The following is a 144,179-nucleotide window of genomic DNA, read 5'->3' on the forward strand; positions in this document are numbered from 1 at the left end:
GCAAGCATGTATTGCGCTACTTGAGAGGCACATCGGGATATGGTTTGTGGTACAGACAGGAGGATGAGGTGAAGCTATGTGGCTTCACGGATGCAGATTGGGCAAGGAGCCCAACAGACAGAAAGAGCACATCAGGAGGGGTCTTCAGTATTGGATCAACAACAGTTTCTTGGTACAGCAGGAAACAGAGATCCATGGCACTCAGTTCAGCGGAGGCCGAGTATATGGCAGCAAGTTTGGCTGCATGCGAGGCTATATGGATGAGGAAGATCCTAGTTGGTTTGTTCGGTTCTCATTTGGATCCTACTGTGATTTACTGTGATAACCAGAGTTGCATTAAACTCTCGGCTAATCCTGTATTTCATGATAGATCTAAACATATTGACATCAGGTACCATCATATCAGAGATTGTGTGCAGCGGAGGATCATGTTACTTTCGTACATTCCAACGAAGGATCAGGATGCTGATATTCTGACGAAGGCTCTCACCAGGAGCAAATTAGAGTACCACCGAGGCAGGATAGGGGTTGTTGATAATCCATATCTTGTCGAGAGGGAGTGTTGAGATTGCAACAAGATGATGGAGCTTAGTGAAAAGAGTCACCTTCACTAAGTGGGCCCGCAGGCTGTTTTTGGCGCAAGTCTATTTTTAGACTATGTCTATTTTTAGACATATGGATCATGTCTATGGATTGCAGGTTGTTGTTTATGGATGATTGATCAAGTTGGGAAAAAATAGATGGACTTCTATTTTTGATGAAAGTGTGAGTGATCACAGTGTGAGTGATCAAAGTCTATTTTTAGACAGGCTGTCAAAAATATAAAAGTCAAATATTATTATCTCACAATAATATTTGGACTATAAACTTAATCTTATTCTCTTGGAGCACTTCAGTTTGAGCTACAGAGGTGGCACATGCAGCTGTCAGAAGGAAATATGCTTTTCTTATGAGTCAGTTGAGTTGTTGCATGCATGACTTCAGTTAGAACTTAATCAGTTGAGTTTGGTGGAGTTGATTGTGGAGTTGATGGAGTTGTGTTCAGTTTAGCTTTGTTAAACTGGTTGTATTTAGTCTAACTGGAAAATAGACTAGAGATGAGTTGGGTGAATTAGTTATTAATTAATTCACAAGTTATTAACTCATAATACAACTAATGAATACATCAGTTAACTCAGTTGCATGTCAGTGCATGTTCAATTCAACAGGGACAGGTGGTAGAGAATCAGATTGCTATCAGTTGTGACTATAGTTGTGCACCAAATCTTGCACAATCAAGGGATTGAGTATGCCAATGAGTTTGCTCGCGTATTTTCCCACATTATAGCTTGTGCTCACGTCCAACAAAGAGTGAGTGACTATTTTGTAGGTGAAAAACGAGTTTGGTGAGCCATTCTCATCAGTTCTTGAGCAGGTATTGAGCAGTGGAGGCAGGCAAGCAGTGGAATAGATTTGGAGATCAGATCTGAGCTGTATTGTGTGTAACAGAGGTGGAGATACTTGTGAGAAGTATTATGTTGTGTAATGTTACATGACTCAATCATTAATATACAGATAGTTGGGGTTTTTAGCGAGATGCTTTCCCCGGGATACATACTGTGTTAATGTGTGAATGCTCTTGATGTTTTATTGTTATTGATGCTGCTATATTGATGATCAACGTAGAGGAGCTTATGAATTGTGTATGTTTTCCGCAATAGTACATGATCAGGATAATCTCCATTGAATATGTGTTAAATTATTCAAAATTTCTACACAAAGGTCCCCATCACAATTGAGGAGTCCCCAAGCAAGAAAGAAGAGGTAGGACCAACTAAAGGAAAAATTTAAGAGGTCACCTCTCCAAAACCCAAAACAAAGACTCCTATAGCATATGTGAAGAGGCGTACCACTAGATAAACCTTCTTCAAACAATCCAAGACACCAATAAACCTCCAACAAGAAGAAAAATGGAAGCTACAGGAGGGACAAAGTATACTACAGGAGGGGTAGAGTATGCTACAGGAGGGGCATAATGTGTCGCTAGAGGGGCATAGTGTGCTGCTAGAAGGGCAGAATGTGCCACAACAACTGTAGGAGGCAGTAACCTCCCCAAGAACATTTGAGAAGGACTTCCCAGAGCTCCAAGATCCTAGTCCACACCCTAGCCTAGGGTCCTATTATAAATTCATTGAATGAAGAAGACTCATCCTCATTCTTGAGAAATTCACAATTCCACTTCTTTTTTGAGCTGGAAATAGAAAGGGGGCGCACCCACAGGTGGATGTGGATTTCTAAATCAAATAATGTGGGAGATATGGGATTAATGGAATAAAAATTCACTAAAATGGGAAAATAGCTAGCTAATTTGAGGCTCAGCGATTCCATTATGAACAATAGTTACAAGTAGAGAACATGAGGTTGGAGTAGTAGCTACAAGAGAAGGAAACCCAAGTTACCACCATGGGAAGCCTCTGTATGGAGGCCATGTAATGTACGAAACCTTAAAAGTATTATACTATTTTTATTAAATAGCAATGGTTGTAATTCCAAATCATAACTTTAGCTCAGTATGGTTCTCTGCCATTTTAGGACTATAGAAATTTTATTGAATTTTGCAAGCAAGCTAGTATAGTGGAGAGGGAAAAAATGGTTCAATTTTACATGCATAATATCATATTGACCGATATGAACCACTGGGATCCCAATTCCAGACTAGGGGACATGCATTTGATGGCTATAGGTGTTGTCTAATCCGAGCTCCTTGTTGTTTACTTTAAGCCCCTTTCAGTAGAGGCAAGTACAAAATAGGGACCTCATCCACTAGGTTGGGCCCAAACCCAAAATCCTCAGCCCTTTGGAACTAACTCAATGATGAATCAACAAGTAACTTCTCATTATCATTGAATCGATGTCTAATACATCAAATAACAGTCAAAATAATAGTGCCAAGTTCCTGAGATCAATAACTACCTAGGTGAAAACAAAACTATGAATCCTAATGAGCTCTTCTACATGCATATTTATACAAGAGGGTAGCTAATAGAAACTCCCTATAAAATATGAATATGTGTCTCCTACAACTCGAGAATGGTGCATCTTGTTCCTCATTACTTTCACTTTCTTGGTTGCCAATGACCTCGAGTTGATGAGAGAGAATGTTGTGATCTTGGGCTGATTGAGGGAGTTAATGAGGTAGACAACCCCCTAGATTCTCTGCTTTTTGTCCACTCTGAGCCACTACTAGGGGACATGTAGTGGGGGTCAACAACCTTCTAAACTAGGTCCAAGTTTCAGTAAGGATAAAAAATGGTGGAATAAAGAGGTCCTACAAGTGTGGTACAATTGGTTGCTCCATTTCTTGCAATTAAACCATATTAGGCTACATGACATGACAAACATCTTTTATCCTTCTCACTAAGAATTATATTAAAAAGAAATGTAAATAAATGTGAGAAATAGATAGTTCTAAAGCTGGAGGATGGCATTATGACCCTTTATAATGTACCTATTGATGATTCTCATCATCACCCCCCTACTGAAATTGTTTCTCATCCTTTGAGCAACTCAGTCATCCATGTTCATCTCTATCATGGCCCTGGTGGCCTCCTTGACATCAGAAGGCACCTCAGATGGAGTTCCTTATGGTGGGTGGAATCTTGCGTTTATTTCTGCCTCAATCCACTCCCTCTGATCTTTTGATTGGTATCTCCCTTCATGTCATCCTAGTATCAAAGGTGGATTGAGTTTCAACCCTATCCATTGGATCTTCATTCTCTACATGGCTCTTTTATAGAATGGTTTTTTATCCAGGGAATTCTTCATCCTTTTAGGAGAGGCAAGTACACAAGAGGGGCCTAAGCCACTGGGATGGGCCCAAACCCAAAATTCTCAACCCTCTAGAACTAAATCAATGATGAATAAAAAATAAGCTTCTGATTATCATTGAATCAATCTCTAATACATAAAATAACAGTAAACATAACAATGCCAAGTTCCCAAGCTCAATAGCTACCTAGATATAACAAAACAAAAAAAAAACTTTGTATCCTAATGAGCTCTTCTACATGCTTATTTATACAAGAGGGTAGCTACTAGAAGCTCCCTATAAAATAGGAATATTTGTCTCCTACAACTCGAGAATGGTGGATATTGTTCCTCATTACTTTCACTTGCTCGGCACCAATGACCTCGAGCTAATGAGAGAGAGTGTGTGTTGTGATATTGGGATGATTGAGGGAGTTAAGGAGGTGGAAAACCCCCTTGATTCTCTCCTTGTTGTCTAATCCGAGACCCTACATAGAAATCATCTCAAAAATTTCTCCATTTCCTGCAATTAAACCATATTAGGCTACATGACATGACAAACATCTTTTATCCTTCTCATTAAGAAAACTATAACAAAAAATGTAAATAAATGTGAGAAAGAGCTAGTTTGAAAGCTAGAGGATGGCACTATGATCTAAAATGATGATAAACTAAATACTGATGTAGAATTGATTAACCATTACTGATTTGAATGTTAGCTGAAAGCAGGCAAATCGAGGAAAACTACTTGATAAGAACACTTTATGACAACTGATTAAACATAAAATCGATGCACAACAGAAATACAAACAGAAAAAACATAGCGGTACCAAACATCAAATTGATGACAGAGTTCGTCCCTGATGGACTACATCTCTGGCTCCGCTTTCAAGATGGGCGATCGTTTTTATTAGGAATGAGAAGAATGTGTTGATTACACATAGAAAAGACCAGACTGAATGTGCACGCAGGCACTTTTGATCACTGCCATCAGATAGCCTTCTGAACCAGCTTTCTAACGTTGCTTATGGTTTCCAAAACCAACCCTAGATGCTCTCGAAACACTGAAAACAAACTTCGGTCTTGTAGGCATTAGACACCTAGGGCTAGCACCATGGTGGCCAAATTAATTACAACAATAAAATTGTTTTAAAACCCAAAATAAACCATATCATACCCCGAAATTGCAAACAGTTGGCTGACTGGGTAGAGGGTTGTAACCACTGCATGTGAACACCTGTAATAAACTGTTTGGATGGTGGTTACCTTGGTGGCTTTCTCTCTGGCAGTTCCAGTGTGCGGAGACGTGTCACATGCCGAGTGTTGCGGACCACGAGGCTAGCTCACCTCCTGGTGCTAACCTTCTAGGAACTAACCGTCATGACTTAGCTTCGACGGTCTTCCAAACCCTATTACATGTTTTCTTCACCGTGATTTAGACTGACGGTTTAGGCTGCGGTTCCCGAACCCTTGCGGTCAACCCCGTTTCTGGTCACATTACCATGGTTCTACTGCAGTCTATGGATGTGGTTAGGGTTGTGTATTATATTTTGAAATGTTTTAACATATTTGCAAAGGCCGAGAGGGTTAATATGTTTATGTTTTTAGTTAGGTACAAGGTCTTGCAACATGTTTTGAATGCAATGGTTGGTGTTTTTAGGATTAGGCTTAGCATTAGGTTTAGGGTATTTGTAGTAGGTTTTAGGGTTTTAAAACTTAGAACTTAGGGTTATGTAATAGTTTGATTGTGTTAGGTTTAGAACATCCCCATAGGTATTGAAACATGGTTACAATACCATATATTATGTCCCTTCTAATGAACCACATCAAAACAAATTGTCACATTGTGACATTTCCACCATGAGTTCTATCGACGAAACCATATTGAACCTCTACAATAGACGATAACCATGTCGACACTAATCTTACTTTTCGAACAACAAAAACACATGTCATCGACCATTCCTGGTGGAACTATCGATGAACTCAAGTCGACAGCTAGGTACAACCCATATCAACTAAACACCATGAACACTATGAACATTACCTGAACAAACTGATCCCTAACCAATGTTGTCGATCTATTGAAGCTAAACTGAAGTGACGATGACATTGAACATTGATGACGACACTTGAACACTTATACAATTGAATCAACAGAATGCTCCTGGATCATTCCTCTCCACTTGAAAGCTTTTGGACCACAAAAGTTTGACTAAACAATTAGTCGATGAGGGTAGAACTCCCTCTCCTTCCACCTTGACCTGACGATGTACCAATACATTCGATCAATCACCTACAAGTGATGAACCTGATGATGCTGACCATGGCAATTTTCGATTTGGTGATGTGTTTCTTCCATCTGTAGTATTAACAACTTGCAATGATGGGAAAACAACCTGTTACCAACATGGCAATTGAATTTTTTCCACGAAGAACCATGAGTTAGTGATTCATAATCTTTGAAAAGAGTCTCTACTGAATGTTGTTTAATACCTTCAACCTGTATAAACAATCTATTTTTCGGAATAACAGAGACAATCAAAGATACTTTCGACATCAAACCAGCTACTTGAATTGACATACTTTCCTAATTCTCGTTTACTAAGTGAACTTGTTGCACTGAACCTATCCAACTGTAAGGTAAAATTTTTTGCAACTTAGTTTGTCTTTGAAAGTATTGAGTTAGCTTTTGATTTGTTTGAATCACTTTTCCTTTATTTATTACATGATGTTTCCGTTGATTAACACTTTCCTCTGATGCATATGTTCCCATTAAACAGTTTGACACTGCTTTAGAAAAGGCTTTGATATGAAAACAAATAGGTTTCCTATCCACTTGAAAAGAGGTTTCCAAATTGTTTGAGACATGACATGGCAACACAATACAAGAGAAATTGAACACTGACTTTCCCCAATACTGACCTGTACCCCTGAAATTGAAAATAAACATACCATCTGAAACAAGTCTCTGATTAGACTCACATGTACCATTCTTTGCAATACACTGTTGATGATGATAGTTTCTAAAATTCATTTGAATGAATGGCTTGAGAGTCATTTTGTCTTTAAGAAGATGTTCATAGGACATTAAATGTATCTCATGTTGCTTATCATGTTTATGAATAAGATTTCTTGGAAAAGAATTAACCACCTTGACCAATTGATCTACAAACTAAGTCTCGCATTCTGAACAATCATCCCTATGTTGTTCCTTAATAAACATGAGTACATATTTAATTGAACTTATTAACTCCTTAACCTGATTTGTAACAATTAAAATCCAAGTTTGATTTGACTTTATGTGCCCTAACAATAAATTCAACCCCTTCTTTCCTTAGGTGATATATATGTTCTCTTCTGTCAAACACTGCATCTCTATCATAAAGATAAGGACTTCCTAAGACAACTCCACATATGTCTACGGGGACCACATCTAACTCCATTTCATCAATGTACTTAGATGTAATTGCAAATTTTAACCGACACTTATTTGTGACATGTATCTGAGTTGATTTATTAATCCAACCTAATGGGTATGGTCTTGGATGATTCTGTGTCTCCAATCCCAATTGATTAACTATATGTTCAGATATTAAATTTTCTTGCGACACACTGTCAATCATTATGTAAATCTTTCTATGCTTAGAAGTTATCCTTATGTTGAAGAGTTCAACTCTTTTATCCTCGTGTGGAGGATTTATGTTTGAATAATATGCAATAGTTTTCGAACTTGAACCAGTTTCAGAAGTTTTACCTGTCGTAACCATGGCAGTTATCCTCCTTTCATCACCTGAATCTGAACCTAGATATTGTTGGACTGTTGCAATGCCTTATTTTCATCCTTCGCCTTAAGGAACTTTTTGGGCTTAAGTTCTAGATGAAGTTTCTAGCACTTTGATTCATCATGACTGATTCTCTGGCAATGAGAACAAGTAGGCCTTTCCTTTTGAATGATCATTGATTTCTTTCTCTTTGAATCGTTCTTCCCCTTACTGTCACTGGAATCTTTGGTTTCCAACTCTTTGGATGACTGTGATGAAAACTTGAATGGTCTACAATATGTATGGCTTGAACACACACCTCATCAAAATCATCAGGATTAAATATCAATAAAGTATGCTGCAAATATGAATGTAAGTTGTCGATGTATTTTAGCAAAGTTTCATGTGTATCCAATGAAATATCAAGCGCCAACGCTTTCTTTCTGAACTCTTGAGTAAACTCTTGAACATTCTGCCCTTTACCTTGCCTCAAATGTTGCCAATCAATAACAGCTTGTTGCATGCATCCTAAAGGATAGAACTGTTTCCTAAGAGCTTTTAAAAACTTAGACCATGAAGAGATGACTTTTCCTTTACGCTTTACATCTATCTGAGTTTTACTTTCCCACAAGATTAAAGTTGTTACCCCAATTCTAAGTGTAGCTAACTGAATTTAGTTTTATCACTAGAAATGTTTTGAATGCGACAATACACTTCTATCTGCTTTACCCAGTTATCTATTTTTCAGGATTCATTTCACCATCATAAATAGGTAACTCAAATTTAACTATCAAGTTTCGAAAGAGATGTTTCTTAGGTTTCTTTTCCGTTTCAGATTCTGCACTAGAAGAAGAAGAAGAAGAAGAAGAGGATGATGGAGATGATGTAGGTGAAAGTGGTTTATCAGTCTTCCCTTTACCTTTGTCCTTCTTCGATGTCTTTGAAGAAGAAGCATCTATCGCCTTCTTGTCTTCGTACAATTCTCCCAACATCTGCTGCATAGTCAAGAATTCTTGCTGAAACTATTCTTCACTCATATTAGTTTAAGTGTTTTCACCTGCATTAGGTCCTGACATGGTTGATTTCTGAACAACTCGTCGCTTTCCAATCTCTGGATTGATTTCCTCAAGAATTCCTTCTCCTCATTGTGACTTTGACTTGGTAAACATTCAATGGCACATTCTACAAACGCAACCTACTCTGATACCAAATTATATGATCTGAAATGACCATAACCTAAATACTGATGTAGAATTGATTAACCATTAATGATTTGAATGTTACCTGAAAGAACGCAAATAGAGCAAAACTACTTGATAAGAACACTTTACGGCAGTTGATTAAACATAAAATTGATGCATAACAGAAGTACAAACAGCAAAAACACAGTGATACCAAACAGCAAATTGATGACGGAGTTCGTCCCTGATGGACTACATCTCCGGGTCCGCTTTCAAGATGGGTGACTGTTTTTATTAGGAATGAGAAGAAGGTCTTGATTACACAGAGAAAATACCATACTGAGTGTGCATGCAGGCACTTATGATCATTGTCATCAGATAGCCCTCTAAACCAGCTTTCCAACGCTACTTACAGTTTTCAAAACTGACCCTGAATGCTCCTGAAACACTGAAAACAAAATCGTCTATGTCCTCCAGAATCTGCATACAAAAGTCAAAAACCACTCTCCCTTTCCTCCATGGGCAAAACTGCCTCTTATAGGCCTGTGGATACATAAAAACCTCCTCTGACTGCATTTGAGGTGAATTTGTTTAGGTTTTGGATATGGTTTAACTTCGGTCTTGCAAGCATTAGACACCTAGTACTAGCACCATGGTGGTCGAATTAATTCCAACAATAAAACTGTTTTAAAACCCAAAATAAACCATATCATACCCCAAAACCACAAACAGTTGGCTGACCGAGCGGAGGGTTGTAACTACTGCATGTGAACACCTGTAATAAAGTGTTTGGATGGCGGTTACCTCGGCGGCTTGCTCTCCGGCGGTTCTGGTCTGTGGAGACGTGTCACATGCCGACTGTTACAGACCGCGAGGCTAGCTAACCTCCAGGTGCTAACCTTCTAGGCGCTAATCGTCATGACTTAGCTCCGACGGTCTTCCAAACCCTGTTACATGTTTTCTCCACTGCGGTTTAGACTGACGGTTTACGCTGCGTTTCCTGAACCCTTGCGGTCAACCCCATTTCTGGTCACATCACCACATTTTCGTTGCGATATGTGGACGTGGTTAGGGTTGTATATTATATTTTGCAATGTTTTAACATATTTGCAAAGGCCGAGAGAGTTAATATGTTTAGGTTTTGAGTTAGGTACAAGGTTTTTCAACATGTTTTCAATGTAATGGTTGGTGTTTTTAGGATTAGGCTTAGCATTAGGTTTAGGTTTGTATTTGTAGTAGGTTTTAGGGTTTTAGAAATTAGAACTTAGGGTTATGTAATAGTTTGATTATGTTAGGTTTAGAACATCCCCATAGGTATTGAAGCATGGTTAGAATACCATTGCTTATGTCCCTTCTAATGAACCACTTCAAAACAAATTGTCACATTGTGACATTTCCACCATGAGTTCTATCGACGAAACCATATCGAACCTATACAATAGACGATAACCATGTCGACACTAATCCTACTTGTCGAACAACAAAAACACATGTCGTCGACCATTCTTGGAGGAACTGTCGATGAAATCAAGTCGACAGCCAGGCACAACCCATATCAACTGAACGCCATGAACACTATGAACATTACCTAAACAACCTGATCTCTAAGCAACATTGTCGATCTATTGAAGCTGAACTTAAGCGATGACGATGCTGAACACTGATGACAACACTTGAACACCTGTACAATTGAATCAACGGAATCCTCCTGGATCACACTATGACCCTTTGTAATGTACCTATTGATGAGCCTCATCATCACCCCCTACTAAAATTGTTGATCATCCTCTGAGAAGCTCATTCATCCATGTTCATCTCTCTTATGGCCCTAGTGTCCTCCTTGACATCCCAAGGAACCTCAAATGGAGTGCCTTCTGATGGGTAGAATCCTGCATTTTTCTCTGCCTCAATCTACTCCCTTTGCTCTTCTAATTGGTCTCTCCCTTCATGTAGCCCTAGTAGCAAAGGTGGATTGAGTTTCAGCACTATCCATTGGATCTTCATTTTCTACATGGATGTTTTGTAGAATGGTGTTTTCTCCAAAGCATTCTTTAGCCTTTTAGGAGAGTGGTATTCTCTAATTTGCAAGCTGAGTGGTAAAGCATGTCATCTCCTCTGGAAATCTTGCAAACTATCTTCTCCTAACATTCTAAAGGTGATCCAAATGGAAAATGACATCAACCCATGGTATTCATCCACCCATGGAATTTACCCATGGTATTGTAAGTGGCATCCACTCATGGTATTTATCCACCCATGGTATTGTAAGTGACATCCACCCATGGTATTAATTCACCCATGTTATTCATCCACCCATGGAATTTACCCATGGTATTGTAAGTGGCATCCACTCATGGTATTTATGCACACATGGTTTCATTCACCCATGGTATTTTCCCATGGTATTGTGACATTTACCCATGGAATTGACCCATGGTATTGTGACATCCACCCATGGTATTCATTCACCCATGGAATTAACCCATGGTATTGTGACATCCACCCATGGAATTAACCCGTGGTATTATGACATCCACCCACAATATTCATTCACCTATGGAATTGACTCGTGGTATTGTAACTGAAAAATATTATAAGTAACAAGTCGCATTTTATAAAAGGACAGGTTGTCCACCACAATGTAGCCTTTACAGTTATTTTCGGTTTTAATAAAAAGTTTCTTTGTGTTTTTGTTTATTAGGAATTCTCCTCCTTTTCTTCTGGCAATTCAAGTTTTTAGATCTTGGGGGTCTCTTCCCCCAAGGTCCATTTCAATTTTTTAGATCTTGGGGGCCTCCCCACAAGATTCGGATCAGTGGTATCAGAGCAGGTTATGATTCCATGGGAATGAGGGTTTCATGCATATTTCAGTTTCAAATTTTTGCAGCAATATTCAACAAAATTTAGGCACGCACTGCAACCTCCACAGAGCACTTTCTTGGGCCAAGCAGGAAGAATTTTTCTTTTTTCATTTTTTTGCAGGTATTTTTTTTTGGGTGGCGATTTTGCAGATCAGATCTGAAACATTTGGTACAATATTTACAAAAAAAAATAACATATCTGGATTCCTTACGAAAAAATACCAAAATTAAAAAACAAAATCGGCCAAATCAGAGTCTGGATGAGGGAGATATCGCTGATTTAAAATCAGCTATGTTGTAGAATTTTTTTTTTTTACAACAACTGGTGGACAACGACTCTCCTATCATTTTTTGAAGTTTTTGTGTAGAATTTCAGAAAAAGCATTGTATATCTGAGCTCCTTTTGAAAAATTACCCAATTTCAAAAAAACAATGGGTCGAATCGGAGTTCGGATGTGGGAGATGTCACTCATTTAAAATCAACTATTTTTTCAGAACTTTTGTGACGGTGGAAAAAAATTGCAGCACGAATCGAAGATTCTAGGGTGTCCAGATAAGGATTTCCAAAGCATGGGAAGATGAAAAATGGTCCTTCTGCTTCCAAAAACAGGTTATAATAAACATTCTGAGTTATATTGACCGAGTTATGTCTATTTTAATTCTAGAGCAACATTCAAAGAAGGTTCTTGTTGGAGACATGCCCTCCCACCCCAGGCTATGTAGGCACCTGCTACTTCATCAAAAACCAACATCATGGTTATGGGTCAACTGCACTAAATCCTTGTCATCGAAGTCCATTTGCTAGGATGCACACTGTTAATATCACAGTTGGTCACAAGCATTACAGGGTATCTCTATCCTCGGATCCTCGTTCATCATGGTCATGGGTCATCCACAAACCCACACTTCATCAAAGTCCATTTGCTAGGCTGCACACTGTCAGTATCATAGTTGGCCACAAGCATTACAAGGTATCTCTATCCTCGGATCTTCGTTCATCATGGTTATGGGTTAACCACATAAAACCCTTCTCTTCAATGGCTCTTCATATTCAACAAAGGCTTCACAAGAGGTAACTTCACGCAATGGGGACCATTGTTTCTTAAGAAGGGAGGAATGATCCAAATGGAAAATGGCATCAACCCATGGTATTCATCCACTCATGTTATTCATCCACCCATGGAATTTACCCATGGTATTGTAAGTGGCATCCACTCATGGTATTTATCCACCCATGGTATTATAAGTGACATCCACCCATGGTATTGTAAGTGAAACCCACCCATGGTATTCATTCACCCATGGTATTTTCCCATGATATTGTGACATCCACCCATGGTATTCATTCACCCATGGAATTGACCAATGGTATTGTGACATCCACCTATGGTATTCATTCACCCATGGAATTGACCCGTGGTATTATGACATCCACCCATGGTATTTATTCGCCTATGGAATTGACCCGTGTTATTGTAACTAAAAAATACTATAAGTAACAAGTCACATTTTGTAAAAGGACATATTGTCCGCCACAATGTAGCCTTTATAGTTATTATCAGTTTTAATAAAAAGTTTTTTTGTGGTTTTGTTTATTGGGCATTCTCCTCTTTTTCTTCTGGAAATTCAAGTTTTTAGATCTTGGGGGCCTCCCCCCAAGATCCGGATCAAAAGGTATCTTCAAAATGAGACATGGCTTGCTCTTGAGTTTCAATATACTTAGGCACCAACACAACATCATTGGAGATGAGGTTATGATTACTAATTATGGCCCTAGGGCTCATTCGCTCTGCCCTGATGTATAGAGTTTCCTTCTCCTCTTTTGACATTACTCCCTTCATCTCCTCAACCCTTGTTTCTTCATGTGCGAACCAGGATGCCAGAGCCATCAACTGCATATCCCCTAGTATAGATTTGGATCCCAATGGTTTATATATGTCAATATGGTATTATGCATGTAAAATTTAGACTCTTTTTTCCCTCTCCACTATACTAGCTTTCTTGCAAAATTCAATAAACTTTCTATAGTCTTGAAATGGCAGAGAACCATACTGAGCTAAATTTATGACTTGGAATTGCAACCATTACTCTTTGAGAAACATACCATAAGACTTTAAAGGTTTCCTACATTGCATGGCCTCCATACAGAGGCTTTCCATGGTGGCAAGTTTGGTTTCCTTCTCTTATAACTTCTCCTTCAGCGTCATGTTCTCTACTTGTAACTGTTATTTCATGATGGACTCCCTGAGCCTCAAATCAGCTAGCTCCTTTCCCATCTCAGTGACTTTTTCTTTGATTAATCCCACATCTCCCACATTCTTTGATTTTGCAATCTGCATCCACCTTTGGGTGCACCCTCCTTCTATTTCCATTTCATAAAGAAGTGGAATTGTGAATTTCTCAGGAATGAGTCTTCCTCCTTCAATGAATTTGTAATAAGACCCTAGGCTAGGTTATGGACTACACTCTTAGAGCTTTGGGAGGTCCTTCTCAAATGTTCTTGGGGAGGTTGTTGCCTCTTGCAGCTATTGTGGCACATTTTTCCCTTCTAGTAGCACGTTTTTCCCCTCTAATAGCACATTCTGCACATTCTGCCCCTCATGTAGCATACTCTGCCCCTCCTCTAAGATACTATGTCCCTCATGTAGCTTCCCTTTTTCTTCTTATTGGAGGGTTTTTGGTGTCTCGGGTTGTCTGAAGCAGGTTGATTTGGTGGTAGGCCTCCTCACATATGCTATAGGAGTCTTTGTTTTGTGTTTTGGAGAGGTGACCTCTTTAATTTTTCCTTCAGTTGGTCTTACCTCCTCTTTCTTTCTTTGGGACTCCTCAATTATGATGGGGACCTTTGTGGGATTTTGTGGCATCCCTTTCTTGATCTTGGTTCTTTTCATGGTCCTAAAATATAGGGGGGCTTGGTTTTGTCTCTTTATTTTAGGTTTGACCGGGGTGGTTAAGATTGTTAAAGCTACAGCTACGTCATGTTCAGTGTTTCTTGGAGACAAGTTTGTTTGCTATGGGGATATCTCTATTTATCTAGGCTCAGTAATCCTCTTAGGACTTTATGTTTCCTTTTCTTGTTTTCCCCCTATTACTTTTCATCTTTTGCTTCTCCTACCTCTGCCTTTGTTTCCTGTTCTTCCTCTATTTTCATATTTTCTTCTTATGTTGTCCTTTTTTCTTCCTCCTCCTATGTTTTTGTGTCTTCCTTCTCTTTTGATTTTTCCTTTCTACCTCCAATGCTAGAGGTAGGTGTCTCCCCACGAGTGGTGTTTTGTGTCCCTATGAAACCTTCTCTATCCATGTCTATGAATTTGGACCAAAAGAGAAGGATTCTCAATTTGTTCAAGGCATCCACCACTATCAATTTGATGAGGCCATGGTGGGCTAGGTGTTGGTGTTTTCCCTCTCTTACTTCTTAACTTATTTCCCTCATGGACTGCAAGAGGAAGTATAGCACACTAAGTATTGTAGCAAGATGAAATTCTTCCTTGAATATGAGTTCATGAAGTAATCTAAAGTGGTAAGCATATACCACACTCATTCTTCCCTCACAAGATATGTACTTCAGAATATGGTAAGCCACCTCATCCCAAGAATAAGGTAGCCTTTATCTCATAACTCCATTCTTGTCCTCAATAAGGTTTTCTTTGGAAACAAAGAAATTATTTTTAGCAGTGACACGGGTGGCTTTGTCTTCTTTGCTCCACTTGATCCCTAGAGGTAGGTTCGTTACTCTGCTAATTATTTCAAGGCTAAGAAAGATATACATTACCCTCACAACAGTGGTGGCACTATCCTCTGTTTGGGAATTTAGAGCCATGGAAAATTCAAGGGCAAGGTCATCATCATACCCCTTCAGTAACTCGAAGAATCCTAGCCATTGGTGTCTTCTAAAAATGTCTACCATAAGAGTGTGTAGGTGGATTATCTTGGTATCCGAGGGCTCCCTCCTGTTAAATCCTCCCCCCCATCTATTTTTTATGTCCTTAATTAAGTGAGGGAGAGATGCTTCTTCTATAGCTTCAATGTTTAATTTAGTGGCAGCAGTGAGTCAAAAACTCCTTGTCAATAACAATTGCCTATGTTTTAATCACTATGCTACTCAAAAAGACCTTTTAATTGCACAATTATCACTAGGGGATTTTTGAGGTCTAAATTGAGCCTCCTAAGAAAAATGTACAACCAAAATAAAATTTATGAGAACCAATAGGATTCAAGATGATGATGTCAACCATGGGGGATGATACACCATTTTTGGAGTAAAAAAGTAAAAAGATTAAAAAATAATAAAATAAGAAACTACTTTGTCAACTCATATTTTCAACTTATCTCCCTAAAGTTTTACTCAAATTTTGAGCGGGAGTACTTGCTGGATGAAAAATTTAATTCCTCATCCAAGGAGTACCCATGTTGCATACTTTCGATGAACCCTGCTACTCAAAAAATGAGAAATACATGAAAAACGTGATTGCAATCATGTTTTTCATGTATTTCTCAATTTTCGTGTATTAGGGTCCATCGAAAGTATGCAACATGGGTACTCCTTGGATGAGGAATCAAATTATGCATCCAACGAGTGTTTCCTCTCAAAATTTGAGTAAAACCATAGGGAGATAAGTTGAAAATACGAGTTGAAAGATAGTTTTTTCTTTTTTTCCCGATAAAATTTGATGATGTCATCTAATCTTATTTTATTATTTCCACTATTATTTTATAATTTCCTTATGAGGCCCATTTTAGACCTCAAAAATCCCCTAATGATTGCCATTTTCTATAGAGTTTTAGTATAATTTGTGTGCAATTTGATGGATGGATGAGGGAGATGGTAACAATTAATTCTTGTCAAGTAGTCTGGGATGAATATGGTTATTTGGAAATCAATTCGGACCTTTGTGGCTCTTTTTCACCATCTCAATCTTCCAGTAGCAGTTTCTCGACGCTCTGTTAGCAATTTCAAGCTTGCCTATAGCTCTTTCCTATAGCAATTTCAGAATGGGGTTCGAAGCTCCTTAGTGGCACACCAAGGAGGATATCGATGCAAAGATATTGAGCACGTACCCTATCTTACAGTAGTTTCAGGATGTGTTTCCAGCAGAGATTTCAGCGTTGCCACTTCACAGAGAAGTGGACTTCTTTATTGAGTTAGTATTAGGGGCTACACCAGCATCAAAGGCACCATACAAAATGAGCACTCCAAAGTTAGTAGAGTTGAAGTTGCAATTGAAGGAAATGCTTGATAAGGGATACATTAGGCCAAGTGTATCACCGTGGGGTGCACCAATCTTGTTTGTAAAGAATAATATGGTACTCTTAGGTTATGAATTGATTACAGACAGTTGAACAAGGTGACCCTCAAGAATAAGTACCCGTTGCCGAGGATTGATGACTTATTTGATCAGTTAAAGGGAGCAACAATGTTCTCAAAGATTGATTTGAGATCCTGATATCATCAAGTGAAGAGGACATTTACAAGAAAGTTTTCCAGACTAGGTATGGGCATTATGAGTTTGTTGTAATTCCATTTGGTTTGACTAATGCTCCACCAACCTTTATGTGCTTGATGAATAGTGTGTTGCATCCTTATCTGAACAAGTTTGTTATTGTATTCATTGATGACATTTTGATATATCCTAAGAATGAGGAAAAGCATGATGAGCATTTAGAAGTAGTGTTGATACTGTTGAGAGAGCATCGGTTGTATGCTAAGATCAGTAAATGTAGTTTGTTTCGAACAATGGTACATTACTTGGCACATGTGGTCTCCAAGGAAAGCATAGCAGTAGATCCAGACAAGATAAGAGTTATCATGGAGTGGGAAACTCCTAGAAATGTGGATGAGATAAGATCATTCATGGGGATAGTAGGCTATTATATGAGGTTCATCAAGAACTTCCCTTGGATTCCATATCCTATTACGTCATTGTAAAGCAAAGGTGAGAAATTTGAATGGACAGAGGAATGTGCAACACGTTTTGAGCAGTTAAAGTAGTTGCTCAAAAATGCTTCAATGTTAAAGATTGCATACCCGGAAAAAGAATTTGTAGTGTGTACAGATGCTTGCTGGTGATCCCTGGTATTGCACCAAGAGTTCTGCAACTCCCAAGGGATCCTCAACTCTATTTATCAACCCAAGGTTCGCACAAACTTCGAGGTGACATTACTATATGCACAACAGATGGGATTCTACTCATGCCACCCTCAACTAGGACATCTAATCAATATGGATCCAAGACCATTCCTCCTACTGAATCTGAATTAAATCTAGCTAGTGAAGATGCAATTTGGAAGCTACCTCTAACTATGTGATCAGGTGATCAAATTTATGCTCAAAATTCAAAGTGTTTAACGGATCTCAAAACCTAAACGATTGGATATATATCAGTGATATGAATCCAACGCATCTCATTTCACTCAAAATAGACATCGAATGCTCCCAATATCATGTTGATTTGGAAAACAACTAAAGTTTTAAAATGAGTTTGCAGGGATGCCCAATCAGAAATATGTACATTGACTAGGAAATTATTGGGTAGGGTGAATGTGCCTCCCATCAGCTAGTGGGATGAGGACAAGTGGCATGGGTCTATTGGTGCGATTTGGTGGTTTTCTATTGGTTCAAATTGCATTGGTGTGGGCCAATCAAGAGTTGCCACATGAGGCAATCCCTAGTTGCCACATGGCCTCCAGAACGTGCATTAATTTTTTTGTAATGGGCCAAACTGCTCATCGGAGTTGAACCCATGACCTCTACTAAGCAACCATAGGCCTCAACCAATGTGTCACAACATGTTTCTTAACAACATAATGTTTCTGCTTATATTTAAGTTTGAAGACAATTAACAACATAGGTAGGGTCTGGGCTAAGCCGAAGCCCTAGTCCCCACACCCTCAGAACCAAGGGATGGGACCTTGGGCTAGGGCTTAGCCCCTGCCCCATGGTCACCGGTCCTGAAACCACATAGCCATAGTCGAAGTGTAAGGAAACTAGCTCACAAAAAGATAGAAAAGATAGATCAATGCCTTAGAATTTATCCTCTTCGAGGGGGAAACCTCCTTTACATTACACAAATGAATAATTCTTGGATGATACAAATAAATAAACATCCCTTCTATATATAGGAGTCTAAGGGGTCACAATGTAATCAAGCCGACATAACAGTAATAACATAAGGGCACAAAAATAACAATAATGGGTTTTTATAGGGAATACTAGTAACAATATGGGGACAATAGGGGCACAATAATAACAATAAGGGATACAATGACAATAGTAATGGGGGAATCACTAGTATTATAGGGGCCTAACATGCCCCTATCCTTCTGAAAAGCATTGTCCTCAACGCTTGAGTAGTTCTAGATGCTTCTGTATAAAATTCTCATCCTCCCATGTGGAATCTTTAGCGGATAAGTTCTTCCACTTGATGAGATACTCCGAAATTGATCAATTTCGTAGCCGTCGAGTTCTTGTTTTTGTGACTGCTTCCGGTTCCAATATGATTTTTCCTTCCTCGTCCAGTTCTGGCAATATTGTTTGAATTGGGAGCTTGTCACCTATAACCTTCTTTAAACATGAAACATGGAAAACTAGGTGCACTCGGGAAGCTGCAGGAAGCTTCAATTTGTATGCCATAGTACCAATCTTTCACAACACCTTGTATGGACCATAATACTTTGGTGATAATTTATTATCCTTCTTAGCTTGCTTCAGGGACATGTGTTTATATGGTTGTAGTTTTAGGAATACCCATTCAACTACATCAAAACTTCTTTCGCTACGATGTTGATCTGCATGTTGTTTCATTCTATTATGCGCCAACATGAGCTTATCCTTTAAGAGTTGCAGAAATTGTTATTGATGCTCGATGTGATGTTCCACTGCTTGAACCTTAGAATTTTCTCTTAAATATGATGTGATGTATGGTGGATGATATCCATAAAGTGCCATAAATGGGGTGATTTTTGTTGCAGTATGGAAGGAAGTGTTATACCACCATTCAGCCAGAGGCAACCATTTGACCCATTGTGTTTGTTTATCAGATACAAAGCAATGACGATATCCTTCCAAACATTTGTTTACTATCTCAGTTTGCCCATCAGATTGAGGAAGATAAGACGAGCTATGAGCTAACTGAGTACCGAGACAAGAAAATAATTATGTCCAAAAATTTCCAGTGAAAATGGGATCTCTGTCGCTTACAATAATCTTTGGGTTTCCATGTAGCTTTTGAATTGTTTCCATAAATGCAGTAGAAACTGTATTGGCTTTAAATGGATGTGATAATGCAGAAAAGTGTGCACACTTGGTAAGTCTGTCAACTACCACCATGATGACACTCTTTCCTTCGGACTTGGGTAAACCTGTGATAAAATCCATTGAAACCTCCTCCCAACGTTGGCTTGGAATGGATAAAGGTTGTAATAGACCTGGGGTCTTAATTGTTTCAACTTTATTTTGTTGGCTAACCAAACATTCCACCACAAACTTTTGAATATCTGATTTAAGGCCATCCCAAAAAAATTCCTTCTTAACCCTGTGGTAGGTTTCTAAAAATCCTAAGTGCCCTCCTAAGGGAGAAGTGTGCAATTCTATAAAAATATTTTTTTTGAGTTGGGAATTCTTACATAGGTATAAGCGATCTTTGTACCATAACGAATCATTTTTCCAACTAAATGCATCAGATGTATTGGGATCTTGTTGTAACTTTCAAATGAGTGCCCACACTTCTTCGTCATTCTTCCATTCCTCCCTTGCTTCGTTTATCCAATCTAGTTGGATAATAGAAATGGCGCATAACAATGCTTCCACATCCTCATCCTTTCTTGAGAGGTCATGTGCCACAACCTTTTGCCTCCCTTTTTTGTAGATGATTTCAAAGTCATAACCCAACATCTTTGTGACCCATTTTTGTTGCTCTTCAGAGGATAATCTTTGTTCTAAAAAGTATTTAAGACTATCATGATCCGTTTTTACCTTGAAGTGTCTTCCCATTAGGTAGGGTCGCCATTTCTTAAGTGCATGTAGTATTGCCAACATTTCCTTCTCATAAATAGCTTTGTGTAAATACTTTCCCTTGATTGGACGACTTTCGAAAGCAATGGGTCTTTCATCTTGCATTAAAACAACACCAATTCCATTTCCTGAAGCATCACATTCCACAATAAAGGTTTTTATGAAGTCCGGCGTAGCTAAGACTGGTGCTTGGCACATTGCCTCTTTAAGATGTTCGAAGGAATTTTTTGCTTCTGGAGTCCATGAAAATGCATATTTCTTCAATAATGTTGTTAGATGTGCTGCTATTCTTCCATAATTCTTAACAAACTTGCGATAATACCCTATCAACCCGAGAAATCCTCGCAGATGCTTTATGGATGTGGGGATTTTCCATTCCTTAATGGATTTAATTTTGCTAGGGTCTACTTTAACACCTACATGAGATACAATATGACCCAGATATTCCACCTCTTTTACTCCAAAGAAACATTTGGAGCTTTTTGCATATAATTTTTTCTCCTTCAATAGTTTGAGCACCCTGTCAACATGTTCAACATGATCCTTCCAAGACTTGTTGTATATTAGTATATCATCAAAAAATACTAACACAAATTTTATAAGGAAGGGTTTGAAAATGGAATTCATCAAGCCTTGAAATGTAGAAGGTGCATTGGTAAGACCAAAAGGCATGACCAAAAATTCATAATGACCCTCATGAGTTCTAAATGTTGTTTTCAGAATGTCTTCAATCTTTATTCTGATTTGATGATATCCTAAACGAAGATCAAACTTGGTGAAGTAAATTGATCCATGCAATTCATCCAATAATTCATAAATGACGGGAATGGGAAATTTATCTTTAATAGTGAGCTTGTTGAGGTCCCTATAATCCGGACACATGTGCCATGATCCATCCTTCTTGTGCACCAATACTACTGGAGTAGATAAAGAACTTTGACTAGGTTGAATTATAACAACCTCTAGCATTTCTGCAACCATACGTTCAATTTCACTCTTTTGGGCATAGGAATATCTGTGCGGCCTGATGTTTGGAGGAACACTTCTTGGAATAAAATGAATAGCATGATCATGATCATGAATAGATGGGAGACCTTTGGAAGTCTCAAATACCTTGGAATGATTGTCCAAGACTTTTTGGGTATCTGGAGAAATAGATGATTTCGATGTGGGAACCTCTAGCGAACATAATTATACAATTACACCTCGTTGTTCCTTCTTTAGATGATTTTTCATACCGTTAGAGCTGATTATCTTTTTTGATTTCTCTGCAATACCCCTTAATTAAACTTCCTTTCCTTCCACACAAAATTTCATGAAAATTTCTTGAAAATTAAAAGCTATTGTACCCAAGGATTGTAGCCATTGGACTCCTAGTACAATATCAGCACCACCCATTGGAATGGAAAGCATTAGGCTATTCAATACATATTCTCCCATGGATAGCTTGATATTATGGCACTTTCCAAAGCAATTTATGGTTCCTCCACTTGCAACCATCACTTGACACTCTGGTGTTGGATATAGCAAGAAATTCAATTCCTTTGCTATCTTACAATGAATAAAATTATGGGTACTTCTTGAATCAATCAACACTATTACCTTTTTCTTCTTGATATGTCCTTCTATCTCGATAGTTTGAGGAGTGGTAATTCCAGCCAATGCATTAAAAGATATGGTTAGATTCATTTCTTCTTTATCTAGGGTTTTTTCTTGGAGTATATCCTCTTCTTTTGACATTTCTTGTTCCTTTTCTTCCTCCGCTTCACAATCTATGTAGAATAATTTCTTCTTAGCACACTTATGACCTTTAGTGTATTTGCTATCACAACTGTAACAAATCACTTTTGCTCTTTTTTCTTCCAATTATTGTGGTGCCAACCTTGTAGGTTGTGGAAGGCTAGGGGAAACAAAACTTCCATCTTTATAGTTATGAGTGGTAGGCTTCCTTGTTGCCATAATTTTTCTTTCCATTTTTCTTGCTAACCTGAATGCCTTCTCCAATGAATCAGGTTCCCAAAGGCGACCCTCATGTTGGATATTATCCTTTAAAGTCGCTATGAACACATCAATCCTATTCTCCTCTAGAATATATTTTACCCTTATGTTCAATTTTTGGAAGTCCTCAATGTGCTCCATCATTGAACCCTTTTGTTTGAGATTTATCAATTGGCTAAAAAAGGTGTTGATTTTTGTATCCTCATAATGTGCTATCATTTCTTCCGTAAAATTTGCCCAAGTGACAATTTGTTTATGAGAGAAAAGCCATCGATACCATACAAACTGATTTGGTTCCAAATATAAAGTTGCAATACATACCTTTTGTGTGTTTTTCACATTATGAAGATCGAAAAATTGCTCCATTTGTAGTATCCATGTTTTGGGATCCTTGCCATCAAACTTCCTCATATCAATTTTTAGAACATGGTGGGTCTTCAATCCAACATTAGAGTCTATGAAATCATGATTAACATTTCGTTTTTTTCTCATCTTGATTTTCCTTTACTACACTTGCACCATTAGTGACCATTTCTTGTAGCAAATTATTCAAATTTTCTTCAATTCTTCCATCTTATCGTCCATGCCATTCATCTTAGCGTCCATGCCATTCATCATAGCTTGTACGCCTTTCTTTAAACCATCCATATTAGCTTCCATGCCATCCATCTTAATTTGCATGCCATCATATTAGCTTACACGCCATTCATCTTGGCTTCATTTACCTTTAGTGAGAGTGAAATTTGTTGTACTTGGTCTTGTAATTTTGATATATCATGTTGCATTTATTCCTCTTCTTCACGAGTCATGCTAGAGATTTTAGGTTGCTTACTTGGTGTTTCCATTTTCTTTCTTCGGGGCACTAATTAATGCTAATAATTCTTCACTATTTCCTTTGAATTCCTTCAAACTAATTTTTCAAACCGATCTTATGCAAAATTTAAAAAAAAACTACACACCTTTTTTTCACTTTATAAGAGCTCAATATTGAATCTGTTGTATATTTGCAACTGTGAATCTCAAATATCTGAAATCTCATCCTGCGGTAGCCCTTTGAGTCCTCTTTCTAACCTTGCAAGCCTCATCAAGATTGGATTATCCAAGGAAGAGTTATGTTGAATCTCCCACGGTGACCTCATTATAGAATAATTTAGTAGAGAAAACTTGTACGATGTGCCACATGTCACTATTTCGACCTTAGTATCTGCAACTAATACATAGAAAACTATAGGCCATCCTCTTTCTAAAACTTCTTACGAAATTTCAATCTGATGCTCAAAACAAAAGTTATGATGATTTTCCCCAGGTCACCTGTTTGGAATGTAATTTGGGAGTCTGCAAAAATGCCAACTTCCTCAAATCATATCTCCGCAAATATAGCGATACAAGCTCTAAAATTTGGACCCAAAGTTCAAAACAATTTCGACCCAAATGGGTTTTTTTCTAGCTTTTGAAACATCGCAGAAAAAAAGTTATAGCGAAAATGCCATGATGACCTGTTTGGAGCAGCGAAACCCTAGAATCCAAAGCTCTGATGCCAAATGTTAGGAAACTAGCTCACAAAAAGATAGAAAAGATAGATCAACTTCTTAGAATTCAACCTCTTCAAGGGGTCACAATGTAATCAAGCCGACATAATAGTAATAACATAAGGGCACAAAAATAACACTAGTGGGTTTCTATGGGGCATGCTAATAACAATATGGGGACAATAGGGGCACAATAATAACAATAAGAAAGACAATGACAATAGTAATGGGGAAATCACTAGTATTATAGGGGCATAACACGAAGCCCTTTTCAAACAACCAAAGGTGAAGAAATAGGGGGCCAGCCCCGAGTCAAAAGACCTCCATATAACCATACCGTGGGCGAAGAATGGTAAAGGGGATATCCCTTGGGGACCAGCTTGGGGTCACATGACCCACAATAAAACTGAGAGCGTGGAGTTAATTGGGGACCATCCCAGGGCCATCTGGGCACCACAGGACTACACCACTAGCGGAAAGGGAGTGCACCAGATTTATAGCCTCTCAATGCAAAATTTAAGCACCGACGTGAGTTTTATGGGCACGAAATGACCGAGAACCAGGTGTTTGGGGTTCATTCGACTGGGTGGGCGGTTAGGCCCGACCCTTAAGCACGTGGCCCCCATATGACCCTAACTTTTCGGAACTTGGCGTTAGAGGGAAGATTAACTGTCTGACAAATTCACCCATAAGGTGGGATTGTATGCTAGGTTTGCACGCTGGTTTTTGATTTGGGGTGCTCAAGCTAGGCTTAGGTTGAATTGTAGGATGGTCAACATAGAAATCCATGAGAGAGCATTGAAGCTCATAAATGTTTTAGTTTTTCACCAATTTGTGCTGAGAAAGAGGCTATCTAGGGGTTTTTGGATGTTCTGAATCCAATGGTAACCTCTATTTTCACTTTTGAGCACATATAAATGGAATTTTTGCAACTTGGAGGCTAAGGGGTGTATGGATCAAGCAGGGTTTGGTAGCAGATCTTGACGTTGTTGAGCTTGAAGAAGACCTTGTAGGGGTTTTCACACCTTCATAATTCATTTGGAGAAACTGATACTTGCAAGGTTTAGCTCACAGACATTTTTCTCTCTATGTCAAGTTAAGGGAAGCTTGGATTATGTCCTTTTTTTCATGTTTCTCATTTTCAGTTGGGGTCTGGGGTCTTTGTAGGAGATCTTGTATTATTGAAGTCTACATGTTGATTGCAGGTTATCATGTTGTTTCTATGTGAGAGTTCTCTGTAGGAGAATATTTCCTTGAAGGGGAAATAGCCACATGGTCATCAACATACTTTATGTATTTCATTTTTAAACTGAAATATGGGTTTTCTAGTCATGTTGACAGACCCAGAGATGTAGCCCAGGGGGATGAACTCCATCATTAAAATTTGTGTTGTTCTTCTTTATGTCTACATGAATTATATGTGTTATGTTCATTATGATTAACTCACACATGAGAACTAATTCATCCTTGACAAGGAAAATTTTAAGGATGGAAAATTTTCTTGAATTTTAAAACATTGGCGAATCTCACTAATACCTACTATGCAAACTATAAAATGTTTATTGATATATTTGTAAAATTATTCAAATTTATAATGATTTTATATATAATCTCTATATAATGTTGGCGATTTTTAAGGTAAAATGGTTTTATATTCTAAAATTTGGGCGAATAATCTTTTATAAAAATTGGAAATTGGCGAATATTTTTTGTGGAAAATCATGCAAAATTAGCCCACTGGGCGAACATTAGCCCCTAAAATTTTCCATGATCCTTGAAGGTACACTAAAAAAACTTTTTGTTTTGAAGACCCATTTTCATACTTGTGAAGCGTCTACAAAGTTCTAGTTTTTGTTTCATTTGATTTTGGATAGAGAGGCAGAATTTACCTCCTCCACTATCATATCAGCTTTGTATCAGAGTAGGTTGACCAATTTTCAAGATGGGCAGCAAAAGGAATCTCCAAGAGCTAGAGGAGCAAAATTTGGCTATTCGAATGGAGAACATAGGATTGAGAAGGATGTTGGAGATAGTTGAAGAGGAGAAGAGACACATGAGTTTTGTTTTGTAGCAAGTTCTTGATGAGCAAGTTGTAGAAAGATCTACTCCTGCACCAGCAAGGGAAACCTCGAAGATGAGGCCAGTGTGTGGTCATGGTTCAAATAGTGGCTTTGGACCATATGTGGAAGATGTTGCATGTGCCTTTTGCAAACATTTTCAAGAAGAAAACCATAAGCCAGTGGAAAAGAGTGTATGGTTAGAGTCATCTACAAGTTGGCCATCATCATCATCATCAAAAGATGAAAGGATGCATGACAAGTTTAAAGAGGTAATCAATATCTCAAATTCCACTCCTTCTATTTTCATGCATAATAACTCTTTTCCAGCATTCGAGCAACATACCAAGGGAATTGGTATGCAGTTTCTTTCCAAGATGGGATATGAAGGTGGAGGCCTTGGAAAAAATGGTCAGGGCATTACCAATCTGATTATGGTTGAGGAAAGACCAAATTTCCAGGGATTGGGATATAGCTGAAGGGAGTATGGAGAATGCTTCAAAAGGCTTTAGGCACATCGAACCTCTGAGCATGAAATGTCACCACCATGTGACAACCGTCGAAGTTACAACTCGAGAGACAAGTATAACTCTCAAGAGTGTTTTCCTATGCATGGAAATTTTGAATACTTGTGGAATCAGTATCCTTGTAAATTTTGTGATGCTTCTGACCATTGTGTGGTGTATGTGAGCAATGTATGTTAATGTTTAAATGAATGAACCAAATTTTGGGCATCAAGAATAATGAATTTCTTTTGCAAGAGCTAACTTCTATGTCAACAAACAATAAGAAGTTTTTTTGTGCTCATTGCAAAGTGCATGGACATGACACTGAACGATGTTGGAAGTTGCATCTGGAACTTCGTTCAAAGAAATTTAAAGAGATTATGCGGCATAATGCAAGGAAAACAAAAGGTAGCAAAGAGGAATCTCCACAATCCTAAGTGGCCTTCAAGACAAGAAGATGTAAGAAGAGAGCCCATAAGCCTAGGAGATGCAAAGTTTGGGTATACTTATTGTAAAGTTGTTTTGAATATTTTTTTGTAAATACTTGTTGTCATTACCTATTTAGGTACTTTTGTAAAGTGAAAATTATTGTCACTATGTTCAACAAGTAGATGTTTTTCATTGATTTATTTATTGACTTGTTATAAATCCACATGTTCAGGACTTTTTGTGAATGTACAAGATTGGCATTCAAAGTGTCTACAAATTGTCATATGCTCACTGATACAAGTATTAGATTTGAAACTTGTGTGAATTAAATATTTGTTTCTAAGATTGTATAAGATGACTTTGTATGGTAGGAAATATCAATCATATCATGGAAAATTTTGCAGTAGTGTACTTTTCATGTAGAAGCTCGGCTTGAAGACATTAAAGTAAATTCATTTTGTTTCTGATTTCCAAGATGGATTCAAGTTTGTCTTCAATAGTTTAAAATTCAATATGAAGTGTTTTTCGAGACGTGCAAAGATGAGAGTAGAGAGAGTGTTCAAATTCCATGCATTAGTATTTTTTTTCTGCAACAACAATACAAATGTGGCTCAATTCTTTACAGGACAACATGTCTTCATGAGAATGATAAGTGAAATGCCTTGATTGGGGCTTGAAAGGAACCAATTGAAAATTTTGTAGTTTGTATTGAGTATTTGGGTATTTACGAGTTCTAGCCTCTTTATATTTACTAGGAAAGTAAACTTTTGGAGGCCAAAAGTTCCTAGTGGGGAGGTGCGATCAGGTGATCAAATTTATGCTCAAAATTCAAAGTGTGTGACAGAGATCAAAACCTGAATGACTGGATAGATCTTGGAAATCTAAATTCAATGCAACTTGTTTCACTAAAAACCGACATCAGATGCTCTCGATATCGCATTCTGATCGATTTGGCAAACAACTAAATTTTTTAAAATGAGTTTGTAGGTATGCCGAATTAGCAGTCCGTATTCTAACTGGTCAATGATTGGGAAGGGTGACTATGCATCTCAGTAGCCAATGGGATGAGGACAAGTGGCATGGGTCTATTGGTGTGATTTGGTGGTTTTTTATTGGTTCGAATTTCATTAGTGTGGGCCAATAAGGAGTCCCCACATGGACCAATCCTTGGCTACCACGTGGCCTCCAGAAAGCACATTAAATTTTTTGTAAGGGGCCAATTTGACCACTAGATTTAAACCTGTGACCTCTTCTAAGCAACCACATGCCTCAACCAATGCATCACAACATGTTTCTTAACATCATAACAATTCGGCTTATATTTATGTTTGAACGCATTTAACAATGGAGGTAGGGTTGGGGCTAAGCCCCAGCCCTGGTCCCCGTGCCCTTGGAACCAAGGGGTGGTACCATGGGCCAGGGATTAGCCACAGCCCTGTGGTCACCAATACTAACACCACATAACCACAGTCGGATCCCTTTTCAAATGACCGAAGGCGAAGAAATGGGGGGCCAACCCCGAGTCACAGGACCTCCATATAACCTTAATGCAAGTGGAGAATGGTAAAGGGGCTAGCCCTTGGGGGGCATCCCAGAGTCACATGACTCACAATAAGACCAAGAGTGTGGAGTTAGTTGGGGGTCAACCCCTGGCCATATGGCCACCACAGGACCACACCACCAACGAAAAGGAAGCACGTCAAATTTATAGCCCCTCAGTGCAGAAAGGAAACTACATTATCTTGCAATCATCCATCTAGTTATCAATTCTACTTGCAGAAAAGAAGCTACTCTCTCTTGCATAACCTACCAAACCATAATTCAATATTCTATGTACCATATAACTAGCTCACACTTGCATGTAAATCAATGTTCTATTTTTCTCTAAATCTGTGATAAAGAAACTAACACCATTCTGATTTTACAGTAAAGGAAAAGGAGGGTTTGGAGTGGCCTAGGAGCTTCCCCTGGTCATGAAATCATATCTCGGGGTCAAAAAACTTCTAAACTAGGTCCAAGTTACAATAAGGATCAAAATTGGTGGATGAAAGAGGTCCTACAAGTGTGCTACATGTGACTGCTATAGGAGCCATGTATTGCTACAAGAGGGCTGCCGAGAAGGTTTTAGAGGTGAAAATGATGGTTTATGGGTATGGAAAGGTGGATGGAGGTTGAGGTAAATGAGTGAAGGGTGGCCAAATCCCCTAGTGAAGCTTAGAGCCTTTTGAAGGCATGTTTTTCACTAGGAGGGATGCTCTCGGTGACCCTAGGAAAATGATCTCATGAAACAGAATTTTTGGGACAAAATTTGGGATTCACGAGAGAAGGTGAGGGACTCCAAGATGGAGGTGGTGAAGGTGGCCTTGTATATAGATTCAAACATCCCTACAATCATTACATGCATACATCCATTTGTTATTGACAAGATGAAACAACTAGCAGTGGAAAATATGAGTTGAATTTAAATGCTATCTAATCTATGTCATAACTCTAATCTAATCAATAAATGAACTCCTAAGATACAACAAGAACATGTAAAATAAGGTGAATAACATAAATCTTCTTCCAATAAATCATAAACATAATGCTTTTGGGTTATGGTTGTAAATCCTTCTATTCATGCTCCCATCAGAGAGATGAGCTAGAGGATGGAATCACAAATTTTGATGGATTATTCTCTACTGAAATGCAATAAACTAAGAAATAATATAAAACTAAAAGAGATACCAGTACACAAGAGGGACCTAAGCCACTGGGTTGGGCCCAAACCTAAAACCCTCAACCCTCTGGAAGTAACTCAGTGATGAATCAATACGCAACTTCTCATTATCATTGAGTCAATGTCTAATACATCAAATAACAATCAAAATAACAGTGCTAAGTTCCTGAGCTCAATAACTACATTGCTGAAAACAAAACTTTGAATCCTAATGAGCCCTTCTATATGCTTATTTATACAAGAGGGTAGCTACTAGCAGCTCTCTATAAAATAGGAATATTTGTCTCCTACAACTCGAGAATGGTGGATCTTGTTCCTCATTACTTTCACTTGCTTGGTTGCCAATGACCTCGAGCTGATGAGAGAGAGAGTGTTATGATCTTGGGCTGATTGAGGGAGTTAAGGAGGTGGAAAACCCCCTATATTCTCTCCTTGTTGTCTACTCTAAGCCCCTACATAGAAAACATCTAAAAAATTGCTCCATTTCCTGTAATTAAACCATATTAGGCTAAATGACATGCAAAACATCTTTTATCCTTCTCACTAAGCATAATATATCAAAAAATGTAAATAAATGTGAGAAAGAGATAGTTCTAAAGTTGGAGGATGGCACTATGACCCTTTATAGTGTACCTATTAATGAGCCTCATCGCTTGCAAGAGAGGACTTGGTAGATTCCTTATGCAGGAGGGACCGGTAGTATGTTATGAATCGTAGAAACTGAATGAGCACGAGCAAAACTATCCAACACGTGATCTTGAGTTGGCATCGATCATTCATGTGTTGAATATGTGGAGGCACTATGTTCTTGGAAGGAGGTTTAGATTGATGAGTGATCATAGTGGGTTGAGGTACCTATTTGACCAATTGAATCTAAATTCCAGGAAAGCTAGATGGTTGGCCAAGATTAGTGAATTTTACTATGAGATCAGGTACATCAAGGGTAAATAGAACAGGGTTGCAGATGCTCTTAGCAGACGAATATAGGTAAATCACATTGCATCTATGAGTTCTTATGGGACAAACTTACATGATCAGATTTTACAAGCACGTCAGAAAATGATAGGTATAGAGAGCTTATGCACAGGATACAACGGAGTACAAGTACAAGTACGGGTGCACAGGATGCAAACTATCATGTCTCAATAGATGGCTTGATCAGATTTAGGGATAGGATATATGTGCCAGACAGCAGTGAGCTCAAGAATATCATATTGAGGGAGTTTCATGTGAAACCGTATTCAAGCCATCCAGGCTACCAAAAGACATTGACAACAATAAAGAAGTTTTATTATTGGTAGAATATGAAAAGGATGTGGTAGAGTTTGTGGCTAGATGTTTGGACTATTAGTAGGTAAAGGCAAAGTGTAGGCATCCAGGTGGAATACTACATCCAATTATGATTCCAGAATGGATATGGGAGGTCATTTCCATGGGTTTCATTACAATTTTTCTAAGGACATCTAGACAACATGATTCCATTATGGTTGTGGTGGACAGGTTAACTAAGATAGAACACTTTATTACAGTGAAGACTATGTATTTAGCTAGTGATGTGGCACATGTGTTCATCAGATTGCATGGTGTTCTGAAGAAGATTGTGTCAGATAGGGATCCAAAGTTCACTTCCAAGTTTTGGAAGGAGTTTTTTGTAGGTTTAGGTACATATTTTTCCTTCAATATGACTTATCATCAACAAGAAAATGTACAAACATAGAGGGTCAAACAAATATTGAAGGAAATGTTGAGGATGTATGTGATGCACCAGCAAAGGCGATGGGAGGAGTAGCTTCCGTTGGTCAATTTCGCTTATAATAATGGTTACTATGAGTCTTTGAGCATGAGTCCGTTTGAGGAACTCTATGGACAGATTGGCAATACTCCCATCAGTTGGAGTGATCCAGTGAGCAGGGTGTTAATTGGACCGGATATGTTGGTAGAGATGAAACATGAAATGCAGGTAATAAAGAAGAATCTAAAGGTAGCATAGGACAGGGAGAAAAGCTATGCATATCAGAACAAATTGTTTAAGGAGTTTCAGGTTGGGGAAAAGGCGTACTTGTGTATCAAGCCAAAGAAGAGCTCCTTGTGGATTGGATCATGTGCCAAGCTGACACCTCGGTTTTGTGTACCTTTCAAGAATTTCAGGTTGGGGAAAAGGCGTACTTGTGTATCAAGCCAAAGAAGAGCTCCTTGTGGATTGGATCATGTGCCAAGCTGACACCTCAGTTTTGTGTACCTTTCAAGATTCTTGAAAGGGTTGGACCATTAGTCTATCGACTTGCACTTCCTCTCACAGTGAAATTCCATGATTTTTTCCATGTGTCATTGCTTAAGAATTATGTTAAAGATGTTGATCATGTGATTGGCTGGTATGTATTGCAGGTGGATCCAGATGGATAATTCCAAATAGAACCTCAGTGTATATTGTAGAGAAAGGTGGTCATGCATCGGAACTGAGCAATCGAGCAGGTTATAGTGCAGTGGAAGCACTTTGGGCCTGATGAAGCTACATGGGAGATGGTGGATCAGATACAGGCTATGTATCCTTCTTTATTCGCTAGTTGAGCAAATGCCCTTGATATATGTTTTGGTATATGTTTTGGGTATATGTTTGATGTGGTTTTTTGGTATATGTACATATGTATATGGATGTAAATATCACCATGAGCTATGTTATAAATCTCCAATAAATGATATGGGTTTCATGCAATTATGATTGTCATGTTCTTATGTTGTCATGTTGGTTTGCTTCTCAGTAGGTTGATCATTATAAATATTGCAACTAGCTAAGTTATAAATATCCATGTGCAGTATGTTTTCCTTTCCACAGTCTTGTTGGTTGTAGGTGTCATTGAACACCGAAGACGATGTTCCCCCAAGGGGGAGGGTTATGTAACAACCCTAGTTAAAATTCCATGTAATAAAAGTTAATAAAGGAAAAAAAATAACCACGATTATGGGACACTTATTCCAAGCTTAATGTTGGGAAAAACATCCTAGTGTGGGTGTTCATTATGGCTAAGGAAATCAGCAAAGGCTTTGGAAAGGAAAAATGGCATTTTTTTGGCAATTTATTTATGAAAATAATGAAAATTAGGAGAAAAGGAAGGTGAAAGGTCACAGGTTGCATGTGAGGAGGAAAATGAAGGAAAATAATGGAAATGAAGAAAATAGAGGCCACATTAATAAAAATGCTTCTAAGAACCAATTCATGGCTTTTGGTCAGTTCAGTTTTGGAGTTCTCTCTCTATTCTCTCTCTCTCTCTCGCTCTTGGATACTTAGAGTTTTCTTGGAGCACTTCAACATTGGATTAAGAAAGGCAAAGAAGCCAAAGAGGAAGAAAAGATCAAGCAAGAAAGAGAAGGATTAAGCGGCTACTTTGTGTTTAGTTGCAGGTATCGATTTGCATGTGTGATTTCCTTGCTAGATTTGGCATGCATGGTTATGCATGTGTGTTCTTGGTTCTCTTATTGTCATGGGCATGGGTTTTTCTAGGTGTGATAGTGTTCTTCATCCTTGCCTTTCCATTTCCGGATAGCCATGGTGAGATGGGGTTCTCATGTTTTGGTTGAGATGGATTGTCAGATGGATTCGAAGCCGAGTGAGGTGGATCTCTGAATGAAAGAACACATGGCCTAGTGATTCCTGAACCGGACTATGGATTGTGGTAAAGCCATTGGCCTAGTGACCCCTGAACCAAATTTTGGGTTGCAGTAAAGCCAGGTGTTGTGTGTCTCGATGGGCCTAGGAATCCTCGACTAGTGAATGGCGGGATATATGGTAAATCCTAGAGGGTGGTGTCTCGATTATAACCTATTGATCCCTGGATCGGATTGTGGATTGCGGTAAAGCCTAGAGACTAGGAGAAAGGAAAATTCCTCACGGTGTAGGTGGAGAAATCCAGTGGCACCCATGCTTGTTTATGCCCTAGTGATCTGGTGAGGGTTGCGGCAAAGCCTGATTTTATTGATGAGGGTGAGGTGGTTTAGCCTCAAGAAGTCCTGGTTAGATATTTTGGTTTGAGTCCCACATTCATGCTTGGAATATGGCACGGGGGTGATTGGCTGAAGAGAGACTTGGCTTAGCTAATCTATGGTCAGGTGGAACATGGTAGTCCCATACTAGGTTGGCTTTTGCATTCATTAATAAGAGTTCCTTTCCTTGGTACTTTTTGTGTAAAATTACTAGATTATATGTGGCATTTATGGTTGTTGTATCCTCATTATTTCTGTTGTTTATATGTCAGTTATGAATATGTTTTATGGCAGTGAAAATGTATGTTTCTCATCATGTTTTGACTTGTAAATGATTGAGTAATCAATCTATGACCTAATATATGATAATGCAGTTAATGTGATAAGGCACCAATGCTTCTTACTAATTCTCAAATAAGTATAAGACCCCTATGCTCAAATATGTTATTATGATCTGTAGAATGCGCATTTGTGAAATGTTTGATTAACTACCTGTCATGGCTAGTAGAGGTTCATTCAAGTATTTGTTTAAGAATTTGCATTGGCATCATTGTCTCTATGTTTCTTTCCATATCTGTAAATTCCATGAAGTTATGGGAAGTGACTGGATCCTAACCCTGTAATTTAGCCTTAAATCTCGCAGTCGGTGGCATAACATTGGCAGAAAAAGGCTATAGTCACACCCAGGCAAGCTCATGGGAACGCCTGAGGCCCTCAGTCATTTGGAGGGCTTGGCAAGGGAGTGACTAGGGCTCTAGTTCTTGAATTGTTGAATCACCTCAAGGGTTGGTCACCTGGAAAGGTGGGTTAGCTGCTGGAGGTTCTGTAGGATGTTTGGATGATCAATTTGTTTATGTTTTGTCAGTTCCACTTCATTAAGGTGACCTAGGAGTTTGAATCAGATCATAGTAGCACATCGTCACACATTTACCCTGGTTGACCTGTTACTTAAGTAAATATGGGAGAAAAGTGAGAAAAGTATTACAAACCTTATGCTACTCACACAAACCTTATACCACACTTACACACAACTAATTATCACATAATATAACCAGTCACACAAACAAGCATAACTACTCACATATAAAATGTATCTTCATAAAATATAACCACTCACAAGAACAAATAATCAACTAAAATCTACAATAATCTTAAACACATCCACATGATAACAATTATGGCATTATTACTAATTATTATCATAATTTAATTTATGTGTTAAAAGCATCCACATATTTCCAAACATATGCTACAAATGTTTTCAGGTTCATCCTTAAGGATGGGGTGAATTACTATCACTTAAGTCAATCAACATTACAACATAGCTAAGAGATTTTTCAATGAAATTATGCTTTGATTTATTTACGAGAGCCAGTAAGATATGTTATTTAAGTCTCAATATAATCATCTTTGGAAACATAACCATGATATCACGTGGTAGTTTGAAAAAATATCATTCTTCATCTTAGTAAATAATTATTATATAGCTAGGAGTTGGTTAGGTTAATTATATATTATATATTGACCTAATCCTAGGATAAAAGGACTATATATATTTCTTTGATTGTGTTTCATATAATATTATAACATATTCGAATCTATGCGCTCACTTCGTTCCTCCAATTCTTATCTTAATAATAGTTTCACATTGACATGTTCATGACCCTTTAAACTGATATTCTAAGAAAGGAATTCCCTTGAGGATTGCATTATTTTTATTTAGATGACTCACTTAGGAATATTTATTTTATCAATCGCAATCGGAATTTAAATTTATAAACGAATTGTAATTTTAGTATCAAAAAAATATTTTTATTTATATAATAAAAGTTATATATTATTAAATTTATATATTTTAAAATAAATTAAAATAGATTTTATTTTTTAATTTCTTAGTTAAATGATATTTAATTTAGACATGTTGAATCACAACATATTTTAAAGATATAAATTACTAAATATATATATGAAATACATGTGCAATTATTCTATTTTTATATAGTTGGTAAATAATATTGATTGTAATATTAATATTTTTATTTTTTTAAATAAAAACTTATTTAAAATATAAATGTTTAATTTTATATATTTCTTTAAAAATTTATAAAATAAATTTTGTTTTTGAAGTTTGATTAATAATATATTTTATTTTGAATTTTGATTAATAATATTTGATTTGGATTATGTCAAATTTCAGCATCTTTAAAACATAAATTAATAATTTATTTTTATATAAAGAATAAAAATAAAATAAATTTGGCTTGTTTTAAACTATGCTAGGTTTTGGAAGGTTATTTTTATATAAAGAATAAAAAATAAAATAAATTTGGATTGTTTTAAATTATGGTAGGTTTTGGAAGGTTTTAAAATTATTTTGATAAATAATTTTATCACTTTTATTATAATATTAATTATATAATTTAAAATTATAAATAAATAAAATGTTATTATTATTATAGGTGTAGTTTAATTTATAGAAGAAATAGTTTTTTTTTATCGGAATTTATTAAAATCTGACAATATATTTAGAGGCTTTTTGTTGTTTAAAATACATATTTGAATACATAAATGGATTCAATACCCTAAAAAACCCCTAGGGCACTCAAATTATGCATATTAAACAATTTAAACTCAAGATTTTTAAAATCTCTGTCGGATTTTGATTAAAATTAACCAAAATAATGGTCGTGAAAAAGGTCATTTCATTTATAAAATAGACTACACCTTATTTTATCTTAGTAAAATGTTTTGATTTTATAATATTTTATCATTTTATTTATTTTTAAAATTAATAATATCAAACTCGGTGGGATCTGAGTTAAGGATAGAGGAATGATCGCCCATAAGGCAAGGTAGTCGGTTGACGACTCACATTTAATCATTTGCATGTGTAAGGTGGCATTGGTAGAGGGAGGATATCTTGGGAGTTGTGGGAGAAGGAGTCTTGGTTTTCTCTGGTGTTTTCGCTACAATTTGATTATACGCTCATCGACTAGAATCAGGAGCTCGGTTCAGGTTGTAGGTTTAGTCGTGGCCGGGAGACACAAGCATATTTGTGGATTCCAGAGGTTGAGCATATGGTTTCTTCTGTCTTCGGAAAGGCTCTTCTCTTGTGCCTTTCAGTGTCTTCACTGGACAAGTGTTTGCTTAGCCGAAATTCTGGTTGATAGCCATAGTATTATTACTTGCCCAAGCTCTATGTTATTTTAGGTGCCCTGTTTCCGATCTAGTGGTTATTGGGACTATTCAAGTTTAAGTACTATGGCTCACCCTGTCTCTTCCAAAAGGAACTCCGACCGGGGTGGAAATGTTCAAAGTTGAAGTTGTGGTCGTGGGCGTGGGGACAGGCAGACCCCGACTCCATCAGCCAAGGGCAGAGGTAATTGCGGTATAGTTGGAAAATCTCGAGATGTTTCCTAGGTTTATTATAGTAACACCCCTCCTCCTGTTCGTCAACTGATATCAGGATGGGAAGCAGAATTAAAGGAGCAAGTTGAAAATACTGATCCTGATTTGGGAGAGTGGTTATCCTTAGTGCAGGATCCAGGTCATTCCAGGGGTAGATACACCCAATTCCAACAGTCGGTATACTTATACTGGCTTATGAAGAACATAGTGGAAAAAGCTATTGGGTCCAGCTCAGTTGGTCCATCTAAACCCAATTTTGAGCTCCAGGAAATTCATAGGGAATTTCAGCTGATTCAATGTCAAATCCAACTTCAGAATGTTCATCTCAGCCGGATTGAGAAGCATATCCCATGTCTTCCACAAATTGAGTTGTCGAGCTCCAGTGCCAAAGATTTGGCACCTGTGGACTCTTCAGACGAGTAATGGTCAGATTAGCATGGTTGTTTTGTTTGGAAAATTTTGAGCAATGTTTAGTTTAACTTCTCATAAATTTACATGTTGTTGTAGATATCTAGATATTAGGACTGTTAAAGATATTCAAACCTATATTGCACTTCTAGACATTCTGAAAACATTTGAATTTTGAATGGCTTATCATGCAGTTAGATGACCAACATATCTAGTTTCCCAGTGGATAAATTGAAGTCATCTAACAAATATTAGATGTGTATGTATTATTGTCTTCTTTTTTAAATGAAATAAAAATCTTGTCAAAACTTAAAAATATATATATAATAATATCACATTATTATTTATATTAAATTATAAAATATTTATTTCAATATAAATATTTTTCCCTTTTCTAAAAAATTAAATTTAAGTTATCTTTCTCATTCACTTTTATACAACATTCACTTAATAACATTGGAAAATATATTATAAATTTAGAACATGAATTATTGCATTGTATTATAAATATATGTACTTTATTGTTATTTTATCCTTGTACTAATGAAAGTAGGTGAAGTAGTGCTAGTCTTCATTTTCATAAAGAGAGGCAAAGGTGTACAGGTGTTGTTTCTTTTCCTTTTATATATATATATTTTTTATAAAATAAAATATATATATTTTTAAAGAAATAATTTATATAATTTAATATATAAAATAAACCATATTATTATATATTTTAAAATTTTGAAAATATTAAATAAAATAATAAGTCAATTAATTTTAGTTTTAATAATTTAATTTGATAAAAATATAATGTAAAATTTAAAATATTTATAATTAATTTATAAATATTTAATAAATTTATAAATTTATTTAATTTAATAAAAATAAGTCATAAAAATTATATTTACAAAGTAAAAAATAACTAATTTAGCTTAGAACTTCCCATTTATAATTTTCATATACCTTTTGAAACAGTAATAGAATGTTGAATTTTTCATATGAATGTATATTTTAAACTTGAGTGCAGTCTTCACATAATTTTATGTTGAGTACACTACAAGTAATTGTTCCAAGTCAATATACCAACTATTTATGAAGTAATTGTGCAATATCAGTTTACCAACTCTTTATTATGTCTTCATACAATATAAATGGAAATTAGAATCTAATCTATTTTATCAGGTAAATTCCTTTTAAATTTACCTACTTGTCGATCATTACCATTAAAGTAAAAAGCCTATACATTGACCCACCTTACATTCTTGTGATGTTCATTTTCAAATAGTGTCCTCTTCACCAAACGGTCTTATGAAATTAGTTGAATATCACTTTGGTATTTCCCATTATAATATCCAATCCAAGTCTACTTTAAAGTTGTAGTACTCCTGCAAATGCAAAATATGGTTAGAACTTTATTCTAACCATATATGGGACCTTGCCACATCATTATTTCTAGTCTTTCCTAGAATAGCGATATAAACATATTATATATAAATATTATATTTAATTTTTGTATATATATATGGTTAACAAGATTTGGAGTTTAGAAAATGAGTGTATAATTGTTTTCCGAATCAAAGAGATATGAGTAAAATAAGATAGAGTGGAAAGATGAGAAATAATTATTAATATGAAAGCAAATTTAATAGAATAATAAGATCAATTTATAAATTATAATATTGAAATGATTAATAGTGTTATTATTGTTTAAAGGGTGGTAAGTACGAGGGGATTATTTTTTATTTTGAAGGAAACAAAAAAATATTTTTGAATGGGTATTAGGTATTGTTTTAATAAAAAAGTAGGTTTATTGATGAAAATCATATAAAAAGATTTATTGTAATTAAGGATTTAGTATTGATAGTGAAATTGACTCTAAGAGCTTCATCTCCCCGATATAGTAATTTTATAAGAAATGTAAACAAAAGTAGAAAGAATGTGGCTAAGTTTAGAAGTGTTGAGTTCTTCCACATATTAAGGAAGCTCAATGAAGTTTAGAAGTGTTGAGTTCTTCCACATACTAAGGAAGCTCAATCGAATGGTAGATCACATAGCCAACATGGTCATCTCCTAGATTGTTGCAATTGAAGAATAAAAATGGGGAGGCATTTCATCCCATGCCTAAGCATTAATCCATAATTATGAAGTAATCTCACATGAGGGTCAACTGGCATGATGATTTCAATATAATGGCTAATTACTATATGCAAAGACAATGAAGCAATAAATCCATGATACCTCACCCATTTTCAAATTAATGAGGGAGTCGGATCATCAATTGCTCAGAAGGTTGAGTCTTATTGCAATGGGATAGTGGATTTAATTTTAGGGTTGAAATTTGGGGAATTTTGATGGTTTCTATGCCTATGGCTCTTGGTTTTGTTCCATTCTAGTTGAAATTGGGACTCTAGTTCCACTTTATGGATATTTTAGTTCCACTTTATGGATATTTTGATCCACTCTAGTTCAAATTTTGATGTATGATCGGTTGTATTATACCACCATTCTGCTAGAGGAAGCCACTTTATCCATTGATATTTCTTATTTAAAGAAAAGCACCATAGATAACCCTATAAACATTTGTTAACTATTTATGTTTGACCATATATTTGTGGATGATATGTTGAAATCATCGCTAGCGTTGTTCTACTCATCTTCCTTAATTTTTTTCAAAAAAATCATATGAATTTTGGATCTTTGTCACTTACTATTACCTTAGGAAGACCTTGATATCTGTGACTTTCCTTCATGAAAAATTTTGTCACTTATCTTGTTGTGTGTATATTTTGAATTCAACAAAAATGCACATATTTTATGAGTCTATGAATGACCACGAGAATGAAATGTTTTCCTTCATATTTCGATAACCTTGTAATGATCTCCATTGATATCTCTTTTCATATTTGAATAGGTATGTGTAATGGTAAGATTAACCCTAGTGATTTTACTATGTATCCTTTATTTCTTTAGTAAACAAGGCCTTCACTTGCAAAATTTTAAATATATTTCTTCATTCCTTCACAAAAAAAACTTTTTTGATCCTTTGATATGTTCTAAGGAACCCTCCATGTCCTACCATCAAAGATTCATGGGACTCCCTTCATATTTATTACTTTATCTTCAATTGAGGGAATAAAAATATTCTACCTTTGTACCAAAATATATTTTCTATTCATTTCCAATGTTCCATAGAGTTAATTCCTTCCTTTAGACACTGTAATTTTTGTTTAGTATTGTTGTCATTTTTCCATTCAAGGTGAGCTTCGTCCAGCCAAATTGTAATAGAAGATGCAATAGACTATAAACTTGAGTCTTGTTTTATTCTAGAAAGAACATCCACTACCACATTTTCCTACCCCTTCTTGTAGATTATTTCAAAATTAAACCATTACATTTTTTCTACCCATTTTTGTTTCTCTTTTGATGACAATCATTTTTCCAAAAATACTTTATGTTATTATGGTATATCTTGACTTTAAAGTGTCTCCCAATAAGATAATGCCATCATTTTTTAATTGTGTGTAGCATTGCTTCCTCCCTTCTTCTTCTTTTGTATGTTGATTTTACAAAATCTTTCCCCTTGAATTTTTTTCTTTCAAAAGCCAATGGTCTCCCTTCTTTCATCAACATTGCTCCAATTCCTTGTCATGATGTATCACACTCTATTATGAATGCTTTCCCAAAATCAAGTTTTGCCAATATTGGTGTAAAAGACATGGCAACCTTTAAGAGAAAGAATGCCAAAGTAGCCTCATTATTCCATACAAAAGATTTTTTCTTCAAATGCACACATAATTCTTAAAAAAATTATGATAATATTCTATAAGTCTGAAAATTCCTCTACGACTATTGATATTCTTAGGAATAGCTTGGATATTTTTAGGGTCCACCTTAAGTCTTTCCTTTGAAATAAAATGAACCAAATACTCTACTTCTTGTTTCCCAAAAGAACATTTGGATCCTTTTACATGTAAGTTATTTATTTCAAGAATTTGCATAAATTTATGGACATGTTTAAAGTGTTCTTCCCATGATTTGCTATGAATAAGAATATCATCAAAGAAAACCAAAATAATATTTTTAAGATGGGGTTGGAATTTTTTATTCAGGAGGCTTTGAAAAGTAGGAGCATTAGTCAACCCAAAAGGAATGGCCAAGAACTCATAGTTCCATTCATGTGTTTTGAAAAACATTTTGGGAATTCCTTCTTTTCTTAATCTTATCTAGTGGCAGCTTGATTTAAGATCAAGATTTGTAAAATAAGCCACTCCATGAAGTTAATCTAGTATCTCATCAATATCTAGGATAGGGAATTTATCCTTAATGGTGACTTTTTTTAGATATTTATAATCAAGACATATCCTCCAAGAGTTACCTCTCTTTCTCACCTTCACTATTGGGGATGAAAATGAACTCCTACTATGTTGAATAATACCTAAATCTACTTTGTTTTGTAGCATTTTCTCAATCTTCCCTTTTTGTTAATTAGGATATCTATAAGGTATTTTATTAGGAGGAATAATTTTAGGTATTAATTGAATTTTATGTTCATGATCTCTAGATAGATGTAGACCTTTAGGAATTTTTTGGAAGATCCTATAGTGTTTTTCCAATATGCATTTTAATTTCTTCGGAATATTTGTATCTTCCTACTTAACTTCCATGAAATGTAGTTTAACCACAAATCCCTTGCTCCATTTTTAGGAGTTTTTCCATTTTATGAGTGATAATGACTTGAGAAGGTCCAAACATTAACACTTTGAGTTCATAACAAGTTTCTTACAATTCAAATGAATAATTCATTATAGTTTGTAGAAGTTGTACCCAATGTTCGCAACCATTAAATTCCTAGAATAACATCTACACCAATTGGAATGACATACCTTTGAATTTCTGAATTATATTATAACATATTGAATTTAATGTTATGGAATTTTCCAAAATAATCAATATCCCCTCCATTGACAACTAAAGTATATTGTCATTAGATATACAAAACAATTAAGGTGCTTAGCTAATATTTTATCAATGATGTCATCAATTTCTTCCTCATTTCTTTTTGTAAATGCCTCCATTTTCTCTTTTCCATTATTTTACAAGGTCAACAATTTTATTTCTTAACATTTATGTCGTTTGGACCATTTGTTGTTATAACCAAATCATAGTCCTTTTTATCTTCTTTCCTCCATTTCCTTACGTGATATTTGAGTAGGTTGAGGTATGATTGTCTTATGAACCTAAAAACAATCTCTACTTCCTATTCATGCTCCCATGGCAGTCTGTGTGTATTCTTATTCTTGACTTGAATATGACGAAAAAATTGCATATATTCCATAATATTCTCTAGATCTTTTAGGAAAATCTTGTGTTTAATGTCTTCTTTTAATCCATCAATATAAGATTCCAACAAATTTTCATCACTTATGTTATCCACCCATATGGCGAAAACCTAAAATTCTAATTTATAATCTTTAACATCACTAGATTGCTTGATTCTTGTCAATTTACTGAAGTAATCTTGTTGCCATGCTTTACAATGTTGCGCTTCTAAGTTTATTGTAAAATAAAATCTAAGTATAATGGGGCTTCCTTTTAACTACCCATTGATACCATTGATAAGGTTTCATATCACATTTCAAAGTTTCTATGTGAATCCTTTGATGATCATCCATAATATTATGCTTTTCAAAATATTACTTTATTTGGTGCACCCAGGTAAAGACCTATGTTCCATGAAACTTCTTTAATTCAAACTTGGAAAGGTCCCCCCCCTTAGGAAATAATCCATGAGTAGCTTCATAACTGGAGTTAAATCCACTTGAAAATTATTATTATTAGCATGTTGTTCAACTTGAATATTGCCTTTATTTTTATGAGTTCTTCCAGACACTTATTAATTTTAAGGAGTCTTTCATTTATGGCTTTTATAATCTTTTGTTCTATTCCATCAATCTTTTGTTCCAATTGTTTCATCTTCTTATCCATTTCTTTCTTATTTTCATCCATATATTTTTTACCTAATTCTTGCATCTATGACAAATCAACCTTCATAGCATTACTTATTTATTTAACTTGACTCTCCCACTTGGATACATGGTATTACATGTCTTCCATTTCTTCATGAGTCACGGATCATATTTCTATATATTTTAGTGGTAAAGTAACTTTTGAAGCACCTTTAGGAGCCATGTTACTAAATAATAATGCTCCTCTAATTCCTCTTTATCACAATTTTTGAATATTTAAAAATAGATCTTTCAATCAAAATTTATAACAATTGTAAGTTATGTACCTTTCAAAACCCTAATTTGTAGACTATCTAAATGGTTGGTTTTTACCTTGATATATCTTAGAAAATTTATTCCTTATGAATCTAAAATTTTGGCCTACAGTTTTGATATGTATTCTCTATAATTCCATGAGTATGACAAAAATTTAATGGGCGAAGTTATGGTAACTTTCGAAAACTTTTTTGTATTTGACCTCTTCCTAGTAGTGAACTTGTAAAGAATTCCACGTGTCCAATTTTCCAATTTTGATTCTAATTTTTTAATTAAAAGTACTTCATTATGTTTCCTTATATCTAAAATTTCACAGTTCAAAGTTTCCCCAAGATAAAGTTATAGTGATAATTCTAAATATATAATTTGAAATTGATTTTAGGACCATCCATAAACTCTAACTTTCATAGGGTATATATATAAAAGAATAGTGAACTAGAATCATATTTTGTTATCAAATGTACCCCAATATTGTGCCAGAGTATGATCAAAATTTCATCATTGAAACATTATAGAAAATTATAGTGAAAATTACAACATTACTTGTTTGAAACTAATTTCATGACCATTCACAAACCCTAAATTCCATAGGGTATATTTCCACAAGTATAGTGAACTTAAATAGAAAAATTCTATCAGATATTCCCCAATATATTTTCTCAATATGATTAAGATTTCATTATATGAAACTTCCCAAGAAAAATTTATAATGAAAATGCCAAGATGAACAAAAGTGAAAGCAACAAAACCTTCGATTAGTATGTTATGTTACCAAATGTTATGAACCATGCCTCTTATAAATAATAATAATCCAATAATTATAGTTTACTAAAAGGGGGAATCCTCCTGTTATAATGAATGCAATATATAAGACAAGATTTGATGATCCTAAGACTAGCTCTCCTTGGTATATATAGGAGAAAAATGGTACAATTACAAATAAACTATATATAGTTGGTCTCCTAATATAACAAATAAACTAATTATAAATGATTATAAGGGCCTTAATATAGGGGCCCAAGGGCATTAACACTTGGTTGGTCTTTCTACATGGCTTTTCAGATTTGGTGGTGTAAATAGTCTAGTCCCCAAGAAGCCTTTGGTTTTCTATGCACAAATTAAAAAAGGTCAACGTTCTCTTAAGATTTTTGTTCTTCTTACCTTTTTCTGAGGAAATTTTGTAAACCAATACATGTTAGGTCCCTATACTACTAGTGTAACCCCTTATTTTTATTAGTACAACCCCCTTATTATATTGTTGTTCCCATGTAGTCCCCATATTGTTATTATTGTGCCCCATAGAAGCCCACTATTGTTATTATTGTGCCCTTACATTATTATTGTTATGTTGGCTCTGATTATATTATGACCCCTTAGACTCCTATATATAGAAAGGAGGTCTTGTCATTTGTATCATCCAAGAATTATTCATTTGTGTAATGTAAAGGAGGTTTCCCCCTTGAAGAGGCTGAATTCTAAGGCATTTATCTTTATTTTCTATCTTTTTGTGAGTTGGTTTCATAACATTTGGTATTAGAGCTTTGGATTCTAGGGTTTTGCTCCTCCAAACAGGTCATCGTGGGATTTTCACTATAACTTTTTTCTGCGATGTTTCAGAAGCTAAAAAAAAACGCATTTGAGCCAAAATCATTCTGAACTTCGGGTCCGAATTTTAGAGCTTGTCTCGCTATATTTTCGTAGATATGATCTAAGGAAGTTAGGGTTTTTGCAAACTTCCGAATTACATTCCAAATAGGTGACCTAGGGAAATCGTCATAACCTTTGTTATGAGCATCATATTGAAATTCCGTAAGAAGTTTCAGAAGGAATATGGTCTTTAGTGTTCTGTATATCAGTTTCAGGTACTAAGGTCGAAACAGTGACATGTGGCACTTCATACAAGTTCGCTCTACTGAACTAGTCTGTAATCAGGTCACTGTGGGAGATTTGGCATAACTCTTCCTTGGAGAATCCAGTCTTGATTAGACTTGTTGGGTTAGAAATAGGACTCAAAGGGCTACTGCAGGATGTGATTTTAGATATTCGAGATCCGTAGTTACAGAGATACAACATATTCAATATCTAGCTCTTACAAATTGAAAAAAAAAGGTGTGTAGTTTTTTTTTTTTTAATTTTGCATAAGATTGGTTTGAAAAATTAGTTTGGAGGAATTCAAAGGGAATAGTGAAGAATTATCAGCATTAATTAATGCCCCGAAGAAAGAAAATGGAAACACCTAGTAAGTAACCTGAAAGCTCTAGCATGACTTGTGAAGAAGAGGAAGAAATGCAACATGATATATCAAAATTACAAGACCAAGTACAACAAATTTCACTCTCACAAAAGGTAACTGAAGCCAAGATGAATGGCGTGGAAGCTAATATGCATGGCGTGCAAGTTAAGATGGATGGCATGGAAGCTAAGATGGACTAATATGATTGACATGAACGCTAAGATGAATGGCATGGACGCTAAGATGGAAGAATTGAAGATACATTTGAATAAGTTGCTATAAGAAATGGTTACTAATGGTGAAAGGTTAGTAAAGGAAACTCATGATGAGAACAAAAGAAATGTTAATCATGATTTCATAGACTCTAATGTTGGATCGAAGACCCACCATGTTCCAAAAATGGATATGAAGAAATTTGATGTCAAGGATCCCGTAACATGGATATTATAGATGGAGAAATTTTTCAATCTCCATAATGTGCAAAACACACAAAAGGTACATATTGCAACTTTATATTTGGAACCAAATCAGTTTATATGGTATCGATGGCTTTGCTCTCATAAACAAATTGCCACTTGGGCAATTTTTACGGAAGAAATGATAACACATTATGAGGATACAAAAATCAACACCTTTTTTAGCCAATTGATAAATCTCAAACAAAAGGGTTCAATGACGGAGCACCTTGAGGACTTCCAAAAATTGAACATAATGGTAAAAGATATGCCAGAGGAGCATAGGATTGATATGTTCATAGGGACTTTAAAGGATAATATCCAACATGAGGTTCGCCTTTGGGAACCTGATTCATTGGAGAAGGCATTCAGGTTAGCAAGAAAAATGGAAAGCAAAATTATGGCAACTAGGAAGCCTACCACTCACAACTATAAAGATGGAAGTGTTGTTGCCCCTAGCCTTCCACAACCTATAAGGTTGACACCACAACAATTGGAAGAAAAAAGAGCAAAAGGGCTTTGTTACAGTTGTGATAGCAAATACACTAAAGGTCATAAGTGTGCTGAGAAGAAATTATTCTACATAGATTGTGAAGAGGAGGAAGAAAAGGAACAAGAAATGTAAAAATAAGAGGATATACTCCAGGAACAAACCCTAGATAAAGAAGAAATGAATCGTACCATATCTTGTAATGCATTGGCTAGAATTACCACTCCTCAAACTATTAAGATAGAAGAACATATCAAGAAGAAAAGGGTAATAGTGTTGATTGATTTGGGAAGTACCAATAATTTTATTCGTAAGATAGCCAAGGAATTGAATTGCTTCCTATATCCATCACTAGAGTGCCAAGTGATGGTTGCAAATGGGGGAACCATAAATTGCTCTGGAAAGTGCCATAATATCAAGCTATCCATGGGATAATATGTATTGAATAGACAAATGCTTTCCATTCCAATGGGTGGTGCCGATGTTGTACTAGGACGGATAATGGCTACAATCCTTGGGTACAATAGCTTTTAATTTTCAAGAACTTTTCATGAAATTTTGTGCGGAAGGAAAGGAAGTTGAATTAAGGGGTATTGCAGGGAAACTGGGAAAGATAATCAGCTCTAACGATATGACAAAGCTTCTAAAGAAGGAACAATGAGGTGTAATTGCATAATTATGTTCTCTAGAGGTTCCCACATCGAAATCATGTATTTCTCCAGATCGTCAAAATGTCTTGGACAATCATTCCAAGGTATTTGAGACTCCTAAAGGCTTCCCACCTATTCGTGATCATGATCATGCTATTCATTTGATTCCAGGAAGTGTTCTTCCAAACATCAGGCCGTATATATATCCCTATGCCCAAAAGAGTGAAATTGAACGTATGGTTGCAGAAATACTAGAGGCTGGTATAATTCAACCTAGTCAAAGTTCTTTCTCTGCTCCAGTAGTATTGGTGCACAAGAAGGATGGATCATGGCGCATGTGCCCGGATTATAGGTAGCTCAACAAGCTCACTATTAAGGATAAATTTCCCATTCCTGTCATTGATGAATTATTGGATGAATTGCATGTTTCAATTTACTTGACGAAGTTGGATCTTCATTCAAGATATCATCAAATCAGAATGAAGACTGAAGACATTCCGAAAACAACATTTAGAACTCATGAGGGTCATTATGAATTTTTGGTCATGCCTTTTGGCCTTACCAATGCACCTTCTACATTTCAAGGTTTGATGAATTCCATTTTCAAACCCTTCCTTATAAAATTTGTGTTAGTATTTTTTGATGATATACTAATCTACAACAAATCTTGGAAGGATCATGTTCAACATGTTGACAAGGTGCTCAAACTAATGGAGGAGAAATAATTATATGAAAAAAGCTCCAAATGTTTCTTTGGAGTAAAAGAGGTGGAATATCTGGGTCATATTGTATCTCATGAAGGTGATAAGGTAGACCATAGCAAAATTAAAGCCATTAAGGAATGGAAAATCCCCACATCTATAAAGCATCTGCGAGGATTTTTCAGGTTGACAAGGTATTATAGCAAGTTTGCTAAGAATTATGGGAGAATAACAACACCTCTAACAACATTATTAAACAGAGATGCATTTTCATGGACTCCAGAAGCAACAAAAGCCTTCGAACATCTTAAAGACACAATGTGCGAAGGACCGGTCTTAGCTACGCCGAAATTCACAAAAACCTTTATTGTGGAATGTGATGCTTCAGGAAATGGAATTGGTGTTTTTTAATGCAAGATGAAAGACCCATTGCTTTCAAAAGTCATCCAATCAAAGGAAATTATTTACACAAACCTATTTATGATAAGGAAATGTTGGCAATACTACATGCACTTAAGAAATGGCGACCCTACCTAATGGGAAGACACTTCAAGGTAAAAATGGATCATGATAATCTTAAATACTTTTTAGAACAAAGATTATCTTTAGAAGAACAGAAAAAATGGGTCACAAATATGTTGGCTTATGACTTTGAAATCATCTACAAAAAAGGGAAGCAAAATGTTGTTTCAGATGCACTCTCAAGAAAGGATGAGGATGTGGAACCAATGTTTTGTTCTATTTCTATTATCCAACCAGATTGGATAAATGAAGCAAGGGATGAATGGAACAAGGATGAAGAATTGTGGTCCCTCATTCAAAAGTTGCAGAAGATCCCAGTTCAAACAATATTGCCAAAACTTAATGAGGAAGGAAAAATAATATTGGAACCTGGAGCAATCACAGAAACAAGAACCTGACAGCTACGAAATCGATCAATTTCACAGTATTTCATTAAGTGGAAGAACTTACCTACTAAAGATTCCACATGGGAGGATGACGATTTTATACACAAGCATCAAGAACTACTCAAGTGTTGAGGACAACACTTTTTGAAGGAGAGGGGCATGTTAGGTCCCTATACTACTAGTGTAACCCTTTATTGTTATTAGTACAACCCCCTTATTATACTGTTGTTCCCATGTAGTCCCCATATTGTTATTAATGTGCCCCATAGAAGCCCACTATTGTTATTATTGTGCCCTTACATTATTATTGTTATGTCGGTTTTGATTATATTATGACCCCTTAGACTCCTATATATAGAAAGGAGGTCTTGTCATTTGTATCATCCAAGAATTGTTCATTTGTGCAATGTAAAGGAGGTTTCCACCTCAAAGAGGCTAAATTCTAAGGCATTTATCTTTCTTTTATATTTTTTGTGAGCTAGTTTCATAATAATACACGTTCCACTTTTGTAAGTATGTTGACCTATGAAGAAAAAACATGTATTTAAGGTGATTTGAATTTTTATAGGAGAAATAACACCATCCCTTTTTCTTTGTGGTAACATTGAAATTTTTGTATGAAAAGGGTTGTATTCAAACTATGCTTATGAATTTATAAAATGGAAAGTAGGCGTAAAAGCCTTTCCTTCTAGTCTTTTGTCACATATGCTCCATTAAAAAATGGTAAGAATTATTTGTCTAAAAATCCTAGTTGCATAAATGCAAGTGTATTACTTGATATACTATCTTAGTAAGAACACAAAATCATAAGCTATGCTAATAACTAATATTAAAAACAATAAATTCCAGTAAGCCTAAGTGGGATCAATTTTTAGGTCCACTTGTTCCATTTCTATAGTGACAAAGGTATCCAAATGGCTTAGTGGGGCTCTAATAATATGGCTAAGATGTATAGCAAGAGTGTCCATAGAGGTTTTGATTGCAATGCCACTTGAGGCAGAGTCCATAGAAATGTCCATAGTGTGGTAGGAATAGGAGATGATTTAAGAATAAGGAGGTTGAGGTGGGTCACTATTTTACCTACCAAAGGTTGTAGATATCTAATAGCAAAGGTCATCTTAACATACTTCTCTCAGTGAATAGCCATGAAAGCCCTAGTGTCATCTTCATTATCTCTCAAGCCAAGAATGTGCTCTCCCATTGTAATGATGATTAGTCCCTTACCCTATCAATGTCCTTTAACTAATATTCAAACCCATATTTCCATAATTCCATTATAGGGCTTAGTTGGAGGCAGGCTTGGAATTTGACGTCTTGTAGGACGTATTTTGAATTCTAGGACGTATTTGACGATAAGTGTAAATGTTTCCATGTCAAGGTTGACATGTATTAGATATTTCCAACCTGTCAAAATGAAGTATATATTTGGATTTCATCCGTCAAAATTTATGATACCTATTTTGAGTTAGTAACGCTAGCGAAGGACCAGTACACAACAGAGTTCGAATTCATAGAGTGTAGGGTTTTGGTTTGGAAAGAGGAGAGAAGGACGAACGAGAGGAGTAGGGAAAGGCAGATATCGATTGCATGCCTGCCTTGTTTATCATGTCTCGGCATTCGCAGCGTGAATTTTAGAAACTCTAGGTGGCCTCGACATTGTGATATTGGTGCAGCTTCTATATAGGCAAGGTTGTTGATGGGTTCGTTTTCTGTCGGTTCGAAGACGGAGGAAGTAGAGGAGGAGAACGTACTTACTATTATTATTATTGTCAAAGGTCTTTCAAACTTATCCTCAAAATCCAGACTTGGCCACTACTCTTTTTCATTTTTTTGTTTTTCATGTGACTCCCTGGGGTTGGGGATTAGTTTGGCTCGGCTCCCAATTTTGAGTGTCAAGAATGGTGGAACAAGGAGAAGGAGATCTATATGGGGAAGAATGGTGGAACACGGAGAAGGAGATCCACAGGGTGAACTTCCATGGTAGTGAAAATGGAGAATCCAAATTGGTCCATGGTGGAATTGCAAAGCCCCACGATGATTTCCATCACTCAGATAAGCAGGGCTGGGAAAAAAATGGCAGGTTTCTTACCTGGGTTTGGCTGCTGAAAGCCCATCGCGCCGTGGGCTATGGAGCCATCTCTAGGCCGTGAAAAGAAGAGTCACTTTGAGCAAGAATCAAAATCGTGTGACAGATGAGGACAAACCAGGGAAAAGTAAATTGTACAAAGTCATTAGAGGGTTTGGTTATTTTCCATCCTGATGCCAGGGTTTGAGATTATGGCTTATATGAAAGGCTGGCACTTTAGCTGCCATTACTTCGACTTTTCTCTGTTGCTGGACTCGCAGGGCATTTTGTATTCCATTTATTCTGAATGGGTATTTGTCAAGGCCACTTATCTTACCCCTTCTCTTCAGACATTGGCCAACATTTGCATTGTGTTGTTTCTTATCCAATTGGTAGATAGATTGGTGTTGGGAATGGGGTGCCTGTGGATCCACTTCAAGAAGAAAGTCGGTGCCCCAATTCGAATTCCCAAGTTCTGCTGCAGATTTGGAGAACAATGCGAATGCAAACTATCTGATGGTTCTGGTTCAGATTCCCATGTGTAATGAGATGGAGGTAAGCTTAAGCCTAAGATCTTGTATTGCAATGTGGGTTCTTTTAATCTCCTCAACCTACATTATCTAACAATGCTCTTGTTTTGTTTTGTATTTTAGAAGAAGCTAGGCTACATAATGCTAGATTTGACGGGCAAAGGGGTTTTGAAATTCCAGGCCTGATGGCTAGTAAGGGTTGAAGTGGGTGAAGTTGGATATTAAATTGAGTTGCAGCAAGATCAAGATACAAAGTTAGTGCTTGATGTTGACTGGAGAAGAGGAGACAACCGCGCGATTGAACCACACCCAAACATCTTAAGGTAGAATAAACACATTTTTCAAGTATCTGACGGAGCCAATGACATCAATTAATTTTATTATTAAACGTCTACTCGACATCACATAGATTATTTGTTCCATAATGGTAATTGTATCAATGTTTGTTCTCCACCATGTACAAAGGACAAGCAACAAGGAAACCTGGTATTCATGGCTAGTTGCATTGAAGGAATTGTGAAAATTTTGACAAACAAGCCAGGCTAAAACAGGTGTCCTCCACAACACTTTTCTTTAAGTCGGAATGTGTACATCATTCAGTAAACTTTTCTCAAGGTATCATATTACTTTTAACCATATTTTCAATGTTCTGTTTTGTGTAAAAAAATCTCTAGCTTTTGACTTTTGTTTATAACTGTGTGGAAAGTGAAAGATTCATTATAGTTTCAAGCATTCACATTTATGTCATTGCAAGCTCAAACACTGCTTATTGCAAATGCTTCTCCTACAAGATATCGATCAGATCTTCCACCAGCCCTAATTCATTATTATTACATTCGATTTCAAGCATTGTTATTATTATAGTTGTTCAAACTCATTATTACCATTAATTTACCGCAGTTTAGTTACGACGTCTAAAACCCATGATTATTCTAGTTGATTTTAGAAATTACTACTACAATCGATGGAAACCATTATTATAGTTGATTCAAACAAATTTTTACCGGTGACATATTTGTACTTCTATTACTAATTACAGTAAACTAATTTTCATGTTATGTTATTGAGAAATGAAAACTCAAAGGATATTTTGAAAGCTTGATTGTCTACTCACTTTGTCCAAACACTTCCTTTTGAAATGACATTTAAATATCTATTGTATGTAATATGATACTTACACATAGAAATCCATATATTATAAAATACATGCGATTATATTTTTGCCTAAAACATTTTTACAATAAATACATATGTTGAGAAAGTATTTGTGTCCTACCACTGCCACTGGTAACTAGTCGTTGAGGTTCTTTTTTATAACAAAAACTTAGATTGAAGATTAAATGCACTCTTCATATATATTTATACGTTGTCTTTTTCTTTAATATATATTTATCTATTGTCTTTTTCTTTAATAGAGAGATCTAAAATTGATACCGAATTACATCTAACATGTTCTCCTGCTCCTAATGTTTGTAGAGCATGATGCCTCATCATTTTATCATAAACATTCAAAAGTATGAAACCATCAAAAGTATTTCTAATTGAAATCATCAATGTACAAGAAGAAAAAAGTATAAAATCCATATTCACATTACCATCGAAAGGAGAATTGAGTAATTGATCTATAATGTATCGAGTGAGGCTTATTAAATGCTCTATTTAATCAAGATATTGTTACAACTTACTTTCCAACTTCTTTCCTCATCATATCAATATTTATTATTGATTAGGAGGGATGTTGTCTTTTTAAATGTCATACTTTTATATTGTGTTATTATTTTCCAACTTCTCATCAAATAATTGAGGATTTTTATCATCTTAATCATGTGGCTTTCTTTAGTGTTCTTTACATGTTAGCATTTAAGTACATAAAGTCTTAAAAGTATGGTTGCATGCTATTTAAAAACACCTATGTTAACTTAGGAAAACAAGGCACTTTCGGAGGGAGATTAATGGAAGCTGAGATGTAAGAGTAGTTTCTATATTGACACTCAGAAATTTGAGTAGAACGTAAAATGAAGGGCATGAAAAATTCAAAAACGTCATCAAATTTTCATTTGACAGACAACAGGGATTTGAAATTCCAGGCCTGGTTGGAGGTCCAAACACACCCCTAGCTCGTAGACAATGCTCTCTACCTCTATTCTAGCCATATTTAATCACATGGGCTTCTATTTCATTCCACATGTAGGAGACTTGTATCACCTTCATTTTATACTCATTAGCATCACTAGAGAGAATGCATTTAATACCCTTTAGGGTGATGTGATGTGGATTAATGTACTTCCTTCTCATTAAATGCATGCTAATATATGTCTTGTAAAAGTGTGGTATCCACCTAATGTTGAGCAAGTGGAGGATGTGAAAAAAATTCAATACATATATTTTACAACCGACGAAGCTTACATGAATTAAAAAACACAATTAAGAGTTTTTAAAACAAAATTTTCCTTTAAAAATATTAAAATATTCCTTTAAAGTTGGAAGATATAATATATACCATTTATTAAGGGGTAACAAATTTTCCTCTTCAAAATATGTGACTACTTATATTTAAATATATGATATGCATCATTTATTAAGGGGTAACAAATTTTCTCATTCAAAATATGTAACTATTTATATTTAAATATAAAATATGTATCATTTATTAAGAAATGAGAAGTTAGGTTTCTATTCAAAATATATGACTATATATTTTATATAGAAATATGTTATTTTATGAAAAAAATATTAAATATATAATTATCTATTTTATATATAAATATGTTATTTTGAAAAATTCTAATTTAGATAAAAAAATAACAAAAATAAACTCTCCAACTCAAAATTTTATTTATAATCTATTAATTATTTTAAATAGATAATCTTTGTAGAATAAAAACCTATGTAACATCACTTTTATTAAATTATTTTATACACATGTAACTTGCCCATATTTAATTATATGCCATGTAACTTGCCCATATTTAATTCCATACCAAACTTCCATACCAAACTCGGCCATATGCTTTCCTTGGTCCAAGTGAGACCTATGTATATAATTAAATCATAAATTTGAAATTTTAAGTCCATGAGAGCACATTGTATTTGTGAATTGAAAAATCCATCAAAGTTTCCCATCCCTATAAGTCCATGAGAGATAAGTCCATGAGAGTACGTTGTATTTGTTGAATTGAAAAATCCAATTAGGTAACTCCAATGTTTGAAATCCCTAGCAACCTTGCTAATGTAAGATTCATGCACGTTCTTGGAAGCCTTGCAATTGTTTATGCAAAGGGGAGTGCGTCCCTATGTGCCTTGATGTGAGTACGATAAGAAGAATAATGGTGACCAACTGAGAGTGTCCAAAGTTTGGGGAATGCCAAGGCAGAAGAATCCCATACAATTAGGGCTAATCAAGAAATTAAGAGCTGTGACAAAATTGGAATCCTTTTTAAAGGGGTGTGACAATATTGGAATCACAAAAGGGATCAATTGTCCAATCTAAATTTCAACACATGGAGAGAAAGGGGACCATGGTGGCCCAATTGGAAACAAACCATGGTTATCATGGTCAAAGGGGGTGGTGAAGCTTAGGTGAAGTGTTGGAGGTATATTGGCCTGAAGGATTGCCCACCTAACAGTAAGCAGAAGCCCACGTGAGTGCTCGTACAAGAGGTGCCGGCAGGTTTACCTGCCAGTCATATGACACATGGCCGCCATATAACGTCAAAGGGGAGCAATCCAAGTCTAGATCCACCGAAGCTATTGGCCGTTGGGAACACAACAGGAATCGCTGATCGACCTCGGTTTTGTTCCATGATAGCAACCAATCTCTAACTTTTAACCCTAGAACTAAATCTCACCTGGTTTCCTTCCTGATAGCTTCAATTATATTTGGCTTCCTTCAAGGACTGGAACTGGTTCAGGGACTATATCAATGGGAGCTTGGATTTGAATTGGGATCTGGAAATACAGGGTTGGAGGAAGGCAAGGTGTGTTTGTGTTCTCATTTTGGCAATGGGTTTGCTGGTTCATTCTATGGTGTTTCACAGAGCTTGGAGAAGGAGTTGGAACAGTGAGAAGAATGGTAGTTGAGTGTTATTGAATTTATCTTGATTCGCAGGCAGAATATGCATAGTTTGGTCGTGGAAAGCAGGCCAGATTTCTGCAAGGGCTTTGTTCAGTCATGGTGCAGGAGTTGAAGGGGATTGAGTTATGGAACTTTCAGTGTAAGGGACTGTAGATTTCTGTGCTTATCACATTGTGGAGTGCATTGCATATTTTAGGGATAGAAGGCTAAAGTTAATCAGGTATCTTTGGAGCTGTGATAGACTTTAGAGTTCTGAGGTGGGTTTGTTGAGTTTTTCAATCTTAGAAAGGATCGATCTTGTGATCTATTGTATGGAGTAAAGAAGCAGGTGCCCTAGGCCATACCAGGTTAGTCTTTTGAGTGCAGATTTCCATAGTTTTGAGTCCTGATGAAAGTTTTGAGTCATAATGAATAAGTTGTTTCTGGAAAGAATTATGTGAAAGAAAATTTAAATGTCTAACATTTGGGGTGAACACTACTAAAACATGGAACGTTTGGAATTCCTTCGAATTCCTTTCGCACAGTTTTTTTTTTTTACAGAAACTACTTCTTCACCCGGTCAGGTTATGTTACTTATTTTCAGTATTATGATTATTGGGTTTGGCATATGGTTGTATGTTACTTATTTTCAGTATTATGATTATTGGGTTTGGCATATGGTGCTGTCACTGAGGATTAATATTGATTGAAGTGATTGCAAATTGTTAGAATAACGTGGTGTTCCATTATTTTCTTGCAGGCCATGGCTCTTGTCGATTTCACAGAAGTGCCTAGGACTAGGTTGAGGCAACAGATGCAAGCTGCTGTGCAAAGTATACAATGGACTTACGCAGTCTTCTGGCAATTTTCTCATCAAGAAGGGTATCTATTATTTTTATTTGTATCAAAAAGTCCTTGCACTGTGCGTTACTAACATTAGAATCCATTAATGTCATTTGTCAGACTTGTGCTTCTAAGGAACCCAGTTTGGAAGCTGTCTGAGCTTTTTCTTTTTCTTCTTCTTGTGGTATATATTCTAATGGAGGAAAATTAGCCAAAAAAGTCCTAACGCGCTTCACACCCACCTCAGCAAGTAAACTCCATTGTCAGTCAGCTTTTCTCAGCCCTATACTTTCAGTACACAGTCGGCCTTTCAGTCCCATTAATTGGTTCTAACTGTCATAAGCTTTTTCTTACCGACTTCTGGTCTTATTTTCATTATCAGCCTTGGGATTTCACCCAAATCCGGAATTCTTGTGCTGCTCTCTAATGGAAAAATTCCGAGTTCATATGGAAACTTTCATCGAATATTGCAAACTTTTTCAGAAAAACCCATGAACTCAACATTGACTTTTACCTCGATCTCGAATTCGTTTGATCACAACTCTACTTCAGAATTGAGTCTGGAATGGTGTTGAGCTTCTTCTTCCTGATCCATGGTCTTGTAGTTTTCTGTTGAATCATTATCTTCAGAATAATAATTTGTTGTTTATCTGTCTTGAAAATGAACCACACTTGATTATTCTTCTATACAAAAATTAGACCATAGTTTATCATTCATCTGATCTGTTACCAATGTAATGGACGATCATCTGATCTGTCTGAAAGATAAAAGATGAAAAATAGACTAGCATTCAAGATGAAAAATAAACTATCATTCATCTGTTCCAAAAATGATTCATTTATCCTGACAAAGATGATTCATTTATCCTCAAGATGAATTACATCTGGATGATTCATCCATACAAAACTAACACTAACACTACAATGGATCTGAAAAAAAAAGCTCAATACAGCACAAATACTATAGTTTCTTAGCATTATAAAGTTCATAACTACTATAGTTTCTTAGCATTATAAAGTTATGTTATGAAGGCATTATTATTTCTGATACCCATTGTTTTAATAACAGGTTGTTGGTATGGATGGATGGGTTTTACAATGGGGGAATAAAGACGAGGAAGACTGTGCAGCCCATGGAACTGAGCCCTGAAGAGCTTTGTGCACAGAGAAGCTTGCAACTGAGAGAGCTGTTTGAATCTCTTTCTGCGGGAGAAACAAACCCACCTACCAGAAGACCCTGTGCTGCATTATCTCCTGAAGATCTCACTGAATCTGAGTGGTTCTACTTGATGTGCATGTCATTCACTTTCGCTCCTGGAGTCGGGTATTTCTTTCCAGCCTTCCCTTCTGAATCTTGCTACTCGATTTGCTATTCATTTTTCTTTGTCTGATACGTTGAAAATTGGACGTTTAGGTAGCACAGTAGGACATGACATAATAGTTATGAGAAAATTAACTTTTTTGTCAGATTTGTTATATCCAACAACGACCGTTCAACTGACACTGTTCACTCCCCAATTTTCAAAGTAGAGTCCAAATTGATGTTCACTACCCCATTTCCAAAGAACTAAAGTCCATATTGATGAATCCTTTATGAAATGTCAATGCGTACTTTAGAAAAATAATGGATAGTCTGTAGGTACAGTTTTAAAATGGGATTAATCATGCTTTTCTCATTACTGTTAGATTGCACATTCATCAATTTTAGTGGCAAGCAAGATTATTTTGTAGCTAGGTAACATGACAAAAGTTTGGTATATTAATATCCTGTCACTTTTGAGTGCATTAATATTGTGAAGGACAATGACACAACATGTCAACGTGGATGGATAACTCAAACACTCGTAGTCATGATAGTTGATTCTCCATGGCACTATCCTTTCTGGTTTATTCTCAATTTTTAAAACCATTGTAATATAAAACAATTAAACAAATACATAATATTTAGTTTTGGAATATAAATATTTTAAATATTTTTTTTTACACATGAAAGTAGTTATTGATAACTGTAATCATTACCCATTGACAAAAGTATAAATAAATTTAATTATATATATTAAATAGACATTTCTTAAAGAAGTCTTTGAAGACATTCTATTCAAAATGGAACGCCATCTTATCTTTATAGTTGAATTTGGGATCCAATGTGTAGATGAATGTGGAAATTTCACCCTACATTTGAAATTGACATTCTATGACTTAATGATTTGTTAAGATAATGTGATTCCTATTATAAGGTATATATTATATATAGATGAAGGCATAGTTACTTTCATAGAACCTTGAATGTGCAAATAAGATTTGCCATGGTTGAACTTATGCAAGTGTAAACAAACACTTAGCTCTACTCAAGTCATGATGAAGAGTTTGAGTTCAAGATTGCTATCAAAGATAACTCTTATTTAATCAATTATTACAAGTACAAATAACAACATTGGAAGTATTTGTGATAAAGTTTAAATCATTTGATGTTGTTTAAATTCAAGAATTCAAACACTATACTCTTAGGCTTAAAGTGATGGAAAAAATAAATAAACATATAGTCACAATTCCATTGGTAGACTAACCAACCTAGTGTAAAAGAAGTTTGATATGCTTAACATTTGCAATAGAATATCAGCTCCAAATCTACCAAGGAAGCATACATATTCATGAAAAAGAGGCAAGGAAGTACATGGCTCCATGATTGAAGAAATATCTTCATGTCAATCATCCATCCTAGTTTCATGGAGCATGAAAATAGTTATTAATTAAGATCTAAAATAAAGCACTTGTTACTAGCAACTAATGAGATTTAATCTTAGAAGTGGTAGTCAAGAAGCATAATTCCCTATAATAGAATAGCATGAACCCTATTCCTTAGGTTGGACAATTTGCAAGAACAAGTAGTTATTTGACACAAATACGACACTAAACTTCTTCATTTCAATCAACAATATTGATGGATTAAAATTCAATGCTGAACCTATGGATGTTTGTTGTGTCAATTTTTGGCAATCCATATTTATGGGATAGGGATTCACAATGTCAATAATGTAATAACCAATATATATTAGTGAATGATGAACAAGCATACTTTGCAATATGATAGAAAATTATAGTACCCTTAGTGCTTGTTACAACCATTAAAGCTTGGAGACTTATAAAAGCCTTGGGATAGTTTGCATTGCTTGTTTTGTTTTATTTGGCAAAGTCACTTGAGTAGAAGTAATAGGACAATTTGATACAATGTTTTTTTATCGAAATCTTAAGATATGTATCTAGTAGTTACACATTCAAATGCAATATGAATCTACCATACGGACTTGGTTTCCCCTAGAGGAATTATATATAACTTAATGATTGGAGAAGGCAAAGATTAAGAGGAAAATTCAAGACTTGCCAGAGAATGGACACGTCCACTCTAACTCATTGCCATGTGGACCAATGATCACATTGGTTCGAAAGAAGGATGGGATATAGGAATGTGTGTGGATAATAAATTAATTAACATAATCAATCTTAAGAATCAATATACATTATTTCTCATTCTTATTGGCTCAATTATAAATATAATTTTTCAATAAGAAGTTAGCTTATCACTACATTCATATAGATTCTAAACCTACATGAAAAAAATCATTTAAGATGTGCCACACACTATTGGAATGAATAATGATGTTAGTTTTTTGGCTAGTATTTAAAGCTACAAAATTTAAGAGGGTGATTAACTAAAGTTTGTCACTTTATATTTGGCTCATTTATAGTCATTTATTTGGATGTCATTATTATTCTAGGAATTACTTAAACTGAATTGACCAAGTATTTGTAACATCATGCATAGAGGAAGTGTCAATTAATTTTATTCAACATGAAGTTGTTTATCTTAGATTCCACATGAACATATATCAATTGGCCATTAATGTAGTGAAGAATTCATCTTGGAGGTTAATTATTCACCAAAACTATAATTTATAACCTATGTAGTTCCATAGGTATGACAAACTATTTACTAAAATCCATATATTTCTCTCTCACATCTTACACCACTCAACACACTTAACTATGATTACTTCTAGTTTAGTTGAGAAGTTGCCTATCTTGAATCATTTGGCATGATCAAGTACTAGTGGCTACTCATGTCCTCACTTTGCTTGAAATTCAATGATACATCAATATCTAGATGGAAAATTTTGGATATATTAGTTAAAGACTCATTGCATTCTATTTAGAAAAAAAAAATGACACACCTATAAACTATTAGTCTATGACCATTAGATCTAATACTCGTTAGTTCAAGCTATTAATTGTTGATGACATTATTTGTTGGATAAGTATATGATCACAAATAATGGTCGCCAACCTCTTTAGTTCCTCTAACCATTCAACAAGATCAACAATGTGCATGATATAAAGTTGATTATGTATACATGTTAATTTGGCATTATTATTAAGTATAAAAAAGGAATGACAAAGGAGATTATAATTTTTTTTTATCAAGACTATCAACATTAAGATTAAAATTCTTTTCATAATTGTAAAAATCCAAATTCGATGAATTCAAGGAATTTTATACATAGTGTCAAAATTCTATGCATATTTATCTAGTATTGCAAAACATTTGTGATCATACCACAAGGAATTTAAGAGTTATGAAAATATTTGTTGGCGGATAGGATTTTGTATAGATTTAGCAATATTCATGTTCTCGTTATGATCATATAAGATATAATCATTACAAAATAATGATATTCAAAGGTTCCAAGAGACTTTGGAGTGAAAAAAATATAATAACTAATTGCACGAGTTTTGTTGGTCATGAATAGGATGGAACCATAAACATTTCCAGTTTTTTTTTGTCTATGTAGCATATTAAAGTTAGTGAATTAGAATTGAGTAACATGTGATGGCAACAGTGGTTGTTACAAGTAAGAGAGTGATCAAGTTCATTAACCACATCTACAAATTTTATGATGAAGTTTAAGAGGATTTGTAGAAGAGTTAGCATAAGAATATTTCTATGCATGATCAAACACTATATATAACAACAATTTTGCACATGATAGATTGTCTAGGTTTATATTTAGAAACAGACCTTTGATGAAAAGAACAAAAGACAAAATCCTCCTAGATATGGATCATACACTATTAGTGATCTTATTGGAGAGAACACCTTCAAGTTGGATTTGTCATCTTATATAGGGATCTATCTACTATTAAAGTGGATCACTTGAAGTTGTTCAAGCTATATTGTATGAAAATGATGAGGATTTCTAACATTGATTCTTAAGTTGTTGATAATGCAAATATAGAAGAAGGCATGGTTCACTAGTGTAATGAGCAACTGACTAGAGGAGGAGAAGTAGAACTTTATAAGATTACACTAAAAGGACAATCACCTTAGGATGAGAAGTTGTAAACTTTAGAACAAAATTAGAGGAATTTACAACAATTGGATGAATAGGTTATGGAAACCACTAACTCCTCCATGGTGAGTTTTAGTCATAATAGGAGAGTAATTTGGGTAAATAGGGAACTATCAAGTTTAAAAGCGAGTTCATAAGCTAGTTGGAATTCATTGAAATGTTGTATCTCTATAACAAAATATAGGGTTAAAGATTATATAATTTCAAGTTTAGAAAAAGGTTATTATAAAAAGGACAATCTAAAATATAAATAAATAAAACTCAAAAGGATATATATAAAGGATTATGTTTAAGAGCTATTTAAATGTTCAAAAGTGATTAATTATTAAGGAAGTAATAAGGGGACCCAAAAATGGTTTTTTTAAGGAACATGTAAGGGTTTTGATATTAATAAAAGTTGGATTATGTGTCAAAACCCTTACACAATTTTTATAATTTTTGACAAAAGAGGAGATCATCAGTTCATACAAAATGATTACTAGCTCTGGAGTTGTAGTTCCTTCCTATAATGAATACATAAATATTGAATACTTGATTACAAGACCCAATTATTAAGAGATATTTACATGGCAGCATAGATAATCATGATTTTTTAAAAACATTAGTCACAAACCAGGAACCCATTCATTAACAGCGTCCATGACCAATAGTGTCAAATCCTTAGGAGTGATGAGATATTTTCCTTTCTGAAGCAACACTGGAACCAACGCCCCCCAAGTCAAGTTGTATGTCGACATTCTTGGAGATCTCCAATGTAGAAACCTGAGCACTGAGAGAATTAACCTCCTCATGCAAGCCATTCAACATTTTCTCCATATTGGAATGATGTCTGAGTAACTTTGCTTCTAGAAAGAGATGAAAAGATTGTCTTTGCCTTTCAACCATATCCTCCATATGGTGAATAGAAACCAAGAGTGCTTTGGTTGCTTCCAATAATTTGTCAAACAGACATGTTGGCATTGACATTCTATGGAATTGAAGAAGAGTCTTCCATCTTTGAAAAGAACCTCTGCACCTAATCGATTAATGAACAAACAAATATTATCCATGCTCCTAAACCATCATGAATTAATGACACTTGGAAAATCTGGGAGGCTAGATGATTCATTAAATAAACAGAGCTAAAGCTCTACCACGAGCCAAACTGTAATAATATTTCCAAATCCATATCAGAATCCTTAGCAGTACATAGAATATACAGCTAATGAATGCCACGGTATGGAAGAATTAAATCCATCCCATTTCTTAATGAACGAAACTGTGCAGTCAAGGAATTCTAAAACAAATCCCACCAAAAATGAATTAAATAGACTAGACGCCCAGTACTGGAGAGGGATAATAGATCATGACACTTGTAAATGAAAACATGACACCAAGAAGGATCCCAAAGGATCTGTGGCCAGAAAAGGAAAGGCCGCGGGATCTCGAGGCCCTTCCTTTTCTAGAATTGAGCCAAAGGACAGGCTGACTGGGAGGAAAATAGCCTCAAAACATTTCAAAAAAAAATTCCAATGATGAAAAAATTAATAAGGAGATCAATGCACCTTGGAATTCCAATCATAACTGAGAGAAGGGGAAAATAATAAAACAATGATTCATTTCCATCATTCCTTGACCCAAACAAAATCATATTGTCTAGGGAATTTGCCACCGAATTCAAATGCATATACGCATGGGAGAGATCCAACTGCTCGAACTAAGAGGTGGTTATGATAATCCTTTGGAGCAAGGGAGAAAAATCTAAACATGTTGCCTTATTAGTCTTGTTCATTTGACGTATAATAAGCATTGAATCATCGAAAACCATTAGGTTAGGTATTTTCTTTGCAATAGCTATTTCTAAACCTTTCCATAGTTATAGATGCTCAGCTCGATTGTTGGTCGCTAGGCTAAGTCCCCAAGCATATTGTGAAACAATTTTTTCGTCGGGGTTGAATAATGCTCCCACTCCTACCTCAACCAACCCAAAAATGGTTTTTAATAAAAAGAAGGAATGGAGATTTTTTATGTAAAGGTCTTCCAATATAGTGCTTTAGATTATTAATATTAAAAGAGAGTATTTAGAAAAAATACTAACATAATTATTGGTGCAAGCCTTAAGGAAAATTGCATCAACATCAACTTCACAAATCATTTATTAATTCCAAAACTATGTATAATTGAAAATAAAGGCACTTTTTACAATGAATATGAAATTATGGAGTTATAAGTAACAATCAATGACTATAAATTCATATTCAAAACCAATGTTATGTTTATGTTAAAGACATTAACAAAATTATTAGTTCAACTTGGCTAGAAAAACTAGGTATGTTCATCTTCAATATAAAAAAAGAAATTTTTGGCTATCTTTTGTAAGAAGAAGATGATAAGATTGGAGGTCATTACACTAGATTTAGATTTAGAAGCACCTAAGGACCTTAAAGATATCTCAAGGGTTATAGTTCAATATAGTTAGAATTTGATATTTGACAAGATTTTCATGAAAATGATAAAGAAATTTCTCACCTAAAAGGCCATAGTAAAAAACTATTTGTGTAGATCAAGAAGTTGAAGGATGAAAAGAAACACAACTAAATTTAAACCAATGTGTCAACAAAGAACCACTAGTTGGTAAAGAAAAAATGTCTAATCCTACTAAAGTAGTGATATGTAAAATGTTGAAGTACAAATGATAGAATATCCAAATATCTTTCCCAATAAACATTTAATGGTCAAGAAAGAAACTCAAGTATATGAATAAAACATAATACCAAAAGTTAATCAAGGAAATAATACAAGTATGAGAAGGAAAGATCAAGTTGCAAATACGCCTTATCGACATACTAATCAGAAGAGTTGACACTTTGACTAGTTAGTGTATCAATATTGTTTGAAACAAAGATACATTCAAAACAATTCCAAAGATATTAATGTTATTACAATTGATCTCAAAGTAGAAGTCATCTTAAGACTCACAATCTAATAGATAATCTTTGATAGCCCTTTAAAAGCACAATTCCATATAGAAATTGAATTAGCATTGTTTAACCCATCCACAATTCATCAAGTCTTCTTAACACTTCGAAGATCATATTGTCTCATGTGCTTAACCATTACCGATTCAAGAATAAAGAATCATGCAAAAGTGTTACCGATGAAAACAAAGATGCAAAACCTTTCCATAAAATGCTTTGAGAAAAAATCATTTTAAAGGGGTGGCAAATGTAATGAATGTTGATTAGTAAATTGTTGTGGATATTCCATTCTAGGACAATTTGTGACAAAAAATCTATTAAAATAAACCAAAATATGTACTTGAATGGTTTCTTCATTTAGATTCCATATTTGTTATTATTAATTTTGTTGTTTATGCATGCAATAGATAAAAGGAAGAAAATAGAGAATAGTGAAATTCAAACACACCAATCACAATGAACACTAAGATATGCTCTGTGAAACCCTTTTAAGAGAAAATCCAACTGGAAGCTAAGGTTGTGCTACTCTCTTTTGTCTTGAATGGAAGTAATGCAAGTATAAAGGAGAAGTTACTCTCTATGGAGTTACATGTAGCCCATGGGCTACCAAATAACACAAAACCCCTCTATTATGTTCTCTCACCTCGACTCCCAAATTGTTCTTCTCTACTATAGAACAAGATACAATTTGAAATGAATGAGAACCCTTTTCCTCCCAGTGGTCTAGATATAACACAACTCAATAGCCAACTAGGGGTTAAGCTTGTATCCTTCAACTCTCAACTAGAGTTACCAATTTGACCTTTCTATAGTCTTTTTTATAGTATTCACATGTCTAGTCCCTTTTCCATGAATAACATGGCTAATGTTGCATCCTCTCGAATTATGGCAATCAATCGTGATAGGTCAACTTCTAGGAGGCATAATTTTTGTATTTAAACACTTATTGACATATGTTTTAATGTTGGGAAGGTCTTAGAGTATAGAATAATGTTTCATGGTCCTATCACTTAAACAAGACATTTTTACCCCAAAATAATTCATTTAAGGCCTCAAATTGGCCCTAAAAGGTTTCAAACCTCAATTCTTCATACTATGTCCCTTCGATAAAATTACTCCTATAACCCAATTCTTTCAATTTTTCACTGTAAAAGCATTAAGATGGGTGAAAAAATATATAGTGAATCAATCTCAATAAAAAAATATATAAATACATAAAACATCAATAGAAAGTAATAATAATAAATTACAATTAATAATAAATGAATGGATACATGATATGTAAAGGACATGACCTACCAAGGGACATGACCAAGTGACTAGTCAATGTTGTAAGTACATCATCATGTGACAATGTACCATCATATTATCTCATTCGAAATTAAATATATTATTACTTATCTTATATGGATTTTAACATAATATTCATTTTACATTGGATATTTAGTAAAGTAACGTATTTCATATGCAATAAATAAACTTTGTTCAATGCACTGAGAGGCACTCTCCAACCCAGTTTGGAAGAAATGTTATAATGGCATGTCCTGTTATGTAAACATTTTGACTTCGTCAAATTACATAAAAATAAAAATAAAAAATAAAATCAATAATTATAATTATTAGTTAAGACATTTTGACTTGATTAAATTACATAAAAATTAAATTTAATAAATTTAATAAAACAAAATAAAATCATGAAATTAATAATTATGATTATAATTATAATTTATTATAATCAATGATTAAACCAACCTAGATCTATCTTAACTCTAGATCTACCAAGCTTCAAGAGAGATCAAATCTCTCAAATCGCAACCTCTTTTTTGAGTACAAAAAATATTTGATCCCTCTCTGTGCTTAGTAGATTCAAAGTTAAGATGGATCTAGGTTGTTTTAATTATTCAATACATAGTTTTAGAATTAACATCCCATGTGAGGCTAAATACGTGTTTTAGAGTTTATTATACATATCATGAATAATTTCCATATACTACCAATAAACACTCCTTTTTGTGTATTATAGCAAATATTATTGTTTGGGTTTTCTCTATATAAATGAGAGACATACATATAGTTTAAAAGTTGTTCTTGCATTTATATTACAGGAACTTAGCACGTTCCACCTAACCATGAACTTTCCCTGCCAGTTGCCCCTTAATTTTTTTATTTACTTTGAAGATATTTCTAGTAAATTATTTTTTTGGGATAATTTTTTTGAAGAAATTTATTAAAAGAGATAATATTTAAGGTAAATTATTTTTCCATAGCTAATACAAAAATATGCTCATTAAAAATTCAACATATCACTAATAAAAATAACTATTATATGGATAAAAATTTACCTATCACCAATATTTATTAAATACTAAAAATATTTTAATAATTAATCAAATATTTACACCATGATGATCAATTGCTAATAAAAAATCCCCATAATACGTTATTTTAATTATAAATATGCAGAAAGCTTAATTATAAATATGTGAAAAGCTTAGAATATTAGACTAAAATAATCATTTTTCATGTTCTAGTATCATATATTATTTTCCTCTTCCCTAACCTTCCACCTATACTCATTTCCTACACTACTTTTATTTGTTTTTTCATCTCTTTTAAATTTATATTTTTTTTTTTGTTATTGAGTGTTCTATTCATATAGGAAAAATTGAGTACATTCGATGGTTTAGAAAACAGGTGGTCTCACCCCGACCGGGTTTGTTGACCAAAATTTGCACCAAATGACAAAAATACAAAAGGGAAACTAGGGACATTGTCCATAAACGGTAGGGCCAGAGGCACCAAAATATAGATAAAACATAAAAAACACCAGAGAGCATACTAGTCATCTGATGTGATGGAGGCAGGGTTGTCTGGGGTTGTTCCTGGAGGAGGTGGAGGATGGAAGTCACACTGAACATGCCCTTCAAAGTGCGCTAGCCAAGTCTCCAGCTTTTCTAATTTCTTGGTTAGTTGATTTTGGCCTCACCAAACCACCACCAATCTCTCCTGGACTTGGCACTGAAAATAGTGCATTCGGTCCAATGTTGCCATCTTCTCTACATGCTCCTCACGACAGACTCTCTCCTTTGTGTACAGTCTTTCTATCAAGCTATTGATAAGTGCTCGACAGCTCTCCAAGAAAAAATGATGGATACTCTTCCCTTCATTCGCTCTAGCTCGACCAGACCCTCAATTCCCCTTGCCACCCCGGGTTCCTCCACCCTGATGACTCAGCTTCTGAACCCATGTACCACCACCCCTACTGGCACCTCATTTACCTCCTCCACGACCTCCACGCGCTCCCACACTAGCCATCCATGTGCATCCAGTGGTCTTGCCACCTCGGTGGGGAGCCCCAATGGCAATTGTCGAGTCCGCCACACCCGCAGGGCCAAGGGTGGCTAGGGAGGGGGAACGCCCATGCCACATAGGGGGTTTCATAATTCGTAGAGATGGAGAATCGTCGTGTTCAAAATCCACAGGCCAGACCCCCCACCAGAGAAACCAAACACCACCTTCAAAGGAACCAAATGCCACCACCCACCACACGAGAGAAACACAATACCACCGCCCACTACCTGAAAAAGACCACCACCACCAAAGAAACCAAATACCATCACCCACCACACCAACACAGACAATTGAAAGAAATACGAAGACAAAGAAGTCGGTGCCTGAGCACGTCTTCCCCAGGGCGGCGACCAGCCTCCGAATTCGCCTTGCAGAGACCACTAACCAATCTTCCAAATGTCATAGCGTCCATGTCAAAGGTCATGAAATTGGAAATTAAAACTAGTTTTCTGCCACCACCCACGGAGTTTCCTATACTATTGGTTCTGGCATCCACTTCTAGCCCGAGCAAACACGCTTGCCATAAGCCAAGAGGAAATGGAATGGAAGAGGTCTCGTTCTGCTGACTTCCCGTCCTTACGCACATAGACAATAACAAAGAGGCTTTGTAACAGGGTCCAACTTGACACATTGCTCCAACAAATGCCCAGGACAAGTACACACAGACCACTCCTACCAAGTAACCTCCTGCGATGCTTTCATTTTCTCCTCGGAGGCCACTGCAAGGTCCAGCACCAGACCAAAGCGCGGATACGAATGTCGAGCTCCCTCATCTTCCCACACCTTGACCGTTTGTCACCCCCAAACTCCAGCACAATGTTAATACTCGCACTAGTTGCCAACATGCTAATATTACTCCTCCTATTACATGCGCTTTGGTGAAGGGACCAGAAGGACTGTCCCTCAACCCCACTCCACATGTGTTCACACATGAGGCTCCTCCTCCACTGCAAGGACCTCACCCCCATCGAGGACTTTTAAATTTATATTATTAATAACAAATATTTAAATTATTAGGAAAATATTTATATTTATATTTATAGTTCTTTATTTCATTTTATACTTTCATCTCTAACATATTACATATTACTACATACATATATTCATATTTGTTGTTTAAGATGATTAAATATTGTTAGTTTTATTATGTTATAGGTTGTAAAAAAAATTAATAGATTAGTTTTGTTAGAAATTTAAAGTTTTTTAAATAGAAAATTTAACATCACTATAATAATGTATTTTGTTAAAAATTTAATATGTCATTATGAAAATTTAATTTAGATAAAGAAAAAATTCCATCATCTAAAACTAAATTTAATTAAACAAAAATCAATTTATATTAAAAATAGAAATAAAAATAAAAACTATTGAACTTTATTTATTAAAAATGATTTAATTATTGAACTATTGTGATTTTGTAAAAAAGAGAAATTTTTACAAGGTTTAATTATATCACTACATTATAAATTAAAAATATATATATTAAATTGTATTGTGTTAAGAGTTGTTTTTCAGTTTAATATGAGAGAGATGTTGTAATGTTTAACATTTTAATTTAGTCAAAATATAATAATTAAATTAAATTAAAAACATAAAATTCTCCAATCCATGGTTTTTCCTTGGTATTCTTCACCCGTGGTTTTTTCCTTTGGTATTCTTAACCCATGCTTCTTTCCCGTGGTATTCTTTTTAAATGTGGCTTATTTAAATGTTAAAAGTTAAACCACCCTAGATCCATCTTAATTCTGGATTAACTGATTTGGGTAGATATTGGTGGCCACCTATCTATTCCACTTGGACCCCCACCACTCTTTCTTTCTGTTTCCTTAATTGTAGTAAAATCTACTATTTTTAGTAGTTTTTCGAGTCCTAAGCTTCTGAAGTTGTTTCATTAGGGGAATTTTGAGGTCTAAAATGAGCCTCCTAAGAAAAATGTACAACCAAAATAAACTTTATAAGAACCAATAGGATTCAAGATGATGATGTCAACTATGGGGGATGATTCACCATTTTTGGAGTAAAAAAGTAAAAATAATAAAAAATAATAAAATAATAAAATAATAAAACTATTTTTTCAACTCATATTTTCAACTTATCTCCCTAAGGTTTTACTCAAATTTCTAGTGGGAGTACTCATTGTATGCAAAATTTAATTCCTCATTCAAGGAGTGACTTTGTTACATACTTTTGATGGACCCTGCTACACCAAAAATGAAAAATACATGAGAATTAAAAAGGATAGATTTTCTCATTTAAAAAGGATGAAATATGTATTTATAATTTGTACTCTCATATGTCATTATTAAGAATTACAAATCATGTTTCTTGTCTTAATATGAGAGTACAATTGCAATTAAATTAGTTGTCTTACTAATTCTAAAGAAGGAATTTTCTAATTCCCCATAGTTTTGAAATATGTATATGCATAAATTTAGTTAAAAAGGTCTTCAGAGGAAACATAATTGATGTTGTAATGTCCTATCTCTTATGTAAAAAAAATTGATAAAAATAAAAATAACTCTAAGTTAAAATAAAAATAACTTCAAACTAAAATAATATAAATGAAAATTCTATGTTGTTGTTGTTGGATAGTTAAAGTAAACGTGACTCGATCAAGTTAACCACTATTTTTTACTTGAGAACCCATGGTATTGACCAATTGTATTCATGTGGAATATAGCCTATTTAAAAGGGGGAATTAAACAAACAAATTAATAGCTACAATTATAATTAATTATAATTATAATTAATAAATATACGAGCCTGTATCCATCTTAACTCTGGATCTACCAAGCACTGAGAGGGATCAAATCACTTGAGGTGAAAACCTCTTTCAGAGAGAAAATAAATTTGATCCCTCTCGAAATTTAGTAGATCTAGAGTTAAGATGGATCAAAGCTAGTTTAAATTACATTGATTAAAAATACGGTGGAGAAGTATCACTCATTGGCATCCTTATCTTTAGGGGGGATCGAATCATGATTTTTCATGTTGCATTGGGGTGGCAATGCTAGAGTTGACTAGCGTTGGTGAGTCATGTCTGCGATGCAATTCATCCATGAATTGTTGTTGGAGTTGTAATATGAAGCTTGGAGGACAAGGGAGCATACTTCTACATAGTTTTCTACCTTCATTGGAGTTGGGGGTTCTTAGCTTAGTCTTCCACAAATGAAATTCAATACTATTGGTACACTAGCAAGCTCATGACAATTGTTTGTTTCACATATATTCTTGAAATACATATAACTTTGAAATGCATAACATTAATGGTAAACAAAAGAATTATCGTCATTTTTTCCCTTCATCAAATTGAGGGGAGCTTTGTCCTTCTATTTCCATAGGGTATTTTAACTGATAGACCATATCTTCCTCCTTAGGTTCAACTTGTACATAGTTCTCTACTTCCCTTTTGTTGGATGAGTGTAATATTATGCAACATGCTGACTCTTCCTCAAGAAAATCTATCGTCTGCTCCAATGCACAAGAATACACATGATATTATTTTGGTTAATACAAACTTGCTCAATATTTGTATTTTTGGAGGACATAAATAAAATGGCACTTCAATTGGCTTGAACTAGTCCCCCATGGTGAGACATGACTCCTCATATCTCTTGGATGTTTCCCCTATCCATATTACATAATTCTACAAAAGAAACCTAAAAAAAGACCAATGGGGGAGACCAAATTTTTTCTTACACTAACAAGCTAAATGACATCAACACTAATGGTATTATTTGCCATGCTTGATAGGTAGACTTTCTTTTTGGATAGATTAAAGCTATAAATCACTTTCATCATTATAACCATATAAAACACCAACATTTTATAATGAGACAAAATCCTCATACATTAAAACCATGTTCAAAACACCAACAATATTTAATAAAATCAAAAACAAATTTAACAAAGGAATATAGAGCTTCAAAGTTATAATCAACCCAAATTCTACATAGGTCACCATAGACAGAAAAAATCACATCCCTTAAGGACCCAAGTTTCAAACTTAACGATTGATTGTTGCAAAGGTCCCAAAAAGAAAAATGATGATTCTTACCATAAATTCCATGATCCAAATTCCTTAGATTCTCCAAAAACATTTGTGAGATTAAAGGAAAGCTTGGGTATAGTGATAGTGTTGAAAGAAGCTAAAAGGACATCATAAGAGAAGATTAAGCCACTTGAATCATTTCTCACATAGGAATTGACTGAGGGGAAAATGATTATCTAAAGAATACATGAATGAACGTAGTTGCTAATGTTAACTCTAATACTTACCAAACTATCATAAATTTAAGTAAAGTAACCCATAATAACATCACTCATTCCTTATCCATTTCATTATCCCATTGCAAATGTACCAAAGCACATACTGGCATCCAATAATCACAAACAAATGATGTTTCTCCATGAAGAGCAAGATGTGAAGTGTCCTTGAATCATTGATCCTAAGAATTTGAAATCTCACAATTGAATGGTGATTCATTGTGATATTAAATGAGCTTGATATCCACCTCTGATCTAGATGGATATTGGTGGTCACCCACTTATTCCACTATTTGACAACACAATTTTATATTTTGGTAGCTTGTTTCTATAGTTTTTAGGTCTTGCACTTACGAAGCCATTTTGAGGCCCTAAATAGTGTTTTTGTGGAAATGGGAAAAAAAGAAAGAAAGAAATTGTACAACGCGAATAGACATTTCCAATGGGGTATCATATGTGCCAAATGAATATCATATGCCAAAGTCAGAACTCGAGGAAGTTGACATTCCAACTTACCCCATCAAGGCCCACAAGCCTTTGGTGCTTTATCTCCTATATAAGCTATCACCATTCGAGCTAGTTGTTTTCATTTTTCATTTATACAGTTTCATCATTTTCCATTTATTAATAGAATTCAAGTTTCATTATATCTCAACGTTTTAGTTATAAATATGTATATTATTTTATTCCTTTCATAAATTTGGATCAGTAGTATTAGAACAGTCTACTATTTATTCGTTTTTGTGTGCATGTCCCTAATGAGGTCGCGGTATAAGGAATTGGGAATCGAATTGCTTGAGCTCTTGCTGGACTATCCTTGTCAACTCTGATGGTCTCCCATGGTGGAAAAAAGAAATATGAGGGAGAAAGAGATCATATTAAATTGTTGCTTGAAGAAGCCCTTGAGCGGCAAAGGAAAGAGATCATGGATAATTTTACATAAATCCTACAACAAGTGCTAATATGTGATGCATCTTCATCAAGTGGCCACTTTGGATACATCACCCCCTTTAAGGTACAAGCTAACTTTGAAATTCCTATATTTGAGGGCCAGATAGATGCAGATGCTCTAGATCAATGGTTAAATATATTGGAATGGTATTTTTCAGTCCACAATTTTTTTAAGAGAGAAAAGATTACCTTTGCACTCCTTAAGGTTGCCCCCATGTTAAGGATTAGTGGGAAAATTACAATGAGTATAGGGCCACAAAGATATCTGCAAAGTTTTTAGTCGCACCCACTTGGGACTCTTTTAGGGATGTTGTTAATGAGCAACATTACCCTGTTATGAGCTACAAAGACCACTACATGAGATGGACCACACTGCGACAGGAAAGGGACCAAGCAGTTCCAAAGTTCAAAAATATGTTTCATACCTTTCACACTAAGCTAGGTATGAAAGACTTGGAGTGATATCTAGTTCTCAAGTACCATGGTTTTTTGCATAAATAAATCCAGATAGAAATGGAGTTCCTGAACATCTCTTCACTTAGGGTAACATACTAATATGATGTCAAAATAGAGAAAAAAATTTAACAAAAGAAGTGAGATTTTGGATCTACGAATCCTTCACAATAGAAGTAGGCCAAGTGCACCATCAAATCATAAAACAAAGGACAGAGCTAGGGTGGACCTCCCCAGGACAACCCACCTAAGCTGTACATAAATAATGGTAATGGGAAGAGGAATAAAGACATAAGAAAGTGGTGTGAGTTCCACAAGAGCCCCTCTCATAACACCAATGAATGTCATATGAGATAATCATTAATGGTCGTGCTAAAAGCCTTAGATTCATTCATAGGTTTTGAATCTAAACCATACCTAAACAAGGGGAAATGGATCATTGATGCAAAACCCAATGCCACCATTACCACCACCAAGGTCCAACAAAGTGAGCTTGAATATCCAAAGGAAGGTAAACACCTCTTTCACTCACAAATGTGGGTGAAGGGCGCTCTACTGATTTTCATTGTTGATAGTGGGAGTTAAAAGAACCTCATATAAATAGAGGTCATTAAGAATTTGGGCCTGTTAAAAACACCACCTCTGTAACCATACACCACCAGGTGGCTACACTAAGGGCAAGATATTTGTGACAAGCAACAATGCCACCTTCCCTATAGCATCAAGCATTTCAAGGATGAGATATTGTGTGATGTTGCTCCCCTTGAAGTTTGTAATGTTTTGTTAGGTCAACCATACTTGTGGAAGCGTCATGTTGTATATGACTATAGACTTCATAGTTTTATTATTACTTTGGGTAGACAACTATACATAGGTATCCTCATCTGTTTCCATTTCTTTGATTTATGCTAAGTAATGTAATAAGATTATCTTATAGACTGAGAAATTTGTCTTCTTCTTGATTCGCTCTCAAAGTAAGAATAAGATTTTGGCCACGTCCATGGCCTCCACAGAGGGCTCCTCCATGCAGCAAAGGCAAGTGGATAAGGTCATGGAAGAATACAAGGACCTCTTCTCCTCTCCCATTATGGTACGTCTGCATTGTCAGGTCAAACATTCAATCGATCTAACCCTTAGCACACCTCTACCTAGTGGGCCAATCTATGACCACTCTCTTATGGAAAATATGGAAATCAAGTAAAATATTCAAAATCTTGTCCAAAAAGCGTACATCCGTCTGATTTCCTCACTTATGGAAGATCGATTGTAATTGTGTAGAAGAAAGATGTGATTTGGAGTTTATGCATTGATTATTAGGCCCTGAACAAAATAATAGTTAGGAAGCAGTACCCAATTCCCCAGATTGACGACCTTTTTTTACCAACTCAAGGGGGGAAAGTACTTCAGTAAGATTGATTTGAAGTCTGATTACCACCAAGTCCTAATAGAACCAACTAATGTATGGAAGAGTTCTTTAAAATCCAATGAGGGGCTTTTTGAATGGTTGGTCATGTTCTTTGGTTTGAAAAATGCCCCAACAAATTTCACGAAGTTGATGGATGATATCCTGCGACCTTTCACCAAATATTTTGTGGTTGTATATCTGGATGATATCTTCATCTTCAACAAGAGTTGGGAAAAACACTTGCATCATATTTAATAGGTCCTTCACACTCTACAACATCAAAACCTATGTCCTAACTTGGAAAAATTCTCCTTCAATATGGACAAGGTTCAATACCTAGGCTATGTTATTGATGAGAAAGGTGTGCATGTGGATCCAGCCAAGATCCAAGTCATTCAAGATTTGATGGCCCTAATGACTCTAACAGAGCTTCACAACTTCTCGGGCCTTGCTAAATTCTACCAAAGATTCATGTTGGGGTTCTCTTAAATCACTTGGATCTTAAGTCAAGTGACGAAGGTTGGAGAAAAAAAAAAATGGACTAAGTCACAATAGAAGGAATTCGATGAACTGAAACACCACCTTTACTCTACATTAGTCGTCATCATGCTAGACTTGCAACATCGATTTGATATTGACATATATGCCTCTGACTATCCTATTAGTCTATTCATCTTTCAATGAGGACATCTAGTGCCCTATCACAGTGAAACACTCTATAGTATTATTTAGAGATACCCACCTATGATAAGGAGATGTATTACATCATGCATGTCTGCCAACAATGGAAGCATTATATTCTGGGGAAGGATATAATCGTCCACATAGGTCACATGTCTCATCAATTTATGCAGACATAAGGGATGTTACAGAATGAGCATCATCATTAATGGTATGGATACCTACCAAAAATCCATTTGAACATCAAATACAAGAAGGGTAGCACTAATGTCACAAAATTCCTTAGTCAACATCCGGTTGTGGAACTAATCACAATTCTCAACATTTTTAGCATGAGACCTCTAGGTGGCCATAGTTATAAAAAATGACTTGGAATTCACAGTCACATACTAAATGTTGATGACAAAAAATCAAGTTCCAAAATTCAAGCTCTAGGATGCACTATTGTGCTACCCCGGACACCTTTTTGTTCTTTCAAGCGAGTGTGCCAAGCTAATCTATGAAGCATATTACAGTTGAGTAGAATGGCACTTTGGTGTGGAGAAGACAATCGTTGTATTGCAGAAGTATTCTTATTGGCCGAAACTTTGACATGATGTTGGCAAGTATATCATGTCTTGCACTACCTGTGTCATTGCCAAACTAGGAATTAAGAAGCAAGGCCTATAGACTCCCCTACCTAGTCCAAAATGGCCTTGGGAATCCATATTAATGGACTATATGTCTTTCCTTCCTTCTATCAAGCATGGTAATGATTGTGTGTTTGTGTTTGTTGATATATTTTCTAAGATGGCCATTATGACTTCTTGTAAGAAGAGTATTACAACAAAAGCCACTACTAGGCTCTTCTTCAAACGAGTGTGGGTACATTTTGGAATCCCACAAACCATCATATTAGATTGGGATAACAAGTCCCTCAATGCATTATTTTATGGTATCTAGTCATTATTAGACACTAAGCTCACCAAATCAACTACCTTCCACCCTCAAATGGATGGATAGAAAAAGGTCATCAACATGATGATCATGCACATTTTGTGCATGTACAACTCCAAGAATCCATGCACATGAGATGACATTCTCCCCTATTTTCAACACAACTACAATAGAGTTCTCCATAACTCAACTGGCCACAACCCCTTTTGGGTGGGTTTCAGATTTCAACCATTGGGTCCCATTGATGTTGCACTATACCTTACAACTACATAGGCATAATATGCACATTCTCAATTTGGAGCCAACAAAGATACCAATTGTATTGAAGAAATTCAACACATCTATCAGCAGGTCCATGATATCTTGCAAAACTCAATACTAAGTACAAGAAATGCCATGATAAATGTTGGGTGCCACACAAGTTTCAAGTGGGTGACAAGGTTTGGTTGCATTTGTAGAAATAATTCCTTGCAGGGGTCCATCAAAAGCTTCAACAACTATGTTATAGACCTTACACCATCATGGGTGATAACACTTTTGAGCTAAGTATCCCCCCCTTCTTTGGCCTGCACCCAATGCTCAATGTGAACAACCTTTGACCATATTTTCCAACATCATTGGACACATTGAAAATCGCAAAGCCACTGACATCGAAAGAGAAAAAACCATATTGCATTGAACAAGACATAATTGATCAAATCGTGGACACACAAATTAAGAACACCCACCAATAGATAATATAACTATATTGGGTTGTCAAAGTAGGAACTATATTGGGTTGTCAAAGTAGGCCAACTCCTACACTAAGGAAAGTGGCTCACCAGGGACCAAGTTTTGCAAAAGATTCCTCATCTCATGGAGGCACTCAATACAACAGAGACCATTACTTCCTAAGGGAGGATGATTGATCCAAGTGGATATCAATGGTTACCCACCTATTCCACTGGCTCACAACATAGTTTTCTATTTTGGTAGTTTTTTTCTATAATTTTAGGTCCTAAACTTCTGGATCCATTTTGAGGCGCTAAACAACATTTTTGGGGAAACAGACCAACAAAAGTCATAGACACAATTGTTTTCAACATTCAAAAATTATGCATCAGGGATAGGCCCTTCCAATGGGCCATTGTGCACACCAAAGGAATATCATATTGCAATCTTAAAACCCTGGGAAGTTGACGTTCCAACTTAACCCATTAGGGCCCACAAGCCTTTGGCGCTTCATCTTCTAGGGTTAGTATTTTGGATGTTTAGGGTTTCTCATTGATTTTTTATGATAAAAAGGTCTTTGAGCCTCATTGTAAGACAGTTCAACAAATGCACGTAACGATCATGTCTCTTCTTAGAGATAAGCTACCACCATTCAAGCTAGTTGTTTTGATTTTGCATTTATATAGTTTCGACATTTTCCATTTAGTCAAGTTTCATTGTATCTCTGTGTTTTAGTTTTATATATATATATATATATCATTCCATTCCTTTCATAAATTTGCATAAACTTCATCCAATAATTAGACAATAACCACATGATTTTGAATTCCATTTTTAAAAAATTTCTAGGGCTAAGCTTTGTCACACACTTGGACCATATGTATACTTCTTCATTCAAGTCCCTTTTAATATAGAAAAAGGAGACTTTAATAAAGGAGCTAAGTTCCTTATTGACTTTGGAGTGATGGTTTTTAACTTGGCCCCTTTAGAAGTGGATTTTCTACTAATACCTTTGATCATAACCATTGCATCCCCAATGTTTGAGAGGGCTCCAATATTTGCCTCCTTAGTTATAGATAGACAATATAATAAAGCATAAGCCTTAGCAAATTTGTTGGATATATTAACTAAGCCATATGAATAAGAGATTATTAAATTCCTTTGTTATAATGTTATAATGGAGACTCCCCCTCACTCTTGCTACCCTTATGGGCATTGTTGGGTTAGGAAACCCCTTCTTTCAAATTAATGAAGATATTTATTTTGTTTTTTTTTAACAAAACATAAGTTACATATTTTATTGATAAGTTAGTAGATATAAATATTTTCTCAACCTTGTATAACATTCTAAAATGATCTATATTAGTTCACGTATTATCTATAATTTTATTATTAGATTTGTCCATCCCTATAGTCATCCAAAAGGAAAATAGGTGATGCCTATTTAGAAGGAATAAGACTTATCACTAAAGTTTATAGCTTTTAGTATATGTGAATAGATAGTTAAAAAAGCTACTTACCTAAGCAATTTCACATATAGGATTTAAAAAATTGATTAAAATAGGATCTTGGAGGATGTGAGGGTTAGACCATCTATTGTGTGATCAGTTTGTAGTAAGTTAGGAGATATATTGATTGCATCCTTTACTATTGAACTTGCTTCTACATTGATCTCTATCTAAATGTGCAGGGAAGAAATATAATGGATTTTTTTTAATCTTTTCTTAAATATATCTAATGTATGCTTGGTGGAACAAGCTTATGTCATAGGTTTCTTCCTATATCCATCCCATGAGTACTTATGAATCCCTGAATACCTCTACTTTCTTGATTCTAGCTTCCCAAATGATGTTAAGGAATGTAGATCCCATTGGTAGTTATGCTTCATTATTGATAGATCTCCCTATGCTAATATTGAAGGATAGTTTTGATCCCATGGGGATTATAAGCCAACCCACAACCCTAGTAGTGCTTAGGTTACCTTGTGAGGTTGTATCAAAATATCATATCATGTAGGTTGGCCATAATTTAAGTGTCGGATGAGGCACAATGGCTTGGGATATATAGTAACCCTCTATGCTAATTTATTGGCCTTCAACCAATAAAATATTTTGTGCAAGTATTTTGATTATCGAAGGTGCACTCATTCCTTGCTAACTATGTAGACCACATTCCCTTAAGTGCTAGGCCTTTATCTCGCCCCCTCCCCCCCCCCCCCCCCCCCCCATGCTAAAACCAATGTTCCAAAGCTTCCTTGATTTTTCACATATTCTATTGAAATACATAACTCTAATGTAAACAAAATCACTTCCCTCATCTTCTTTCCCCTCATCAAATTAAAGGGAGCTTTGTCCCTTTATTTCCATAGGGTCTCTCAATTAATGGACCACCTGTTCCTCATTAGGATCAACTTGGACTAAGTTCTCAACTTCCCTACTATTGAAGGCCATTTTTAAGGATTTGATACATTGATTGAGTGTAAGATGATGCAACCTTTTGAATTTTCCACAAAAAAATATATCCTCTGCTTCTAATGCACAAAAATGCACATGATGTTAGTATTTTAATTAATGCAAATATGCTCAATCTCTGAAATTTTGGAGGATATAGATAAAATGGAATTTTAGTTGGCTTGAATCAGTGCCCCATGGTGATGCGTGACTCCTCATATCTCTTTAAATTCTCCCTCCATATTGCATACTTCTAAATAATAAACTTGAGAAAGAGACCAATAGGAAAGACCAAACTTTTTTCTTATTCCATAAATCTAAATGACATTAACACTAATGGAATTATTTCCATGCTTAATGGTTACAATTTCATATGGATAACTTGAAGCCATAAAGTACTTACATCATTGTACCCATATTTAGAACACTATCTTTCCATAACAAGACATAAGCCCAATACAGTTAAACCATGTTCAAAACAACAACATTTATCAATCTCACTAACATATCAAGCCTCAGAAGAATTAGGAACAAATTTAACAAGGGAATACAAGGTTTCAAAGTTATACTCAACCTAAATTATACATAGGTTGACATATATGGAAAAAATTGCATCCTAGAAGGACCCAAGTTTCAACTTAACAATTGATTGTTGCAAAGGCTACCCATATCAAAATGATGATTCTTTCCATAAATTCCATCCTCCAGATTCCTTAACTTCTCCAAAGAAAAAATTGAGATCGCAAAATGGAAAGTTGGGTAGAGCTCTAGTGTTGAAATAAGCTAAAGAGACAGATAAGAGAAGCTTAATCCACTTGAATGATTTCTCACATAGGAGTTTACTAAGAGGAAAAGGTTTATCTAGAGAAGAAATGAACTAGAATATTTGCTAATATTGACTAGGTTACTTACCAAACTACAAGAATGTGGATAAACCAACCTGTAATAAATATTCACTCTTTCCTTATCCAACCCATTATCCCATTACAAATGTACTAAATAACACAATAGAATTCAATAGTCACAAACAAAGGATGTTTTTGCATGAAGAGGAGGGTGTGAAGTGTCCTTGAATCATCGATCACAGGACTTTGAAAACTCATAATTAATATGTTGATTCATGGTGATATTAAATGAGCTAGATGTCCCAATCATTCAAGAATTATAGTATAACCACATGATTTTGAATCCCATTTTTAACCAAAGTTGTAGGACTAAGGTCTCTCGTGCACTTGTCACATAGTCTACTTTCCCATTCAAGTCCCTCTTAATATGGAAAAATGAGACTTAATAAAGGATCCAACTTCCTTCTTGACTCTAGAGTTGATGTATTTTAGCTTGGCCCATTTGGGAGGGGATTTTCTAATCATATACTCAATGATAAGAAACGAGTCCCTGATGTTTGAGAGAGCTCCAATATTTTCCTCTTTGGCTATAAATACAAAACATAATAAAGCATAATCCTCAACCAAATTGTTGGATAGACTATTTAAGTCCAATGTGTTAGATATTATTGAAATTATTTTATGATCGTGGAGACTCCCCCTCATTCTTTCTACTCCTAGAGACATGGTTGCATTAGGAAATCCCTTCATTTGAATTAATGTTGATATGTATTTTCGTTGTTTTTTTTTAATAAAACATTTTACTTGTTCCATTGATAAGATAATATTTATAAATAATTTATAAACCTTGCACAACATTTTAAAATGGATCTTTATTAGTTCATTTACTATCTATGATTTTATTATTAGATTTGTCCATCCATATAGTCATCCAAAAGCAAAAGAGGTGATTCCTATTTACAAGAAACATGACTTATCACCCAACCTTATAGCTTTTAGTATGGGGGTATAAATAGTTGATGAGGCTACTTGCCTAAGCAACTCCTACTTACCTAAGAAACTCCACATCCATGATTTAAACAATTATCTAAAATAGGATCTTGGACACTGAGAGGGTTAGACCCTCCATTGTGTACTTAAATTTAAAGTAAGTTAGGGGATATATTTATTGGATCCTTTATTAGTGAATTTTCTACTACATTGATCTATATTTAAATGTGTTTTAAAGACATGTAATCGAATTTTTGTAATCTTTTGTTAAGATATCTAACACATTCTTGGTGGAACAAGTTTATTTCATAAGTTTATTCTTGTATCCATCCCATGGATACTTTCAAGTTCCTAAATACCTCTGATTTCTTGATTATAGCTTCCCATGTGATGTTAAGGAATGTAGAGCCCATTCATTGTTTTTCTCCATTGTTGATAGATCCCCCTACACTAATCTTGAATGGTAATTTGGATCCCATGGAAATTATAAGCCACCTCTAGCCCCATTGGGACTTAGGTTACCTTGTGAGGCCCCATTGAAATATCATCTCATGTGGGTGGTTATAGTTTGGGTGTTGAATGAGGCCTAGTGGCTTGGGATATATGGTAACCCTATGTCATAGTTTATTGGCCTTCAATATATAAGAGATTTTGTGTGAATTTGTAGTTTGATTATCGAAGGTGAACCCATACCTTGCTAGATAGGTAGCCCACATTACCTTAAGTTCTATGCCTTTATATTCCTCCCTCAAATGCTAAAACCAATGCTCCAAATCTTCCTTGATATTTTTTCCCAATCCATTTGTGTGGGTTGTTATACATTCATCAGACTCTGACCAATCTCCTTTGTGCAATCATAATGGATTAAAGCATGTGATGTGAGTTCCTCTCATTCCCCATAGAGAGGGAATCTATTAGGACCCTTCAAGCCCCTTCCTTTTAGAATTTCCCACATTGAAACACCATATTTAATGGAAAGCCAATCAAATAAAATGGTTTTATGGGGGTTCTTAGAGCTTCCACAACTTGGACCACCACCACTAACTATTGATTGGAGTGATGGGAGGGATTTGTAACCTATAGCCAACATAGATACTATATTTCCTAGTGGATGGGTTTCCCGAAAGTCTTTTCATCATCTTAAGGTGTGATTTGTAGTTGTACGAAAAGAATAGTGCATTATGACCAATGTTTCACTTCAATGCCTACTAGATCAATATCCTATGCAAAGTCCCTTTCCTGCAGTTGGGAGCCAATGTCTAGAGCCACATGATTAAGGGTAATTAGATTTATTTTTCATAATCCATCTAGAAGCTGAAGGTTCATTACATACCCTAGGACCTATGCGAAGTTTCCCATGCCCATTCTTACCCTTGTACCATTTTTTGATATTCTAACATAGGTGGCTAGTGATTATGTCAGTGGATTAAATCAAGGATTACCAAAAAATAATCCATGATATGTTTGTGTGGAATTCAAATCCAAACTTCCAATGGGGTTGGAGCAATGTATTTACCTATAATATATCTTGCCAAAGTCCTTTTCTGATAAATAGTCTCTAAGTAACTTTTTGTTTCCATTTATTTATTTTAGTACCTGCTATAGTTGTTAAGTTCAAAGTTGTATTTGTAAAATTAGCGTTGTATATATGAAATCAAAATTTACTTTTTACATTATATGCTTCAAGTCATAAAACATTGTGGGACACTCAATGCCATTTGGTTTATTTAAATGGCTTAGAAAGAGCCAAGATATTAAGTGGGTGGGGGAGCCTACTCTTCAAGCCTTATCACAGGGGACCAAACATGTCCCTCAGAATTGAACCTGAGTGGATGGGAGAGCAAATCATGCTTCCGACCACTTGAGCTACCATTCCTTACCTCATAACTATCACTCCTCAATAAGGGGTTATAAATTAGGGCTTAAGGTGATTAAGTTAAGACATAATAAAAGATATAACATTTATTAGGGTTTAAAATAATTGAGTTAGGGCACAATGTATAGGTTTATGGTATAAAGTGTATAGAGAGAGTAGATTTTACTTAAGGATTATGAAGGATTAGTGGAAAATATTCAAACATTTTATTCATCTTAGAGAGATATGAATATTATAATTAAATTATTTTAATGGATAATTTTAATGATAATATTTTAATATTAATATTAATAATATGTACATTAAATTAGTTATAATATTTTTGTAGGATTTAAATCATTAATAATTCATAATAATAAAATTAATATTATCCCTCAAGGTTAGTTCAATTGGTCGAGTGCTCATAGTTAAGCACCTTCGTTATTGATAGGTCACTCTCAGGGTCAAGCTCTGTGCTTGAGCTGACGTGAAGTGATCCCTTTAGGTGGATTTGCCTAGAACAATATTCCATGCACATAGTGAGCCACCGACGTCTGGGGACTGTGAACCACATAGAAAACAAATATTAGATTTTTTCTATGTGTACCATGTTTACTTAGTTTGAAATGTTAATGATGTAAATATAAATGTAGTTGATGTGAAAAACTCTGTCACAATAATAACAATTTTATCATCTTGTTCATATTTATATATTAATATTTTATTAAGAATCATTATATATATATATATATATATATATATATAGATATAGACCTAATTGAAGAATACAATTAGTTTTTTTGGTTTCATTAACTATATTTGAACACATTTTGGAATATTTGTGAAAGTTGAAAACGATGGAAATTTTATGTCTTTTAAGCACTTTGTATTCTTCAAACTTATTTTTTAGGAGAATAAATGTGCCTTGTTCTTGATACTTGAACCCCTACATCCTAAACCTTAATCCTAGAACCTTGATTTGTAATTGGAAAATATTGATCCATACATTGGATTTAAACTACTTAGAAAAGACATCCTTGCCTAATAATGTGTAAATTACTACGAAGTTGATGAGAAGAAGGCATGCATTTCAATGGACCATAAAGTAAGATCTTAGTAATTTACACTTGTAGTTAAACACTTTATATTAACTATTAAAATAATAATGAGTAAATAAATCAACCCATGAAACATCATGTGGTTGTAGAGAGGATGAAATTCAATTTTCCATCATTAGAGATGGTGCGGAGAGGACTAACCCCACCAACCCCACCCCCACCCCCAAATTCCGTTATTAGAGTCATCCAATGAAATTCTTCACACTGCATATAAACATTAAAAAAAATCACATAAATTACTTAATAAAAACATTGAAAATATCATCATCAAACATGGACAACAATACACATTACATAGGAATATCTCTCTTTATTCAATCTCTGTAGAAATAGATTACAAATAAAGTACTTAGAGTCACTATAGAGTAACAAAATCAGGAAGAATTTGATCCTTCTTGGCTTAATATTTCAACCACTAAATGATTCAACCATTCTCATTCATTGTGGAAATACCTTTCCACGTGTTAATTTTTTACTGATGATCTCATCTCCAACTCATATCATGCATCCTTAGCTTTTTCTTTTCACTTAATGTTATGTCCCTCCTACCTTTTGCATTTACATGGAGTGTGGAGTTTGGAATTACTCACATACTTTTCAACATATCTCTCCCACTTTACATTCATATCTTTGCACTAGGGGCTCCATGTCTGTTCCACTTTGTTTAGCATATTTACCAATTTCATGGCTTTGTATTGACCTCTAACTCATCATCTTTACATTCAAAGCTTTGTAGACAAGGACATAGAGTGTGGTGATGCATAAATTCTCATCTTCCTTTGCATTCCACATTCCACAAGGGCTTTGACACTTATAAAAGACTTCCTTGACTATAAAAGGGATTTAGACCATCGCTAAATAGGTTTATTCCTTAGAATCCTCTATCATCCAATTACCATTTTTCACATGCCCATATCATATATTCATGATTTTCCATGTCACCACTCTAAATTTTCATTTTTTTTATATATACATACTTTTCCAAATCCTCTACACTAAGGGGGTACATTCCTTTCATTGGAGATGATCTTCCATCAAATTTCTCAAGTTATAAAAAGCATGTTGTCATGATTATGAGATACATTGTTTTCTTTGTGAACAACGTCAACAATATAACCATGCATCATTCCACAACCCAAATTGAGTAATGTCCCTACTAATACATTCCAATTATATTCACTCTTGTAGTTTAAATAGGTTCCTATTGTGTAACCAACAACTCTTGTTCGAAACCACACGCCTTGGAGTCATTTGATCAACGTATTAGACCTCTCCTCACCTCAATTATTTAACAAATTCATTAAAATAGAACTTAAATGCATACCTTCTTTAACAATAGCCTTCTTCACTTCACACAACACTTCTTCATGTTGTTTGCAACATGTTATCTTTCATATTTATTCATCTTCATTGGATTATTTTAAAATATCATATTTTGCCAGCAAACTATCATCCTCAACTTCATTTTAGGAACATTATTAATTCAAAAATTTATATCCCATGCTCCATTAGCATTGACCCATATAACTCTTTAATATCTTAGGCTTATATAGTTTCATTTATCTTCATTTTCACTTATGTTTGATTCCTTTTTATCTTTCACTATCTATCATTCCTCTTATATCAGAGCAGTCACCAACTTTGATGCCACTCTGTGTAAAGGAGATAGACCCCCACTTGGTATTATCAGAATCACTCAGTACAATTCACACAACATTACAAAATAAATAACCCAAATAAATAACTTAATATACCACCAATAATTTCATCATCACACATATATAGCAATACACATTACATAGGGTACTGAATGTAGAAACCCGGAAGGGAAGAACCACCTTCATGCACTCAACACCTCTCCCATTATTTCTTTTACTTAGAATTAAAGTACAAATGAGACACTCAATCTCCTTTTCTCTCTTTTTGTCTTATAAATATCATTGGGTTGCTAGGCCACTTGCCATGGTATTCTTTCTCTTTTATATCCTTTAGTTTTGGGGCCATTTCATCTCTCACTTGATTGCTCTATTTATTTTCTTCCTCTAACTATAATTGCTTCTTGGTAAATTGGTATTTCACTTTGTTGACCTAAGTACTTGGTTGTTTAACTATTCTCGTCCACTTTGGATATATTTTTCCACATGTTAGTTTTTTATTGGTCCACATCTCTAAATCATTTTGTGTGCCCTCAATTTCTCCTATTCACTTTATGTTGTCCACTCTCAATCTTTTACATTTATATGTAATATAAATTTCTTAATGAGGATCTACACTTATACGTTTCTACATATCTCTGTCACTTCACACTCACATCTTTGTATTGGTGGCTCCACATCATGCTTTGCCCCTCTTTGTTACTTTACCCAATTCCTACAGTCCATATCCATCCTTTCCTTAGACATAATCTCTTTCTTTTCATTCATTTCTCTACATTTAATGATCTGAAACAAAGAAATCTATAATGCGTTGATATAGATCATCTCACCATTTTTTAGAGCACACTTGATCTACATTCCACAAGGGCTTTAGCACTTATAAAAATATTCCATTGAATTTAAAAATGACTTGGCCCATAACTAAATAGGTTTGGTCCTTTGACCCTTCTCTCATGCAATCATCATTTGCCACATTTTTCTCATCCACAAATAATTTGACATATGACCACTCCATTATTATGTGTCTTTTTCTTAAACATGAGTTGCTAGTTTTTTTCACTAAGGGGTATATTTATTTCACTAGATATGCTCGTACATCACTATGTTATTTAGCCTTTGAAGATATGCCATTTATGTAAGCTCAAGCTACATATCATTTTCCGTATTGTTAATGCTTAACTGCCCATAACCATAAACTCCTATATCCTAAAAAATAACCCTAAATAGTGAAACCATTAAGCTTGACCCAATAAGAAGGTATCAAATGCTTACTTTAGCTAATAGTTCTACCCAATCAACAAACCTAGCATATTTGAAATATCCATGACATCCACTCTCTTTGTAAAGGGTCAATCATATCATTCTCTTAGTAGTGATCACATTTCTCTAGGGAGCATATCATCACTCCTACTTGACCAGCAAATAAATTCCTCAATTACCAAATATAGTTAACACTACGAACCCACTAATGCTAACATTAAACCATTAACAATAATCATACATCACTTCAAACCCATAATCTTTGACCCTTACCATTTAACCTTAAACCATAACTCCTATTCTAGTTTAATCATGACCCTAAGACTCTACAACTACCACCTAAACCTTACGCCATTAAACCCTTGAAAACACGATTCTAATTAACCTTGATATAACATTAATCCTAAAACATTAACCATTAACCCTCAAACCTTTAAACCTTAACCCTTATCTTAGTCACTCTCAACTAATTTTAACCTTCAATTACAAACTAGACTAGTGCTAAAACCTTAAGCAACAAATACATTGTTATCTTGCGGACACTCTACATGACTCGAAGTACCTCATGCACCCATTTTGAATGAAAAATGTCTTCCAACATTATTGAGGCCTTTGAGACTTGTAATATTGTTTGAATGAGGTTTTAATCTCTAGAATATTTTGTACCACTACTAACAAATCTTTGTCTCAACAAGGATTAGTGCCAACACACATGGCACGTGTAGTTATAAAGATAATCAATAAGAATGAATTATTATAAACAATATTATTATTAATAATAACCTTTTGTAGTCCAATCAAAATCAATATATTAGAAAACATTTAGACTATATGATATTTGGCCGTGAAATCTAATTACTTCTCCAAGGTGTGTGAAAATTCCTTTAGTCAATAAAGAGTTTTCTCGGTGGGTAGTAAATGATTATTAGTATAAAATTTTGCAATGTAAAAAATGTCTTTCTTACATTTTTGTTTCCATGACCAATTTTTAACCTATCCAACTTTGACATTGAATGTGATTATATGAAGAATGATAAAGAGTTATTCCCTACACTTTGTGACAACATCCAAATATGATGATCACACTAGTTCACTTCAAAACATTTGATTGTAGGAGCAAATGCTCTTAATATTCTAAGCAAGCCAAATCCAAGTCACCATTATTGCTCTCCCATGCTTGCGCATCCATTTTAAGGCCAATTTTCTTCCAATGTATGGGATAATAATGGTTTCTCATTCCATGCATGAGATATAGTTGTTTAATTAGACCAATTTTAACCTATTTTACCTTGTCAACACAATATATGACTCAATAAGTACCCTATCACTCATTTAGAATATGCATTTGCTCATTGATGTAACAATTCAAGACTTGCATTCTCAGTTGTCTAAGGTATTAAACTTAACACTTTTGTTACCAATACTATCTAGCTAACAAAAAATTATCTTTGCCAACAACCAAACTTCTCAATCTTAGATACAAGAAATATGTATAAACATGTTCAATTCCTTCTACCACCTACCATCTATTTTTTTCCTAGATTTGTTTTTGATATGGCCATGCTATTAGTATTATTGAAATCTTTCAACCGACGCAAGTAAGAAATGACGACTATATTTTAGATTTAACATTAGGAAAAAAACACATGCTAAATAAGCTCCCTTTGGCTAAGAAGCCATGAGTGAAAAGTATGTATTTTACCAAAGTCACCTAGGAATTGCATTTGGCCTTGCCCATTTTTGCAAGCATAGGTACACACAAGGATAAGCATAAATTCAAGTGTGTCATTGGGAGACATGAACCCTAGTGAGGAAACAACACCACCCTCTTTCACTAACTTAATTAAGTACTAGTTGATGTGGCCATGTTACTAGTCAGTCACATGGATTGGTTCCTCCATCAACATTATTGTATTGCCACAATTTTTTGATCAAACAAGTCTAATAACATAAGCTCGTTTGAAAAACACATTACCCTAAGTTAGTAAGATATTTCATTGTTTAACATAGACTTGTAGTTTTATAAAAGTAACATTATTGACCAAATATTTGTCCCAACATGAAACAATATAAATATGGGATCAAGATGGTTTTTCATGTGACAACAACACTTGATATTTCTTAATTTTGGTTTCCTTAGACAATGTGGAGCTAGTAAACCATTCCATTTGAATTTCTCAAAGATGGAGTAAACTGCTAGATCACGGCTAACTAGGAAACCCAAAATAGTTAACCAACACTTAAGTTTATACAAACTCATAACAATACTCACTTAACCAGTTATTCTTTATAACACTTTTCCATTCCATTAACCAAACATCATAACAACTTAACTACATAACCATTATATGTTATGTTAGGTTTGTTAGCCACTCAACCAACTCACCATACTATTAAACATTAACTAATAACAACATAGAAACTAACACAACTATTTATAATTAGATGCCTATTCAACCCACTTAAATTGTTCAATAACCGAGTCCATAAAACAATTACAATAGTCGAAGTATTGAGGTCCATTGAAAATGCACCATATTATAACCCACAACGTTCATTTATAAAATAGTTAATAAATAGTCTCCTTACAAATTGAGTTGCAAACCAAACATTTGCTACAACAATGTAGCCACTAGCTAAACTATATTTTAGAAAATGACCCACTAAAACAAGCATGTGGCTTGCACCATTATTTCTCAAGCCATAAATGAGATAGAGCTAATCATTTGCGCTAATTTTACCGTACTTTACCTTTTCAACACTACATGACTCTAAGTACCTCATGCAACTACTTAGAGTGACCAACGTCATCATCCATTTGGCCATTGATGCAACTCTTCTAGACTTGCATTGCTATTTGTATTAGGTCTTAATCTTTGGCACTTTTATACCACTGCCACCAAGCTAATGATACTTTACCTCAATGACCCCAATCCTAATTCTCAATTTGAGGGACTACAAATTTGTGCAAGCATGTTCTATTTTCTCAATCTCGAGAACTACAAATTTGTGTGGGGACATATTCCAATATTTATAAGTCTATTGAGTCATGGATGTTGTGTTTTCTCAATCTTGGGAACTACAAATTTGTGTGGAGCATATTCCAATATTTATAAGTCTATTGAGTCATGAATACGCGGACAATGTATTCCCACCGAGAAATTTAAGCAAATACCTCATCCAACGATGAACATATACTACCTTGCGTATTAATGACTCAATAAACTTGCAAATACAAGTTGCCCATATATAATACCCTCTGCCACCTACCATTTTCTTCTTCCCCTCAAATTTTGGTTAATGTGACCATACGAGTATATAATCACTTGGATTGGTTCCATTGTAAACATTATTATATTTTGACAACTTTTTGTACAATAAGCCCACCAACATGAATTCATTTTAGTGTATTTTGACAACTTTTTGTACAATAAGCCTACGAACATAAGTTCATTTGAGAAATATCTACTCTATAAGTAGGACACGGGCCACTAACCTTAGTTTTTATTTGAGAAGCATCTACTCCGAGTAATACGTAGAACATTTCATTATTTAAGAAAGATACTTCTAATTTAAAATGGTAATTTTAATAGTTAAATCTTTATCTCAATATACAAAAATATAATAATAATAATAAATAATAATTTAATTTTAAAATAGTATTTAAATTAAAATTAAATTAATATATAAAAGTTTTTTATTAGTTTCTATCATGGTAAAAATATAAGATTTCTTTGTTGATCACTATTAATTTAGTATTGATCAATGTAAGTTATAATATTTAATTTCGAAAAATAAATATTATTTTTCAATATTATTAAAAAAATAATTTTCAAACATTTAATTGGACAATAATTTTGAAGTTCTTATTGCAACCTTTGTGCCATGTGGATAACTGCCTCAATTTTTTTTTTGCCATAATTATGGATGTAGTTGCAATATTTAACCCATGACTTTTAAATATTTGTGCAAAGGTTTTTCATTGTTAAGCTTGGTCTAAAATTAAAATCTTTGAAAAAAGCTCATACTCACATAAATAACCTATTTACCATCCATAATTTAACCTTGTATTTGCATTAAAAATGAATATGAACCACACTGAAATAAATATACCTACCCAAGTCACTGCCTATGATTATTTATGTTTTTTTCAAGGTTTTAACATGGAGTAAAAATGCAAATGTGCAAATTTAATAGTGGTTACTACCCACCAAAAATTTATGCAAATCCTTATCCCCTAATAGGCAATTAGCTTTTCCATTTCATATATTAATTTGCATTTTTTTCTAAAAACATAACATCCACTTAAATAACAGGGACTAAACTGCATTACAACACTTATTTATAAGACAAAAACATCTATACAATAATTTGAATACAAGAAAATCACCCATCACCAATTGGTTCTTTAAAATTTACATACTTATTACTATTAAGAAATGACAATTTTATTTTGTTTTTACATATAAAACTACACATTAATTTTTCTTGCACATGATCTTAAACACAGGTCCCAATGACTTTCTCATCACATTTTTCAAGTGTAGGCCTCTATAGACATAGCAGTCAAATGGCTGGACGGAAGTGGGTCCAGTGTCCCACAAACACAAAGATCAGATACACCAATTTAATGTCTACCTTTGACCATAACTTTAAAATTAGATAATAATAAATTAAAAATAATAATAATAATAATAATTTAAACTATGTCAGATGATACAAATCCCAAGTACCTCCTCATTTATATTTTTCTAATTATGAGAGCCACCTGGCTCATCACAGGGAGGCAGGAGAATAGTGAACACCTAGTCAAAAACAAGATAAGATTGTGAAACAGAAAGTCAAAGATACAAAACAAGAAGATTGCAGTCACTCAGCCATAGATACCCAACCAATTCTATTGATCGATTCCTGTTTTCATTTATTGAAATTTTGCGCCCTGTTAATGATGAAATTTTAACTTTGCAGGTTGCCTGGTCGGGCACTGGCCAAGCGGCATCACGTGTGGCTCTCTCAAGCTAATGAAGCCGATAGTAAACTATTTTCTCGTGCCATTCTTGCCAAGGTACAGTTTGGAAATGAGTAAAAAAGGAGCTGATTGGTGTACTATATTCCAGTATAAGTCACTTGCGTTTTAGCAGTATGATACTGATAAGATCCCTATATTTTTGTATATGTGAAAACAATGGCTCTGAATCTATTGATGTTATGGAATCCATTCTTGCAGAGCGCTCGAATTCAGGTAATACTTTGCGTCTAGTCGACCTACAAAGTTTTATGAAGCATTCAATAATGTTGTATAAAATTATCTGGACTGTCAACAGGCCAAATTTTACTGTCGTTAACTTGTATACCGATTTGTTTCACGAATAACCAGACTGTCGCATGCATTCCCCTAGCGGACGGTGTCCTCGAGATAGGTTCAACAGAGCTGGTAAGTAAATACTTACCAATAATTTGCAGTTGCATTTCAGCATTGTTAAGAATTCAGATAGGGCAATGAGCCGGCTCCGTGGGATTTGAAACTGGGTGCAAATAAAATATTTTATTGCGGGAATTATACAGTAGTTTTAAGAAGAGAACCTTATATATTTGATATGAAAAAACAAGAATTTTATTTTTTTTATTACTTTTGTCTAGATTGCAGATTTTGGAATATTTTGGAATTTGATCTAGTAAATTAAACAGTTAATTTCACTGGACTTCATTCATGTATTTTAGATTATAGTATATTTCTTCTATCTGCAATCATTTTTAATACGGCTATTTAAATTGACCATCCTCATTTCAATCGCTGATTCTGAAAATATTTTGAAATCCTATAAAAAAACAAAAACAATTATTTAACCTCCTCCCTCTTATCCCTCAGATTCCTAAATATCACCGAAATCTGCAATCAAATTAAATTGAATAATTTAAATCTAAAAAAAATAACATTACATTTATTTTTATATATGAGAAGAATAGTTGTTAAAAGAACTGGCTCTTTAAATCAGGAATTTGAACTCTGATGGCCACACCACATTTCTCTTGTGCAGGGGATTTCAAATTTGTTGAGTACCACACTTTTATTTTCCTCCTCAATAAGGATAGCTTTAAATCCTAGATGGGAAACTTATATTTATTAAACTTACTCAATGATTCCCCTTTGTGATGATAATTTTGGGCAGATCCGTGAAGATATTGGACTGATCCATCAGGTTACCAGCCTTCTTGCTGATCACTCAAAGCCAGTATGTTCAGAGCAGTCCACTTCCAATCCCCATTCAGAAAACACATCACGAGCACTCCCCCAGGATCAGCTTAGCATGCAGCCTCCAGATGGGATTGTGTTTGAAGAGCAGAATGTTAAAGCAACAGAATATAACTCAGACAATGCCCACGAGAATGCACACCTCCCCATGCAAGTTTCAGGGCTACAGAGCGAGAAAACAGTTACAGAGTTTGGACAGAATGGCAGCGAAGTAATGCAGTTGGATATGTCCCCAGAAGATTGTTCCAATGATATCGGTTCTGAGTTGCAGGTCACAGGTGGAAATAGCTGTATGCAGGTCAAGCATTCAACTAACGCCTGGCCAGACATAAGTCATGGACTTCAATCCTCAGGTAATTGGGACACAATCGTTGATATAGGCAGATCTGTCTCGTTTTCTCCTGCTTATTTTGCTTATTTTCCAATTAGTTGGATAATGTAATATATATTTATATAAGGAGTAATTTTTGACCGGATATATGGATTTACTATTCTCAAAAATTCTGGGCACTTTGATTGTGAAGAGTTCACCTATTAAATTTGTTATTTCAATAAATCTATGCCAAATTTTATACAAATTAGATTGGAAAATAATTTTCCAAAAAATTACACTTAAAACTACTCACTTATGAAATATCATTTGTTATTTCAAAATTTGCATGGTAATATTTGAATTTCATCAATATATGATATACAGGAGAAGATAAGAATATATCAACATTTTTTATTTATTCTCCCAAGAAAATTAGATTAAAAGAAAAATTAAATTATGGATGTTCAATAAGATGGCATATCTATTAATTATTGTAAATAGATTTTATTTGAAATTTAGAATAGATGGAGTCCATTAATGTGTTGATGGGTGACTTATTGATGAAGGTTAGGTACCTAGTTTGGTGGTTCTGCTAAATTGATTTGGTCAAAGGTTAGGGTAGTATCGTAGTTTGGGTAAGTAAATTTGATTTGGTCAAGTTACGGTGGTCTTCAAGCTTCAGGTTTATGAGAATCTATAGTTTTTCCCATAGGATTGATCTGTAATTTAGCCTATTTAAAGGAGGAAAAGCTCCATGTAAATTGCTTCAGGTTACTAATGGTTTTTCCCATGGGATTCATTTCTAATTTAGTCTCTTAAAGGCAGAAATACTTCAGGTAAATTGGTCCAGGTAACCATTGGTGGTTTTCAAGCTCCAGGTTTATGAGAATCCATAGTTTTTCCCATGGGATTCATCTCTAATTTAACCAATTTAAAAAAAAAAGGCTCTAGATAAATTGATTCAGGTGATCAATGGTTTTTCCCATGAGATTCATCTCTAATTTCACCTCTTAAAAACCAAAAGATTTCAAAATAAATTGAAACTTTAGTATCTCAATAACAGTGAGTTTAAACACCACTTCACTAATACCAATAAAATCACTAAATAATGTCTAGCTTAAGATCCTAATAGCCACAAAGATAAATTTAACTGAAGCCTTTAAATAGACTATATTAAAAATGAATACAATGAAAAAACCATAAATTTTCATAAACCAGAAGCTCAAACACTGCGAGGAACAATGAAAGATTCAAAATGTCTCATTTTTTAAGATGATGGATTTATGTAAGATTTATTCACGTGGAACACATCTAATCTATCTTGATACAGGTAAATTGCTGCATATAACTTATCCAGATGCAATCAATACATTACAGTGGATTTGCCTACATTATGCAGGTACTCAGCAATACCTTGATCAAGGAAGCGATGATGAAAGTGGTCACTACTCCAAAACAGTTTCAACCATACTGCAACAACAGCGGCCGAGCCAATGGACAGAGGCAACGACCTTGCAACTCATACACGGAAACGTCAATCCTCAGGATGTTACGCAGCGATGTGCTTTCTCCAGTTGGACGGGCAACAGCGGGGTTTTGGTCCAGAAGGCAGTGAATGCCCAGTGGGTGCTGAAATACATTTTGTTCAGTGTTCCCAGCCTTCATAGTAGAGACAGGGATGAAAGCTCACCCAAATTAAGGGAAGGTGAGAATGGTTGTAGGGTGCGGAGAAATGGTCAGGACGACATCACTGTAAATCATGTACTCGCAGAGCGCAGACGCAGGGAGAAACTGAACGAGAGGTTCATTATTCTGCGCACACTGGTGCCATTCGTTACTAAGGTACCCAGTTAGATCTACTCTTGAAAGCCTTTAGCTGTGAAAATATTGAGAAATTTTAGAAAATAGAAGAACTGTATCCTCAGTAAATATATTATTACATATACAAAGCACTGGTTGAAACTTTATACTGGTAGACGGTGGAAGTTATTTCCACCAAACTCAACAAACGCTATACTTTGGCCTTGGCAGACCTCAAATACCTCTGCTTTTACATCATTTAGATGTGAAGGAACTTATACTTTCTTTTAATAATCTTTATTTTTCATGTGCTTTGATGATTCCAGCATATCTAATGGTTAATAAAATAGTTGGATAACTTTGATATTGACCTTATTAATAGTGTAATCAAACTAAATGGCCTTCTTCAAGGCCAGTGGTTCCACTCCCTTTAAGCCTAGGGTACCAAGCAGTATCAGTGTTTCTCGTAAGAGTAGCATTTTCCTTTTCTTTTTCTTTGCATCAGAACATATCGGGTGGAGTTTGCCCACCAATGCAAGAGGATTATCTGTTGCACTGTCACCCCTACTCTCTTTTTTTAAGGTGATTACATGACCTTTTTTTTCCTTTGAACCAAAACTTATTAGGTGGAATTTTCCCACTCATGTAAGAGGATTATCTGTTGCATTGTACTCATTGTTTTTTCTTTCTCCTTTTTTGTACTTATTAGGTGGAATTTTCCCACTCATGTAAGAGGATTATCCGTTGCATTGTACTCATTGTTTTTTCTTTCTCTTTCTCTTTTTCTTTTTTTATTACATGACCTTTTTTTTTTTTCCTTTGCACCAAAACTTATTAGGTGGAATTTTCCCACTCATGTAAGAGGATTATCTGTTGCATTGTACTCATTGTTTTTTTTTTCTTTTTTTCTTTTTTTTTTTGGCAATTACAAGAATGAGCAATTAGGTCGATCTCATATTAGTTTGAGAAGAGTGCTCTAATCACTACCTCTATAACTTTTAGTTGAGGATCAGGCAGATGAGACGCTCACTGGTTTAGAATCTATGATTATTATTCAAAGAGATGATTTTAGTTGAGGATTAAATAAATGGAATATTAATGACCATTACTCAAATAGTTCCTTAACAATGTACCATTCATCGACTATTCTATGCTCTGTGAACTTCACCACTATCTTTTATAAAGGTTTCTTTTTTCCAGAAGGATCCTAATCAGACTCCCAAACACCAGGTCTTTTTTTCTTTTTTATGTGGCAAAATTTGGGAAGATGTTTTTTTTAACAGGCAGAATCTGGGAAGCAAAACTGTGTTACTATATTAGTGTTTTTCTTGACTGGCAGAATCTAGGAAGCAAAATTGTATTAGTATATTAGCTTGACTAACCACTGTAACCTCTAATGTCTAGGCCTATAATCCCCTTCCATAACGTCTAGGCCTATAATCCCCTACCATTATAACCTCTAAGTCCATAATTGCCAGCCCATCACCCTCACAGGGTGAGTAGGCAGGCCATCAGAGTTCGAACCAGCGATTTACAAAGCTGATATGCTAGTTGAAGTTAAAACTAGCAAACAAAAATGACTTAACAGTGCACCCTATAACCAACTAATCAACACCCAAACTCTCACAGAAACCATGTTGGTAAACATCAGTGTCGTACATTTGTATAACCATGCCTTTGCATCAACCCGGTGCTCCAATACATGCAAGCTGAGTCTTCAAAGACTCAAGTTGGTTAACATGATTTATAATATTCTCACTTTCTGATACTCAGAACCGCTTCTTTAATGACACCTTGACATTATGCATCTCTAAACCAAACCAATCGTCAAGCGTCTCTCATACGTCTTTCGATGTCAGGGACAAATCTACTAAATCTACTTAAGAGAATCTGATAAGAATGAAAGACTTGGCTCTTTTGTTTTTAATTTTCCACTTAGCTATAGCTTCAACAAGTGCACTTGGATTCAACAATTTATCTTAGACAGTACTCCATATATCTGTCTGAATCAAGTGAAGTTGCATCTTGACCTGTCATGGGTGCAAATTTTATCCTAAAGAATTTCGTCAGCGTTTATCAGCGTTACTCTAAAATTTGAAAAATAAAGGTCTTCAAGCAAAGTAGTGGGCAGCAACAATGACACAAACACTCACTGAACAGTTTAGTCCTATTCTCAGACTACCGTGTATGCAATTATTTCATCCCCCGTATTATTCAAATGCATTAACTAAGCAAGCAATTTACTTCTACTTCTACGGAACAAATCCATAATAGAATACGTCAGGATCCAGCTCCTGTCCAATAGGGGGCAAGAGATGAGCAAGCTTCCCAACTATGTGTATTAAGGAGTTGCACAAAAAAAGCATAGCAGACTTATACTCAGTAATAGATTGTTACTATAACAGCAAGACAAAAATCAAGTTACAGTAGTACACTTGGGATCACACACTGATTTAATTGACACTTGTTCTGACTCTTAATATCTGTTTATGTCAAATATACAACACACTAACATACAGAGGTAGGAATTGACAGGGGTCTATGTTGGATGTTACCTCCAAGTGCCAACACTCTTTCCTAAATTATCTGTTTATGTCAAATATACAACACACTAACATACAGAGGTAGGAATTGACAGGGGTCTATGTTGGATGTTACCTCCAAGTGCCAACACTCTTTCCTAAAATTTCATCTTGTTCCATCTTAATTTCAATGAGATATAACTCTTATATCAGGTTTTAAATCGAATTTAAAACCTGATATGGATTTATTAATAGTTGTAAAAGTAAAATATTGCCTAAATCAATGATTTATTTGTAGTTTCTGTTTAAATATGACAAGTAAAATAATGTCTGAATTGCAGATGGACAAGGCTTCAATCTTGGGTGATGCAATAGAGTACGTAAAACAATTACGCAGACGCATACAAGACCTAGAAGTTCGAAGCAAACAGATGGAGGCAGAGATAAAAAAGAGTGCAGAGCCTCGCAAGCAGCTGAGTACCACTTCACAGGAGAAAACAGCTAGACAAAAAAGTGGAGGCACTACCAATAATAATAATGTAGACCAGGAGCTAGTAAGCAGCTGCAGAAACTTTAGTGATCATTCTGATCAACAGCAATACAAGATCTCAAGATTCGAAAAGAGAAAGATTCGTGTGTTGGAGAGATCAGAGCCATTGACGATCATAGACGATTGCAGCACAGATGTACAGGTTTCTATAATTGAGCACGAAGCTTTGGTGGAGTTACAGTGCCCTTGGAGAGAAGGCCTGTTGCTTGATATTATGCAAACACTCAGCAATCTGCTATTTGAAACTCATTCTGTTCAGTCTTCTGTGGTGAATAGTACTTTCGTAGCCAAAATCAGAGCCAAGGTATGGTGATATCCTTTTTAAGGAAAATATGTTTTTGAAATCTTCTAAACCCTAAGACAGTAGGTACTCAAATAAAAGGTAAAGTAAGGGCATAATTTAACTCTTCTACTACTCAAACCCTCTCATCTAAGAGTGTAACTCTTTCTTGTATATTTCTCGATGGACAAATGACTTTCTCCTTCCGTCAGATTCTGAAATCTATAATTGAAATGAAGGTTTTGAAATCTACTAATTTTGAAATATTCTTAAATCTACAATTTGATAAAAATAACCCTCATCTATCTCCTTATGAATTTAACTTACTAAACTTACAAGTTACTTGATCATCAAATATTTACACACTAAGCTCTCTAGTTGCTTTGTTTGCTTTGGAAAAATAGTGAATATCAAAATATTTGTTTTTGGTTGTTTTCTTTGCAGGTGAAAGCGGCATCCATTGGGGAAAAACCAACCATAACTAAAGTGAAGAATGCCGTTCTGGAATGCATTCCCAGTCGAAGCTGAAGCTGAGATCTCTTTACATGTAAGATTTCTGCTGTATTGATGGGGTACTTCCCATGTTAATGTGATTTGAGATATCTGCTGAAAGACAGTGGGAGGAAATTTTAGTGATGTGAGGTGGATTTGGAAATATATTTGCATGTACATATTTTATGGAGACGACCAGAGACAAAGAGAAGTATGAACACAAGATTTGGTATGAGCTCTTGGGGTTTTTGGTTTCTGTATCAATTGTGTATCTTCTGTGATGGTATTCATTCTTATAATGATCTTTCAAGTCACGGATTTGGCCTCGCCTATGCAATATTCTGACACTTCTTGATGCAATGTTGAGGTGTCAAATTTTGTCCGGTAAAAATTTATTTTGGAAAAGTTGGGCGCCATCCAACAGGGATTTGTAATGAGGATTGGTACTGTCATTGGAATTTCGAATGGTTAGTCATCATCCATTTTTATATATTTTTAATAATGGTGTGTTGGACATTTAACATGTGATTACTAATTTGATTTAACATTTTTTTTATATAGTGTTTTTCATATTAGTATCAAAAGATGTATATGGATAACCATGGTAAGTTATTGGTCTTTTATTTGGCGACACTAAGCTACTGGTATAAGTTAAGAAATTTTATATTTGCATATCTTATAGGATATTACATTATTTTTCAAATTGTAAAAAGAATTAGAAAATAAACTAAACCAAAAGATAACACTCAATCATGACTATGGTAGTGCCATCATAAAATCTTTGTTTAAAACATTTGGCTTGCTTGATCATTACCTTGTAGGAGGATCCACTAAAATTAATGGTTGCAGCTTACCGTCATCATCTAAGAAAGAAAAATAAAAGTTTGTCAATCTCTTGGCAAGAACAAAAACTTTGTTGTTTTACCTATCCACTTTGTCCATTAGTTCAGCCATACATATCATAATTCTCTGTTCAATGTCTCCACAACCTGTAAGTACCTTGCCCATGAGAGTTTTGATATGTTAGTTGTTGGAAATACTGAGAGGGGGGCATACCAGTATTTCACTACAATTAGTCAATTCTTAAACTTTTAGAGCATTAAATGCCAATAGCAGCATCACATCACAAGAACAATACAATTTTTTTTTAGGTGGAAACCCTTCTTGGAGAAAAACCACCAAACACTTTTCTAATATAATAATGCGTACAATATCTATCAGCTCCAATTGCAAGGGGAGCTCCAACTTCCTAGTACTCTAGAAAAGCATTCAATTTATTAGGAAACTCCAACTTGTGAAAGGATGCTCCTATACCCTAGTTTTACCAACTCCAACTGGAAGGGCATTCCAATTGCCCTAGCACCACCCTGCCACCTTGAAGTATTTTCAAGATCCAACCTAAGGGAGACTTCACTCTCTTGCTTTGCACCACCCAACCACCCTAAAAATATAAAGATAGAGAAATAATTATGGGCTCTCATAAAGGACAATGACTCACTTACAAAGATATTCAATAAACCCCTTTACTGTTGATGTATGCTTCAAATGTACAATGATGACCCAAACTATGTCAATTTCCTAAGTACAAAACTTCCCCTTGTATATTGTTAACTTTCACTTATTTGATTGCAATACTTGATAATGCCTTCAATCAACTTAATCTGAACAAGTCACATAACATGTTTCATACCTTAAGTTTGTTGATGTAAAGTTTGCCATTGTTGTGCTTGAAGATGCCCTTGAGTGATCTCAAGTTTGTTGATGTTAAGTGTGCCATTGACTACCAAGTGATGTGCCAGAAGGTGTCACTGATTTACTTCAGATTTCTGTCAAGTATATTTTTGAGAGATCTGCTCTAAAATTCTTGCATTCTTCAACTATGGTCAATGGGAGTCCACTTTAGATAACACTGCCAATTAGTTCTTCAAAACATGTCATGATTTTATAGACTCGCGTCTGCCCTTGATTTGACCTTAATGATGACTTGTTGTAATCTATGCTTTCTACAAGATGGCATGATAATTTTGCTTAATTGACCCTTCAGATTTGGCACAACAGGTAGATCCTTAATCTTGTTGCAAATCTCCTGAAATAGTGTCACATAAATAGGGCTTAGGTTGCCCTGACTACACCCCATAAATTGAATCACAAATAGGCTTCATAGAAACCAAGATTAGGGTTGTTGAATAGTAAAATGTGATTTTGAGATTTGCCTCCAAGAGGAATTAATCCACACTGGTCCAACAAAGAAATAACTTAATGAAATCTTTACGTCAAATTCAAAGATGGAATCCAAATTGGAAACAACCTTAGACTTGATGTGTAGATGAATTTTGATCTGCCTCTGTCGACACTTCAAAGATCAACCTTCAATGCTTTGGATTATATTACAGCCTAAGGAAAGACCCACATATAGCCCTTCTACTCTGTCATTGAAATGCCACCGATATGCAAATGAGCAGCCTTAGAAGATCTAGAAATCACATCAGGGGCGAGCCTTAGATGGTGGCCTCATGTTGGTAGAAATAGGTCACTAGTCTCAATAGAAAAGCATAGAAATCAATCCTAGCAATGATGCCAAAAATGTTGCCACAAAATCTACCAAGCTTTGGAGATGGAAACCTACAAGGTATAAACTAGAAAATGGGACAATAATGGGGTAGAGGCCCGATGTCACCTCAACCAAAACACCCTTCTCTTTATGGATTTTCACTGATGGGAGGAGTCCTTGTAAAGGAGGAATCACTTAAAATAAATATGCTAATGATAAAGTTAGAAGTGGCCCTACTAAAACTCATTCAAAGAGAGGCACAACAATGGTATGATGGCTTCAAAGAAGCAAATCACTCTCCAAGAAAAGTGATAAATAAACAAACCTCAAAACATGGGTTGATGGTTTGCATGTAGGAGGAATAATGATCTTTAATACAATTTCCTATTTCAGGTATCCAATTCTTGGTGCCCCAGTCGATTTGCATGGAAGGAATGAAACTTCTAGCCTCTTTGGCTTGGTCTTCGACATCAAAAATCACTCTTTGAATTGCTTCAAGGATGATATCCCTATATTTGGCGATAACAAAGTTAGTGGCTACTTGAGCACAAGTTTGGTTAGTAGAGGAGGGAGATGTATTAGGGGTTGCAAAGGGGGTAGGATAACCTCTTATTCCTCCTCGTTGACCATAGGAGAGCTAGTGCTTAACCATGATATGTGAAGAACAAGGGGGGAGGGTGGAATGAAGGGGGAAAACATAGTAGGGGAGGGAGAGCTTGAAGCCCAAGATGAGGCCGAAAGGAGAGACATAGGAAAAACTAGAGGTTGACCAAAAGAAAAATCAAGAGAGGTGGTAGAGTAGTGAGATGAAAAGAGTTAGAGAAAACCCAACCTTTAGCAAAGGCGGGCAGAGAGTAACTGGTGAAGCACATGATAAGAACCAAAAAAGTTAGGCTTAAAAGGGGAACTTAAGGAACATAAAACCTAGAATTAATAGACTAAGGGAAGGGAAATATAACTAGAACACCACTATCCCAAGATGCAAACAAAAAACTAAGAATAGGAAGTTTACTAACAAAGCATTATATAAAACAAAGACGATTATGATATCGAGCCCAAAACTCCTCAATAGAGCTCGTAGCAATCTAGAGGTGGCTCGCTTGGTGTTGGTTGGTTTCTGTTATGAAACCAGCTCACAAAAAGATAGAAAAGAGAGATCCACGCCTTAGAATTCAGCCTCTTCGAGGGGGAAACCTCCTTTACATTACATAAATGAACAATTCTTGGATGATACAAATGAAAATACCTCCTTTCTATATATAGGAGTCTAAGTGAATGTTATGAAACCAGCTCACAAAAAGATAGAAAAGAGAGATCCACGCCTTAGAATTCAGCCTCTTCGAGGGGGCAACCTCCTTTACATTACATAAATGAACAATTCTTGGATGATACAAATGAAAATACCTCCTTTCTATATATAGGAGTCTAAGTGGTCCCAATACAATCAAAGCCTACATAACAATAATATTGTAGGGCACAACAATAACAATAGTGGGCTTCTATGTGGCACAATAGTAACAATATGGGCACTACATGGGTACATCAATATAAATAAGGGGTATAACTACAATAGTAATGGGGTAATCACTAGTATTATAGGGACCCAACATGCCCCTCTCCTTCAAAAAAGTGTTGTCCTCAACGCTTGAGTAGTTCAGGATACTTCTGCATAAAATTCTCGTCCTCCCATGTGGAATCTTCAGCGGATAAGTTCTTCCACTTGATAAGGTACTCTGAAATTGATCGATTTCGTAGCTGTCGAGTTCTTGTTTCTATAACTGCTTCCGGTTCCAATATAATTTTTCCTTCTTCTTCAAGTTCTGGCAATATTGTTTGAACTGGGAGCTTGTCGCCTATAACCTTCTTTAAGCATGAAACATGGAAAACTGGGTGCAATCGAGAAGCTGCAGGAAGCTCCAATTTGTATGCCATAGTACCAATCTTTTGCAACACCTTGTACGGACCATAATACTTTGGTGATAATTTATTATCCTTCTTAGCTTGCTTGAGGGACATTTGCTTATATGGTTGTAGCTGTAGGAATACCCAATCACCTACATCAAAACTTCTTTCACTGCGATGCTGATCTGCCTGTTGTTTCATTCTATTCTGTGCCAACACAAGGTTATCCTTTAAGAGTTGGAGGACTTGTTGTTGATGTTCGATGTGATGTTCCACTGCCTGAACCTTAGAATTTTCTCTTAAATATGATGTGATGGATGGTGGTTGATACCCATAAAGTGCCATAAATGGGGTCATTTTTGTTGCTGTATGAAAGGAAGTGTTATACCACCATTCAGCCAGAGGCAACCATTTGACTCATTGTGTCTGTTTATCAGATACAAAGCAACGAAGATATCCTTCCAAACATTTGTTTACTATCTCAGTTTGCCCATCAGATTGAGGATGATAAGATGAGCTATGAGCTAACTGAGTACCAAGACAAGAAAATAATTCTGTCCAAAAATTTCCAGTGAAAATGGGATCTCTGTCACTTACAATAATCTTTGGGTTTCCATGTAGCTTTTGAATTGTTTCCATAAATGCAGTAGAAACTGTACTGGCTTTAAATGGATGTGATAATGCACAAAAGTGTGCATACTTGGTAAGTCTGTCAACTACCACCATGATGACACTCTTTCCCTCAGACTTGGGTAAACCTGTGATAAAATCCATTGATACCTCCTCCCAACGTTGGCTTGGAATGGATAAAGGTTGTAATAGACCCGGTGTCTTAATTGTTTCAACTTTATTTTGTTGGCAAACCAAACATTCTGCCACAAACTTTTGAATATCTGATTTAAGGCCATCCCAAAAAAATTCCTTCTTAACCCTGTGGTAAGTTTTTAAAAATCCTGAGTGCCCTCCTAAGGGAGAAGTGTGCAATTCCATAAGAATCTTTTGTTTTAGCTGGGAATTCTTACAGAGGTATAAGCGATCTTTGTACCATAACGAATCATTTTTCCAGCTAAATGTATCAGACGTACTGGAATCTTGTTGTAGCTTTCGAATAAGTGCCCATACTTCTTCGTCATTCTTCCATTCCTCCCTTGCTTCATTTATCCAATCTGGTTGGATAATAGAAATAGCGCACAACAATGCTTCCACATCCTCATCCTTCCTTGAGAGTGCATCTGCCACCACATTTTGCTTCCCCTTTTTGTAGATGATTTCAAAGTCATAACCCAACATCTTTGTGACCCACTTTTGTTGCTCTTCAGAGGATAATCTTTGTTCTAAAAAGTATTTAAGGCTATCATGATCTGTTTTTACCTTGAAGTGTCTTCCCATTAGGTAGGGTCGCCATTTCTTAAGTGCATGGAGTATTGCCAACATTTCCTTCTCATAAATAGCTTTTCTTAAAAACTTTCCCTTGATTGGACGACTTTCAAAAGCAATGGGTCTTTCATCTTGCATTAGAACAACACCAATTCCATTTCCTGAAGCATCACATTCCACAGTAAAGGTTTTTGTGAAGTCCGGTGTAGCTAAGACCGGTGCTTGGCACATTGCCTCTTTAAGATGTTCAAAGGCCTTTGTTGCTTCCGGAGTCCATGAAAATGCATCTTTCTTCAATAATGTTGTTAGAGGTGCTGCTATTCTCCCATAATTCTTAACAAACTTGCGATAATACCCTGTCAACCCAAGAAATCCTCGCAAATGCTTTATGGATGTGGGGATTTTCCATTCCTTAATGGCTTTAATTTTGCTAGGGTCTACCTTAACTCCTTCATGAGATACAATATGACCCAAATATTCCACCTCCTGGACTCCAAAGAAACATTTGGATCTTTTTGCATATAATTGTTTCTCTTCCAATAGTTGTAGCACCCTGTCAACATGTTCAACATGATCCTTCCAAGACTTGCTGTAGATAAGTATATCATCAAAAAATACTAACACAAATTTTCTAAGGAATGGTTTGAAAATTGAATTCATCAAACCTTGAAATGTTGAAGGTGCATTGGTAAGGCCAAAAGGCATGACCAAAAATTCATAATGACCCTCATGAGTTCTAAATGCCGTTTTCGGAATGTCTTCAATCTTCATTCTGATTTGATGATATCCTGAACGAAGATCCAACTTGGTGAAGTAAATTGATCCATGCAATTCATCCAGTAATTCATCAATGACAGGAATGGGGAACTTATCTTTAATAGTGAGCTTGTTGAGCTCCCTATAATCCGGACACATGCGCCATGATCCATCCTTCTTGTGCACCAATACTACTGGAGCAGAGAAAGAACTTTGACTCGGTTGAATTATACCAGCCTCTAGCATTTCTGCAACCATACGTTCAATTTCACTTTTTTGGACATAGGGATATCTGTACGGCCTGATGTTTGGAGGAACACTTCCTGGAATCAGATGAATAGCATGATCATGATCACGCATAGGTGGGAGACCTTTGGGAGTCTCAAATACCTTGGAATGATTGTCCAGGACTTTTTGGAGATCTGGAGAAATAGATGATTCTAATGTGGAAACATCTAGCGAACATAATTGTGCAATTACACCCCTTTGCTCCTTTTTTAGAAGCTTTGTCATACCATTAGAGCTGATTATCTTTCCTGGTTTCCCTGCAATACCCCTTAATTCAACTTCCTTTCCTTCCACAGAAAATTTCATGAAAAGTTCTTGAAAATTAAAAGCTATTGTACCCAAGGATTGTAGCCATTGGACTCCTAGTACAACATCAGCACCTCCCATTGGAATGGAAAGCATTGGGCTAGTCAATACATATTCTCCCATGGATAGCTTGATATTATGGCACTTTCCAGAGCAATTTATTGTTCCTCCATTTGCAATCATCACTTGACACTCTGGTGCTGGATATAGGAAGCAATTCAATTCTTTTGCTACCCTACAATGAATAAAATTGTGGGTGCTTCCTGAATCAATCAACACTATTACCTTTTTCTTCTTGATTTGTCCTTCTATCTTGATGGTTTGAGGAGTGGTAATTCCCGCCAATGCATTACAAGATATGGTCGGATTTATTTTTTCTTCATCTAGGCTTTGTTCCTGGAATATATCCTCTTCTTTTGACCTTTCTTGCTCCTTTTCTTCTTCCTCTTCACAATCTATGTAGAATAATTTCTTCTCAGCACACTTATGACCTTTTGTGTATTTGCTATCACAATTGTAACAAAGCCCTTTTGCTCTTTTTTCTTCCAATTGTTGTGGTGTCAACCTTGTAGGTTGTGGAAGACTATGGGCAACAACACTTCCATCTTTATAGTTGTGAATGGTATGCTTCCTAGTTGCCATAATTTTGCTTTCCATTTTTCTTGCTAACCTGAATGCCTTCTCTAATGAATCAGGTTCCCAAAGGCGCACATCATGTTGGATATTATCCTTTAAAGACCCTATGAACACATCAATCCTATGCTCCTCTGGAATATCTTTTATCCTTATGTTCAATTTTTGGAACTCCTCAATGTGCTCCATTATTGAACCCTTTTGTTTGAGATTCATCAATTGGCTAAAAAAAGTGTTGCTTTTTGTATCCTCATAATGTGCTATCAATTCTTCCGTAAAAATTGCCCAAGTGATAAATTGTTTACGAGAACAAAGCCATTGATACCATACAAACTGATTTGGTTCCAAATATAAAGTTTCCATACGTACCTTTTGTGTGTTTTGCACATTATTGAGATCGAAGAATTGCTCCATCTGTAATATCCATGTGGCGGGATCCTTGCCATCAAACTTCCTCATATCGATTTTTGGAACATGATGAGTCTTCGATCCAACATTAGCGTCTATGGTATCATGATTAACATTTCTTTTGTTCTCATCATGAGTTTCCTTTACTACCTTTTCACCATTAGTGACACTTTCTTGTAGCAACTTCTTCAATTCTTCCATATCTGTCTTCAAATCTATCTTCAAATCTGCCATGTCTCTCTTCAAATATGTCTTTGAATCATCCATCTTAGCTTCCATGCCCTTTATCTTAGATTCCACGCCACTTATCTTAGCTTCTGTTAGCTTTTGTGATCGTGACATTTGTTGCACTTGTTCTTGTAATTTTGATATATCACGTAGCATTTCTTCTTCTTCTTCTTCATGAGTCATGCTAGAGCTTTCAGGTTCCTTACTAGGTGTTTGCATTTTCTTTCCTCGGGGCATCAGTTACCGATAATAATTCTTTACTATGCCCTTTGAATTCCTTTAAACCAAGCTTACACAAAAATTTAAAAAAAACTACACACCTTTTTTTTCACTTTATAGAAGCCTGATATTGAATTTGATGTGTCTCTGTAATTTCGAATCATCCAGTTTTGAAATTGCTACCTGCAGTAGCCTTCTGCGTCCTCTTTCCAATGCCACAAGTCTGAGCCAAATTGGATTCTCCAAGGAAGAGTTATGTGAAATCTCCCACAGTGACTTGCGTTTAGACTGGTTCAGTAGAGCGAACTTGTACGACGTACCACGAGCCACTGTTTCAACCTTTGAATCTAAAACACACATACAAGAAACTACAGTCCGTCCTCTTTCTGCACCTTTTTACGAAATTTCAATCCGATCCTCAAAGAGAGAGTTATGACGATTTTCCCCAGGTCACCTGTTTTGAATGTAATTCAGGAGTCTGCAAAAAGGCCAACTTCCTTAGATCATATCTCCAAAAATATCGTGCAAAAATCTCTGAAATTCGGACCCAAGGTTCAGCGCCAATTCTTCTCAAATGGGTTTTTTTTGCGACTTCTGAAACGTCACAGAAAACAAGTTATAGCGAAAATTCCACGATGACCTGTTTGGAGCAGCGAAACCCTAGAATCCAAAGCTTTGATACCAAATGTTATGAAACCAGCTCACAAAAAGATAGAAAAGAGAGATCCACGCCTTAGAATTCAGCCTCTTCGAGGGGGCAACCTCCTTTACATTACATAAATGAACAATTCTTGGATGATACAAATGGAAATACCTCCTTTCTATATATAGGAGTCTAAGTGGTCCCAATACAATCAAAGCCTACATAACAATAATATTGTAGGGCACAACAATAACAATAGTGGGCTTCTATGTGGCACAATAGTAACAATATGGGCACTACATGGGTACATCAATATAAATAAGGGGTATAACTACAATAGTAATGGGGTAATCACTAGTATTATAGGGACCCAACAGTTTCCAACTGAAGGGAACATTAAAACTTGCATGCAACTTAGCTCCATCACAAAACCTACATTGGCCCATTCTCCCTTTAAACCAATTCCTCCTAGAAATATTAATTCTAAAAAATCCCCAGAGAACCCACAAGGGTGTCTGTCTAATGTATTGTAAATAGCAGGAAGAATGTCTATCAACCTAGTGTTATGATGTTATTGTCCACCTTGGGATCAAGCTATAAACATCTCCCATCACCGTATGTCATAACAATGGATTAACTGCCCAACATCGTCCATGATTATCTTCGAGGTACCTCTGTAAACTGATTTCAAGATGGATTGTTCTTCCCAAGACTCTCATATGACGAAAATAGTCACATTGACAACCTCCCACAAACTAACCAACCTGCCATCAAACCTAGTTGTATTGTATTACATGCAAAATGCCAATTGGGAGTTGTTCTACCACCCTTTCTTAAATGCTTGACAGACATTTCAAACAGTAAAGATAACCCCATGCAAACACACCATGGAGAATCTGATTTGACACTTTAAATTCAAGTAATATTTTATTTATTTTTTATATTTTAATAAAAAGTGGTATAGACTTTTTCACTAATAAATAATAAATAAATGTTATAAACTTTTTCAGTAATAAATAATAAATAAATGTTAGAGATCATCAATATTATAAATGATGTAAAATTAGATTTTAATATATTTAAAACATGAACATTTTAAAAGAAATTTTTTTATTTTAAAATTTTTAATATATTTGAGATTTAATTTAAAATTTAATATGATTTATTATATTTGAGGGGTAAAAAGGTTTAAATTTTTTAATATATTTGAGATTTAATTTAAAATTTAATATGATTTATTATATTTAAGGGGTAAAAAGGTAATATTGTTTTTGAATTTGATTTATTATGTTTAAAATACTTTAGGAGAAGTTTTTTAAATCACTTTAATTATAAAGAATTAAAAATTTAGGAAAAATCAATTTTATAAGAAATATTTTAAAACCTAGTAATAAAGTTGGTTAATTTATTGTTATGAAAAAATATTATGCTGCGAATATTAGAGGGAGAATTATAAAATTTTTAATATTTATTAAAAATTATATTATCAATTATTTCATGATATTTAATTTGATAAATATCATTAATTTGAGAAGTTATTTAGTTTTTAAAATTGTAATTTTTTTTATTTAAAAATACAATTATATTCCTCATATATTCTAATATTTTTGTTGTTATTCAAATTAAAGTATTTAGTTATTTATTTTTCAATTGAATCAATTTGATATAATTCAAGCTTTTAGTTAAATTATTATCATTTAAAAAAAAATTCTACAAACTTGATTGTCTTGCAAAAAGTATATATGAAATTATGATTTATATTTCTATAATAAAAAATTTCTAAGGTTAGAATTATTTTTTGACAAAAAACTTCACATTTTGAGGTGGCCATTATACCCATAGATTTTATAGAAACTCGTGTCTTTCCTCTTCGGCATTCTATTGATATGAAAAATGTTAGTTATTTGTAAACTATAATGGATATTTCATTGGAACAATTTGTCACAATAGATTTGGTAAAATAATTGAAGTTTATATTATGAAAGTTAATTTTCCTTTAGATCTCAAATTCTTTAATAGTTGAGTTTCTACTTAATTAAATAAAATAGATGAAATGATATAAATAGAGAGCATAAACAAATACAAGTATGCATCATTTATAACAAACAAAAATTTTACTTCGGGAAACCCTTACAGGAGGAGGCACATAGAATCCTGCATGCAACAATAGTTCCATCATACATATGTAAGCACAAATGAAGTCTTGATCCATTTTCATGCCTCACTTTTATTTCTAATTTCTTCCTTACAAACAAACCTTTTTGCTTTCTTCTCATTCCCCACTAGTCCATTGTCTATTCATATTTTAATATATTTCAAAGGTGATTCTTGTGTGCCTCATACTTTGTTATTTTTCAAAGCTTGTTTGGAGATCTATGCTTTCAAAACTATGCTCCACGCCTGGCAAAAATCTCCTTTCCACACTTTTGCACAACATGCCCTTACACACTAATCCATTTACTTGGTTGTTTAATGTTGTTGTGTGGAGGACTTCCACACATTCCATTCCTTTGCACACACCACACCTTTGCACATCAAAATACCCACACTTTCGCATAGTCTAACAACTCAAGATTGGTTTATCTCTGTTTGGTTTTATACTTATTGGAATTTATAGAAATCTTAAATACTTTGTGATCCAGATTGGATCATTATATTGTTTGTCATCAATGTCAATGCTTTCAAGGTAAAACAATTAGAGAAATCAACATACAAGAGTAGTTTTAGCAACCTCGTTTGGAGAAGTGGGGTAAGAAACCTTCCAGGGCTAGTTTAAAGCCTTAAATGATGTTTTTTGGGGTAAAAATTTTCCACTTATGTGTAATGCCCTTTGATGCTATTCTACATAGATACATTTCCAACGGTCCAAGAAATATGTCAATTGGAGTTTGGATGCAAAAGTTATGCTTCCTGAAAGTTAACCTGTTGTGATTGACCACCATAATTTGAGAGGATGCCACACTATCCCCCATTATTAATAGAAAAGGGGCTAGCCACACGGGATTTATAAAGAAACTCTACAAGGGTCAAGTTATAACTCATATTGAAGGTTGAATTGATCAAATTCAACCCCTAGTTGGCTATTAGGTTGTGTTATAACTGAGCCACTAGGAGGAAAAAGGGGTTCGATTCTATTCTAGTGAATTATGTTCCATAGTAGAGAAAAATAGCCAAGATTGGATATAGAGAGGGTAGAGAAGAGAGATTTTTGGTTTTGTAAGCCCAGAGGCCATAGGTCTCACTCCTTTATATTCACACCATTTTCATTCAAAGAAAGAGATGGGATTTTTTTCTAAAAGTGTTTCTTAGATCATACCTTGGTGTTATTATGGTTTTGTGAGTGATTGCTTTTATTTGTTCTCTATTTTCCACATCTTCATATATTGCATGCAACAATAACCTGATATATCTATAAGTCTAAGGAAAAATTAACCCTCATAATATAAATTTTCAATTTTCAATAATTTTTTATCAAATATATTGTGGTGAACTATCCAGTGGAATATCCATAGAATTTTATGGATCATATTGGTATCAAAGAATATTTATTTGGGTGTATTGTTGAGAGTTGCAAGGGATAGAAAGACAAAAAACTGAAGCCATGGTCTACAAATCAAGTTTTAACAACCCTCAAGATCCAATGGAGGAGAGATTCACAAGGCTAGAAGAGCACATCACAAATATCAATACTAATTTGAACCTCCTTATGGTGGCTCTAAAAAAAATTATTAGAATTAGGTTATATGGATGTTCCTACTCAAAGGTTAGATAAGAGGGAAATTAGAGGATTGGGGAGAACCAAAGAAGTAGCCTAAAAAATAACTTGATAAGGAACAAACCAACCTCTATTCAATATGGAAGAGAAGGTCAACATAAAGCCATATCAAGGTGAGATTGGTTCTTTGAAATTAAATCATTGATTGTAGTTGTTAAAGGTTTATTTTAATGTTCATCACATAGAAGAAGAAATGAAAATTTCTTTCACCCATTTGAAACTAGAGGGCCATGCCCTTACTTGATGGTAAGCCACATGAAAACCCTGAGGCTAGAAGGGAATCCTCTAGTAACTAAATGGAAGGATTTTAAAACTCTCTTAAAATCCTAATGCTACCCTATTGGGTATATAGAGGACCAGTGGATTTGGTGGAATTACTTTAGGGAGAGACAAGGGAAGAGTGTATAGGAGTACATGACATAATTTGGAATGATGGAAATAATGATTGGATATCTCTCCCAAGAATCCATACATACTCCTCAACTATATAGGGTTTTATACAACCATCTATGGGAGCAATTGATGTTGTCTAAACCTATAACAATGGATGAGGTTTGTGTATACGAATAGTACCTCGAAAGCATAGGCCAAGATAGAGGGAAATCAAGTTGTTCAAAGTAGAAGGAACACTAGGGAGCTTCAAAAGAAGGGAAGAAGAATTGGAAAGGGGGAAAGGACAAAAAGATTACAGCCACACCACAATAGTGTGAAGATCCCAACAATCACTACAACCACTATAACATTGATGGTCACACAGAGGAGAAGTGTTAGAAATTACATCTAGAACTCAACCCAAATAATTGGAAGAAAGATGCGAAGAAGAAAAATGTCATAGGCACAGATTCAAGCAATCAAGTGGAAATTAGAGAAAAAATTTAATCAAATAGATGGTAGTATGTTGAAAAAGGTGGATTTATCAAATTTTGAATAAAAAGTTACAAGATAAAATATTGGATGAAATGGAAAATTAGATGAATAAAAAATAAGGAAGAAATGAAATTTGTCAAGGAAAAGATACAAAACTCCATGAATACCATGGAAATTCTTCTCTTGGAGAGGCTTCCTCAAAGGGATGTGGACATCCAAGGAAATCGTGAACATAAGGAAAAGCATGGTGTTGGAACTCAACAACATATGGGGAGTATTCTATTGCAATTGGGGAGCACAAAAATTGAATCACAAAACCTTAATAATGAATTTTCGATCTAAGATACACATCATTAGGGCTCCAAGTCAACACTGAGGAACTACTACATTTCAAAGATCAATACGAGGAAGTTTGATGGTAATGATCATATAACATGGATATTCTACATACAACAATACTTTATTCTATGCCAAGTGGCATCTCTACAAAAGGTAAATATTGCACCCATGTTTTTATAACAAGACCAACATGTATGATATCAATGAATTGTGAAAGGAAAAAGGATTTTACTATATCTTGGTCCATCTTTATAGAGGAATTGATAGCACATTATTGGGATATTAATATAAATACAATATTTGTAAATTGGTAAGTCATTGAAAATAATTTCTAGTTACAAATTACATTCAACAATTGCAAAAGTTTCCCAGATGCGGGTGTGTAACATGTCAAAAGGTACGAGAGTGGCTTGGTGGGTTGGCACATGGCTTAATACCACCGCCATCCGGCCTCGCATGAAGCCAGCCTTAAAGTCTTTAGCCAACAACATCAATGTTGCATTATGCAGCTCGTCCCCCCTCTCCTACCTACAATTTCATATGTTATGGCGCCCCTTCTAAATTTCATTCTTGCTCCTCCCCTGTGCTCATGTCGCTCCAGTGCTGTCGCAGAGCCTCGCTCTCGAGCCAGCCCAGGGATTCGTCGTGCTCTGGAACATTGTGCTAATTCTCTGTTGGGATTTTATGCTTTACATAGCCCTTTCTGCAATTTCAGCTGCCACTCTTCCTCAGTCTCTCCCAGTGCTCCTCTGCAAGCTCAAGTTAGGCCCCTTTCCGTCCCCCCCTACCTTTACAATTCTACTACCTGTTCAACCCTTCTTTCTCATTTCAACATGCCTAGATTGTGCCCGAGAATGAGCTGTAGGAGAGGAAGTTCCTGAGGCCGCGTCACCTGCCAGCCCTCCTCCTCTACCATGGACTCCTCGTTTGAAGCCTCAGACTTCTGCTATGATAGCTATCCCGCTACCAGGAGTGGTTGTGGATGGGGTCAAGGGCAGCATATTACAGCAACGCGCTCTCAAAATTCCCAATCTCATACCGCTCATTTTCGGTTCCCCTGTACTCTTAGTAATTCCTCCTTCATAGCTTCAGTAACCATTGAGCTTCGCAAGGATACTTCTGGTTCAGTTGCTGTTACACCAGGGGTGTCTCTAGAGACGAGGGTGGAAGACAAGCATGGTACTTCTCAGATTGACAATACGCTAGTGGCTTTGCAACCTAGGACATGAACATTCAAGCCGGTCTGAGCGTCCCTACTGGTGGCGGTTCTTCAAGCAAAGAGGGCCATCCCTCTGAGGATGAAGACCGCTACAAATATGGGTGTCGCATCGTTGAAGAGTCACCTTCCACCTCTCATGAAGCTTAATCAGGTCTGTGTTCATTGGTTTTTGTTTCTCTGTTATTCGAAGATGCTCAGTTCCCTCCTGGTTTATAGTCATTATATGATTTACAGTTCTCAGGCTCAGACCTTTTTTCCAACGTTAAATTGCCGGTTTCCCCTGCGTGGGCGGCATTCTCCTAATTGTGTATTTGGGTCTTAGTTTCAGATTAAGCTGTTATTTGGGTCAGACTCCAGTTTTGAATGGGCAACGCTTTACTATTTACTTATACAAGTCCAGTCAACCTGTTTTGGTCTAGATATACCTCTGGTCAGTCTTCAGTTTCGATACTTGCGTTTTCTGTTTCATGGAAGCTCTTCTAGTCAGTCTTCAACAAGTCTTTTGGTTAGTGTTCAAGCGATGTATTGTGAGCATGCCGCATCTCTGGGCTAGACTTCTCAAGGCCACTGCCTCTCTGTAATTTTATTTTTGTATCAATATAGGAGTAGACAAATTAAAAAAAAAAAAACAATTGCAAAAGTTGAGTCTTAGGTTAAAAAAATATTTCAGAAGATAATTTGTTAGACATATTTATGGGAACTTTAAAGAAAGCATCCAACTTGAGGTGCATCTATTTGAGCCTAAATATATAGAGCACACTTTCAGTTTGGTAGGGAAAGTTGAAAGTAAAAATATGGCCACTATAAAATTGGTCACTAATAACTATAGAGAAACCATGCTCCCTCTCCTAAACCAAGAAGGTTGACTCCTTAGCAAATGGATGAAATAAGAGACAAGGGTTTATTTTTTAACTATAATAGAAAGTACAATAAGGGGCATAAATGCAATGAAAAGAAATTATTCTACTTAGACTCTGAAGAGGAAGAAGATCAAGAATTGGAACTGTCATAAGATCTAGAGCTAGAAGAGACTACTAAGACAATATCATGTCATGGGTTGACTAACATTGATACTCCACAAACCCTAAATATAGAAGGATGTATCAAAATTAAAAAGGTAACCTTGTTAATTGATTCTGGAAATACCCTTAACTTCATCAATTACAAATTAGAAAAACTTCTCAATTGTTTTGTAAAAACAAAAGTTTGAAGTGATGATTGCAGATAGAGGTAGCATAAATTGTTAAAGGGAAGTGCAATATTATTAAGCTAAATATGGGGAATTATTTATTAGATAGTCCCCTGATTGAAATATAAATGGGTGGTGTTGATGTTGTATTAGGGGTCCAATTGTTACAAACATTGGGAACAGTGACCTTTAATTTTCAAGATCTCTTCATAATATTTACCTCACAAGGAAAGGAAATTGAGCTTAGAGGTATCCAAGGGAAACCCTCCGAAGTGATAAGGTCTAATGGAATGAAAAAAACTACTCAAAAAGGGAAACTATGGTGTAATTGCACAATCATGTCACTAAATGTTCAAACATTAATATCATTTATGTTAGAGGATCTCCATAAAGTTGTCAACTATCATTCCAAGGTATTTGGATTAATGTATAAGGTTCTTCCAGTTACTTGAGATCACGACTATGATATTCCTTTGCACTAGGTGTTTAGAAAAAATCTCCCCTAAGGCTAAGATTGGAAACCTTAGCAAAGAAAATGAAAGATACTCAACAGAAATTCCCATAAATACATGCAACAAATATAACACAAGATCTATAAGGTGGATGACCTACTTCATAGTTAGATATTGAAGCCTTTTCCTCTTCTCGTTCTCTTGATATTTATGGCTACAATAAATAAAGAAAGAAAACAACATCCATAAGAGAGATGAAAGCATACATCTACATAAATGTTAGTATAATCAAATTTCAATTCTTAAATTGGAAAGAATTCACATATAACACTAAAATAGGGACATGAAGATGACTTTATTTATTCATAGTTAGGCAACAAAATAAGAAATACAGAGATAACCTTCATACTTGTCACAACAAACAAATCTTAAACAAAAAAATAAAAATGAGGACAAGTGGGGAATGGGCCTTCATGAAGGGATGGTGAATGGTATGAGGTTGGAGTGGTTTGTGGAATGATGGAAATGATCGCAGTATGAATGGACTTGGTCATTTCTATGCTCTATATTTTTCTTTTACTTGAGACCAATAATTACTTGTGGTGTGCTTTTTGTGCGTGAGCTGTAGTGACTTCATCCTCTTATTTAGAACTTTCAGATAATGGTCTTAGAAATGTTTTATGATGTATAAGGAGAAGACATTATGGATGTTGCTTTGTATTTGTATACCACAATAACTTTGCTATGGTCTCACGATTAGAATATAAGGTTATAAATGATGGAAAAATGGAGGGTTAATGTTTGGTGATGAGTACTTTTCAAGTGGTGACGATGTGCAATGCAATGTGAAGTGGTTATTCTTCATGTTTTCCAAATTATTAGTAAATTAAATAGATTTGTACCTATTGTACCTTAATTACCATTTTTTTGAATTTAAATGTGTTATAGAATTGTGTGGAACTAATGCATGTTGTATGAACATGAGCAAGGTTGAGAAGCCGATGAGAGATGAATCTAGTGAAAGAGGTTGAATTGGATCATGCTGAAGGGAAGAAAAACCAACTGAGATGAACTGAAAACATTGGAGATGTTGAAGATCTAAAATGAATATGAAGAGCTTCTCTAACTCTCCCCAAAACCTAATGGTTTTCATGTCCTCATGCAAACAAGGTAAGGGATGTTGTTGTCTAAGATTGTGTGGAAGCCTTTTATTGGAACATGTTGCTACAAGAAAATGGAAATGTTGCAAGTTGTTGATTTCATAAAGCCATAAAATCTTCAAGTGTGCCAAAAATCATGGTACAATTTTCATCATGTGAATGAATGTCAGTAAGGTTGAACATGATAAAAATTCATTGGATTACCAACCGTTGATGTTTTCCATCAACCAATGTGAGTGTTAGGTCCCTTACTAAGTAAACTAACGCAGGTGTTTTACTTATCAATCCAAGATTGTAGACTTGGAAGCACGTCCAAAGTATATGGATTTAAGGTAAAGTCAATTTCAGAAGGCAAGGCTCAAAGGTTAAGGGAAATGCATATTACAAATAAGTTCTAGTTTTAAAGAAACTAAAAAGTCTTTGATTCAATATGTAGTGAGCGAAGGAAGAGGCTCCTAACTTAGGAGGTCCTCGTTGTCCTTCCCCACAATACTATCCTCAATAAGAGAAACTAAAGAGCAACAGTTTGTGATGTGTAGAAAGCAAGAGAAGAGGCTACTAACTTAGGAGGTCTTGATTGTCCTTCCTCACCATTCTACTCTAACAACATTACCATTGCATCAAAGCATAAACTAGAATTCAAGAAACAATTCAAGAAATGAAAAAGGATGATTTTTAGTTGTGATTCATAATTTGATAGAAAGAGAATTTAACTTAAATCCTTGGTTGTCCTTTCATACGCAAATTAGATTTTAAACCAAAATCATCCAAAAATCATACATAAATCATAACACATATAAGTAATTGAATCATAAAACTGAAACAAGAAATATTTAATCAAAACTATGCTAATTTATACAAAATTTAACTAGAGTGTATTTAGCTTGGTATGGGGGCCCTCCAACCTTGCCTTGTACACCTGAAGAACTCTTTAGCTACAGCTAACTTAATAAATCATCCACAACATGAACAACAAATAGAATAGTAAAAATGATTCTTCAAATTATCTCAAAAGTCTCCAATAATCTTAATACAAAATTACACTTTTTTGAATGGTCCATAAACTCTGTTTAAATAAGCAAATCATAAAAAAAATTTGCTATAATGGCTCTAACAGCCTTATCAATCCTAATCCATCCATACAGGTCGAACTCATCAACTTTAGTTCACAAAATCAGGAAAAATCCCACAAAATAATAAATCTACTCCTTTTTACTAGGAATTCCTGAATGACAAGTCAAGTTTGACCAGCGTTGATCGGTCCTGTTTTTGCTCATTTTGATTGAACCAATAGGTGTTTCTTCATTTGTGGTTCCTAATCTTTCCAAATATGCACTCAAATCTCACCCAGGTGTCCTTCACATATGACTTCCATAAAGCTATTATGGGAATTTTTAATGTAGTCCAAATTTACTCTTAAAACCCAATTTTTACAAACATTTCCAAAACTTGAAAAAATTAATTTAGTTACCTGAATATGAAAAATAGAACTAAAATGAGGCATATATAGGTGAAATAGGATGGAATATGGTGGTAAATAAATGGATTTAGGATAAGCAAAGATGACCAAAATTGAGGGCCAACAGTGAGATGGCTCACTGCTAATGTTAGTGAGTGTTAAGGTACCTAAGTACATATTAACAGGTACAAATGAATGGTTTTTCATCGATTCACCTATAAGATATGAAAATCATTGGACCTTGACGTGTTCCCACTGTCATCAATGAAAGAACCTGTCATTAATGAGTGTAAGCCTCAAGGTACTTATGGGAATATCTAGCCTCAATCTCAGATGATGTGCTGGAGTCAATGGGACAAGACTTGTCAGAAGGTGGGACTTAAGGAACGTTAGCCAACACAAGTACAAAACATGAATAATTTTTAAGAATACAAGATTTGAACCAACATAAACTTACAAGCTTTACTGTGAAATTTTCCTGCCAGTTGTCTGTTTTTCAAGCAAAGCTCATGTGTTATTATGCAAGTAAACTAGTTTTCACAATAAGACTTATTTTTCTCTTTATTGTTTTATTCGTTTATTTGTTATACTATCCTATCATACTTGAAAAAGAACATTATCCTTCAAGTGTAGGAGTATTTCCAGTCAAGCCATGTGTGCAACAAAATTAAAAATATACTTATACTCAGGTTTGATAAATAGACTTCAATGTATACTGAACCATGAGAGACTAACTACTTGAAATGATTTGATGGGAAGAGTTGTTGAATAAGGGAGTAGTGATTGGATCTAATGGTCATTTGGAACCAACATTCAATATAATGATGATGTTCTTGGTCTACTTGCTTATTTGGACCACTCTATATTCCCTCCTTTGCCATGCCAAATACATTTGTTGCTGTTGGATGGTTGGTCCCTTGATGAAATATTAGATCTGATGATAGACATGTTAGGAACTCTTTGATCTGAGGTTCTAATCGTTTATCCCCATCAAATTGGGGCCATGATCCTTTGGTCTCCTTAGCAAATTGGAAAGGGTGATCAGAGAAGGATTTTAGATCTTCTTGTAAAGGTGTCTCATGGATATTTTATTCTTCTATCACTTATAGAGAGGGATATATGTTCTTAACCACTGCCAAGATTTTCTCTTCTTGAGAAGTAGAGACACTAGCTGCTACTGGGATCTGAGAAGGTTCTTGGAGTAAAATTCTCCACCAAGCTCTCGAATATTCTTGTATGTCACCTTACTTGTTTCTAATTCATGCCTAGTACATGGATTAGTATGTGGGGGGAGGCAGGGAGGTGGGGCAGGTCTTACAATGCCCTAAAAATTTTTTTTTTAAAGAAATAACTGAAATATTCTAAAAGAAAACAACTTGAAAGAAAGATGTGCCACGCATTAGAAGCCTTCACACTATTAAGACTTATTGTCACCAACTATATGTTCATCATGAGTTAGCTTTTTCCTTTCCATGAATCAAACCTAAAAGCATAAAAGGAACAATAAAGGCTTTGGAGAAACCCACTAAAGTGGATGCATTAGGGTAGAACCCTTTTCAAATTTTTTGAAACAAGGGTGTCTTTGCATCTTACTATTTATCCTCCACCAAATTTTGTAATTTAAAGGAAACCTACCTACCTAGGCTTTAATCCTTTTATCACCTCCCTGGAAATGATGCCAAATATGTTGGTCAAAATATATGCATATATTTCCAACAATAAATTATTGTATCAAGATCATGAACATAAGAGAAAATTGAATGATGATAAATATGTTGGGACTAAAATTTGTCTTGATAGTCCTTGTCTCAAACCCCCTGGCACAACTTTGGAGTGGAGTATTTCACTTCCATGAGACATCCTTCATGTACTCAATAGTAGGTTGGGTTTGAAAGGAAAATGATTCTAGTTCTAGTTTTTAGTTCCCTGAAATCAAATACTCAAAATTAAAAGACAAGACATTAAAACATGGAATAGAGTATTGAAATTAAATTTATGTTAAGGCTATCAACTATTGCTCAAAGAGAATATCTACCCTAGGTATAAGATGCATGATAATCCTCTATTGATCAATTATTGTATGAAAAAACATGAAAGAGAAAATTCGAAAAAGAAAAATAAAATCTTTCTACTTTGAATAGAAATGAATGAATCACACTCATACATATAATTTATAGGCAAACCAATGCTAGCAATATATCAACAAAGTAGAATGTTATGGATGCCACTAAGAGAAACTTTGTCTAACTATGAAAAGTCAAGCTCAAATATTAAATCACATTAATTACTATTCATATAAGGAACCATACTTAAGCACAAAAGGTCATGAGCATATCGAGTAATAGATCAACCTCAAAGTTTAATATCGGATATTTATAAAAATGAGATATTGAAACCATGGTATGAAAGCCAAGGACCAATATAGTTCTTTCCTCACAAAAAACTTAGATTGATTTAAGGAAATGTATACACCTGCATTAGAGTGACCATTCAAGTAATCAGGGGTTAGTGATATTATATATGTGTTATATAAAACCAAAGGTAAAAAATAAAAATAAAATATAATATCGGTCAGCACAACTGCTTGGTTCAATACATAGCAAATGTTAGGTTATATTGACACTTCAATTCTCACGCTACATGAATGAATTTAACCAGAATGAAAATAAACAAAGTATCACCCAACACATACTTCAACATGATAGTGAATTAACTCGACATTTGAGTATTATATGTTATAGTTGCTCATGAATAAAAACACAAACTTTACCGTGTAATGTAAACACTGCAATTAAATCTTCAAACAACAAACACAAGCTATATTAGTAAAATATGCAAATGGCTATGCATCTAAGGAGGGACCCTTCCCATAGGTAGCACATTGTTTAAAGTATAGTCACAAGAGAGATATCACCATGAAATCATGAGCCACTATTACAACAAGCCTGCTAATGCATGGTGCATATAAATACAACCTTACAAAATTTACAAAGAGAATATAAAACATTATTTTGTCATTGGCTCTCACTTTTCAGTCCTATGAAGCTCATATATATACATAAAATCAATTAAGTAATGGATAAAACCAAATCGTCAAACTCAAAAATCAAATTTGATAATTTTAGGAAAAAAAATCTCAAAATCTAGGTTTTACTGCAATTTGGGAAAATTCATGATAAAGAACCACCCTCTTCTCAACAATATATCCTTTTGGAAAATGACCCATTTATTTCTCAATTTATCACATTCTAGAGAAAACCCATGTTCCATAATTTTGAGATTTTTCATTTGGATGAAAATCACATCGCAAATCTATTGTTTGAAAACTACTGCTAAATTGTGTTGAACTGTTGTTTATGAGATGGAGGTCCACATGTGTGACCTGGGTTTGATATGAACAAAAAAAACCATGTTGACACCTTAACATTCAAGATCCATGTGGTTGATTTCCTTCTAGAAGCACACAAATATGTTAAACAATGATCTAGGTACCAAAAGTGAACTGTTGGTATAGGAACTGAACTATAGTGAACTATAAGAATTATACTTCATACACCATCGTTAGTAAAACTATGATATAGTCGTCTTTAATCACTAAAAACATATAAAAATGATGTATTAATCACATAGGATGTATGAAAGTGATTGATAAAGGTTTATGGTGTAATTGGACGTGTATTGTTGGTGAAATGCAAGGAAATGGTGTAAGAGTAATGACTTGATTGGGAGGAGAAATATGACAAAGGAAAAGCCCAACAATACACAACATAGCTATCTATCAATATATAAAATTGGAGGAAATCGAGATCAAAGTTAAGTGAACAACTTATCCTCCAGAAAAGCACCAAAGTCATGTATAAAGGAGTGGTACCTTCCAATAACTTGGGTGCTAACATATAAGATGCCATTGAATTGAGAAGCAACATAATAAAATGGGTCACTGTTAAGAATTGAATAGGTTGGAAAGTGAAAAAGGATGTTGACACAATCCAAGGTCTTCAAAATAAACCACTGAAGGTATGTTTCACACCATGGGAATATATGAGTTGAAGTTGACCATGTGATAAATGATTTGATTTAGTAAGCAAGTCTTTCAGATTAATCACATCAAAATTATTTGGTCGACGTTTCAAACTAGCTAATGTGGTTCATCTTCAGGACAAAGGCGAAAAAATCCATAAATCCTAAGGAATAAATAGCAAGGGAGCATCACGGTCCAGAGTTAGCCATTTAGAAACTAGCTGTTAAGAAATTAGTTAATTAATTAATGAAATAATATATTTTTAATTTTTAAATACTAATTGAAAACTAGTTGTTATAAACTAAACTAGCCGTTAATTGTTTATATAAACGTTTAACTATTTGTTAATAATATATATATATATATATGAAATTATTAATAATATTAAATTATTATGTACCCACCCTATTTCGTATCATAACTAACAAATAAATTAATAAATAGAATAATAAAAACAGAAATATATATATATATATATATATATATATATATATATATATATATCTATATATATATATATATATATATAATTATTTATAATTTCTTATTTGGTTATTATAATAATTAATGTATATATATAATAATTTTATATTATTAAAAAATAGTTAAACATTTATATAAACAATTAACGGCTAGTTTATAACAACTAGTTTTCAATTAGTAATTAAAAATTAAAAATATATTATTTCATTAATTAATTAACTAATTTCCTAATGGCTAGTTTCTAAATGGCTAACTCTAGACTTTGATGCTCCCTTGCTATTTATTCCTTAGGATCTATGGATTTTTTCACCTTTGTTGGGAAGATGAACCACATTAGCTGGTTCGAAACGTCGACCAAATAATTCTGATGTGATTAATCTGAAAGACTTGCTTACTACATTATGGATCACAAAAGCCTAAGATCTAACAAAATGATTTGATAATTAGTCATTGATGTATACCATTAACAAACATGAGACCACCCACCCATAACGATAATGGAAATCAAGGAACCTAATATAATATAACAAGAGTGAATAGAGATGTTGAAGTCGAACATCAAAGAATCTATCAAGCATGGGACATTGATATATTCCCACAGTCAATAGTGAGGGAATTTTCCCCTAATGATTGCAAACTCCAAGGTACTAAAAATTGACTTTATACCTCATTCTGAGAGAAATGAGTTGGAGTTAATGGGAAAAGATATGATGGAAGAAGGGACTTAGGGCATCCCCAATAAACCAGTTTGAGCATAAATAGAAGGCCAATAATTTGGAAAAGCTCAATTGAAATAATGAACTAACCACTAATGAGTACATCTCATGCATTTACTAGATGGAATAACACTCAGAGGAGACACTCTTAATAATAACCGATATTGAGAGCTATTGATAGAGGTGAGGAATCCACTAATAGGGTCAAACGGAAACCAAGGTATTGTACAAATCCAAAAGGTGTGATAATGTAAGTTGACGTTGAACACAAGGGAAACAAATTAGTTAAAGTAAAATGATTAAAATAAATGCTATCCATTAGGTCACCTATCGATGACAATAATAAGGGCTAGGGTGCCACTCAAGGTATATTATCAAAGCAATTTTTTGGAGTTTATAAGAGCAAACCCATAAGTATGAAGTCAATGGTTCCATACTAATAAGAGTATATGACTAAGGTAGTGTTGATATTAAAAGTGACTTGACAACTAGAAATGACTACACAATGACTCAAGAGACATCACAAAATGGTCCACAAGGAGCTATCTTCCCTCAAACATAATCATGACATATTCTATGACTTGGGAAGAATAGACTCAAGAATCAACAATGTATAAGTCCACAATATAGGAAGGCTTCACTAGAATCTCCATATGATTGTAAGGGTAACTAACTAGAGGAGTAAAAACAACTTAAAAACAAGGTTTAGTTTCCTAAATTCCATGCTAAACTAACCAAATGCTAATATGACTAATAACTTGATGTTTTGTTTAAGGGCAATATGATTGACACTAGTGTCACACATAAATAAAGAAACTTTCTTCCAATTCCCTCTTATTTTGTAATATTTTTATTTATTTTTCTTTCTCATATTATAGAAGCTTGAAAAAGAACAAAAGAATGCTTTGATGTAATGGAGGAAACAAGTGTTGCAAAAAAGAAAAATACTTCTTTTGTTTAATGCAAGGGAAAGTGTGTAGGATATATACACTCAAGGAATGTTCCCTCTAGGGATAAGGGTGTCAAGTCATAAAGGAAATAAATGAAAGGCTTGTCTTAAGAGAAAGAAAAAATAGATGGCTTATAAAAGAGAAAGATAGAGCTAGCATTAAGCTCAAAAGTACAAGCGATCAATATTTAATGCAATAATATGACTTAACCTTTTGTAACCTCTAAGGTATAGGTCAAAATAAGAGCGAGGAAGAACTATGAAACTTAAACACAAAGTTATGATGGGACTAAAGAGGAATCCTAAACCTAAGATGATTGAATTTATATCAAGAATGAAATGAAAGGTAAGAAAGGAAATACAATACACATAGAGAAATATAACAAAAAACACGGTAATATGGTGAAATCCTAACTTCTATTAATAAATGAAATAGAAAAATACTATAGAACACAAACTAGATAGAATGTTGGATTTTTTTATCTAAACAAAGAGAGATGGAGGCTACACCTATTTGCAGATTCTATTACAAGACGCCAAAAGAATGACCTTTTAAAATAAATAAAGAACCCTATATGTCAAAAATACTAACACTAGTAGATGAAATTCCAAAAGGTTTGTGGGACCTGAGGTGGTTAGTTGGTACATCAACTTATCGTGGGTGCAACTTTCACATGCAATATGTGTTTGGAGAGCATGATAGCTCGCTAGAAAGAACTATATGAGTAATACAAATTTTTACTGAGGCATGGGTATGCACAAAAACCCTTGGCCTCATGAATTTCCATAAAATATTATTTAGGGCCTAAAAATGACCCCAAAAGTTTGGGATCCAAAAATCATAAAATAACTACCAAGAAGATAGATAACTATTGAGTGAGTGGAAGAGGTGGGTGGCCACCAATATCCACCTGGATCAATACTCCTCCCTAGGAAGAAATTGTCTCCATCGCATGAAATTCCCTCATCAAATAGGTAACTTCTACTAAATTTGGCTCTCGTTGAACCACTTTCCTTGGTGAATACTCTTGCCCTTCTTTGTTAACCCAATAGAGTTGCACGTGTCGCTGGTGAATATACTTTGTCTTGGTTTCCATGATTCGATCCATTGTATCATATTCAATTATTTAAGATTGATTTCTTTGGGGGACAATTGCTTCACTACCTCCAAGGGTTACAATAGAGGTGGAAAATATGGTCGAAGAAGCTCCACATTAAATATTAGGTGCAAGTTAAAGAAAGAAGGAATACTCAATTCAAAAGTATTTTCACCCACAGTATTTGTTATTGCATAAGTACCATATCAAATCGATATTAGCTTTCTATTGGGAACTGTAAGGAACTATTGATATAAGTGTAACCACACCTTATCACCAACCTAAAACTCATGTGCAACCTTTCCTGGTCATGTTGTTGCTTGTACTTGGCATTTTTTTTTTGCAAGATATCATGGACCTATTGTTGGAGGTGTTGGATCCATATAACAAATTTGGCTACCATATCTTCCTCAAATTGAGCATGGGAGGAATTTTCTAGTGAAGATGCAATGGGCAAAGCTACATCAATTAGGGAGAATGGTTGGAACCCCAAGCACAACTAAAAGGATTGTGGCTAATAGAGTTGTTGATTGATTCATTATAGCTATGTTGAATGTATGGAAGGATTTCATCCCATGTACATGAATTATTTGAGTTGTACATGTGCAAGATATGCACAATCATCGTATTAACCAGCTATGTTTGTCCAACTATTTTTGGATGACATGCAGTGGATTTGGTCAACTTGGTATCCATGAGAGACCATAGGTTGGAAAAAAATTTGTTGAGGAAATTGTTGTCCCTGTCTGAAATAATGGTTTGAGGTATCCCAAAATGAACCTAAACATTCTTAAAGAAGAGTTTAGCAGTGGCTTCATTTGTTTTTTTTTTTCTTGCATGGTGCTAAAATGACCATGCTAGTGATCCAAATTTAAATAGGAATGTAAAAAATTACAGATATAACCACAAATACAAAGATGCAGCAAAAATAACACTTCATTTCATTTGTATCAAGGAACTGAAGTATGCTTACAAACAAAATGGAAATAAGACTAGCTCGGGTGATGTTAGCTTATCTCTAAGAAGAGATGTGGCAGCTACATGCCTCTGAACTATGTTACAATGAGGCTCAGAGGCCTATTTATTATTTAGAAACAATGAAAAACCTTAAAAATCCAAAAACCTAACCCTAGGAGATGAAGCGCCAAACTATGGACCCCGTTTGGGTAAATTGGTACATCAACTTCCCGGGGTCGTAACTTTGGCATACGATCTCCGTTTGACATGCACAATACCCCGTTAAAAATATCTATTCGAGGAATACAACTTTCGAATGGCCAAAATTAATCCACAACACATGTTGGCCTTGGTTTTTCCAAAAAAACGTCGTTTAGGGCCTCAAAATGGCTCTGGAAGTTGAGGACCCGAAAAATTGCCAAAAATAGTAAATTGTGCTACAAATAAGGAAACTGAAAAACTGAAAGAAACAATGGTGGGGGTCCAAGTGGAATAGGTGGGTGACCACCAATAATCCACCTGGATCAGTTAGAGAATTGGTTGACAAGCAATAAAAAAAACAATTGTTACCATGCTTGCTGGATGGAAAACCTTACATGTAATCCATCGAGAATAACTCCCAAGGCTTGTTTGTCATAGGTAGAGGAGTGTATAACCACTGCTTCTAGATGGTTAGTTTAATAATTACACATGAAATTAAAGATTTGATATACCATTAGACATCTTGTCGAAGCTCTAGATAGTAGAAATACCTCTGAAGTACTACTATTATCTTCTCCACACCAAATTTCCAGATACTTGACTATAATGTGCCTCTTAAATCAACTTGGACCACTCTCTTTAAGGAACACAAAGGTGGCCTAGTTAGCACGAGAGCACATCCTAGAGTTAGAAGTTTGGATGACCGTCACCTTCCACAAAATATAAAGATTCCATTGTAGACATGCCTACATAATGGGGTACATCTCCCTATCATAGGTGCAATATCTTTAGACAATATCATAGAGTGTTTCAATATGATAGGCCACTAAATGTACTTGGTAAGTGAGGATTGCATCGATAGGATAGCTAGAGGCATCTATCTCAATCTTAAATTGTTGTTGTACGTTTGGTAGGGTGAAGACTGTTGCAGAGCAAAGGTGGTTTTTCATATCCTTTAATACTTTCCGCTATGAATCAGACTCGAGAAAACTTTGTAATGCTTGCCTACCAATCTATTTTGATGGATCTTAGGCTTGCAAATTGAGGTTTAATAAAAAAAATTACTAGTATATGGCCTTCCCATAGATATTTGAATTTGTATATTGATAAAAACTGTAGACTAATTATTGATGACCAACTCTCCTTCTCCTTCTGTGGATGTGGGTTTTTCACCTTCCCTTTTAAGAACAAGGTGGATTGTGATCTAATATTCCGTAGTGGGCCATATTTTATGGGATCTCAAATATTTTATTTGGATCATTGGAGTCCTACTCTCAATCCTAAGAATGAGACATGTCCAATTTTGTCCCTATCTGGGTTAAACTATCTTACTGCCCCCTTCACTACTGGAATGATGAAAAATTCAAAAATATTGGGAGTGCTCTAGGAAAATACATCAATCAGGCTAAACCATGTGAGGAAATTTTATCATGTGCTTGGATATGTATGGAATTTCACTTGGATAAGGGTTTACTAGCGACATTGAATTTGCAATTAGAAAACTAGTCCTTTATAGAAGAAATGGATTATTATTATCTTCCATTCAAATGCAAATCATGCCATGGATATGAACAATATGCTAAGAATTTTAAGAATATTGAGGAACAAAAAAAAGGATAAATATGGAGGAAAATGGCAGCAATCAAAACAAATAAGTGGCTTAAAGATCCATCCCCTCATGGGAATTGATATGAATTTCCCTACTAGATGGAGGAAGAGATATAAATTCAACATGATTCCCATAAATAAGGTCCCAAATAAATCCCCTCCATCATCCAAAAAAAGGAGAACACATGTATTCCCTATTATAGGATATTCCTACTTTGGAGCATAATGATGAAGAGGAGGATATATAAGAATAGGAATTATTCCTCTCCCCAAAAAACCCTCAGGAAAATCAAGGACTTTCCCATACATGCTTAGTTGTTGAATGATCTGAAAAAGAACAAGAAAAAGAAAAAGGTTAAATTTGATCTTCTTAGAAACTAGGGAGGAAATAAAATGGGGATACAATGAAGGATCATGCTAACAAAAAAAGGAGTTAAGATTCTAGCAAAGAATTGACATTTCCTTTCCAAAAGGGACAAAGATAACTAGAAAGGATATGGTCTTCCCCATGCTCAAGGGGGGTTAGAATCTAACAACAGATGATGATAATAATGTCCTATAATTGTAGGGGATTATGTTTAGATATAAATTTATCTGAAGTAAGAAGTTTGATCAAACAAGAACAATCTCTAATCCTACTTCTCTAGGAGATGAAAATGGATCATCAAGAATTTCTTTGAAAATGTTCAATCTTGTGGCACATTGGTGTGGTACAAGTAATTAGTTGATGAGGTGCATTTGGTGGTCTTTGCAACTTATGGTCATCTTCAATCTGCCAACTCTTCTCTTCTTCTAGATCCCCTCACTGGATTGTGATTCACTTAATGCATGTCCTTAGCCAAAAGGTATGTAGCATTGTGAATGTGAATATGCTTGTGAATTAAAAGTATTGTGTTGGTCCTCTCTCTTCAATATTATGGAATCTTAGTTCAATCAGTGTTGTATCTTTGGAGGTGATTTTAACACCACTCTTCACCCTTGGGATAAAAAGGGTGTATCCCATGTAAGAGACCCTTTTAGTGAATTGATGGAGGATATAATTACCTCTCATTAACTCATTGATTTTAAGCCTGGTTCTTGAAAATACACTTGAATGAATAAAATGACGAGGCTTGGTCATATTGCTACCCATATTGACATGTTTCTAGTAAGTAGTGATTTCCAGGATCGATGCATGTCATTCTCCTCTTGCATTCTAACCCATAGTGGCTTGGACCATTGACCCATATCCTTGTATCTATGCCCAGATGTAGGTTATGACCCTCTTCCTCTCAATTTTAATCCTTAGTGGATTTAGCAACAAATTATTATGGATGTGATCTTCTCATTTTGGTGTAAATGGGTCACTGGCTCTTTAGTCTACAATAAGGAATAAAAAATCAAGTAAAGGTAGTTATAAAGCAATGAGAAGAAAGATAATCATTCAAATTGGGGAAAACTAGATTCTATTCATAAATCCAACCTTGTAGGTATCCAACAACAAATGAAGTTATTGACATTTCTCAAGAAGTTTTGAAAGAGGAAATATAGGAGTTTGACCTCTATCATAAAGCTCTAAAAGTTGAGCAAGCGATGTAGCATATTACATATTGGAACTTATGGCTAAAAGAAGGGTATAGAAATACTAAATTCTTTCACAACTAGGAAAAAATGTAAAAATGAATAAATAACATAAAATCCATTTTAGTTAATGTGGAAATCCTTTGAGAGTATCCCAAAATCAAGGAAGTGGTCATCGAACATTTCAATTCCTTATATTATGACCCTAGGAATTGTAATAGTGAAGCAACACAATATACATTGGAGCATACTCCCCATTATGTTTCTCCATAAGATAATGATGCTACCTTTAATTCCATTTTAGAAGAGTAAATATGGAAATTCTTGGCCTATTTTAATCTAGAAAAATCTCCTAGCTCCAATGGTTTCTCAACCCATTTCTATCTACTTTTCTATGGGGTAATTAAATATGACCGATGTCGAATGATCGATTATTTTTTTTATGAATTTTTATGTGGGGAGAGGTATAAACTCTTATTTTTTTAGCTCTTGTCCATAAGGAAGTAAACTCTTTATCGTTTTCCTATTTTCACCCTATATCTCTGTTAGTGTCGGTATCTTCATCCCTCCATCAGTGATCAAATTTCTCTTTTTGCATGCATATTAGGTGTCCCATCCGATCAGCTGCATTCCATTAGGTCATGGATCAACTGATGGTAGTGGTTCATTGTCAATTTCCCTCATGGCATTTACCTGCTAGCCTGTTTTCACATGTTTAGGTCATTTACTGTTATTTTATTTCATTCCATTTACCAAAATCATTTTTAGGGTTTTAGATCTCACTAGGTTTAGGGTTTGCCACCATGGTCATCAAAAACTCAATCAAGGGTCAACAGGCACATGAGGAGGTCTAATAAGTTCATCAGATCAAAATTTCACTAAAGATATGCTCAATAAATGATTTTTACCTCAAAACTCTGTTTTGAGGTGAAAATAGAGTTTTTATTTTCTACGTACAAAATTTTATGTAATTTCAATGTTTTTATATGTAATAAGTTCCAGCTACTACCCTTGGTCACCTTGCCAACTCCAGCCACAGCAGACAAAAGCAAAAGAATCAATGCATCAGTTTACCAAATGATCAAGAAAAGTCAATTCAAATGAAAAAACAGAGCTTATGACCAAAAGTGACTTTGACATTAGAAAAGTGGGTTTGAGATAAGTAAAAATTAAAATTCATCCATATATAAAGTGAAAGGAGTGCCATTTATCATTTCATTGTGCAAGATACCCTTGGAGAGAAAAAAATCGCGATTTGGAGGCAAATTGAGCTAAGGAGGTCAAAAACCCTGTTTTCCAAGCAAACTTTCCTGATGCTGCGCATTAGAGGTAGTGCGCTGCACATCAGACTGGCGCTGTGCATCAGTGACTTTCTGCCAGTGTTAATTTGCACAGGCATTGCACATTAGGAGGGCGTTGCGCATTGGGCCCAGTGCGCTGCGCATCAGTCCAGAACTTGCTAAATCGTTCCAAATCTTTCAATAACCCTCAAAAACGCTGCATTGCTATTCTACAAGTAAGTTATCATTGTTCTAGAGTTGAATTTGATGTCATACTTGTGTTCTTCGTGAGTTTTGCATGTTGAAAGTGAAAACCTAGCTTGTCTTCATTATTTTCCATTTCATTGTCAAATTTCACTCCATAATCACAATCCATATCATCAAAACCCTTTTCTCTCTTCCAATGCCCTAAATCACTCCATTTACCACATTTTCCATATCCCACTCCCCTAACACAACTAATTCCTTCACCAAACCCTAAATCCCTCACTAAATCCTAGTTTCTCAAATCTCATCCCTTCATTCCCCAACTCCATTTCCCATTAGTAAAATCTCTTCATACTCATCTCCCTTGTCCTCCCTCATTACCATTTTCAACCATATCATCTTCACATCACTTCCCTAAGACAAATACTAAGCACCATGGCAAGAAACAATGAGTCAAGATATGAAGAAGAAACACTAAGTGACAGTTCAAGAGAAAGGAATTTACAACCTATGAGACCTCACAAGGGTGGGAAAATTATCAGAGAAGAACCTATTAGCATTGCTGAGCTCCTTTCTTGCCCCCTTTCTACCACTTGTTTCAGATACCAATCTTGCTTGGAGTTTTGTGAGATGGTTGAGATGGTTAGGTATCATCATGAATTAGCAAGGCAATTTGTCATAAACATGGAGAATAATATGGTACGCATTGCTGGCATCAATTTCACTCTTTCACCAACCATTATTGTAGAAGCAACTAGAATGCAAGATGTAGGGGAAAGGTGGAACAAAAGACAGAATATCAGCAAACAACGTTATGAACCATACATTAAGGCCAAATATCATGGTAAATTGAGCAGGGTGTTTCCTTTCAAGTTCTTGGAAGATCGGTATGTTACACTTATGAAACTCATCGTTAAATACTTCACATGTGAGGGTAGGTTCTCCAGACTCTATGCCTATCATATCAGATTACTTATGCACTTCACCAGGGTTAGAATGATGAGTAATCCATATTTCATTTGCAAAAACATAGAGAGGATGAGTGTGATTGCAAAGAGAAAACCATACCCACAGCAGCCCAACAGCATTTATCACTTCGTTGTCATCAAGATTATTGTTTTGAATCAACTCACTCAATTGGGAGTGCCATGGGAAACCTTCATTGCCCATAAAATCTTCAAAAGGCCTCAAATTTTTGCAGAACCTCAAGAGGAAGGTGGACCTTTCGGGCAACAAAGAGAGCCTAAAAGAAAAAATGAAGAGGCTCACATTCATGTGTTTATAACTTATGAAAAAGGCACTAAGAGAATTTTTTCAGTTGCCAAACGAGTATTATCTCCACCAGGGGTGGAAGGGGTCTCGTTTCCTTCACAGGATCACAGGAAAATGCTATCTTCACCTGGCGTGAAAGGGGCTTTTCATTCTTCTTCAGCAGAATAGGTACAAGATAAAGGAAAGAAACAATTGCATGATGAAGGGCCATCTAAAGGCCAAGACAGGGATTTTGTTTTGGTTGAGGAAGATGACACTGATTTGGGCTCCTAAAGCTCAAGACTCAAGGATGTGGTCATCAAAGAGAAAGAAGATGAGATCCAAGCCTTATCACTTGACCTTGAGAGGGCTAAATGGATCATTAACTACCTTGAGCAAGAGAATAAGCAATTGGAGGACAAACAAACAATCATGGAGCTGCAAACCATTAGGGAAAACTGGCAAGTGGCAAAAAGGAGAAAAATCAAGATGACATCACTAGAGCAAGAAATAGAGGCTGACCAAGAATCATGGTTGGAAAGAGTGAATATCCACCTTGAGAAGCTACTTGATAAGGCTAACAAGGAGAAGAACATGTTGCGCCACATGGCTTATCACTACTTGGCCCAGAATAAAATTTGCAAGACAAGGATAAGAAGCCTAAAAGCTAAGTTAAAGAGAGCCTTAAAAGCCAAAAAGGAGCAAGATAAACTTAAAATTTTGGCTGAAGCTTCCTTGGCTCAGCAAAGAAATTAGTAAACTTGCCTCTTGCCAAATTTGAAGCAATTTTGAGAAATTTTTGTCATTTCACAAATTTTAATTGTAAAACACAAGAAATTTCATCTGATGCACAACGCCGCCGGCGCTGCGCATTGAGATGGCTTGGAATTTTGCAAAATGGCTTGTATTTTTGGATTCCTCATGAAAAAATACTAAAACTTAGAAAGTTTCATGAAATTTGGAGGAGATCTGGGTCACTGAAAGGGCAAAAAACACCTAAAAAATTCCCTCCTTACCACTTTTTGGACCCACAGGAAGTAGTCCTCGGGGAAGTTATTTTTGAAGGGGAAAATGGACTCCAAATCCAAAAATTCAAGTTTTCCTAGAAAGTAGACATATAGAGATTTCCAACAAGCCATCGTGGACTTAATTTGGTGAAGGGGAAGGCCTTCAAACTCAGCCTTGAAGTGGCATTATGCATCGGGCTCAGGGTGCTGCGCATCAGGCAAAATTTTGCTAATTTTGCTCAAAAACTCAGAATTTCGCTTAGTTTTCTACTAGTTTGACTTTTTCTTCTCTCATGGTAAAATTCATGATGTAATATGATGTAACTTGATGTACTATGATGTAAAAATGATGAAAAATGACTTAAGGAGGTAGATACATCAATTATAGGTGGTTTTGAGCTGAATGAATCAGTTTCCATAGTTTTAGAGGCAAGTTGTTCCATTCCCTATTTTTTAGTTCCTAGTTTAGATATTGTTGAAACAGGTCCTTGACTCATGGATTCGACCCCTGATGGCTAGCATAGGTGGTTTGATGCCTATATCTTGTACTTTCTTAGTCATTTTTCAAGGTTGGACTCTTGTGGATGCATTGAGCTACTTTGTACATCACTTCTGCAGTTTGGCAAGGAAATAAACCAGGGTTTTGCAACATTTTGTGGGATTCTTGTGGTAATGTGAATTAGCATTGTTTTCTTCTCTGTTATTCAGTTTATCTTATGTTTATATGTGCCAACATCTCTCTTATCCTGCACAACTAAATGAATCAAGTGTAAAGGGTGGAATCCATTGGTGTTTCAGTGCTCTGCCTTGGGGTTTATTTAGTTTTAAATGTTTTCTACTGTTTGAAGAGGACTCATGACATTTTCATGCCCTCTCCAACTCCTCACCAGTCTTTAGACTCACCATTACATTCATTTCAAAGTGCTAAAACACTTGCCTACCTCGTCCCACAGAAACCTCTGCAAATCTGTGTTGATTTCCCGGACCCAAAGCTGCCTTCCCCATCTGATCCAGCAACCAACCATTAAAATCAATCAAAATCCTCTGAGAAAACATACCTAGCCTAAAATTAGTATTCATATCAGTCATCTCAAGCCTTACTTGCCATATTTTCATTGAGATTGACAAGGAGAGAGCCCTCTCCCGACTTGGTAGGGCTAGCTACTAGGTTAAGCGTGGTTTGATGTTACCCTAGACCTACCTTTCTCAGCCTGAGGTAGATTTAGGTGCTAACAATCTCTTTTTAATATGTCATATAAATTGATCTCTAAAAGTATAGGTCTTAAGATAAAACCCCTTCTTCCAAAGCCACTCTTAGAAACCCAAGGTATGTTTTTTAGTAATAGGCCAATTGTGGATATTATAATTCTAGTCCAAGAAGCTATTCATTATAGAAAATCTAGAGGAGACAAAGGGATGATCTTTAAACTAGACATGGTCAATGCCTTTGATTGAGTGAATCATAAATTTAATTTTTGAAACTTTAAGGAAGTTTGGTTTTGATGAAATTTATCAAATTGTTTCTTCTTGTATCAAAAATCCATGGATTTCCCCACTAGTTAATGGTGGGCTCTACAGGTTTTTGTAAAACCTCTAGAAGCTTGAGGCAAGGCTTCCCTATTTCTCCCATCTTATGTATTCTACTCGTTGATAATCACTAATAATTTGCAAATGATACATTTCTACTGAGGGGATCCTTAATCATCATAGTGGCCCATTTCAAGTATTTTATAAATAAGTTTTTTTCAACCTATGGAGGACTAATTAATATATAAAAAAGGTAAATGTACACTTGGAATGTTGGTAAAAGAATCCAAATTCAACTACTTTGATCCAATTCTTGGAGGGAATTAAAATACTTTTGGTAAGCCAATAAGCTTGAAGCCCTTTCCCCACCCCTCGTGGGGCCCTATTTTGTCCAAGATTAAAAATAAATTCAAACAATGGATGCTTTCTACTTGAAAACAACTATAAGAGTGATTCTAATCAAAATTATCTTATCATCTCTTCCTATATTCCAATCAAGCGTTTTTTGTGGAAATGGGGAAAATCTAATACCAAGAAGTACCATCTTGTTAAGTGGGCCACTGTTTGAACTTCTAAATGGCATGGTTGCCTTGCATTATGAGATCCTTCTTTAATGAACATTGTTATTGATGCCAAAATTTCTTTGCATCTAATAACTCAAAAAGAAGAATGGCAGAAGTCAGTGATTTATCATAAGTATTATGCAAGAGAATGGAGGACTTTCCTTGATACGCCAGCATGTATGAGAGGATATCAATAATTTGGAAACTCTTAATAGCAATTGATCCCTTGATCGAATATCATCTCACTTGGATATTTGGAAATGGAATAAAAATTAATATTTGGACTTGTAGAATTATATGTTGTCCCCCTCTTGGGGAAATTATGCATCTTCTTACCCTACGAGAGTGAGTTAGGGAGCAAAAAAAGTTTTTCCTTAGAGGAAATTTCCCTATGGGATGAATATGAAAGTTGGAAGGGATGGAAATTTTAGGATGTCCCATAGCACTTGAAGGTTTATTCACACTTTAGAAGACCTTCTTTTGGGATATGCTCCTAATCATAGTGAAGAAGGATATTCTAAAGGATGGAAAATGGCTAAGAACATAGTTAAAGATGGATACATTGCCTCAAATTTTCCTCGAGGTTATTTGCCTAAATCCCTTATTTGCTCCATTATTTGGAATCTTGATGGTTTTTCTAAAATTAATATCTTTTGTTGGTATTTAGTTCATCATAAAATTCTTACAACAGAAAATCTCAAGAAGCATGGAATCAATGAACCTTGCAACTATCATATTTTCCTTTCTTCTAAGGAGTCTATCCCACATTTATTTCTTGAATTTCCATTTTCCCAAGATATTTTGAAAATTTCACTTAATTATTTATATGTGAGATTAAATAGGCCTAACTTTGTTCCAATGTTTTTCGATTTTTGGCATAAAAATTATGCAAGGAAAACATTCTTTCAAACAAATTTGGTTGAAACTCATGTTTATTTGTTTGAAGTTATGGATTGCATGAAACACATTTATCTTTCAAGATGAAAATTCTCATCCTAATTATGTGGTTGTGAGAACCCTCTCTTTTCTCTCAAAACATTGGCATTTCAGAGCCTCTTTCTTATTTTCTTTTCAAGGATTGGATACTCAGGAAGCGACTTTGATGTCTAATCTTATTCATTAATCATGAAGCTTTCCTTCCTCTTCTACTGACAAATTTGGTCTAGATCCTTCTTGATAACTCCAACTTTCCTCTTTGAAGTTTTTACATTAGGTTTCCTCTCAATCCGAGTTTTTATATCTTATGTTTTGGTGGCATGTCGAAGAAAAATCTAGGGGTGGAAAGAGAGGGTGGGTGGGTTGGGGGGGGGGGGGGGGGGGGTTATTATTTTCCTCGATGGATCATTAGAAATAAATCATTCATGGGGCCTTGGTTTTAGATTGAATAATCAAGAAAATCATGACACACTCCTTTGACGCTTATTGTTGGTGCATGATCGAAATTTGCACTCTCTTTCCATCAGTGGGGACTATAGTATTATTTTTTGGCACCTCATTATGGTCTCTCTTCCAAAATATATGAATCTCAAAAATATTATTAGGTGAATTTGAATATTACTACAAATTTTTAGTGATATAAGTTACATCATGTTTTTTCATTAATATAATAAGGTCGCAGATGATATGGCCAACAAAGGCAACACTCTAGCCACCAAGACATGAAGCATAATGGTAAATAGATATATTGTATTATTCCTTAACAAATGGCTAATCTTTTTAATTCACTCAAATTAAAAAAAAAAGTTCCAAGTGGCACCATGGAATAAAAGTTGGCATGCAAACTTAACTATAAGTCCTATTTCCATACATGGGAAGGTTCACAAAGTTCAAGTGTTAGCAAAGCCCAATTGGAATTTTGTACAAGGATTTTTGTAATGTTGATTACTAGCTATCATACCATATTATCTATGGGTGTTCCCTAATTGGCTAGTCGTATACATCCCTCTTGAGATGATCTTAGCATATCCTTCATCCTGCTATATACAATGCTTCCAAAGGATATTTCATCCATTTATGGAATGTAGTGTTGGAAATGTAAATAGTTTTGGTCTTCATAATTGTTATTGTACTCATTTAATTATGTATCTTATGTAACAAACAAAAGAAGAAAAGAATAATTTATTATTTTAAAGCATGGGCTTCATGCTCATTATTGATGGTCTTCTAGGTAAAAGCATGTTCTTCATGATTCTAGGGTTTGTTAGGTCATAAGAATTATTGTCATGACTCAAGAGAGTCAACATCTTCATTATAAGACCCTTCCAGGAAAAATGTATGTTGTAAAAGAATTTAATTTTGAGTCTAGAAAGTCCTGGAAGCCTCCTAGCACAAGTCGGCCTTGGCAGAGACAAGTTGGCCTAGAGAGGGGCTATTCGACCTCTTGGAAAGGCTATATATAGAGACATCTTTGACCTCATTTGACACACATCACCAACAAGTTCAATCTTCAATAGAAAGAAGAAAAAAGAAGAGCGAAGCACAAGGAATCAAGGAGAAAACCCTAGCAAAGTAAATCAGATGAGTTTTTGGGAATTTTCTCTCACATGTGTGAGTTTCTAGAGCAGTTGTAGGGGATGAAATTTCTACAATGACTACGGGTTTGAAATTCTGTTGCAAAGTGGGCCAAAATTTTGAGATCAGTGCAATTTTGGAATGGTTTGTCTCTAGTTGATTTGGTTTGACTTTGACCTAACTGGAAGGTCTCTTTGGAGGGATGACTTGGTGCTTGGACAAGGACTTGGTTTAAGGTTTGGATCTTTTTTGTCTCATTTGAAGCATATTCTATAAGAAGTAAAGAGTTTTTATAGGTTTTCCCCTTGGAGGGGTTTTTCCCTGGCTTGGAGCCTAATATGTGTATCCATTGTCTTTACTATTTTTTATCTTGATATTTGTTAGATGAAAAATATCTGATAAAGAAGCACAAGAAGATAAATAAGATTCACAAGAAAATATTAAGGAATAAGGAAAATCAGAATTAATAGCTATCACATTACATTTTCCAAAATGAGATCAAAGTTAAGGTGAATAGAAGGCAGTTGTAAGGATCATCTTGTGGACACATTAGGGGAATTTTGAGGTATAAAATGGGAATCTTAAGGAAATTATAAAATAATAGTGGAAATAATAAAATAAGATTACATAACATCATCAAATTTTAGAGGGGAAAAAGAAAAAGCTATTTTTTCAACTCGTATTTTCAACTTATCTCCCTATGGGTTTACTCAAATTTCGAGCGGAAACACTCATTGGATGCATAATTTGATTCCTCATCTAAGGAGTACCCATGCTCATACTTTCTATGGACCATACAACATGAAAAATGAGAAATACATGAAAAATGCGATTGCAATAATGTTTTTTCATGTATTTCTCATTTTGCATGTAACAAGGTCCATCAAAAGTATGCAACATGGGTAATCCTTGGATTAGGAATTAAATTTTGCATCCAAAAAGTTCTCCCAATCAAAATTGGAGTAAAACCTTAAGGAGATAAGTTGAAAAAGTAGTTTTATTATTTTATAATCTTTTTAATTTTTTACTCCAAAAATGGTGATCATCCCCCATGATTAACATCATCATCTTGAATCCTATTGGTTCTTATATAGTTTATTTTGGTTGTACATTTTTCTTAGGAGGCCCATTTTAGACCTCAGAATTCCCCTAATGCAAAGAAGGGTTTGTTTGAAGAATTAGAGTTTCGACAAGCCTCAAGAAAGGCCAAAATTGTAGGTCTGAGTTACAATATGAATTTGATAGAAGAGAATATATTCTGTTTTAACCTCGTTGACCTTGGAAGGATCTGTGTCACTCAAAGGGGGATTTTTAAAGATCTTCCTTGCACTAGAACTTGGGTTTTTGTAGTTGTTACAGAATCAAAGGTGCAGATCAAAATTTACAGAATCAAAGCTGAGGAACGAAAGTGTAGCTGGTAGCTAGTTGATGTAGGTTTTAATCTTGCTAATCTGACCTACTAGGAAAACATACTCGAAAGAAACATCAAAGAATAATGGTATTATTCATTAAGCTAAAGGTATCATAGAAGGGCATATTTCTAGCACATCATTGAAGTCTCTTTGAAGATCTTGAAAGCATCAAGATAGTTGGAGACATCATCAGAAAAGGGAAGATTCTTGATTGAAAAGTAAGTATCACATTGTTTCTCTATGTTTTAATTTAAAGGTCTTATAGGTTCTTTTTGCAAGGAAAGAAATAAGCTCATTAGCTCAACAAAATTCTTGGCATGGAATAAAAGGATTGACTTGGAACTTACAAAACATGAAGTGATGGAATATGTCCTTGTGGTGAATTTATTGAACCTAGCAAAGACAAGAATCAAGAATTAGCAAAATACAAGAAATGGGAAGTAAGGGCATAAAGGATCATTGTTGAATCTATTAAGGATCATCTAGTTCCCTTTGTTGCTAATTTGAAGACTCTAAATCTATGTATGACAATATAGTAAATTTGTACTCTATAAGTATATCAGGACAAAAGATATCTTTGAGAAATAAAATATACAAAATGAAAAGTCGAAGGATGAGGACATGACCTTTTTCTAATGAAGAATTCTCAAAGAGGAAATCAGTTCCAAGGACTTGAGTAGAAAATTTATGATTCTGAAATGACCATATGTGTAATGAATGCTTTGCCACCAGAATGGATTAGTCTTGCCAAAAGGATCTACTCTAAGAAAGACTCAACTACTTTTAATAAGTTGTGAGCTTAATGCATCTAGGAAGAGATTATGATCAAGGCAAAGGATGATATTGAATAAAATGAGCAGTCTCAAGCCTTCATTACAAGAACCAAGAAGCTGAAGAAAGGAAAGTTTGGGAAGTCCAAGAAGAAGTAATACATGTCCAAGGTCCAATGCTTTGGATGCAATGAATTTGGACACTTTAAGAGGGATTGTCCAAACAATATGAACAACAAAAGAAAGGAAAGAAGCGAAACTCACACAACTGAGGAGTAGGAGAACCTTCGAGGAATTTGAAGATATAAGATGCCAAAGATATTTACTGCTAAAGAAAGCATCCTCCCTATCAGGTTCTTAAGGAAGTTTGTCTTTCCTTTAGAATAACATGCTTTTTTTACTCTAGAAGGTTTTTGTTGGCATCATAGATAGAAGCATGAGATAGTAGCATACTTCTAGTCTTTTAAAATTGAGAATATTGGGACCATTTTGCATATTGTTTTTCATCCAAGCATTATCTAACACTATGCTAGAGGTAGTCATTCTCACTAAGGTGGATCATCATGATCCTATAAGAGCCATCGTTTTGGAAGGTTCTTGGAAGAAGCATTATGACAAGGTTAGAGAATATTTCATATTGTATGGAAACAATACTCTTGAAGGATGGAGGGATGTAGTTGGTCATGTTGCACACTCATTTTATGGAATATATCTGGATGATTTTATGAAAGCATTGGAATGCATACTTGAAGTATCTTTTGGGTAGGATTGATATGTACAAAATTTTGTAAAAAGAATTTGGTCATAAAATATGATTTGTATGGTTATATGCTACTGAAAAGATGAATTTGACTTACTCTAGAATGAATAATTGATTAAGACATTCTCTCTAGATTATATAGACTAATGATCAACAACCATTATAGTCTCTAGAAGAAAATTTGTAACTTGGTAGTCAAGTTTGATCCTTGGGAACTCTGATGCATGAAGGAAGTTTCATTTGGAGATGGAAAATGAGGATTGTTATAGACATTTTTGTGCCTCGCGTCAAGGAGCATGGAATGTCAATAATTACAGGGATCCTCAGTCCCTAAACATGTTGTTCTTACCCCTAAAAGAACAAGGTCATCAAACAACAGCACTTCCAATCAGTTCTCCACCTGAAAACACTTCAAAACAGGCTTATTTTGGATCATGTCAGCTGCTCCACTGAGCTTCTGCGCTGGAATGCAACTGTCCCTCCTTGTACCTGCGCTGGAAGTCAAAAGTAATGAAGGCTACCTGCGCTGGGCGAGATTGGCCAAGTGGCACAGTCATCCTGCAAGGTGTCAACTGCCCAGGAAGCTTCCAAACTGACACTTGGTTCATAAGATTCGCCCTGTGATGAGTAAGAGGTACTTGATCACCATGTGTAACCAAGGATCTCCAAGTGGACTCAAGAACTGAAGATGAACTGAAGAGGGAGAGGACACAAGGCAGCTTCATGTCAGTCTCAAGCTGACTCATCCTCTCTTCTTCTCTCCTATATATAGAGCTCTTCTATGAGGTCTAAGGAGGCTGGAATTTTGTGTTAAGCAAGGAGGTGCTGTTGGATTACAGTTAGAGCTATTGGGTGATTGTTTTACTAGAGGTGAAGAAGAGAGTTCTTGCTGCTGGGGAGGTGCTGCTGGATTGGAGCCATCATTGGTTGTAACCTTCTCAGAACCCTGTTACTTCTATCAATAAAGTTTTGCATGTTCTCCTATATACTTGTATTGCATTGATGTATTGTATTTACATGTATATTTGATTCACCCTAATCCATGCTTCAGTTATGAGTACATGTATCTTGTAGTTTCCTCTCTTGTTTTGTGCAGGATCTGTGTGTAGCTGGACCGGCAAAGAGAGCAAGGAGCTGGGGACAAGAGACAAAAGAGAGAGGACAAGGATCGACTAAGCGAAAGACACCAGGTTGGTTGAC

At 35.0% G+C, this 144,179-nt stretch overlaps 1 protein-coding gene across 1 annotated transcript; it reads left to right on the forward strand.

The window, feature by feature from the left end:
- The first annotated feature begins 55,666 nt into the window (after positions 1–55,666).
- On the forward strand, positions 55,667–100,849 carry LOC149236304 (basic helix-loop-helix protein A-like). The gene is made up of 10 exons (XM_089372373.1): positions 55,667–56,354; positions 56,747–56,868; positions 57,899–58,153; positions 93,087–93,183; positions 93,346–93,360; positions 93,496–93,552; positions 94,289–94,724; positions 96,084–96,526; positions 99,348–99,860; positions 100,281–100,849. Exons 2-10 carry the CDS (start codon positions 56,750–56,752, stop codon positions 100,362–100,364), a joined length of 2,019 nt encoding a protein of 672 aa, XP_089228499.1. The 5' UTR covers positions 55,667–56,354; positions 56,747–56,749; the 3' UTR covers positions 100,365–100,849.
- The last annotated feature ends 43,330 nt before the right edge of the window (positions 100,850–144,179 follow it).

Source organism: Pinus tabuliformis, chromosome 8, assembly GCF_031772625.1.
Source record: "Pinus tabuliformis cultivar Carrire ecotype Pingquan chromosome 8, CPIR1, whole genome shotgun sequence".
NCBI lineage: Eukaryota > Viridiplantae > Streptophyta > Pinopsida > Pinales > Pinaceae > Pinus > Pinus tabuliformis.

Excerpts from the sequence above, each read along its gene's own strand:
- LOC149236304 (XM_089372373.1), top strand. The coding sequence starts at position 56,750 with ATGGCTCTTGTCGATTTCACAGAAGTGCCTAGGACTAGGTTGAGGCAA. Across the intron at positions 58,154-93,086 it reads ACTTTCGCTCCTGGAGTCGG|GTTGCCTGGTCGGGCACTGG; the intron begins GTATTTCTTTCC and ends TTAACTTTGCAG. Across the intron at positions 94,725-96,083 it reads TCATGGACTTCAATCCTCAG|GTACTCAGCAATACCTTGAT; the intron begins GTAATTGGGACA and ends TACATTATGCAG.